The sequence below is a fragment of the Urtica dioica genome, chromosome 11 (assembly GCF_054948205.1).
Source record: "Urtica dioica subsp. dioica isolate 48M chromosome 11, U.dioica_male_clone48M_v1_H2, whole genome shotgun sequence".
NCBI lineage: Eukaryota > Viridiplantae > Streptophyta > Magnoliopsida > Rosales > Urticaceae > Urtica > Urtica dioica.
In genome coordinates, this window is record NC_142766.1 from 16,813,513 (window position 1) to 16,954,275 (window position 140,763).

The 140,763-nt window shown below is 34.7% G+C and overlaps 11 protein-coding genes, 2 long non-coding RNA genes and 2 pseudogenes across 18 annotated transcripts in view; 6 read left to right on the forward strand and 9 right to left on the reverse strand.

Moving 5' to 3' along the window:
• Nucleotides 1-539, reverse strand: part of LOC149381765 (Quinone reductase family protein) — a 2,005-nt gene extending 1,466 nt beyond the window's left edge. Inside the window, exon 1 of one of the 2 annotated variants that reach the window (XM_089601566.1) lies at nucleotides 499-539. The gene's annotated coding sequence lies outside the window, so the exon portion shown is untranslated. Of the gene's footprint in view, nucleotides 1-87; nucleotides 227-498 lie in introns of those variants that run through there. The other variant, XM_089601565.1, reaches the window with a different exon arrangement.
• Nucleotides 540-989: 450 nt separating this feature from the next.
• On the reverse strand, nucleotides 990-5,361 carry LOC149381766 (anthranilate synthase alpha subunit 2, chloroplastic-like; annotated as a pseudogene). Its single transcript, XR_016302064.1, has 11 exons — nucleotides 4,971-5,361; nucleotides 4,452-4,636; nucleotides 4,177-4,366; nucleotides 3,737-3,888; nucleotides 3,294-3,409; nucleotides 2,902-3,148; nucleotides 2,763-2,819; nucleotides 2,441-2,593; nucleotides 1,976-2,056; nucleotides 1,781-1,867; nucleotides 990-1,655 (listed from the first exon to the last, which is right to left on the reverse strand). The product of XR_016302064.1 is annotated as an anthranilate synthase alpha subunit 2, chloroplastic-like (transcript).
• Nucleotides 5,362-16,833: 11,472 nt separating this feature from the next.
• On the forward strand, nucleotides 16,834-17,568 carry LOC149381767 (uncharacterized). Its single transcript, XM_089601423.1, has 2 exons — nucleotides 16,834-17,334; nucleotides 17,416-17,568. The coding sequence occupies exons 1-2, from the start codon at nucleotides 16,834-16,836 to the stop codon at nucleotides 17,566-17,568; spliced, it is 654 nt and encodes a 217-aa protein (XP_089457549.1).
• Nucleotides 17,569-21,679: 4,111 nt separating this feature from the next.
• Nucleotides 21,680-22,795, reverse strand: LOC149381768 (uncharacterized). The gene is made up of 2 exons (XM_089601424.1): nucleotides 22,511-22,795; nucleotides 21,680-22,417 (listed from the first exon to the last, which is right to left on the reverse strand). Exons 1-2 carry the CDS (start codon nucleotides 22,793-22,795, stop codon nucleotides 21,680-21,682), a joined length of 1,023 nt encoding a protein of 340 aa, XP_089457550.1.
• Nucleotides 22,796-23,342: 547 nt separating this feature from the next.
• LOC149381769 (uncharacterized) lies at nucleotides 23,343-24,608 on the forward strand (annotated as a pseudogene).
• A 1,555-nt stretch (nucleotides 24,609-26,163) lies between these two features.
• Nucleotides 26,164-26,753, forward strand: LOC149381770 (uncharacterized). Its single transcript, XR_016293841.1, has 2 exons — nucleotides 26,164-26,384; nucleotides 26,485-26,753. It is a non-coding gene; the product is annotated as an uncharacterized LOC149381770 (long non-coding RNA).
• An 11,041-nt stretch (nucleotides 26,754-37,794) lies between these two features.
• On the forward strand, nucleotides 37,795-38,267 carry LOC149381771 (uncharacterized). The gene is made up of 2 exons (XR_016293842.1): nucleotides 37,795-37,924; nucleotides 38,025-38,267. It is a non-coding gene; the product is annotated as an uncharacterized LOC149381771 (long non-coding RNA).
• A 17,688-nt stretch (nucleotides 38,268-55,955) lies between these two features.
• CDC6 (cell division control 6) lies at nucleotides 55,956-60,337 on the reverse strand. Of its 2 annotated transcripts, none has more exons than XM_089629735.1 (16): nucleotides 60,071-60,337; nucleotides 59,885-59,987; nucleotides 59,574-59,794; nucleotides 59,425-59,499; nucleotides 59,227-59,336; nucleotides 58,989-59,095; nucleotides 58,819-58,878; nucleotides 58,423-58,496; nucleotides 58,304-58,354; nucleotides 57,823-57,872; nucleotides 57,334-57,466; nucleotides 56,992-57,144; nucleotides 56,810-56,905; nucleotides 56,632-56,721; nucleotides 56,435-56,539; nucleotides 55,956-56,219 (listed from the first exon to the last, which is right to left on the reverse strand). In XM_089629735.1, the coding sequence occupies exons 1-15, from the start codon at nucleotides 60,227-60,229 to the stop codon at nucleotides 56,507-56,509; spliced, it is 1,515 nt and encodes a 504-aa protein (XP_089485861.1). In that variant the 5' UTR covers nucleotides 60,230-60,337; the 3' UTR covers nucleotides 55,956-56,219; nucleotides 56,435-56,506. The 2 variants fall into 2 exon arrangements, with proteins under 2 accessions (XP_089485861.1, XP_089485860.1); XM_089629734.1 differs by having other exon boundaries at nucleotides 55,956-56,224.
• Nucleotides 60,338-79,140: 18,803 nt separating this feature from the next.
• On the reverse strand, nucleotides 79,141-80,641 carry LOC149381773 (uncharacterized). The gene is made up of 2 exons (XM_089600973.1): nucleotides 79,611-80,641; nucleotides 79,141-79,538 (listed from the first exon to the last, which is right to left on the reverse strand). The coding sequence occupies exons 1-2, from the start codon at nucleotides 79,896-79,898 to the stop codon at nucleotides 79,152-79,154; spliced, it is 675 nt and encodes a 224-aa protein (XP_089457099.1). The 5' UTR covers nucleotides 79,899-80,641; the 3' UTR covers nucleotides 79,141-79,151.
• Nucleotides 80,642-91,429: 10,788 nt separating this feature from the next.
• On the forward strand, nucleotides 91,430-94,342 carry LOC149381774 (uncharacterized). The gene is made up of 3 exons (XM_089630735.1): nucleotides 91,430-91,678; nucleotides 91,946-93,429; nucleotides 93,736-94,342. Exons 2-3 carry the CDS (start codon nucleotides 92,123-92,125, stop codon nucleotides 93,992-93,994), a joined length of 1,566 nt encoding a protein of 521 aa, XP_089486861.1. The 5' UTR covers nucleotides 91,430-91,678; nucleotides 91,946-92,122; the 3' UTR covers nucleotides 93,995-94,342.
• A 4,972-nt stretch (nucleotides 94,343-99,314) lies between these two features.
• On the reverse strand, nucleotides 99,315-107,046 carry LOC149381775 (transcription factor MYB64-like). The gene is made up of 5 exons (XM_089601425.1): nucleotides 106,535-107,046; nucleotides 106,312-106,438; nucleotides 105,039-105,713; nucleotides 104,720-104,753; nucleotides 99,315-99,412 (listed from the first exon to the last, which is right to left on the reverse strand). The coding sequence occupies exons 1-5, from the start codon at nucleotides 107,044-107,046 to the stop codon at nucleotides 99,315-99,317; spliced, it is 1,446 nt and encodes a 481-aa protein (XP_089457551.1).
• Nucleotides 107,047-108,285: 1,239 nt separating this feature from the next.
• LOC149381776 (GDP-mannose transporter GONST2-like) lies at nucleotides 108,286-111,330 on the reverse strand. Its single transcript, XM_089600840.1, has 10 exons — nucleotides 111,100-111,330; nucleotides 110,892-110,991; nucleotides 110,434-110,629; nucleotides 110,106-110,245; nucleotides 109,761-109,890; nucleotides 109,418-109,516; nucleotides 109,136-109,290; nucleotides 108,907-109,023; nucleotides 108,690-108,787; nucleotides 108,286-108,591 (listed from the first exon to the last, which is right to left on the reverse strand). The coding sequence occupies exons 2-10, from the start codon at nucleotides 110,978-110,980 to the stop codon at nucleotides 108,548-108,550; spliced, it is 1,068 nt and encodes a 355-aa protein (XP_089456966.1). The 5' UTR covers nucleotides 110,981-110,991; nucleotides 111,100-111,330; the 3' UTR covers nucleotides 108,286-108,547.
• A 2,915-nt stretch (nucleotides 111,331-114,245) lies between these two features.
• Nucleotides 114,246-117,018, forward strand: LOC149381777 (Tetratricopeptide repeat (TPR)-like superfamily protein). Of its 3 annotated transcripts, none has more exons than XR_016302004.1 (2): nucleotides 114,246-116,469; nucleotides 116,645-117,018. XR_016302004.1 is itself a non-coding variant. In XM_089630001.1 (1 exon), exon 1 carries the CDS (start codon nucleotides 114,386-114,388, stop codon nucleotides 116,417-116,419), a length of 2,034 nt encoding a protein of 677 aa, XP_089486127.1. In that variant the 5' UTR covers nucleotides 114,246-114,385; the 3' UTR covers nucleotides 116,420-116,627. The 3 variants fall into 3 exon arrangements, 1 of the variants encoding a protein (XP_089486127.1); XR_016302005.1 differs by having other exon boundaries at nucleotides 116,761-117,018; XM_089630001.1 differs by lacking the exon at nucleotides 116,645-117,018 and having other exon boundaries at nucleotides 114,246-116,627.
• Nucleotides 117,019-117,433: 415 nt separating this feature from the next.
• LOC149381778 (zinc finger (C2H2 type) family protein) lies at nucleotides 117,434-119,104 on the reverse strand. Its single transcript, XM_089601013.1, has one exon. It carries the CDS (start codon nucleotides 118,929-118,931, stop codon nucleotides 117,825-117,827), a length of 1,107 nt encoding a protein of 368 aa, XP_089457139.1. The 5' UTR covers nucleotides 118,932-119,104; the 3' UTR covers nucleotides 117,434-117,824.
• Nucleotides 119,105-134,899: 15,795 nt separating this feature from the next.
• LOC149381779 (cytochrome P450 86A1-like) lies at nucleotides 134,900-136,756 on the reverse strand. The gene has a single exon (XM_089600771.1). The coding sequence runs from the start codon at nucleotides 136,726-136,728 to the stop codon at nucleotides 135,172-135,174; it is 1,557 nt and encodes a 518-aa protein (XP_089456897.1). The 5' UTR covers nucleotides 136,729-136,756; the 3' UTR covers nucleotides 134,900-135,171.
• Between the last annotated feature and the right edge of the window lie 4,007 nt (nucleotides 136,757-140,763).

Below are 140,763 nucleotides of genomic sequence, written 5' to 3' on the forward strand. Positions count from 1 at the left end.
TGCCGAACACGGTTCATAAAAAATAAAATACATAAAAAACGGACCGGAAAAGTGAAATCAAATAGGTGGGTCTATCTACATACATACCTTGAGTCCCCACGAAGTGAAAAGGCAGGGAAAAAGGAAAAAAGAAAAGAAATTATTGTGTCGTTTGGATGATCAACGAAGATAAACCACGAAAAACGCAAGACCTGAACTGTCACGATATGGACGACTGACACAGCTTAGCTGGACAGACTGTGAGTTTGTGACGTGTCAACATCTCATTCGGTTTCTTTGTTTTCTAAAAGTACACTTCGTGGATTTATGGTAAAAAAAAAAATAGAAATTGTATCAGAGTGCATTTATGATAAATGATTTACCACACTTATACTCCACCGAATCAAGTATCATGTTTATGACTTTTTTTTTTTTCCGATGATAAGCTTTATTAAGGGACCGAAGTGTTATTCATTACAGGAACCAAAAGCATAATAAAAACAGCAAAAACACACACACATTTAAAACCAGCAAGTTTCCAATCCCGCCGTCAGTCTCCAACTCTCGTGTAAGTCCCGTCGTTCGTTGGACTCGACCAACGCGTTTTTTTTTTTTCCTTCTTGGTTGTTTTTATTTTAAGCTGCTGTGATATAACGAGGATGGAAATAAACTGCCCTAGTGGACCTAAATTTTTTTTTTGAAGCAAATAAAAGAAAAGCCCACGTGAGCTCTATATGTGTAATAGTGGCCCAAAATGAAAATAAGAAGCGCACGTGCGCCTATTTTGGGCCAATATTCCCACATATTTGAAGGAAACAAATAATTGGGAGAAGATTAAAGATATTTGCTAAAATTATTAATAAATAAAAACTTAAAGAATCTTGGCTAAGGCTTATATCAGTAACTACTATTATGACATGACGGCAAGAGATACAGATTTTGTCCGTGCTACAAATAAATAAGCACTCCCAATAATTGAAGGATAAAAAAAATGAACAATCAGACTGGACTAAAACAAATAACCGAGAACTTATTATTTCCATAGTAACTAATCAAGAATCACAACAGAAAGCTGGCAAAATCCATTACGATCAAACTACGGAACCACTCGGCATGTAAATATCAAATTCAAATAAACAAATCAAACGAAAACTAATCCCAGTCGGCGAATACAGAAAGAAGCCATTAAGATACAGGCAATATATATCTATCCGACATTTCTCTGCTTTCCTATTTGATTGAACTTTATTCTCCAACTATCTCTTTATTCTCTCCAACTATCCCTCGCTAAAGCTAAATCGAATACAGGAACAAAACAAATGACCTAACCGGTGAAGGACAACCGTTGTTTAAGCCTTGTCGACAAAAGAAGACTCGGCGAGATCGATGGCGCGAGCAAGAGCAGCGGCTTTGTTCTCGCACTCTCTCTGCTCGTCAGCCGGGTTGCTATCGGCCACGATTCCAGCCCCGGCTTGAAGATGAGCGACCCATTCGCGGCGCTTGTTAATGTCCTTGTAAGAGAACATTGTGTCGTATCGGGTGCTAGTTGGGAACACGATGGTCCTCAGAGCAAGGGCAATATCGAGGTCCCCGGTGAACGAAATCCCTCCAAACCCGCCACTGTAAGCTCCGCGCCTCGTCACTTCCAGTTTATCGATCAGCTCCATAGCTTTCACCTGTGCATTTTCACCATAATGACGCCACCGAGTCAATATCATGTTCTCGAGCCCGTTATAGTGACACATTCTATCGACTCTACACACTTTCATGCCATCACTTGAGGAACTGCCCGTGATATTACCTTTGGCGCTCCACTCACAGTCCCAACAGGCAACGCTGCACGCAGAGCATCCCAGGCCGTCAATTCGTCGAGTAACTCTCCGGTGACCTACGATAAAAGATGAAGCTAATCACTATTTGCATTCTAAGAAACTTGAGCAACAACGCGTTGTGTGTATTTCCTTGTTTTAGCTATAATCAAACAGAAGGTACTCACTGTTGAACTGATGTGCATGACATGGGAATAGCGTTCAATGTTCATGAGCTTTTCAACGTTGACAGAGCCAGGCTTGGAGACCTGTATGAACAGTCAAATTCAAGTATAAGATTTTCCTGCCACAACAAATTGAACAGATATGGAGATCATAAAGAACCTGTGGTGAAACTGGGTGAGAAAGAAAAAAAAAAATTGTAGATTCCCTTGAAAGTGCTTTAGTTTTTATTATCTAGTAAGTCTCATTAAACTAGTTCATTTCTTCAACAAACAAAAATTTACTGAATCTTTCAATTAACTGCTAATAGGTGCGGAATGATGCATCCTGTTGTGAAACCCTACAAGGCATTGAATACTTGGTAAAAAGAGAACAATTTACCCCAAAGTTTTGTGAAAGTAGTCTATAGACTGAGCAAATCATAACAGAAACAATGAAAAATAATAATAATAGAAATAAAGAGTTTTAACCTTTCCGACATCATTTCTTCCTAGATCTACCAACATGATGTGTTCTGCACATTGCTTTTCATCAGCTAACAGCTGTTCTTCCAACATCAGGTCCTCTTTAATTGTCTTGCCTCTTCTAGTTGTCCCAGCGAGGGGTCGATTAGTGATTACTCTCTGTTACCAAAATAATAATTGATACAAGAGCCGAGGAAAAGTAGAGCATTTTAAGGAAAGATTGACGGTAGAATGTTACAGCAACATTTAGAGGCAAGCTAACTAGAAATAACGCAATGAAAGAAGAAGAAAAAGAAGTCTTCTAATACTACTGGGGTCTAAAAGTTACCTTATTGACACGAGTGAGAATTTCAGGACTTGAAGCAACCAGAATACAGCCTCTAGCCTGCACGTATGAAATATATTCAAATGCTATTGCAAAAACAATAAAATAAAATAAAAAGCATTTTCTTAATAAACTACCAAACCTGCAAATAAGTCATATATGGACTTGGATTAACAATCCTCAATGCTCTATACACTTCAAATGGATCTGCGAATGTTCTCCGTTCAAAACGCTGGCTTAACACAATTTGGAATATGTCACCAGCCAAGATGTGTTCTTTAGCTTCCAAAACAGCCTGCTTGTATTCCTCATTTGTCATGCTAGATTTCTCCAATTTGGGACCAAACTGGTTGGTGTCAAAATCTACTGAACCTCCAGGCAGCCTTGGGCTGAAATTGTCAAATAGGATGTTGGGAATTAGTGTAATGAATCCATGGACTTGAATTATCAGCCTAGAAGTACGCTATTCTCCAATAATAGTCATACAGCCCAATAGAATTTGTAACGAAAGAATAAAAGTGAAAAGGAAAGTACGTGACAATGTTGTGTACTCTAGATAGCAATGCCTTTAGTCTTTTCATTCCATCATTAAAGGCCTCATCAACAGAAGAATATCGATCTAATCGCACCCAGTGAATAACATATGCTTTCTGAAATATATAAATATATAAAGAGGAGAATTATGTTAAAATCAAACCGTTTGATATCCATTAGCTTTAATTTTACATAAGAAACATAAATCAAAACGTATGTTAGTCGTTAATGTTCTTCCCAGACGGGAATCTACACTCCTGCTTTCTGCTTACTATGTATATGTGGATTCGCCGAGTACCAATAAGTTCAACAACTTTAAAGATAAAAATAAAATAGAAACATTAATAGAAGAAACGTAACGACAACCAATCCAGCAGCGTTATCATGGGACGAGTAAACAATATGCTTAAAGAAATTATCAGTAAAAAGGGTTCAAAAAGTACCTTTTCCACGTGATCAAATACAATTACATCATCGTAAAGACCTAGATGAACATCAGGAAGATTTCTGTCATCCATTGGCGCAGAAGAAAATGGTAGTTTTCTCGTCTCCACATAGCGAACAGTGTCATATGAAAAGAAACCTACCCACCCACCTGGCCAAAAATAAGAGTATGCTTCAACATCAACAAGTCACTCAACAGTATAACTTTCAGGTTTTATCATCAAATCAGCTGGTTATATAGCTAGCCAAAACAGATCTCTGCAATTCTTGAGCCAATATGATGTTAAGCCTTGCAACTCAAATGGGGAACATCATCCCTTTTCTGATCTAGTACTAAAAAGTAAACTACGAAAAAAAAAAATTATCATTCACATAAATTTGCACACATATGACGATAACAAATTTTGTATATAAGAGCTATGTTCTACGCTGCTCTCACCACAAAATGCATCGGGAAGATCATCGACAAGCTGAGGTGTCCATCCGTCCATTATCCTCCGAGGAACAGTCATCGGGTCCTCCACGATCTCTTCTGTCTTTTTCCCAACTTCGTGATCGAGTATCGTTACCATATTCTCTTTCGCAATTATTTCGATTGTCGGCTGAGCTCCAATCACACTGTACCGCCCCTACAAGATCCAAATCACAGAACGTTGAAGACCTGTGTTTGAAAAAATAAATATACATGTGTCCAAAGATGTTTAAAGTGCATACAATGCTTGAATTTCGCAAACCCGGCTCAACAGACTCAAACAGAAAGCTCGGAGCATCTCTGTCATCCTCCTTAACCAGGCATCGATAGGCAAGAACCGGGGTTAAGTGGTCCGAAAATATGGTTTGATACAGAGGGATTAAATTCCCATTCTTCGAAGCCTTTGTAAACCTCTCTGATTGCTCAACTACACGGAATGAATTGCAATAATCAGAAACCGCACTATACAGCCAATCACTGTTTACAAATATCGAATTTCGCATAGCCAGTATTAGTTCTTAGCTTTGTGCATCTCAGACTACACTAAACAGATTTAAAGGAACAACTATTACGTTTCTTAATTTCTGACGTGACACCACCGAATCAAGATCAGCATACGATGAGATAGAAAAACCAAAAACTTGTCAACTTCAAAGGATTTTTTTTTATCGGCATATTTCTACATTATACGGGCGATACAGACCAAGTCAGAAAAAAAGGAACGATACAAATTTAAATATGACACAAATCGATAAACTCACCCAAGGAAGGAGCTGGAATAGCCGAGCACCGAACCGTGCGGACGCGATACCGAGGGACTCGGGCGTTAAGGCCGAGAGACACCATTGAAGGCGAACGAATCGCCGAAGCGACCTGAAGAGAAACCATGGCCTCCATGTTGCGAACGCGTTGGTTACAAATCTCTGCAGGATCGTTTGGATATTGTTATTAAAAAATATAGCTGAGTTTGGGCGATATTTCGGGAGATTACCGCCGAGATAAAGCTCGGTGGCTATGGCGAATGAAACCAGAGGAAGAAGCGAGCGAGATAAATTTCGCCGCTAGGTCAGAGACCAGTAACAAGAGTGGAGTGACAATGAGAGTGTATTGTCACGATTAAAATACCGGTTCTTAAATTGTCCAATGGTTTCTGTATGTATTTATAATTTTATATACGCCTCTCTCTGTCTCTATCTGTTTACAGTTGATTAAGGATATAAACCAGGGTTTTTTTTTTTTTTTTTTTTATGATCCGCTAAAATGAAGAATAATAATATTGAAGTGGATCTGAGATTCTGTGTATTATTCTGCTAGTAAAAATAAAATGTGTATTCCTAAAAGAAATGTAGGATTTTTACGTTTTTTATTTAATCGGTTAAAATTATAGTATAACTATCTAACTTGGTACAAAATAAAATAACACATGTGTCATGAAAAAATTAAGTATGATTTATATATAATGTATAATATTAAAATAACACATGTGTCATGAAAAAATTAAGTATGATTTATATATAATGTATAATATTTAAATATTAAACTACATTATTATTTAAAGACGGTCATCGAACTATTTCTATTATTTTTTAACACAACATCGCACGAAAATTTCAAAAAATTGAGATCATACCACTTAAGAAAATAAACTAAAGCATTTTTGATCGGTCATGCTCGGTTTGGACAGATTTGAACCGTTTTAATTTTTTATTTATTTAACAAGAGCATGACTATAAAATATAATTTTGAAATATTAACATAAAATTGTCATCATTATAAATATATACAACCCAAATTATTAGGTTGAAATATGTTAGAGTTAAAAAATTGGAACGGTTTCGATTTAGATCACAGTCATTTGTTAAATCGCATCAAATTATTTTAGACTGCTTTCAAAAAGTTTGACCAGACTAGATTGGAGAAAACTTATTTTAAATGCTATTTAAAAAAAAAAAAAAAAATTCTCGCAGCATAATTGTCCCTTAGTCATTTTTGTAGTTCGTTTGTATTCCCATGGACAAGTGTGGAAATTTGATCGCTAAATTATGATTATTTTTTATTTATCATGACCGCTACATTATTAGTAGGCTGGCATTATTTCATTTTCGCCGATGGGGTCAAATACAAGGCTGCAAAATGCAAATACACCTATATAATTATGCGTAATATATGGTTGATGGTTGCTTACTCTTAAATTGTCTTCATTTTGTATAATGTTGTCATATTTTTTTCCTTCTAAATATAGCATTTATTATGATGTATCTCCTAACAAGAACTTCCTTCTTTTAATCTATAATTTATTCATTTCCGACAGCGACAATCAAATTGCAGCCGTCCGGGTTATTTGAACTACTATTACGATTTTGAAAAGTTGTCTTTTCGTCCATATAATTAAAATGATAACTAATAATAATAATAATTTGTTATCGTATATCGTCCAAAAGTTTCGTCCACCCAATATAATTAAATGATATCTTTCAATGCCTTTAAATTTGGAAAAAAAAAAAAAAAAAAAAAAAAAAAAAAAAAAGTACTACTTTTGGACAAGGATTGAAATCTCGTATCTCGCAACCTTACCGCACTTTAAATTTTGAGGGTATCTCGTCTCGTACCAGGGTATTCCGCGGTATTTGACGAACGTTGAGGGTATCTCGTACCGCGTGGTAACTCGCATTCCGCGAGGTATACCGCAAATAAAATGGTATTCCGCGGGGTATTTGGACAATAAGTAATTTTTAAAAAAATTACAATACATACATATGTTGCAAGTGAAATTAATGGGTTTAGGATACTAATAAAAATTGTTTGATTTTCTCCTAATGAATTTTGATACTTATAAATATTATTAGTATGTTAAAAATCATTTAATATCATTTAAAACATATTACACTTAGAGAGTAATTTTGATATTAATTTGTGAATTAGAATTTTTAGAGTAATTTTGATATTGATTTATAAATATTGTACTTTCACGAAATTAATTTTGATATAACTTAGATATTAATTTGCAAATTGTAAAAAGAAAAAGTACAAATTACATTACCAAACATAGTACAAAGTACAAACCAAGACTATATAACATAGGATAGAAGTTAAAATCTAATACATTACCATATACACTGTGAGAGGGTGTGTGAAAAAACATCTTGTGCTTGTGGTAATGGCGCAGCTAGCAGATACTAAATGGGTATCTCGCATCTTGTGCTGTTTGAAATGACTTTGACATATCCAAAACAGTCTAAAATTTTTTTTTAACATTTTTTAAATATTTTTTTAACATATTTTTAAGTCTTTTCGCGAGATATTCATTTTCTCCCGCGGAAAGTGCGAGAAATTGCGCGGAAAGCGCGAGAAATTGCGAGAGACGGCGAGATTTAATACATACCGCGAGATATACTCATCTCGCTCTCGCAGAGGTGCGAGAAACGAGATCTCGCGCGAGATACCCTCATCTCGCGCGAGATTTCAAACCTTGCTTTTGGATTGAAGAGATTATGGACTAAAATTTCTTCATGTAAACTGTACCTGAAAAAGTTTGACTTATCTAGTCATCTAATGACGTAATCCATATTTAAGACTTACCCTTTTACGATAGGATGATATCCAATATTGATTTCACTGGAAAATTAATTGAATGGTAATCTTGCCTAATCACCTAGGATGCAAATCTATCCTTTTTAAATGACAAGTAAGAACATTCACTGAATTAAAAATAAAAAATTATCACATTTTTCATTGCATCAATAACTTGCTTATAAAATAAGATGCACAGCTATTATTTCCTTTTTGTAGGTAGGTTGGTTACTTGGTCTATGCAAAAACGTAAGACCTTACGTTCAAATGGAAAATAATATGTTTTAAATAAAGGAATGAACATACAAGAATGTGATAAGAATGAACTGATAATCAATGTAGTGAGGCTTTTTAAAAATATTTATATATATATATATATATATAGAGAGAGAGAGAGAGAGAGAGAGAGAGAAAAGAAGCTTCCATTAAACTAAATAAACATTACTTCGGAAGGAGTCTAACTCGAAGCGGAAACAAAAGTCTGTAAGCGTGCTAGAGAGAGCTCTCGAGACAATAATATCAGCACCTCTATTAGCTTCTCTAGGAATTACGTTAAAAGAAAAGCCACGAGAAAGGAATATAGTTTTGAAATTTTCGCTCACGATCCCAAAACGGATCGTCGATTGCATAGCGTCCACATTTTGTTTAGCGTAACACTCCACAACAAGGTACGAGTGTCTTCTCTGCGTTTTCATAAGAAGGCCATATATAATCACTAGAACAATGCCCTTCTCGTATTAGAAAATTCCGCCAATAATATCATAATGCGAGAAACTTTGATCGAACACAACATCAACGTTGAGCTTGACAGTGTTGGACGGCAATTGTGTCCATTGTTGCATTTTTTGCATTAAAGTATCTTTATGCCGGCCCAAGGATTGATCTAGTGGTAGTGTTGATTCTTGGGACCTTGACATCCCCGTTGCAATTCCCACTGGACGCAAATGATATAATTAATGTTTAATTATTTTTAAGAAAATTACTAATAATTTTTTGTATTATAAAGTGATATAGTTAGTGTTTAATTAGTTTTAAGAAAATTTACTAAAAAAATGTGTATTATAAAATGATATAACTAATGTTTAACTGGTTTCAAGAAAAAATTAGTAAATTTTGTATATTAGTGAGGAGAGATATTTTTTATTTTGAATTTTCTAGTATTATAAAGTGATCTAATTGAAGTTTAATTAGTTCTAAAAAAATATAATTTTTCATTAAATGTGAGGCTGGCACGTGTGTTTTCATCCCAAGTTAACGATTTAGTTACCTACGGTGCAACTAAAACGTAACATTAAGTATTTTTGCTTAAAAAAAATTAAGTATATGAGTATGATTTCGGAAAAACATTAAGTTTTTTTCGCCGCTATTAACTCTTAGAGTGATGCTAATAAACCTAGGCTTTTGGTGGGACCCGAACTTGTTGTGACGGAAAAGAATGTTCAGGTCACACATTGACCGAAATTTTGGCCCGTCAGGAATAGATAACTAAAAAAAACATTTAATCTATAAAGGTTTTTAATTGAATTTAAATACAAGTTGTTATAGTTTAGAGGCTAATAAAATTCTTAGATAATGAACAAGAAACTATTGTGGTACCTAGGATAGCCTAGTGGTAATTCAACACCACCTCCTGTGTGGAGGTCGTGGGTTCAATCCACACTGCAGCAAAGCTGCCTTCAAAAAAAAAAAATGAACAAGAAACTATTAAAAAATGGCTAGTTAAAATATCTTCGGGCAAACTCAAACGGATAAATTGTGGTGGAGAAAAAAGTGCCTATAAAAACAGTACGAATTGCTAAGGTTTATATTTGACTAATCAAAATAAAAGTCATCAATGAGATTGATGTTAACGAATATCTCTTGAGCTCATCTTGAATGAATAATCAAATCTTGTTCCCACGTACGGCTAAACTCAGACGGTGTCAGAGCTTAAATTATAACGCCTATCACTGATAAAAAGCGTCTTGAATTACTTAACGCAACTTCAAATAAAACAATTGAGACCCCAGGATCGTAAGTATGATACAAGCTCTGCTTGACAATATGAGAAACAAGGTTACCTCCACCACGTCAAGATGTCAATAGTATCTTGCCTTATAGAACGAATTTGTAGAGATCAGTTGAATATATTTATCTCCTCGTGTTAGGACTGTCCTGCTAATATCTCCTTCTTGGAGATGAACTCAGAGAGGCATTAATTGCACCACGTACATGAAGATGAAGGGTTCAAGCCATTCTATACGAATTGTTGTTTCATTGCGTGGTGGGCTCGGTTTGGGAGATGGTGCAATCTTCGCTTGATAATACCTAAAAAGATAATTATAATCTTCCACAGTCAAAGTGTGATCGTATGCAACATAATCATTGCCAATACACTTCTTCAAATACCGTGAAAAGTTTTAGAAATCCTTTAAATTTAATTTGAGGGTCTAAGATGTATGAAAACCCATACAAATAAGCGATATTTTCTATACCCAAATATTTCTTAAATTTCTCTCTCATAGCTCCAATGCAAATTTAAAAACTGTAAAATGATTATTATCTTCAAGATTTTGAGCTATTATATTTGTCATACTATGCTTTAATTAAATATTGCCTTAATTGTCATTTAAGCTAAAAGTTTTAATGTTAAAAAATCAAAATTTAATAAAATAAAAAAAAAACTAAATGCCTTATTTTTATTTTTATTTTTTTACAATGTGATCACTAAAATGTGATGGAAAATTATTGTAAAAGAGAGATAAATAACATTGTAACACGTAGAAGCCAAAATGACAATTCTACCAAATTAATTAAAGTTGAATTCATTGTTTCTAAAATATATTCTGAAGTAAAACTAAGAGCTCCAATTTTAATTTTAAAGTATAGTCCTATCATTCGAGATCAAGTTTATCAAACTTACATGTCAAAAAATTTATGGTAGTTCCCCGCTTAGAAAATGTATGTCTTCGACCATGCTTGCTTGCTTTCCTTAAAGAGAGAATGAGAACAATTGGTCTAAGAGTTTGAATTTTCTTGTCTGTTGTAACTTCTCTTGTAGATGGATTAAATTCTTTTGGAGTGTACCCAAGTAATATAGTTATAAAAGTAACGAGTGTCGAACCCACAAGGATATCATGAGGTTCCATCTCAAAACCAATTGGTAATGAGAGGAGTAACCCATGACCTTTATAAGCTCTTGTTAGTTCTCATTCACTTTCAATGTGAGATTCCTAACACGCCCCCTGTGAAAGTATCATGAGGTTTCATCTCAAAACCAATTGGTAATGAGAGGAGTAACTCATGACCTTTATAAGCTCTTGTTAGTTCTCATTCACTTTCAATGTGGAATTTCTAACACGCTCCCTCAAGATGACGGCTCTTTGCGTTCGCTCATCGTGGGCCGAATCCCAACGATTGGATCGGATACCCGTTTGGGCTTAATGGGCTCTGATACCAAGAGAGGATTTGGGAGTATCAGAGAATATTCTAATCAATGTCTTGATTCAATGAATGATTTGTTCGTTACATCGTTAAGTATAAATACTTTACAGTGTGGTGGTTAGTCAGTTGCATAATGCTAACTGATTCATAACTACTTGTCCACGCTGAGCTTGTTTGACTGAAGCTGCTGACGTGACAATCTTCACTTAAACACGTGACAACCCGCATACCACTGCAGGATGCGGTCACTGCAAATCTGGAACAAAGGCATACCCCAAAACTTGAATGAAAAACTCTACATTCGGAAATTATACATATTATTCAACTCAAATCAATCAACAAATAAATATTTTGACCTAAAATCACCAAGGTAAACTAACCCAAGAAAAATTTAGAAAAAAAAACATGAAATCTAGCATCTAATTACATAATACACTTGGAAAAAATAAAAAACAGTTACCCCCTAAGAGAATAACGGGAGGGTGGCATCCGTAAGGTGGAGTGGCGGCTTAAGGAGCTTGGGCTGATTGAGAGATGATGGTGTCGGCCGATGAGAACGAGTGGCAAGAGGGGTTTGTGAGAGTGAGTGAAGTTGAAGTGAGAGAGAAGGGAATGAGAGTAAGAGATGAAAATTATTTAAAATTTGAAATCTATGTGACAGAGGACATTTTTATAACTTTGCACATAATTTTCAAATTTATTGCATTTACTTTTACAAATGGAATTTTCCTTTTTTCAATATGTAGAAAACGAAATTACCAAATTTTTCTTTACCTATTGCAGTTGAGAATAGTGACTTTTAGATAATAAAAAAAAAATTCCTTTTTAATTTTAAAAATAGATGACAAGGGAATACTATTATTTATAAAATTAATTTAATAATAGACTAGTCTTCCACCAAATAAACCAAGTTAAAGAAACACATTAGATATAATTAAAAAATTCAATGAAATTTTTATTATGCAAAAAGTCAATGAAATTTTAGATTAAGTAATAAAAGATTTACTACCTGAATGTTTTTTAAGGTATAATTAAACCCTAAAGCAGTGAAACAAGAAACACACATCATATTTCTAATGCCCATACAAGCCTAAATTCTAGTAGGCTGGCCGCGTAATTAAATAACTTTAGGCTAAATACACATAATTAATCACATAAAAGAAAAAAAAAATGCATAACCCTAACAATTAGAAGAACAACGCATGCAGGACATTGATCATAAACCTAGGGTTTTGGTGGGACCCGGACCGGAAATGTGCTCATGCAAGCAAATGCAACGAATAAGACAAGATATTGATCTATGTTTCCTTTATGCTCATGCAATGAAGTAGATGATATGCATTGTATATGTATGAAATCTATTTTCATTTATTTGTTCCTTTGTTTTTGAATATTCATTAATTTTCTTGTCGTTTTACTGTTTACCCATTAAAATCCGTCTTTTCCCTACTTACTCCTGGTATCTCCGGTAGGATAAATAGTCTATTCATAGATCAGAGTTGTGTTGTTATGCTATGCATGCCTTGCTCTGATAGATAGGTAGTACTTGCTACTCGATAGGTAGTACGATCCGTGTAATGGAAAATGTGCTGTATTTAACTCACAAAAATTGAGCAAAACTTGTAAATATTAACTTACTAAAGGAAAGATATAAGAAGAAGATATATTCAGTAAAAGTTATGTCTCTTATACCCAAAATAACTTTATATAAGTTTAATTTTTAGTACTTTTTATCAAAGCAAGTATCTGTGTGACTGTGAGTCACCCTTTAGTAATTGTATCATGAACTACAACTTAAAATTATGTGCATAAGGCCGAACAAGCTAGAAATAAATAATCAGCTTCACACGAATTGTAATTGATAAGAAATCAACTCCATACGAATTGTAACAACAAAAAAAAGACATTTATTTAATTTTAAAACTCGTGTGTATTTTCTTTAAGAAAAATCATGAAATAGACTTTTACGCATTAAACTATATCTCTTTCTTTTATAAGGTTTTTCTTCACTCTAAGTCTTTTCCTCATCAAACGATTACATAAATTGCATAGATTTTCTACTAAGCTAGATCAACTATGACGACACATGATAAATTTACTCTCAATCGAGTAACAAACAATCCTAGATAACAATTTTAATGGTGATCAAACACAAGAAAACATTAGACACAATTCATATCAAGCATTCCAAAATATTGAAGCAAACAAGCATAATCTAACCCCAACAAACCCCCCAGCTATTATCAATCTTGGCTACATCGCAACCCCATAAGAAACTTAGCCTCTAATGATGCTCATGATCATCAATAAACAAAGCATAATAATTCAAAGCATTAAGATGAACAATGAAAGCAAAAATGAATTCATATTAACTAAATTGATATTCAACAATATTTAAAAGCAACTAACAATAAAAGGAAAGGGAGAAGGAAGAAGAACAAGTGAATTAGGCTATGTTTGGTACGTAACTCAAAAAGAGTTTTCCAGTTTTTGAGTGAAAAAAATAGGGAAAAAAAGGGGAAAGCAGTGTTTGGTTAAAATATTCGGGAAAACTTTTTAAAAAATTTGGAAAATGTTTTGAAAACCGGGTGAAGGAAATTGAAAACAGGCTAGAGGTGTTTTCCGAAATTTTTTTTCACTTTTTTGTCGCGTGTAGTACTCTGTCCTCTGTCATTATTGTCGAGCAACATAAAAAAAAAAAAGAAACGCAGAAGAGAGAGAGAAGAGAGAGCGAGCGAGAGCGAGAGCTAGAGAAAAAGAAAAACGCAGAAGAGAGAGAGAAGAGAGAGCGAGCGACAGCGAGAGCTAGAGTGAGAGAGCAGATCAGCGAGCGAGAGCGAGAGCGAGAGAAAAAGAAAAACACAGAAGAGAGAGAGAAGAGAGAGCGAGCGAGAGCGAGAGCTAGAGCGAGAGAGCAGATCTGAGTATTTTGAGAGCAGATCTGAGAGAGCGAGAGCGAGAGCGAGAGCGAGAGCGAGAGCGAGAGAGAGAGAGAGAGAGAGAGAGAGAGAGAGAGAGAGAGAGAGTCGCCGGAGAGTTGTCGGTGTGTCTTCTCGGTCTTCTTCTCCGTTCGTTCTTTGGTGTCTGCAATTTGGTGAGACTTTTTTCTTCGTTCTCTGTATTGTTATTTAGTCAATTTTCTTCGTTTTCGGCTGCATGTTTTGTAGAAACCAGCAGAAGGATTTCTGTTTTATTCTCGTTTCTTTTTGTTTTCAGGTTTGTTGTAGATCTATTTACGGTTGCGCGGTTGCTGTGGATTCGCCGAGGCTTTCGTGGATCTGTTGAATCGGTGAGTGGATTTCAAATTTTTTTGTTCATGTTGTCGTAGTTGTGATGTATTCTTTGAGTAAACTGTGTTTAGGTAATAGATCTGTTTGGGTTGGGCTGTTGTTTTGTTCTGTTGTTAGTTCGGCTGTGGCTATGATTTTATTTGTGATATGTAAGCGTGCTAGAATAAAGACAAATCGAAAGTGAAACCCAAAATTGGGGATTTGTGTTCTTGAATCTGAGAGCTAGGGCCTTGGGTGTTTGTATGAGCTTGACTTTGTGTTTGGTTACTGAGAAACTGGAGAAAAGTTTGGTCGGGGTGTGTTTGAGAATTAAAAATAATTTGCAGACTGCCTTATTTGTCGTGAAACATAGCCTGAATTATTCTTTTAAGATTTTTGTTGCAAGTAATCACATGCTTACTTTAAATGTAATTTATTTATCATGTACGATCCGAATGAAATCCCAAAAACGCATGTTTTGATATTGGCTTTCTATGTTCTGATTTCATGTTAGGTTTGATATGCACATGAATTGTTGGTCTGAAGTATTTTCAGTATGAAGTTGTGTATTTTTCTGATAGCTAGGTAGTGAATTTTTTTTTTTGTCTTTTGTTATACTATGTTTATATGGTTCAGTTCTGTGAAAAAATGGGTGACGGCGCTCATTGGCCGGACGCGGCTTTGGCTAAGTTCATTGACCTTTGTGATAATAATTCATTTTGTCTTGTTAGCCCCGTGTGACCTGTTTTGGCCGTGTGACCTGTTTTGGCCGTGTGTTATTTGGCCGTGTGACCTGTTTTGACCGTGTGTTATTTGGCCGTGTGACCTGTTTTGGCCGTGTGTTATTTGGCCGTGTGTTATTTGGCCGTGTGACCTGTTTTGGCCGTGTGACCTGTTTTGGCCGTGTGATTCATTTTGACTGTTTTGTGATAATAATTCTGAGCCTAAGAAACTGAGATGGTTGATTTGATAATAATTCATTTTGTCCTATTTTGGCCGTGTGACCTGTTTTGGCCGTGTGACCTGTTTTGGCCGTGTGACCTGTTTTGGCTGTGTGATTCATTTTGAATGTTTTGTGATAATAATTCATTTTGTCTTGTTATGGCCGTGGGTCATTTCTCTTCCTGATTGCTTGCTTTTAATTATTTGCAGAAATATCCAGATTCAAAAAGGTTCAAGAAAAAGGGATTGCCGCACTACGACAAACTGAAGGAAATATTCGTTGGTAAGTCCGCAACCGGTGCGTTAGCGATGGGACCAAGCCAGGTAGCCGCCATCGGCCAGGCTGCAATAAGCGCTCGGGAAAAGAATCCGTGCGTATCGGCTGCGGGAAGTGCGCGTGATGGGGAAGAGGGAGGGGGCTCATCTGATGAAGCCCGGGAGGTCGAGAAACAAACGGAGAAAAAATATACGGCACGCAAGAGGAAATCCTCGAGTAGCAGTAAAACCAGGTGGGAAGAGGCAGTTGAATCCCAAAATGAAACTGAGCGCTTCACAAGTCAGCAGTTGCTTTCTTTTATGGAAGAGAAAGAAGCACGGAGAGCGTCTAGTCAGGCGGACTCGATTACTTCAGACAACGAGCTTCTAAAACTGTGTGGGGCTAAGGTTACAAGTTTTCGAGATTCGCTTACGCTGAGACAATACAGCGGATTCATGATGGATCTTGTGAATAAGAAGGACTTGCGCGTTCTTTTCATGTCACTCCCGGACGACGCGGTGTTACCGTTTGTGCAAGGCATAAACTATGATTAAGTTTTATTTGCTTTCCGTTTTATTTGCGTTTACTTTTACTTCGGATGGAGTTTTATTTACGTTGAGTTTTATTTACGTTGACTTTTATTTACGTTGAGTTTTATTTCGGATTGAGTTTTATTTACGTTGAGTGTGTTTTATGTGAAATGTGTTATGTGGATTGAGTTTTTTTTTCGGATTGAGTTTTATGTGGATTGCGTTTTATGTGGAATGTGTTATTTCGGATTGAGTTTTATTTACGTTGCGTGTGTTTTTAGAAGTCTCTCTTTAAAAAGTGGTCAATAATTCTTTCATATTGCTTTGCAAAATGCCAAGGGGAGGAGCAAATTTTGATTAGCCCTAGTTAGCTAGTTTCATGCCCTAGTTAGCCGTAGTTACCTAGTTTCATAATGCTTTGGGTTTACATTCCTTGTGTTGTATAGTATTGGAGAACTAGTGCTCGCCACAATTATGCGTAGTGTCGTTTACTTTTCTATTTTTAAGACGTATTTTCTAGGTTTATGAACGGGAAAAATAAATTAAAAAAATGTGGAAATTGAGTAACTCACTAATGAAAGCTATTTTGTTGCGTAACTTCAGTTTATTTTGTAGGGTCATTATTTCTAAGACCATGGATTCAGATGGTGACGAACAGCGTGCGGTAGACGCCATGCTTCGTCGTCACAGACGGCGGCGTGAACAAATAAGGCGGGAACGAGATGCCGAAGAATCACGGAGAATTGAACGCCAACCCCGGCGAACGACCACGGAAAGTGGAAGTGAGTACGTGTATGCTATGTTAAGTAATCCCAACGGAGCGCCCTTGTTTGAGATGTGTCGCATGTCCAAGGACCCATTCATAGTAATCGTTGGACTGATTCGGCAATTCCTCCCGCCCGGTCACATATCACCAGAAGAGTCTTTCATGATGTTCATGAAAGTTCTCGCACATTCGGACCGGAACAGAGTCGTTCAAGACCGATTCAATCACTCTGGTGAGACCGTCAGCAGACATTTTGGATATGTCCTTGATGCCATAACTCATTTGACACCCAACGTCATAAAGCATCCCGGTTATACAACCACACCCCCGGAGATTGCCAACAACCCAAAATACTGGCCATGGTTTAAAGTAAGTTTAATGAATTTATTTTATCTCTAACGTAAGTTATATTAATTATCAAACTAAGTTTTGTTCTAATATTTTATAAAGGATTGCATCGGCGCTATTGACGGTACTCATATTGTTGTCATCGTCCCCGCTGCGCAACAACAGAATTATCGAAGACGGAAAGGAATATGTACGACGAATGTCATGGCTGCTTGTACCTTTGACATGCGATTTACGTACGTAAATGCCGGATGAGAAGGTTCAGCGTCCGATTCACGAATACTACGTGAGGTATTACTGTCTAACGATCCATCTTTTTTAATACCACAAGGAGGACAGTACTACGTAGTGGATAGTGGATATCCTAATGAGCCAGGTTTTTTGGGACCGTATCGCACCGTACGATACCACCTATCCGAGTTCAGACAGGACAGGCAAATGCGTAGACCCCAAGAACTTTTTAATTACAGGCACTCGTCTTTACGGAACGTGATAGAGAGATGTTTTGGCGTCGTAAAAGCTCGGTTCCCTATTTTAAAGAATATGTCACGTTATCCGTTAGAAAAACAAATTCGTATAATTATGGCATGCTTTGTATTGCATAATTTAATAAAAATGTACACAAACGACGACCCTTTGTTTACAACATGGAATCAAGATGATCCTCCGGAGGACATTGAAGGCCAAAGTTCTGAAGGAGTCGGAGGTCAAGGTGCGTCAGAATATGGTGGACCGTCGTACATAAGCGCAACTACACAAGCTCGACGTGCACATTCCCAGTTTAGAGATGTTATTGCTGAAGCTATGTGGGATGAATATGTACAATGATTTCATATTTATGATGACCAAAAAAATTTTGTATTCAATCTAAACAATAATGTCATCTTTATATTTTGTGTAGTTAAATTTATGTTTAAAAAAAAAAAAATTAGTTAAGAAATTATTTCCATGTACCAAACAGTTTCCACTTTTCATTTTTTCAAAAAAAAAGAGAAAAGTGTACCAAACAGTTTTTCCAGTTTTTTCAATTTCTCAAAAACAAAAATGAAAACTGTACCAAACAGCTTTTTGAAAACAACTACAAAACAGTTTTTCAATACAACTACAAAAATTAGAAAACAGAAAACAAAAAACTTTTTGAGTTAACTACCAAACACAACCTTAGAGTTTCAAAGTCTCGCCGGAGGTGTCAATTCCAACGAAGAACGATTTTTCTCTTCTCCAAAAGCTCTCAAAAGTAGACAAACACTTTAAGAAAAATAAATGGAAGGCAAAATATATATCTTTGAGGTTACAAATTCGTATGTATAGGATTAGGGGTTATTTTCGGAGCCATTTGAACCTTTAAATGAGATCCAATGACCCAGATTCGCACAAAAAGGGAAATAAACACTTCAGATTTCAACGTCAGCGCGCCGCGCTAGACTCCACCACGCCGCGCTCAAAATCTAACGCGTCGTGGTCCACAGCATGATTGAGCGCGCTCTATCGAAGACTTTCACCGCGGCACGCTCAAAGTTACCGCGCTACGAGGAGCCTTGACTTTTTATTCCCAGCTTTGACTTTTATCGAATTGTATCGTTTTGCTCCGTTTTGACTTATGGGAGCTCTAAAATAGCTCCATTGTCGTCACAACACTCGATTAATCACTAAAAACCTGAAATTATCATTAAAACTTTCAAATAATCGTCAAATACACTTAAAAACGAGTTAGATTTAAGCCGAAAATAGCGGATTCGTGTGTAAGAAATGCACTCATCAACTTGTTGTATGATTAGTCATTGGTGTGTTATTTCCCATATCTTTTTATGTAGTCATTTTTTTTTGTAAATTTGTGGCTGTAAAAATGTTATACTGTCATCTAATTTTAAAATAATATGAATTTGATGATAATTATGTCAAAAAATCATGTCATTTGTTGATAATTATGTCAACAAATCGTGTCATTTGTTGACACGTATGTCAACAAATTGTGGCATTTGTTGACATATATGTCAACAAATCCACAAACTATTCAGTGCTGTCATTTGTTTACAGATATATGTCAACAAATTGTGTCATTTATACATCTATGTCAACAAATAAAAAAAAATTCAGTATTGTCATTTGTTAACATGTCTTATATATGTCAACAAATTGTATCATTTGTTGACATATGAATCGACAAACAAACTAAGATTTTTAGACCGTGAAGTTTTTTATTTTAGTTCTTTCAATTTTGAATATATATCTTTTGCACTGTTTTATGAAGAAATAACAAAAAAAAAATTGACGAACATTTTATAAATATGAAAATAGCATTTTATATGTGGTAACCAGACATAATAACGGTTTTTGAAAAATGGACTTGACTAGTAGCAATTTTGATAATTTAGACAAAAATAGTAACAATTATGTTTTTGGACACTCTTACTAGTAAGAGTAGACATAGAAGTATATAGTTGTCATAAACTGTAGACTTACAAATTTACTAGTAAAAGTATCAAAAAAGACAGTTGCTACTATTTTTGTCTAAATGATCAAAATTGCTACTAGTCAAGTCCATTTTTCAAAAATCGTTATTATGTCCAGTTCCCATATGAAGAAGCAATCTTTATGATATGACATTCGCTATTTCAAAGTAAAGATGTGCCCTGCATCCACGAATATCAAAATTTGAAAGAAATTAAAAAAAATTAAAAAAATACTTGAATTTTTTTTAGAATGGCACTTTTTTTCGTATCGAAATTAAAATTTCTAAGGTTGTACAAGACTAGAGTGATTTCTTAGCATTTCCAAGTACTAAACGCCATGAGATGACTTAATTATGGAAGAGTTATCAGGAAAATTGTAGGATTTAAAAAAGATAATGAGATCTTTGTAATACCACTTATCTTCCAATGCTATCCTTGCCTCTAATCTTCCTCTGTTTATGGGTTTACACTGGAAATAATTTGTAAACAAAAATCGCTCAACGACAAGAATTTCGAGAATCGGTTCGAGCTCCGAAATACTTTATGCACCAATCAGAGTTGTGTTAGAGCATCTTCAATGGTAAGCTATTGTCAAATTAGCTTATCATGCCACATAAGTCATACAAAAATACAACTTATTTAAACTAAATCATCCACAATGGTAAGCTAATTTATCATCTTGCTTAAGTTTATCTCACTTATCAATTTCTATTTTTGTTTATTTTTTATTCAATTTTCACTTGTTAAAACTATAATTTTTTTATTAAGTGGGTCCCATGTTTTTGCTTAAGCAAGTAGCTCTATACAGCCAATTTCTCTAGCCAATTACATAGCCAAATTGCCAAATAATGGTTAAGCAAATAACTTAACATTTCTCTTAATTACAAGCAAGTCCTTAAATTGCTAAACACCAGATGCTCTTATGGTATGCATGCCTTGCTCTGATAGATAGGTAGTACTTGCTACGAGATAGGTAGTACTTGCTACGAGATAGATAGTACGACCGTATAGTGGAAAATGAGCTGTATTTTTATTTTTATTTTTTTGAAAAAAAATGTGCTGTATTTAACTCACAAAAATTGAGCGAAACTTATAAATATTAACTTACCAAAGGAAAGATATAAGAAGAAGAAATATGCAGTAAAAGTTATGTCTGTTGTACCCAAAATAACTAGTAGGCTGGACGCGTAATTAAATAACTTTAGGCTAAATAAACATAATTAATCTTCACATAAAGGGAAAAAAATGCATAACCCTAACAATTAGAAGAACAACGCATGCAGGACATTGATCATAAACCTAGGGTTTTGGTGGGACCCGGACCGGAAATGTGCTCATGCAAGCAAATGCAACGAATAAGACAAGATATTGATCTATGTTTCCTTTATGCTCATGCAATGAAGTAGATGATATGCACTATATATGTATGAAATGATTGAAATCTATTTTCATTTATTCGTTCCTTTGTTTTTTAATATTCATCAATTTTCTTGTCATTTTACTGTTTACCCATTAAAATCCGTCTTTTCCCTACTTAGGTCAACTCTAATGATACGCCAAATCACCAAATTTGGTGGGATTTGGGCTCCAATCGCACGGTAAATGTTATGCTATATATAGCGTTATACACAGTGTCACGCCATATATAGCGTGGCACTGTGTACACGCCAAATGTTTTTTTTTAAGTATTTTAATTATGCATTAAACAAAAGTTTTACATATACTTATATTTACCCTTATTAATATTTATATCACACTAAAACTCATAATTTGACTACAAAAACACATTAAAATAAAATTCAATAAAACTTAAAAATTTAAACATAGGTTACAAAGTCCAAATTAAACACACAAAATAAACTAAAAACAATAGCATAATTTCAAAATATATAGTAAATACATAAAAACATAATTTAAAAGCCTGGAAAGTTATTTCCGGTTCCACCCAATAAATTATAATACCGAGTAAAATCTTCATTTTGATCTCCTTGAACTTGTTCTCCATTAGGTTGATGTTCTTGAGCTTGATCTTCCTGAGCTTGATCTCGTTGATAATTAGATGCTCGATATTGAGATCCATAATATTCAGAACCTCCTCCTTGTTCTTCATCTTGGGTTGTCTGTGCCCTTTTTTGCATAATTTTTTCTTTTTCTTTTTCAAGAAGTACACGCATATTTGGATCGGATACAGTATCCAAAATCATAAATAAAATTTTATTATCTTCCTTCATTTGAGCTAGCTCAATCTTTTTCTTCCGAAGTTCATTTTTTTGTCTTTGAAGCTCAATTCTATCAAAACTAGTATGTTTAATAGATCGAACAAGATTATTATTTTTCTCCATTATTTTTTTAAATTCTTCTCCCTCTTTTTGTTGTCTCTTTGCTCTTTTTACACCCATTTGCCTTCCAGATAAATTGCAAGTACCTTCTTGATCGTTCATGTTAAGATCAAAAGAATTCATACCGGGGGTTGCCGGTGACTCGGTAGAAAATGATGACGATGAAGGAAAATTAGGACCCGGTGACTCGGTGTTTGAGCTGCTATTAGCGAACTTCTCAATTCCTTTTAGGATGGGCCAGATCACATGATCGAATTTGAAGCCTTTCTTGTAATCTTCATCCTCTACCAATAACATCTTCGCTTGAGTTAACTATTACATATTGATAAGAGAATAATGTTAAAAAAGTTAGCAAGTATAAAAAAAAAAATATGAGTTCATATTATCCACAAAATATATACTTACAATGTCTTGTTCCGAAGCACCGCTGGGATTCTTATTTTCAATCTGATTAACACATCCTCTTAGTTTGGAAACAGCTTTAAGAATGGTTGCCATTCTACTTTCTAAAGATCTTCGTGGTCTAACTTTGTGGATTCCATTTGAGTGGTAATCTGCTTCAATTCTTGCCCAAAATTGATCTTTTTTTTGGGAAATCCCTATGATTGGGTTTTGAGAAATATCAAGATAGATATGACACAAGTGCATATCTTCTTGAACAGTATATGTAGGACCGCGACTTGAAGTCATGTTTTGAGAAAAGAATTGAAGGATGAGTTTGTGAGAAAATGAGTTGAAGAATGAGTTTGTGATGAAATGAGTTCAGGAATGTCTTATTTATATAATCAGTTGATGAACACAATGCAACGGCTAGATTTTAGATCTAGAAATTCGATGGTGTATATTTGTTTGTTGGTTTCTGATAATTGTAAGAGACAAGACGTGACAACACAATGCAACGGCTAGATTTTAGATCTAGAAATTCGATGGTGTAGATTTATTTGTTGGTTTCTGATAATGGTATAAGACAAGACGTGACAACACAATGCAACGGCTAGATTTTAGATCTAGAAATTCGATGGTGTAGATTTATTTGTTGGTTTCTGATAATGGTAAGAGACAAGACGTGACAACACAATTCAACGGCTAGATTTTAGATCTAAAAATTCAATGGTCTAGATTTATTTGTTGGTTTCTGATGATTGTATGAATCTATTTTTTCCTCTATAAATAATGAGTTCCATACTTTAAAATTTTCATCATTTCTTCACCGTATACTTCTTATCCTCATAAAAAGATGAATTCTCAATATGGTAGTTCATCTTATATATCATCTTATATACCATCTTCTTTTTCTTCATCATCTTCTTCTTCATCATCTTCTGCTTCAGATAATGAATTTTATGAAGATCTAGAAAATAAAATCATATCTCAAATTACTGAAAACAACAATTTTATGCTAAATCGTATGCTAAATACCCAAGGTTCTCATCGCGGATTTGTTCCTGGTCATGTAGTTATTAACCGTGATCGGGAACAAGCCACTCGCAATCTCTTCAACGACTATTTTGCAGAGAATCCTCGATTCCCAGAGACGATGTTCCGACGAAGATTTCGAATGAGCAAAGCTTTATTTCTTCGTATTCATGATGCTGTGCAAAGGCATGACAATTACTTTGTCCAACGAAGAGATGGAGTCGGTAAACTCGGGTTGTCTAGTTTACAAAAACTAACAGCCGCATTTCGAATGCTAGCGTATGGATCACCAGCAGATTCCACCGATGAGTATATCAAAATAGGCAAGTCTACAACTTTGGTGTGCTTGAAGCGATTTTTCCGTGCCATGGTCGAGGTGTTTGGAGGCCATTATCTTCGAGCACCTGATGTTAATGACGTTGCAAGGCTACTCCGCATTAACGAGCGTCGAGGATTTCCTGGTATGTTGGGTAGTTTAGATTGTATGCATTGGAAGTGGAAAAACTGCCCAACAGCTTGGGGAGGTCAATAGGCTGGACGTAGTGGATCTCCTACTATTATTCTAGAAGCAGTAGCTGACTATGATCTTTGGATATGACATGCATATTTTGGTCTACCGGGATCTAATAATGATATTAATGTGCTAGAGGCATCCCATCTTTTTGCTAATCTTGCTGAGGGTAATGCTCCACCGGCCAATTATGTCATTAATGAAAAAGAATTTAATATGGGTTATTATCTAGCTGATGGTATATACTCAAAATGGTCGACCCTTGTTCAAACTATTCACGATCCCCGTGGCCCAAAAAAAAAGTTGTTTTCAATGAAACAAGAAGCATGTAGAAAGGATGTGGAGCGTGCATTTGGAGTATTGAAATCAAGATTTGCTATTGTGGCCGGACCATCCCGCTTATGGAGTAAGCAAGTGTTACATGATATCATGACATCGTGTATTATTATGCATAATATGATAATAGAAGATGAACGCGATGTTTGTCCAACCATTGAAGAATGAGCCGAAGTCCCAAATGCAGAAGTTGAGATGGCAGACGATGAAGATGCTCGATTTCAACAATTCTTAGCTTGACACCGACAAATCAAGAATAGAGATGCTCATATTGAACTTCGAAATGCATTAATTAAGCACTTGTGGAACGAATATACTACTTCTTATAATTAGTATGAAGTAATCTGTATTTCAATTGTATGTTTTTTTTTTAAATTATTTAGATGTAATATGTTTTTTAAGTAATGTAATTTTTATTTCAGAATTTTATTATTTTAAATTTTTTATTTTTGTTAAACATTAGCAAGTAATAAATAATTTAATCACGTAATTAAAAATAAAGACACTATAATTATTTATTTAAATATTTGTTAATAAAAATGTGTATAGTTATAATAATATAATAATGGTGTATAGTATTTTAGTGTGAAATTTGTTGCTGTAGTTGAAGTTAGTAAAAAAAGTTGGTGCTCACCACAAAAATCGTGTTGATTTAACACGTATAGTGCCAGTTGGCCTTACTCCTGGTATCCCCGGTAGGATAAATAGTCTATTCATAAATCAGAGTTGTGTTATGGTATGCTTGCCTTGCTCTGATAGATAGGTAGTACTTGCTAGTACATGCTACGAGATAGATAGTACGACCGTATAGTGGAAAATGTGCTGTATTTAACTCACAAAAATTGAGCAAAACTGTAAATATTAACTTACCAGTTACCAAAGGAAAGATATAAGAAGAAGAAATATTCAGTAAAAGTTATGTCTGTTATACCCAAAATAACTTTATGTAAGTTTAATTTTAAGTACTTTTTATGAAAGCAAGTATTTGTGACTGTGAGTCACCCTTTAGTAATTGTATCATGAACTACAACTTAAAATTATGTGCATACGGCCGAACAAGCTAGAAATAAATAATCAGCTTCACACGAATTGTAATTGATAAGAAATCAACTCCATACGAATTGTAACAAAAAAAAAAAAAAGACGTTTATTTAATTTTAAAACTCGTGTGTATTTTCTTTAAGAAAAATCATGAAATAGACTTTTACCCACGTAAACTTAAACTAAATTCATTATTGGACAAGTTGCGAATTAGACTTATTTTTATTATATTTTACCAAAATACCATATAGCTTCAAATACACAAATTTTTGTATTACTTTCAAGTTTCAACAATTGCGTATCTTTTTTTTTTAAACCAGAATAACTATAAAATTTATCAATTTTTTATTTGGTAACCTACATATTATGATAAGTTTTGTTTTGTTTTGTTTTTTTTTTTTTTTAAATTTGCTTATTGTTTTTGAAACAGATTTTTTTTTTTTTTTTTTTTTTTTGCTCTTATTTTGAAACAGGATATAAAAGTAAAACAACTGTGCAAGGTTAGGGCATGATTGAATCTATTAATAATCAGTGTAATAGTCATGTCCGACAGCCAGGCAGTTAAATATTATAATATAAAGTTGCAGTATAGTACCATTACATTTAAAAGGCAAACCTGTATTTTTTTTTTACGATACCATTAATAAAAAGATTAATTCCTTGTACCCTAACTTACTGTTTAGAAGTCATAAAAAAAAAACAATAAATAATACTTAAATAAAATGAGCATAGTACATACGTGTTATCTATCTAGGCCTATAAGAACTAGGGTTTCATTTCAAACTTTTTTCCAAGAAGGAGAAGAAAAAAAGAGAGAGAAAAAAAGAAAATAAAGCTCTCCTTCTTCCACCGTGCTCTCTATCACCCCAGTCTGTCATCGATCAACCATGGCGTCGAAAGGCTCTAAGGTTGGATCACGCGACCACAAGCTCCATCGTCGTCTTTTGAAGATCCTGATATTCGATGATATTGTGGGTAAGTTGGTTTGATATTTGTGTGCAAAATTATAACTCTGTAGATTTGAATCACATATCAATGGCTTTAATATATATCCGGTTTCTGTGGATCAACGTAGGGACAAACTGCGATCGAGTCCTTCTTCAACTCACAAAGCGCGATGGATTTCAGCTTTAACTGATATCGGAATCTAATCTTACCCGTGCTGGGTTACTAGTTTTATTTAATAGTTTATTAAAGTCTAGACTTATGTTATGTTGTATTTGATGTTTCTAAGTTAAGTTAAAAGCGGTTTGTTTTAGCTGGCTCTATGTGTTATGTATCATCTTGGATAATTTATAAGGAGATCTGATGTTTTCACAAGTGTTTGTTTTTCTTTTTTGGGGATTTGTTGCTCTTATCATTCCCATTCAGACTTCTTAATAGCCGTTGTTAATTTAGCGTTTATGTGTCTTGTTTTGCCGTTGCTAAAATTAAGTCGTGTATAAATTTATATGCTTCTAGTTTAATTTAGCCGGTCTTTCGCATTTTAGCTTTATGATTAACTTCTTGTCATGCATCGGTAACATAAAAATAAAATTGACCTATACTATATACATTTGACAATTTTTATCTTTGCCTTTTTTGTGTTAATGATTGATGAGAATAATTAACGGTTTAAATATTAAAATTAACTCTTTGCTGGTTCGCTGTTCTTCTAGTTTTTATGTGCCCCCAAGGCACTCATTCCTGCAAGCAAATAGAGATTTTAAAGCTTCTGGAACTCGAGCAACATTACACAGCAAGAAAAAAAATTCAAAAGAGAACTATCTTATCATATTGCCTAATACAACTTGGTGCTGAGAAAAAAGCTGAGAAATTCAGCATTTGCATCCTATTACCGAGCGATCCTTGTTTTGAATATTCTGAATATTGTTTTGAAGCAGCTTCAGGGCCCTTTTTCTTTGAAGGACTCCTCTTTCTTTGAGAGGCACCAAGCACATGATCAGGAACAAAAGTTCTATCTTGTTCAACCTCCTCCTTCTTTTTCTTTTTGGAAACTCATTTCTTCTTGGGAGAGGGATACTATATCTCATTCTTTTATAAGGTTTTTCTTCACTCTAAGTCTTTTCCTCATCAAACGACATAAATTGCATAGATTTTCTACTAACCTAGGTCAACTATGAAGACACATGATAAATTTACTCTCTATAGAGTAACAAACAATCCTAGATAACAATTTTAATGGTGATCAAACACAAGAAAACATTAGACACAATTCATATCAAGCATTCCAAAATATTGAAGCAAACAAGCATAATCTAACCCCAACGAACCCCCCCAGCTATTATCAATCTTGGCTACATCGCAACCCCATAAGAAACTTAGCCTCTAATGATGCTCATGATCATCAATAAACAAAGCATAATAATTCAAAGCATTAAGATGAACAATGAAAGCAAAAATGAATTCATATTAACTAAATTGATATTCAACAATATTTAAAAGCAACTAACAATAAAAAGAAAGGAAGAAGGAAGAAGAACAAGTGAATTAGAGTTTCAAAGTCTCGCCGGAGGCGTCAATTCCAACGAAGAACGATTTTTCTCTTCTCCAAAAGCTCTCAAAAGTAGACAAACACTTTAAGAAAAATAAATGGAAAGCAAAATATATATCTTTGAGGTTACAAATTCGTATGTATAGGATTAGGGGTTATTTTCGGAGCCATTTGAACCTTTAAGTGAGATCCAATAACCCAGATTCGCACAAAAAGGGAAATAAACACTTCAGATTTCATCGTCAGCGCACCGCGCTAGACTCCACCACGCCGCGCTCAAAATCTAACGCGTCGTGGTCCACAACATGATTGAGCGCGCTCTATCGAAGACTTTCACCGCGGCACGCTCAAAGTTACCGCGCTACGAGGAGCCTTGACTTTTTGTTCCCAGCTTTGACTTTTATCGAATTGTATCGTTTTGCTCCGTTTTGACTTATGGGAGCTCTAAAATAGCTCCATTGTCGTCACAACACTCGATTAATCACTAAAAACCTGAAATTATCATTAAAACTTTGAAATAATCGTCAAATACACTTAAAAAGGAGTTAGATTTAAGCCGAAAATAACGGATTCGTGTGTAAGAAATGCACTCATCAACTTGTTGTATGATTAGTCACTGGTGTGTTATTTCTCATATCTTTTTATGTAGTCATTTTTTTTGTAAATTCGTGGCTGTAAAAATGTTATACTAATTAATTGTCATCTCATTTTAAAATAATATGAATTTGATGATAATTATGTCAAAAAATCATATCATTTATTGATAATTATGTCAACAAATCGTGTCATTTGTTGACACGTATGTCAACAAATTGTGATATTTGTTGACATATATGTCAACAAATCCACAAACTTTTTAGGGAAAATAACACATTTATACCCTGTGTTTTAGTGAAATGTCGAGTTTAACCCTCACTTTTCAAAAATGTCGAGTTCATACCCTCTGTTTAACTAAAATGACGAAATTATACCCTGAAATGAATAACAGCGTCACAAATATCCCTTTCATCGATATTAACTCTTTTATAAGAAAAACGGAATCAAATCTAAATCAGTACCCTAGTTTCCAAATTCTCAATTTTGAAATAAAAATAGCCGTAAATTGAAATTAAATAATAAAACTCATACCGCCTAAGAAATGACTTCATTCCGTGTTCGAATTGTAACTCTAAATCTTGGATTCTCTGTTTGAATATGCGATTTTGATGACTATCAACTATCGATGTTTACCCCTTTGCCTCTTTCTACGTTCTTCACGATTAAGAGACTGTTGTTTATATGTTAGTTTTTAAATAAATTACATATATGGCGCGAATGAATAAAGATAATTGATGTTTATATTATAAATATTATAGTCAACGTCAATGAAAAGTCAATAAAAAGAATATTTGTGACGCTGTTGTCTATTTCAGGGTATAATTTCGTCATTTTAGTTAAATAGAGGGTATAATTTCGTCATTTTAGTTAAACAAAGGGTATAAATTCGACATTTTTGAAAACCGAGGGTTAAACTCGACATTTCACTAAAACACAAGGTATAAATGTGTTATTTTCCCAACTTTTTAGTGTTGTCATTTGTTTACAGATATATGTCAACAAATTGTGTCATTTATACATCTATGTCAACAAATAAAAAAACTTTTCAGTATTGTCATTTGTTAACATGTCTTATATATGTCAACAAATGATATGAATCGACAAACAAACTAAGATTTTTAGACCGTGAAGTTTTTTATTTTAGTTCTTTCAATTTTGAATATATATCTTTTGCACTGTTTTATGAAGAAATAAAAAAATAAAAAAAAATTGACGAACATTTTATAAATATGAAAATAGCATTTTATATGTGGTAACCGGACATAATAACGGTTTTTGAAAAATGGACTTGACTAGTAGCAATTTTGATAATTTAGACAAAAATAGTAACAATTATGTTTTTGGACACTCTTACTGGTAAGAGTAGACGTAGAAGTATATAGTTGTCATAAACTGTAGACTTACAAATTTACTAGTAAAAGTATCAAAAAACACAGTTGCTACTATTTTTGTCTAAATGATCAAAATTGCTACTAGTCAAGTCCATTTTTCAAAAATCGTTATTATGTCCAGTTCCCATATGAAGAAGCAATCTTTATGATATGACATTCGCTATTTCAAAGTAAAGATGTGCCCTGCATCCACGAATATCAAAATTTGAAAGAAATTAAAAAAATACTTGAATTTTTTTTAGAATGGCACTTTTTTCGTATCGAAATTAAAACTTCTAAGGTTGTACAAGACTAGAGTGATTTCTTAGCATTTCCAAGTACTAAACGCCATGAGATGACTTAATTATGGAAGAGTTATCAGGAAAATGGAAGGATTTAAAAAAGATAATGAGATCTTTGTAATACCACTTATCTTCCAATGCTATCCTTGCCTCTGATCTTCCTCTGTTTATGGGTTTACACTGGAAATAATCTGTAAACAAAAATCGCTCAACGACAAGAATTTCGAGAATCGGTTCGAGCTCCGAAATACTTTATGCACCAATCAGAGTTGTGTTAGAGCATCTTCAATGGTAAGCTAATGTCAAATTAGCTTACCATGCCACATAAGTCATACAAAAATACAACTTATTTAAGTTAAATCATCCACAATGATAAACTAATTTATCATCTTGCTTAAGTTTATCCCACTTATCAATTTCTATTTTTGTTTATTTTTTATTTAATTTTCACTTTGTTAAAACTATAATTTTTTTATTAAGTGGGTCCCATGTTTTTGCTTAAGCAAGTAGCTCTATAGAGCCAATTTCTCTAGCCAATTACATAGTTAAATTGTCAAATAATAACAGACTCAGAGATTGAGAGAAAAAGAGAGACGAAGATGAAGAGAGAATCAGACTTTTCTCATTGATTGATTTTGACTAACTGAATAACTAATCAGTTAGCGAGACTATAAATACACGAAAGTATGAATTAGTCCTGACCGTACATGTCTAACAACTTACATCTGACGGTCTAGGATTTACTATGTGTAATACATTCAATACCCCCTCTCAAACTGGACGTGGGGTCATGTTCAGTTTGGATACAAGAAAAAGGAACTGAGGTAGCGATAGAGGTTTTGTGAACACATCAGCTACTTGCTCGGCTGTAGGCACATATCTAATCTCGACAACTTTGGAGGACACTTTTTCTCTGATAAAGTGCACGTCAATCTCGATGTGTTTTGTCCTGGCATGAAAAACTGGGTTTGCAGCTAGTGAAGCTGCTCCTTGATTATCACACCAAATAACTGCTGGTCCTGGATCAAGATGTACGCCGAGTTCACTGAACAAAGACTTGAGCCAGATTAGCTCCGCGGTTGTTTGCGCTAAAGCCCTGTACTCGGATTCTGTTGAGCTGCGTGAGACCACTTCTTGCTTCTTTGAGGACCAAAAGATGAGGTTCGACCCTAGGAAAACACAGATGCCACTGGTTGACCTGCAGTCATCGAGATTCCCACCCCAATCTGCATCGGAGTATGCTGTTAGATTCAATGAGGGCGCTGCTGTGAAGTGAAGCCCTTGATGTTGTGTGCCTGCCAAGTATCGTAGTAACCTCTTGCACGCTTGCCAGTGCTTCACAGTTGGTGCTTGAACGTATTGACTGAGCCGGTTTACAGTGAAAGCAATATCTGGTCGTGTCATAGTCAGGTACTGAAGCGATCCAATAGTGCTCCTATAGAGAGACACATGCTCGAACTGGTCACTGTCATCTTTCTTGAGCTTCAAACCTTGACACATTGGTGTGGGAGCTGGATTTGATCCATTCATGTTTGTCTTGTGTAGCAAGTCTCTCAGGTACTTTTTCTGTGTAAGTGTCATGCCATATTCATCTCTTGTTGCTTCAAATCCAAGGAAGTAACTCACTGTGCCAAGACTTTTGAGCTTGAAGGACTTGTCAAGGTCTTCAATAGCTCTGGCAATGAGAGTTGGATTGTTGCCTGTAACAAGTATGTCGTCTACATACACTAGTAGGTAGATACAATCTTTGTCATGATTGTAAATGAAGAGAGAACTGTCAGATGTGGAATTCACAAAGCCCCAAGTGAGCAGAGTGATGCTCAGCTATTCATACCAGGCTCTTGGAGCCTGTTTAAGGCCATACAAGGCTTTGTGTAACTTGCAGACGTGTGTTGGTTTTGTTGAGTCTTCAAATCCCTCCGGTTGATACGTGTATACATCTTCATTGAGTATTCCATTTAGGAAGGCGTTGTTGACGTCCACTTGTTGAATCTCCCACTTGAATGTCACTGCAAGTGTGAATATGACTTTGATTGTCGATGGTTTGACCACCGGGCTAAACGTCTCGAAGAAGTCAACTCCCGGAGTTTGTTCAAACCCACGAGCAACCAGCCGAGCCTTGAGCTTGTTCAGGGATCCATCTGCATTCTGTTTGACCTTGAAAATCCATTTGTTGGTGACTATAGATGTAGCTTGCTCTGCTGGAACTAGCGACCACGTCTTGTTTTCCTGTAGAGCATTGAATTCAACATCCATAGCAGCTTTCCAGGATGGGTTAGACAAAGCTTCACAGACAGATATTGGTTCCTCTATATCACTGCATATTAACGATTCAACATTGAAAGTCTTTGGTTTAGTAATTCCTGCTTTTGAACGTGTGACCATGTTATGTGTGTTGTGTGTGACTGGACAAGGATTTTGTGGTCTAATGGGTAAGACAACTTGCAGGGGTGAGGAATCTCTGACTCTTGTTACATCTGGTTGGTCAATGGGTTGTTGTTGTGTATGGGTGTAACTCTGTGACTGTGTATCTGGCAGGGAGTTGTCTGAGACTGTTGGTGTAACATTGGGTTGATGTGTGTTTTGGCTGTCATTGTTATGTGTGGTCCTGGAGTTTGGAAAAGGTCTGACAGGAAAATACATGACTTTATTTGACTCATTTTTGTGACTGTGAGATAAAGTGAGATTGTGACCTTCCTGTGTGAACATTTCTGTGTAAGGAAAAAGGGACTCATTAAACACAACAGACCGGGCTATATAAACTCGTCCACTTTTGTCAAGACACCTGTAACCTCTATGGTTTGGACTGTAACCAATGAAGACACAAAGACTGGATTTGAACCTGAACTTATTTGTGTTGTAGGGCCTCAGATATGGAAAACAAGCACAACCAAAAACTTTGAAGAAGCGATAGTCAGGTTTTGTGTGATATAAGAGTTGGAAGGGTGATTTCATGTCTAAGGTTTGTGATGGCACTCTGTTTATTGTGAAAACAGCACTAACAAACGCATCCCACCAGAATTTGTAAGGTAATTTGGCTGTAGATAAAAGAGTGAGGCCTAGCTCTGTGATGTGTTGGTGTTTGCGTTCAGCTTTACCATGTTGTTGGTGGGTATGTGGACAGGGATGGCGAAAAATGATGCCAAGGTTGTGAAGAATTGGAACAAGAGGTCTATATTCGCCTCCCCAATCTGTTTGTAGTGTTTTGATTTTTGTGTTAAACTGTCTCTCAACATATGTGTTGAATCTCAGGAAAGCATTTGTGGTTTCTGATTTGGTTTTGAGTGGGAAAATCCATGTAAATCTGGTTAGATCATCAACAAAATGTATGTAATATCTATACCCTTCTAAAGACACATCTGGTGCTGGACCCCACAAGTCAGAATGCACAAGTTCAAAAGGTGTTTTGGTTTTGGTTTCAACAGGTCTGAAATTAAATTGATGTAGTTTGCCAATAACACAGTCAGAGCAGAATTGCAGTTTATTCATAGAAACAGGATTTTGTACATCTTTGAGAATGAAATTGAGAATATCTTTGGGTACATGTCCTAGTCTTCTGTGCCACACATTTGCATCAGAAGTTCTATGATTATTTGACTCTGTGTTGCACACTAAAACTTGGTTACAGACAGACTTTGGTAAGACATCTACAACTGATCTAGAACAACAGGTTTTATCAATGTTGGATAAGGAAAACAGATGGCCATTGAGATTGGACACGAGCGCTTGAAATGGAGTCTTGAGATGAGCCGCCAACTGTGAAAAATCTAGTTGATAGAGGCCATCTCTAAGAGCTGCCACCAGCAGCACTCTCATCGTACGCTTGTCCTTAATCAAACATTGATCAGAGTAAAATTCAATGAGCACATTGTTGTCTTTTGTGAATTGTGATATGCTAAGAAGATTTTTGGTGATGTGTGGAACATGTAAAATGTTTCTAAGCAGTATATTACCATCATTGACTTTCAAATTTGAATCACCAATATGAAGGATAGGGAGTGAGGAACCATTACCTACTGTGAGCTTATTTTTGCCTTTGTACTCTGCCTGATTGTTGATGTTTGACAGGTCGGCAGTGACGTGGTTTGTGGCACCGCTGTCCAGGTACCATTCTTGTGCACTTTGGTCCTCTTGAGTTGTCGCCGTGAAGGCTTGACTGTTCTGGTGAGTTGTGTTTGTATTGGTTGAGCTCTGTGGCTGTGGAGTGTTTCCACTGAAATGCACATCGAATCGATGAAAGCATTTGTTGACCAGATGGCCTACTCTTCCACACAACTGGCACACCGGACGATTGTTGTTGTTGCCACGACCTCGTCCACCTCGTCCACGGCCTCTTCCTCCTCGTCCACCGCTTTGACCGCGACCGCGCTGTGCAACATTCGCCATCGGAGCAGAGAAGGAATCCACAGAGTTCATCGAATTGAGCGACTCGATTCGCATCTCTTGTGACTGTAATGCGAATTGTACTTCTGGAATTGAAGGCGTGTCTGATCGAGATGTGAGATTGACAACCACTGACTCGTATTCGGAGCCGAGACCTCCAAGAATATACAAAATTAGGTCATCGTCGTTCACAACCGCACCAGCACTGCTGAGATCATCAGCAATGGTCTTCATTTTGAGAATGAACTCATTGACGCTCAGATTTCCTTTCTTGAGTGTCTGAAGTGCAAATCGGAGTTGTAGAACCCTAGCTTTCGACGTTGTGTGGAAGATCTGGTTCAGAGTTGACCAGACCGCCGCCGATGTAAGGCACCGATTCACGTGACCTAACATTCCTTCCGAGATGGATCCAAACATCCAGCTGAGAAGAAATTGGTCATACCTGAGCCAGAGGTGATGCTCTGGATTAGGCGTTTGGTCAGTGACGCCATTGGAGTTGACTGTTTGGAGCATCTGAGGTGGACAGGAGAGAGATCCAGTCAGAAAACCTTCCAGTCCATGAGCTCTCGCTGTGGCTAGGACTTGTGTACTCCAAAATTGAAAATTATTGCGATCCAGACGAAGATTCAGGGGATTGATGTGCGGAACAAAACTCTGATACGTCTGGACTTGACTTGCGAGCGTTTGAAGCTGAGGATCGTTGACCGACGGAGACGCCGCTGTGTTTGCTGAGAATGCCATTGTTGACGGAGAAAATTCAGAGAAAGAGCCTTGGCTCTGATACCATAACAGACTCAGAGATTGAGAGAAAAAGAGAGACGAAGATGAAGAGAGAATCAGACTTTTCTCATTGATTGATTTTGACTAACTGAATAACTAATCAGTTAGCGAGACTATAAATACACGAAAGTATGAATTAGTCCTGATCGTACATGTCTAACAACTTACATCTGACGGTCTAGGATTTACTATGTGTAATACATTCAATAAATAATAGTTAAGCAAATAGCTTAATATTTCTCTTAATCGCAAGCAAGTCCTTAAAGTTTCTAAACACCGGATGCTCTTATGGTATGCATGCCTTGCTCTGATAGATAGGTAGTACTTGCTACTCGATAGGTAGTACTTGCTACAAGATAGATAGTACGACCGTATAGTGGAAAATGAGCTGTATTTTTTTTTTTTTTTTTTGAAAAAAAATGTGCTGTATTTAACTCACAAAAATTGAGCGAAACTTATAAATATTAACTTACCAAAGGAAAGATATAAGAAGAAGAAATATGCAGTAAAAGTTTTGTCTGTTGTACCCAAAATAACTAGTAGGCTGGACGCGTAATTAAATAACTTTAGGCTAAATAAACATAATTAATCTTCACATAAAGGGAAAAAAATGCATAGCCCTAACAATTAGAAGAACAACGCATGCAGGACATTGATCATAAACCTAGGGTTTTGGTGGGACCCGGACCGGAAATGTGCTCATGCAAGCAAATGCAACGAATAAGACAAGATATTGATCTATGTTTCCTTTATGCTCATGCAATGAAGTAGATGATATGCACCATATATGTATGAAATCTATTTTCATTTTATTTGTTCCTTTGTTTTTTAATATTCATCAATTTTCCTGTCGTTTTACTGTTTACCCATTAAAATCCGTCTTTTCCCTACTTACTCCTGGTATCTCCGGTAGGATAAATAGTCTATTCATAAATCAGAGTTGTGTTGTTATGGTATGCATGCCTTGCTCTGATAGATAGGTAGTACTTGCTACTCGATAGGTAGTACGACCGTGTAATGGAAAATGTGCTGTATTTAACTCACAAAAATTGAGCAAAACTTGTAAATATTAACTTACCAAAGGAAAGATATAAGAAGAAGATATATTCAGTAAAAGTTATGTCTCTTATACCCAAAAAAACTTTATATAAGTTTAATTTTTAGTACTTTTTATGAAAGCAAGTATCTGTGTGACTGTGAGTCACCCTTTAGTAATTGTATCATGAACTACAACTTAAAATTATGTGCATAAGGCCGAACAAGCTAGAAATAAATAATCAGCTTCACACGAATTGTAATTGATAAGAAATCAACTCCATACGAATTGTAACAAAAAAAAAGACATTTATTTAATTTTAAAACTCGTGTGTATTTTCTTTAAGAAAAATCATGAAATAGACTTTTACCCATTAAACTAAATTCATTATTGGACAAGTTGCGAATTAGACTTATTTTTATTATATTTTACCAAAATACCATATAGCTTCAAATACACAATTTTTTGTATTACTTTCAAGTTTCAACAATTGCGCATCTATTTTTTTTTTAAACCAGAATAAACTATAAAATTTATCAATTTTTTATTTGGTAACCTACATATTATGATAAGTTTTTTTTTTTTTTTTAAATTTGCTTATTGTTTTTGAAATAGAATTTTTTTTTTTTTTTTTTTTGCTCTTATTTGGAAACAGGATATAAAAATAAAACAACTGTGCAATCTTAGGGCTTGATTGAATTTATTAATAATCAGTGTAGTGGTCATGTCCAGGCAGTTAAATATTATAATATAAAGTTGCAGTATAGTATCATTACATTTAAAAGGCAAACCTGTATTTGTTTTTACAATACCATTAATATAAAAGATTCCTTGTACCCTAACTTACTGTTTAGAAGTCATAAAAAAAAAAAACAATAATAATACTTAAATAAAATGAGCATAGTACACATACGTGTTATCTATCCATCCGTAAGGCTGTGAGGCCTATAAGAACTAGGGTTTCATTTCAAACTTTTTTCCAAGAAGGAGAAGAAAAAAAGAGAGAAAAAAAGAACATAAGGTTGTGTTTGGTAGTTAACTCAAAAAGTTTTTGTTTTCTGTTTTTTAATTTTTATAGTTGTACTGAAAAACTGTTTAGTAGTTGTTTTCAAAAAGCTGTTTAGTACAGTTTTCATTTTTGTTTTTGAGAAAGTGAAAAAACTGAAAAAAAGTGTTTAGTATAGTTTTCATTTTTGTTTTTGAAAGAATGAAAATAGAAGATGAGGAGAAAGAGGAGAGAAGAGAAGAATTTTTTTTTCAAAAACACTTTTTATTTGTTTTCAGTTTTCTTTACTTTTTTCCAAAACAACTTCAAAAATTTTTGAAATTTTTTTCCAAAAACTTAAACCAAACATGTTTTCAATTTTTTCAACTAAAAAACAGTTTTTGAGAGGAGAACCAAGCATGCCCTAAAGCTCTCCTTCTTCCACCGTGCTCTCTATCCCCAGTCTGTCATCGGCCAACCATGGCGTCGAAAGGTTCTAAGGTTGGATCACGCGACCACAAGCTCCATCATCGTCTTTTGAAGATCCTGATATGCGATGATATTGTGGGTAAGTTGGTTTGATATTTGTGTGCAAAATTATAACTCTGTAGATTTGAATCACATATCAATGGCTTTAATATATATCCGGTTTCTGTGGATCAACGTAGGGACAAACTGCGATCGAGTCCTTCTTCAACTCACAAAGCGCGATGGATTTCAGCTTTAACTGATCGGAATCTAATCTTACCCGTGCTGGGTTACTAGTTTTATTTAATAGTTTATTAAAGTCTAGACTTATGTTATGTTGTATTTGATGTTTCTAAGTTAAGTTAAAAGCGGTTTGTTTTAGCTGGCTCTCTGTGTTATGTATCATCTTGGATAATTTATAAGGAGATCTGATGTTTTCACAAGTGTTTGTTTTTCTTTTTTGGGGATTTGTTGCTCTTATCATTCCCATTCAGACTTCTTAATAGCCGTTGTTAATTTAGCGTTTATGTGTCTTGTTTTGCCGTTGCTAAAATTAAGTCGTGTATAAATTTATATGCTTCTAGTTTAATTTAGCCGGTCTTTCGCATTTTAGCTTTATGATTAACTTCTTGTCATGCATCGGTAACATAAAAATAAAATTGACCTATACTATATACATTTGACAATTTTTATCTTTGCCTTTTTTGTGTTAATGATTGATGAGAATAATTAACGGTTTAAATATTAAAATTAACTCTTTGCTGGTTCGCTGTTCTTCTAGTTTTTATGTGCCCCCAAGGCACTCATTCCTGCAAGCAAATAGAGATTTTAAAGCTTCTGGAACTCGAGCAACATTACACAGCAAGAAAAAAAAATTCAAAAGAGAACTATCTTATCATATTGCCTAATACAACTTGGTGCTGAGAAAAAAGCTGAGAAATTCAACATTTGCATCCTATTACCGAGCGATCCTTGTTTTGAATATTTTGAATATTGTTTTGAAGCAGCTGCAGGGTCCTTTTTCTTTGAAGGACTCCTCTTTTTTTGAGAAATAGAAACTACTTGAATCCTTCACACACACACACACACACATATATATATATATATATATCAACCACTTTTCAGAAGATTTTTCATGTTTATCTTAAATTATTTAGATGATCTTGATAGTCTAATAAAAAAAATATATGATCTTGATATTATTTACCGCGAGAAAACTGGATAGCCTATCTAAGGCTTAAAGACTCTACAAGAGAACTGAGTTCACCCCATAAGAGGTCTAAGGGCAACTCAAAAACACTAAGTTAATTTTGTGTTGAATCACATTATTTTTTGTGTTTCAGTACCAATTTTTTTTTCAATTCTAATCACAACACTAAATTACACAAGTACTATTCTTCATTACTATATTAATATTAAAATCAATAAAATAGTAAAATAAAGTTAGTTTGGTAGTTGAATTATCAATCAATTAAAGCTAAAATAATATTAAAAAAAAATTCTTTTCCCGTACGTCACTACAACAAATAGAACCATTACCGACGATTTTTTTCGTCAGTAATAACACCTTAATCATCGCTAAATCTTTTTAGCGACGATATTAACGACGATTTTTATCGTTGCTAAATGTCCGTGCCTAAATATATTTAGCGACGAATTAGTCGTCGCTAAATCTTTAGCGACGACATTAGCGACGATAATGTCGTCTCTAGGAAAAATATTAGCGACGGAATATTCGTCGCTAATAAATTCACTCATTACTAGAATTAGCGACGACTTTGTCGTCGGTAATTATGAATTTTTTTATTTTTTTCGTTTATGAAATTCTATAATGAAAAATCAAATAAAAATCAAATTATATTATCGAAATTAACTTATATATAAAATCCAGTTAGGATTTCGATAAACGAGAAATATGTAAAAATACATGTAAATAATAATCTGCTATACACAAAATATCTAATAAAAGACTAGCTGCGACCTTTGGGTCGTCGTCCTTTTTTTCCTCCGCCTCGACGTGAAATGCTCTGTTGGCGCTGATACTCTGCAAGGCTCGGCGGAATAATGTGCTCATTAGCTGATTGACTCGGACCGCCACGGTGGGAGGTCTGGCTACCGTCGGGAGTCGTCTGCTGGCCGCCTGTCATCCTCTGCTGGCCGCTCGTCGGAGTGTGGACGTCGGGCATCGGAGTGTGGACGTCGGGCGTCGGAGTGTGGACGCCGATCGTCGGAGTCTGCTGGCTGTGGGTCGAAGGAGCCTGCTGCGAACTCTGCGGAAATTGGGGCATAAACGAGCTCAGGTTGAGGCCGGGCACCTAACTTTGTATTGCCTCGGCGAACGAGGCGAGGGTCGATGTGAACACCTCATTCGAGATATGTCCTGGATGCGAAGTCCCAGCCTCCGAACCGTAGACTTCGGCGATTTCAGCCGCCATTCGCGCTCCCTATGGCACCAAGCGTCCGACGCCGGTCAAGTGATCACTCCGCGAACCCATAATATCGCGGATCGCCTGCTGCTCTAGGACGGCAATATCAACGTTCGCTCCTTGTTAGTATATATTAATCGAAAAATAAGACAAAATAAATATAAACTTACATAACGTGCGGAGGCTTCAGCAGTCAGCCATTCGGACTTGTCGGACTGATGTTGATGCTTGTAGTTCGCAAACAAGCTCTCGAAAGCGCCTGTCTTGGCGCTCTTCTGCATGTAAATAAAATTTCAAGTGTTAGATAGTTTTAATGATTTGATGTATCATATAAACATAAAACTTACGTTTTTCATGCGGTGGGTCGAGAACCCAATCGTCCCCTGTCGAGTCTTCGTCTTCTTCTTCTCGCGATTCGATCTGAGCATGCATACAAGCGATGTATGCTCACGCACGGCCCAGATCGAATCAATGTATGCTCACGCACGGCCCACGCATTCGATCTGAGCATGCATATCCTACCGAAATTTCGGCATAACCTCCCCTATAAACATAACAACCCGGCATCAAGCCTTTAACTTTAAAACCTGCATAGAAACATCCTAAAACTAACAATAAATCGAACCTCAGTGGTTTGATTATTAAAATACATAATCCATAACCAACTAATTAAATTCACATTTTTATTCATTTTTAAATCTGTAACCAACTAATTAATTTCACATTTTTATTCATTTCTAAATCCATAACCAACTAATTAATTTCACATTTTTATTCATTTCTAAATCCATAACCAACTAATTAATTTCACATTTGTATTCATTTTTAAATCCATAACCAACTAATTAATTTAGTCATTTGTAACAAAAATTAAATACAATTTCAATTAATCCTAACAAAATTACATTTCTTAATTTAGTAATCTCTAATTTACTAATCCAAAAAATTTCATTTCATAATATAAATATTTATATCTCTAATCCTAATTTATATTTATATATATATATATATATATATAAATAATTATACTTATACATAATTTAAATATTTATATATATATATAAATAATTATACTTATACATAATTTAAATATTTATATATATATATATACATATATACATACTTGTATATATCGTGAGCGGAGGACTTAGGCGTCGTCGGCGGAACGACGGAGGACGGCGGCGGGACTCGGGTGACCTGCAAATGGGGAGAGAGAGACGTGAGGACCGGAGGAGAGAGAGCAATGAAAGGGAGGAAGAGAGAGAGCAGTGAAAGTGAGAGAGAGAGGGATAAGGAGAGAAACTTACAAAAAATGGCGGAGGAGCAGCGGAGGACGGCGCAGCTTCACACGCGCGGTCGGAGAGAGAAAGCCGTGAGGAGAGAGAGAGAGGTTAAGAGAGAGAGAGACGTGAAGAGAGGATCGGCGGAGGACAGCGGCGGCGCAGGGGATAAAATCGGTTTTTAATTTGGCGATTTAGGTCGAACTAAAATGGGGGAAACTAGTCGCGCGATCTGGTATTTAAAGACTTTTACGGACGATTTTATCGTCGCTAAATGTTTAAATTTCGTACCTAAATGAACTTAGTTTTTCAGTTCATAACCAGGCATTTAGCGACGAATATATCGTCGCTAATATTTTTCCTATACATTTAGCGACGATAATATCGTCGCTAAATCATTACGTTTTAATTAAATTGGAGGGATTTTTCCCTCTTTAGAATTCGTTAAAATTCGAAATTAATTCGAAATCATTTAGCGACGATATTATCGTCGCTAAATGTATAGCGATGACACAAAATAAATAGCGACGATAATATCGTCGCTAAATGATTTCGTTTTAATTAAATTGGAGGGATTTTTGCCTCTTTAAAATTCTAAATTAATTCTAAATTATTAACGACGATATTATTGTCGCAAAATGAATTCAAAACAATTTAGCGACGATAATATCGTCGCTAAATATTTTCCCGCGAACTTAGCGACGACAATAAATAATTAGCGACGAGATTATCGTCGCTAATTATCTTTGCCGCCAAACTTTAAAAGTTTTGACACCAAATAATTAGCGACGACAATATCGTCGCTAAAAGTATAGTTTGCGACGATATATTAGCGACGATTAAGTCGTCGCTAATAGTTTCGTAGCTAAATGTCATATTTCTTGTAGTGCGTGTGATACAATAACACACCAAATTTGGCATGATACTGTACACACACTAGAATATAGTGTAATATTTGCAGTGTGATTGGAGAAGATTTTGCACTATATTTGATGATATACCGTGTAGTAGAAGTTGGCCTGAGTTTCTTTTTCGCATCATGTATTATTAGTTTCAAATTATTAATTTCATGAAAATAATAAAAATGTGTCTACTTTATTAATTAAAAATGTGTCTATTTTATTAATAAAAATGTGTATACTTTATTATATTTGTTTAAAGATGTTTTAAAAATGAATGCAGATATTTAAAAATTTTTATTTGGAAAAATAATATTTTTAGTTACTGTTTGTATTGATTTTTTTATTCGAAATTGACTATTTGAAGTCATTATTTAAGAAAGTGACATCAATTATAACTTATATTTTATGTGGTAATCTCACACATAGTTCGATTGAGATGTCATGAGTTCGAACTCTCTGGACTGCAAAAATACATATCTCTTTTCTCAATAATGCAAATTTTTTGAAAAAAAAATATTGTGAGTTTTCTCAAAAAATATATATCATATAATCTTGATAATATACTTTCTCAACCAAAAAAAAAAAAATTTACGTACTACTTGAAAATCAATAATTTGGTGATAAAATTTATAGACAACACAAATTTTTGCACTAAGCTCACTATGAAATGCAATTTCCACTCATTGCTATACAGTTATATTGTGGGCTTCGATATTAAGCCCAGCGAAATAATATTATCCTATTAAAAAATAATATGGAAAAAATGTCCATGCAATGCATAAATATGTACGACCAGAGTTTCTATTTCAGGTAAAATACAGCTTGCACTTGCAATTGCAGATAAACTTGGAACCCTCTTCCTCTCTAGCTAGAAACCTTCGTGCTCTCTCAAAAATCTTCTGTCAGCTAGCCACAATGGCGTTCCGGGTGGAGAAGAAAAAACCGGTGGAGAATCTCCGGCTCTCGAGAGCACTGGTCGTCGTCGGCGACTCGTTCCCGGTGATGGGAAAGATCTTCTCCGACGGGTCTGGAATCGTCGCCGTGCTCAACGGATCACTCTACTCGTGGTACGTGTGTTTACTTACCTACAGTATAATAAAGATGAAAAAAGAGGATATATATATATGTACTATTTTATTGGAATAATATTTTGTTTGCACCTGTGTGAGTTTTTTCAACAAGAGTTATCCTTTTATAGAGACCGTCTCACCAAAAATGAAGCTGATGAAGTGGAATATGGGAAGCTATGCCTATGAAGACATTAATTCTGCGTTTTAAGTACTTGTTTTTTATTTTTTATCTTGAGACTTGTTAGGGATTTGATGAAAGGATACAGTTTAAGATTAAGATCTGTTTGTTGTTTTTTTCTTTGTGTGTTGATTTCTTTGTGTGAGCAATACTTTTATATTGCCCAACAGTTGTGTGTTTGTGTGCTTAATTAGCTATGGCCATTGTTCTTGGCAATCTTAGATCCTGTTTGGTTATTCGTAATTATTAATCATATTTTGTCTTTTAAAAGGAAACATTTTATTTTTCCTTCAGAAAACAATATCATATCATGGAGATGTTTGGATTCACTTTTTCTAAACAACCAGTGCTTTAAAAAAAAATTAAAAAAAAAACCTCTAAAATTTTAAGAACTACGTACATGAATCCAATTCTCAATCCAATCGGTCATATATAAATTTTATAACACTTTTCAGAAGCATTTCTATGTATATTTTAAATTGTTTAGATGTAGTTCTTTTTTTTTTTTCTTTTTTAACTAGGTTTAAATGTAGTTCTTGATATTATTCCTTGTGTAATAGCTGGATAACTTCTAGGGCTCTCATTAGCTCTATCAGAGAAACTGAATACACACCATATATAAGAGGTCTGAGTTTTTTTTTTTTTTTTTCTGCATCATATATAAGATCTGATTGAAAATTATATAGTACTTGGTTGGACACTCTTTGAATTGAATACGTGTACTCGTTGAGATAAAATCATTGAAAATTTTAACATTTCATATGATAAAATAAAAGCCAACATTTCTTTGAAAATTTAGAAATTTCTAAAAGAAAATTCAGCATTTAATAGGAAATCTCTTAAAAAGACATCGTAAATAAGCCAAATTATATACTGGTACAGTGGTACTGGCTTAGTAATTGGGGTATTTGTTACTGAAGAATTTAGGGGGGTAGTGGTTTTATGTGCTACATGAATCCAATTCATATATAAACATGAATCCAAAAATATATAAAAAAAAATAATTAGAAAAAAACACTTTTCAGAAAAAAAAAAAAAAAAAAAATTGTGTATATCTTATATTATTTAGATGATTCTGATATTATTCCGCGTCTGAAAGCTGAAAAACATATCTAGGGCTTATAGGCTCTAAAAGAACAGAGACTGAGTGCACATCATTATAACACTAAACCCTAAACTCAGACCTGGGCATTTGGTAGTAAATGAAAATCCATTACCATCGGACACAGAATTCCGGTTTCGATCGAAAGGAGTTATTTCTTACAATGTTGACTGGCATTCTTCGCATCATATAAAAAGGTCTAATTGAAAATTATATATTTGGTTGGACACTCTTTGAATTGAATATGTGTACACATTGGTAAAATCATAAAAAAAAATCGCATTTCATATGATAAAATAAAAAGACAACATCAGCATTTTATTGGAAATCTCCTAAAAATACATTGTCAAATTATATACTGTTACTGGCCGCTTAGTGATTGTGGTTTTGTTGTTGAAGAATTAAGAAGCTAGTGATTTTATATGTCTACCAAAGATTTTTTTTTTTCTAACTAATTTATCAATTACATTTTATTTAACGATCACTACTACAAATACAGTTTTCCGGTGCGGTTGACTTTTGGGTGCGACTATTCGCACCTAAAAGTCGCACCAAAAAGACTTTCAGGTGCGAATAGTCGGACCAAAAAATCAATTAAGCGCTGAAAAATTTTCGGTAAATTTTTTGAATTTGGGTGCGACTAGTCGCACCCAATAGTGTGGTACTACTATTGGGTGCGACTTAGTCGCACCCAATACTGTCTCCAAAGTTATAGGTGCGACTAAGTCGCACCTAAATGTCCAAAAAAATTTCGGCGGCCAAAACTTTCCCCTTTTTTACAAAATGTCATTGGGTGCGACTTAGTCGCACCCGAAACCACTGACACAGGTCATTGGGTGCGACTAAGTCGCACCCAAAGGTGTCATTGGGTGCGACAAAGTCGCACGCAAATTTAAAAGTCTTTATATATAAAGCATGCTCGATGGGTTTTCATTCAAACACCCAAATTCGCCCAAAAAAACCTTTGCGCCTCTATCTCTCTGTCTCCGACTCTCTCCTTCTCTCCCACCCCGTCGCCGCCGCCACCACTACGCTCCTCCGACCGCCGCCACGACCCTCTCTCTCTCAGCCTCCGTCACGAGGACCGCCGCCACTGCCCTCTCTCTCTCCGGCCACCCCGTCGCAGCCACCACTCCAACCTCCAACCTCTCGCCGCCACTGCCCTCTCTCTCTCCGGCCACCCCGTCGCCGCCGCCACCACTACGCTCCTCCGACCGCCGCCACGACCCTCTCTCTCTCAGCCTCCGTCACGAGGACCGCCGCCACTGCCCTCTCTCTCTCCGGCCACCCCGTCGCAGCCACCAGCTCCGGTGTGGTGCAGAGCCTTCTCCGCGCTTCTCTCCGTCGACGCTGCTCTCAGTTCCAGCCGGTAATCTCTCTCTCTCTTAGTGTACCTCTCAATCTCTCTCTCTCTCTCTCTCTCTCTCTCTCTCTCTCTCTCTCTCTCTCTCTCTCTCTTCCTCTCAATTTAACTCTTTGTCCCGTCTCTTGTTGTCTCAGCCTAGTCCCGCTGCCGAGCCTCGCTGCCCAAAACAGGCTCTCGGTGCCTCTCGCTGCGAGACAGTCCCACTCCGACAGCCTCTTTCGCTTCGTCCGAGCACGCCTCACCGCAACCCCGAGCTTTTTTCCGTTGCTCCGTCGCTCACAGCCTCAAGCCACCGTCCTTGCTCGTCGGCTCTTCAAGAGGTTAGTTCATTTATTTATATTTTTATATGTACTCTAATTAATTAGAAAGTTAATTAGATAGCCAGTTTAGTTTAGTTAGGTTAGTTTTATATGTTAATTGTAATTTGAAATTATTACTTAATATATAACATTAGTAAATTGTAAATGATATCATTAGTTTACTTAATTTGAAATGTTAATTAGACATTTTAGTTTAGTTAGTAATGTTATATTGTAAATGTTATGTTAATTTTAGTAATGTTAATTTGAATTAATTTGATAACATGTTTAGATTGTATAGTAAAATGCTTAGGTTTGTGATTTAGTAAATTATATGTTTGGATTGAATTAACAAATGTTATGTTAATTTGAATTAATTTAATAACATGTATAGATTGTATAATAAAATGCTTAGGTTTGTGATTTAGTAAATGATATGTTTGGATTGAATTAACAAATGTTATGTTAATTTTAGTAATGTTAATTTGAATTAATTTAATAACATGTTTAGATTGTATAGTAACATGCTTAGGTTTGTGATTTAGTAAATGATATGTTTGGATTGAATTAACATATGTTATGTTTGAATTAATTTAAGTTGATATAATTAGTTAGTTTGTTGTAAACGAGCCACGGAGGTTCTGTTTAGGGTTTAGTTGATTATTATGATAGTTTTAGATGATTTGTATATGCTTTTAAATGAGTTTGCAGGTTTTTGGTTTGTTAGTATTATAGGGGAAACTCTGCCGAATTTTAGATTGAGTTTCTAGCATATTATTCTCAAATAACATAAAATTCATAATCTCATCTTCATTCATTGATCTTCGTCTCGTAGCAATAAGTAATCGACTTCATTCGTCTTCGTCACTTAGCAACAACTCTTAATAATTGTTCTTTTTTCATTTCGTTTAGCGAAATCAATGTCCAATCCAAGTAGAGATTGGATCACCGAGAACAATCGGTTGTCCTTGCAGTATAAACTCGGAGTTAATGAATTTATCCGCACTGCAAGAAGATTTTCGAACGATAATTACGAATATCGATGTCCATGCAAGCCTTGCAACAACGTGAGATGGCACGACATTGGGGTTGTAAGGCATCATCTGCTAAACAAAGGGTTTACCCCGGGCTACACAGAATGGTATCATCATGGCGAGGTCGTGCGTTCCGTCGGTCATCTTGAAGAAGTCCCCATCGGAGAAACAACCCAGAGAGGAGTAGGAGGAATACATGCTGCTGTGGAGGATATAAGAGATCACGAGGATTTCGATGTGTTACGGAGCCGGCTCCGAGCGATGTGCGTGCGGAGGAGCAAGTGGAAGACTTGTTCGCTGAGTTGGAAGCGGAATTGTACCCTGGATGCAAGGAGTTTTCGTCGTTGTCATTCTTGGTTCAGTTGATGCACCTTAAAGTCACGAGCCATTGGACGAACAAGTCGTTCACAGAACTGCTGCAGCTTTTGAGGAAGTCTCATCCAGCCGGTAATCGAATACCGGAGAAGCACTACGAGGCAAAAGCGAAGCTGAAGCGTTTTGGCATGGGATACGAGATGATCGACGCGTGCATTAATGACTGTGTCCTATTCCGAAAACATCTCGCGAACGTCGACGTGTGTCCGATATGTAACGAGAGTAGATGGAAGCCAACTGGTAAGAAGATACCGCAGAAGATATTGCGATATTTTCCCTTGAAAGATCGATTGAAGCGACTGTACGCATCTCGACACACGGCGCTTCATATGGAGTGGCACGAAAGAGATCGCGTCAGGGAAGCTGGCGTTCTACGACATCCTGCTGATGGTACCGCGTGGAAGAATTTGGACGAGAGATACCCAGGTTTTGCTGCAGAGCCTCGGAACGTGCGGCTTGGGCTAGCTGCGGATGGATTCAACCCGTTTGGGGATATGAGCCTATCATACAGCATGTGGCCTGTAGTATTTACGACGTACAACTTGCCGCCTTGGTTGTGCATGAAGAAAGAGTACCTGATGCTAACGCTTCTGCAGCCTGTGGTTGAAGAGTTGAAAGAACTGTGGGAGAATGGAGTCCGCGTTCGTGATGGAGCCAGAGATGAAGTGTTTCGGTTGCGTGCCGCGTTACTTTGGACGATAAACGATTTTCCGGCTAGATCGTATTTATCGGGATGGAGCGGCCAGGGGTATCTCGCTTGCCCTACGTGCAACTTTGACACGCCGTCCCTAAAAATCAGAAACAGGATCGTCTACTACGACCATCGTCGGTTCTTAAAAAAGCGTCACCGATTGAGGAAAAGCAACGATCACTATAAAGATAAGCACGAGAAACGAAATAAACCCGAGAAGTTGACTTCGCAAGACATACTCGCTCAGTTGGCTGGTGTTTCTTGCACGACTACTGGCAAACACGCTGCCTCTGTAGGCAAAAAACGAAAGCGAGCTGAGAGCGAACTGAATTGGACCAAGAAAAGCATCTTTTACGAGTTGTCGTACTGGTCTGAGTCGCAGTTGAAACACAACATGGACGTGATGCACGTAGAGAAGAACGTGTGTGAGAATCTTCTCGGGACGATGCTCAGCTTGGAAAAGAAGAACTATGACACCGAGAAGGCGAGGCTTGACTTGATGGACTTGGGCATCAAGACCGCTTTGCACTTGGAACCAAATGGGGGTGGGTATTACAAACCGCGAGCGTCGTACGTTTTGACCCTTGAGCAGAGACAGCGATTTACAGAGTACTTAAAATCTGTCAAATTTCCCGATGGTCTCGCTGGGAATTTAAAAAAAAATGTGACAACTGATGGAAAGCTCACAGGTTTGAAGTCGCATGATTGCCACGTAATCTTGAAAAGATTGTTGGCTGTTGGTATTCGTCCTTTTGTGCCACAACCAATACATGATACGATCACTGAGCTTTGCAACTTTTTCAAGTTGATAAGTTCGAGAACATTAAGAGCTGAAGATCTTGAAAGAGCGCAAGAGTCTATCGTCGAGATCTTATGTAAGCTTGAGATGATATTTCCACCTGCTTTTTTCACGATCATGGTTCACGTGGCGATCCATCTACCAGAGGAAGCGTTGCACGGCGGCCCGGTGCATATGCGGTGGATGTACCCTTTTGAGAGATACCTTGGGACGTTAAAACATTTTGTCAAAAATAGAGCTAGACCAGAAGGCTCTATTGCTGAAGCTTATGTTGTAGAAAAAGCTCTAACGTTCATTGCAAGGTATATTGAAGATAAGAAGGTAGTTGAAGAAGTTCAAGTGCGAGAGCTCTCCGTTTTTCGATCCGAAATGTGTGTGCCTTATGGGATGATGAACGCGATAGTATTAGACGATGAGCAAAGAGAAAAAGCGGAGTGGTACATCTATACCAACTGTCCTGAAGTGAATCCGTATTTGGTGTAAGTAATCGATCCACTTGCTTCTCTAACTTATTTCATTGTTGTATTTTCTTTACGCAATGTTTTAAACATGCAACATCGAGCATTTGGATTTCCTGAACGAATCTGGAGTTCGCGATATTGAAGCGGAGCATAGAAAGGGATTCAAAGATTGGTTTGCGAACAAGGTAATAACACAATAACCCGGTTTTTTATAAACACACAAGTGCTAACCAATACTTTGTTTCGTAATAACCAGATTTTTTAAATGAAAGCTAGTGGGTCTGACGTGTCTGACGAGATCTACTCGCTTTCTATCGGTTCCCTTCAAGTCGCTTATCAATATCCATGCTGCTTTGTTAACGGCGTGAAGTTCATTACTCATCGTCGCGATAATCAACGAGTCACTCAAAATAGCGGTGTATGTGTGCCTGTGGATTATTTCACTTACTACGGTCGTATGGAAGACGTCATAGTGCTGAATTATAGGTACGACTGTCGTGTTGTATTATTCAAATGTATATGGTACGGTGACAAGCACGATGCTCGGCGACTAGTTCACAACGATAAGACTACTGGAGAAACGAGTGCTTTTACCGCGAAACAGTGGTTTACAGAGGAGCCGTACATACTCGCAATTCAAGCGAAACAAGTCTTTTACATCAAAGATCTTGTTTTAGGTGGTAACTGGGAAATCGTTCAGGAATGCAATCATCGAGGGATTTGGGACGTTCCTGAAGTCGACCCCACCACCTCAGCCTCGATTCCGTTGACAATAGAATTGTCAAACATCGATCGTCTGAATCATCGACATGAAATTGAAGATGCTGAGCTAGTAAATATCGTTGACGATGGTGAGGAAGACGATGATGATCATGAGGAATGCATCGTTTTTGAGGGAGAAGATGTTGATGTTGATGTTGATGTTGATATAGGTAGTGATGACGATGAATGAGAACTATCTATGTAACCACGGTTTTCCTCCACCATATGTGAGGTTTTATAATAAAATATATCCGTGGTGTCACCCACGTTTTTGTATGATGTTGTTTCCTTTTGTTTTGTGATGTATGTTCACAAATGTTGTTTTATTTTATACGATGTCAATTTACAAATGTTGTTTTCATTTTATAGGATGTCGACCGCTTCAGGTTCTGGTGGAGATTCGCCACAGAGACCGGATTCTCAAGGTCCGCCACAGGAACCTGATTCCCAAGGTCCTAAGAAATCAAGGGGACCAACAACCGGCTCGACGTCGGCGCGAGCAACACAGGGTGTTCCGGGTGCGAAGGTGGTCAAGTGGGACCCAATAAACCAAACATTCTATCAAGAGATAAGGAAAGAAAATAAAAAGGTTGGACTATTTAACAACCGCCTCGGTGCTTTGGTGAAAGCACATATCCCACCTACGACTCGTGATTGGAGTGAAGTGACGCCACAGATGTTGGCTGCTATTTTGAGCGCACTTCATTCCGAGTTCAGATTTGTGTACACGGATCTTGACACCGGCGAGGATCTGCCTGCGGATTGCTTTCAGAATACGATTGATCAGGCTATCGTTCGGAACGCCAAGATCAGGCGACGCAACCAGAAGTCCAAGCTATCAGAGAAGTTCAGATTGGAGTTTTGTGGGAGCACAGAAAACGCTAAGGCGGAAACACCACCGGGATATAAGAAAGAGGATTGGGAGGCGGTGGTAGACGAGTTCGCGACTGACGATTGGAAGGTACGTAATGTATGATTGTAATAAATCACAATATCTTTATCAGATTGAATAATGACAAAATTAATTATTTGCAGAAAAAATCTACTCGCAACAAGGAGAATTCGAAGAAGAAGAAGACGAGGTCGACTCAAGGATCTCTTTCTTTCTTGGCTCATCGTCATTTGAACGTAAGTTATTCTAATTTTGAAGTACTTAATTTGAAATAAATTCAATACTTATATTTTCGTAACAATTACAGAGTAAGGATGATGGGACTTTGGGCTCCGCGTTAACGACGTGGGAGCAAAAACACCATAATAGAAAAGGTGAATGGACGACAGATTGGGCGAGACGAGCACATGTAAGTCATATGTTATAATTAAGAGTACGTTACTTACATAATAATTAATTTTTAATAATTTTTTTATGTGTAAAGGCGCGGATAGTTACTCTACTGGCGGATCTTCAGCGACAAGCAGAAGAGCAAGGCGTAGTCTTTGACCAGGACGCCGCAGAGGAGCATGCGATGCTAGAAATTCTCGGGAACCGTCAAGATTGGTACGTTGGAATAGGTCCAACGGTCCCGAGAACATCTTGGGCTATTGCTCAGGCTCAGGACGAAAGCTCGTCGTCAGGCTCAGGCTCGTCGCGGCGCCGCGTTCCAGATCCAGTGGTTGGCGAGCTCCAAGCTCAGGTGGCGGCACAACAACTCGCTATGGCGGCACAACAACAGCAAATGGAGGAGATGCAGCGACAAATGTTCGCGTTCACGCAGCAGTTTTCGCCATTGCCTCAGATGTCGCCCGGCACGATGCCACAGATGCCTCAGATGTCGCCCGGCATGATGCCACAGATGCCTCAGACGACGCCGTCGCCTCAGATGCACCCTATGCATCAGACAACGCCGCCATCAGTTTCAATGGCAGATGCTCAGACGACGCCGCCAGGTTCAGCAAATTACCAGCGAGAGCGTACGAGCGGCAGTGAGCGTACGAGCGGAAGTGGACGAGGAGGTAGCAGCAGTTCTGGAGGAAGATTTGGCGGAAGAGGGAGTAAAATGTTCAAGGATTGGTTTACAAACAGAGGAAAAGGAAAGGGAAAAGAATGAACATTTATTTTAATTATTTGTCGTACATTATAATAATTATTGTAATCGAACAACAAATGGTTAGTTTTTATTATGATTATAAATATTAATTAATGAATTTTCTAATTAATAAACTATTTAGTTATTTGATTACAATTATAGAATTCGTAATATATTATGATTATAAATATTAATTAATGAATTTTCTAATTAATAAACTATTTAGTTATTTGATTACAATTATAGAATTCGTAATTAATGAATTTCTAATTAATAAATATTAAATAATAAATAAATAAAAAACTTAAAAACAACTATCGGGTGCGACTAGTCGCACCCATAAATTTGGCGGGTAGGCCAACGGGTGCGACTAGTCGCACCCAAAGACTTGGCGTGAAGGCCATTGGGTGCGACTAGTCGCACCCAAAGACTTGGCGCGAATGCAATTGGGTGCGACTAGTCGCACCCGTTGGCCTACCCGCCAAATTTATGGGTGCGACTAGTCGCACCCAATGGCCTTCGCGCAGACTTTTTCGCACATTTTTTCTGACTTATGGGTGCGAATATGGGTGCGAATATCCGCACCTAAAAGTCGCACCTAAAAATCATGACCTTCGGGTGCGACTAGTCGCACCCATGACCTTTAGGTGCGAACTTTCGGGTGCGACTTTGTCGCACCTAAAGGTATCAATGGGTGCGACTTTCGACCTTTAGGTGCGAAAAAAGTCGCACCCAATGCTGTTTTTTGTACTAGTGGATATCATTTTTTTTTATATTCAAAACGTTTGAAGTTTAATCATTTTCTAATCTCACAAATGAAAAGAATAAGGAAAAAACGTAGAGAGAAATAAATGGTGTACAGTCATATGATTTTTTATCATCCGCAAGTAGAGGTATATATTATCATCTCTTATAATTATAACAAAAACATAAAATACATATTTTTAAAAATAAAGTAAAGAAGAAGATAGATGATGTGTCAAAATACTATTATAAAATCAGATCAAAGCTTTATGTGTAAAACTTATAAAATTTCCCCCAAATTTAATTTATAATTATTATGTGTATATATTTTTTATTTTTATACTTATTGTGTGTCATAATTCAATATATATTATATGTTTGTAATAATATATGTCTATTTGGTAAATAAATTTTCTGGGCAAGTTTGTAAAATATAAAAATAGTAACTAAAATATAAAAAAAATATAGTGGTTGAAACTTGATAATGAATTACAGATGTAAGACACTATGCACCTAAAGAGAACCTTTCGGACACTAGCAGCTAGAAAGAAGATGTACGCGAATAAATATTGGTTAAAATATATTTTGAATATAGAGAACTTTTATTTTGTTTGTACCCGAAAATATTTTTTAAAAAAAGAGACAAATATTAGTTAAATTTCAAACTAATTTCTTAGGGGCCGTTTGGTTTAGTTTTCTAAACTCGTTTTCTATTTTTAAATTCTGTTTTCTGATTCTAATTTTTAAATTTAAAAAACAGATTTAGAATTACGTTTCAGAATATTTTAAATGTTGTTTGGTTATGTTTTCCATTCAATTGTATAGAGATAAAATAGAAAACAACTTTTCATTGTTTTCTGTTTTCTGAACAAATTTCAAAGAAAACAGAAACATGATTCTAAATCTGTTTTCTAAAAACATAAGCAAACAGTTTTTCTAAAACTGTTTTCTAGAATTTAGAATCTGAAAACAGAAAATGGATTTGGAAAAGTAAACCAAACGGGACCTCAGCGAACCAACGTAATTATTTTTACTTTTTACCAAAGCCGTACCGAAATTATTGTAGGGAAGTCAGTACGTACAATGAAAAGTATCAAATAATAATAGCATGCAGAGTATAGGGCGTCCTATCCTAACCCTACCTTTTGAAAGGAAGAAAAAAAAAACCCATAACCCTTGCTTTTCTCCGCCGAAGCTTCCTCTGGGCCGCCGAATGAGCATGATGGTGGATTCCGACGAAAATCCGGCGAACAAGCTCAAAGGCAGGACCTGGAAAGCCTGTCCTTTCATTTAGGTGCGTGGTTTCAAAAGCAAAGACTAGTGATTTAGGACTAATTAGTTTACTCTTTGCAAATAAACAAAAAAAAAAAAAAAAATCATAATTCTGTAGATCTACAGGCATAGTTTAAAACCCCGAAAAGGCAAGGGCTATAAAATGGGAATCCCTGACCACTGCCACAGTGCCACGCCGCATCAGCACCGACCTGCTCTACAACGGGGACGAGAAAGAAAAAGACTCGTATCATTCTACAAAATTCCGTGGTCTCTATCTATTCAAATCTGTCAAGCGATGAATCGTCATTCCACACGATACCGTGTTCTCTACTCACTTCTGTCAAGCAAACGATCGAAGTCGGCTCGGTAGTTGTATCCAAATCTAAACAATCGACCAGAGCGTGTTTCATCATCAAAGTAGTTGATCTTCTATAGTATGTTTGTATGTTTTTTTTTTTTTTTTAAGACTTTATTCATGTGTTTTAAAGACTGTAGGTTTGCTGGGGCAGCTGCTATAAGTTTTTTCATTGCATCTTTAATTAATTAAAGCTTATATTATAATCAATCCCTTAGATATTTTTTTAGTATTTTTAAATGCTCTTTAAGCTGATTCCAAATTATTTTAGTCAACTTAGGAACTTGATGTTGTAAGCTTATTGCCAAGTTCAATCTATTGAAGACTTTGTTTAACTTTTAACCGTACAAATTATTTAATGAACTGAAAGTTTGACTTGGACACTTATTATTCGGGTACCGTTGGTTTAGTTTTAGCTCATACATTTAGGCTTGTAATGTTTTTGCCTTTTTGTTTTTTACTCTTTAGCTAGTGTTTTTTGCCCTCTTAGTGCTTTTGAGTTTGCAGTGAAGTTTTTGGTTGGCAGAAATTAGAATTAAATTAATAATAATTACCGTGCTTGCATATATGAATAAAATAATGCAATTTTATGAAGCTGACTCTGCTATCTTTAATCATTTAAGAATTTTTAGTTGAACAGTTTAGAGAGCTAATCTGCTAAATGCTAATCCATAACTTTGCTGTCAAGTGTTTTGGTATTCTTTGTGCGTGGGTTTGTTCTTATTGTCCTCTCTCAGGCTTGCTTTCTAGTTATCATTTCGTTTATGCTTCTTGATCAGCAGGTTCGGAAGTTTTTTTTTTTTGACAAAAAGAAAAACTAGGACACATTAATTTTGTCATGCAGGCCAATGGATATGATTCTACGTTTAGCCCTGAAAAATACGCATATGATGTGAATGGTATAGAACAATTATTCTTCAAAATCAAATTGGTGGCAAAAGCTAATCTGTGTTACTCAAAAATATTAATAAAAAATCACGAGAACATCCCACAAAATTGATTTTTTTTTTTTCACTGATTTCTGGAAGTAGCAACTTTTTCAATCCGGGAATCATTTTTTTATTCAAACATTGCCAAGTAACATTGACCTATATTGTAATCACTTCACAGTTTTATCTTTGCCTTTTGTATTAATGATTGATAAGAATAATTACGGTTTAAATATTGAATTGTCTTTGCTCGGACGGCCATTGTTTTTCCTCGTTCGCTGAGGTCTTCTAAGTTTTGCGTTTCACCAAGGCACTTGTACCTGCACTACAACAAGGAAGAAAACTAAGGCATAAGATTCATCATATGATTGTTTAATACAGTAATATGCTTTGTTGATGAGAGAATCATAAAGCTTGACATTAGTCAGAATTTGCATCCTAGTAGTACTTAACTATCTTTATGACCACCTTGTTTTGAATATTGTGGAATAGAAGCTGAGAAATTTACATAGACACGCAAGGCAAGATTTCAAACCTGGTGAAAGCTTCAAGTAGAAGAACTATGAGTCTCCAAATCAAGTGTAAGAAGAATCTATGCAATCTACACTCACTGAAGACAACTCCGGAAGAAACGGATTCCCTGTTCAAGAAAGTACTTTTAAGTAACAAACAATAGAGATATTTGGAAGTAAGTTTCCAAGGACAAAATAAAATTGTAGTTATCATCCGTACCTGCAAAGCGAAGGTGATGTCTGTTTCATCTACTTTTAGCGTCACTCTTTTGAGTTTCTCGTCGCGAGATTGACCCAGCTTGAGTAGGCCCTGCAAGAGTCAAAAACGTCGATATAATATTGCACTTAACTCGGTAATGCAAATCTAAAAAAAGAACATCAAATTCATTTTTAACTACCTGATCTTTTAACACCCTGCACATATTTGAAAGCTCCGAAATCCCTACTGGAGGGATTAGGGTTGTCTTGCATATGCCCACATAGGATTTATTCAACTGTAAATTTCAGAGCTTAGAATTGGGATTATTTTGAAATGCGTTGTGATTCGTGGGAACATGTTGTTACGTGTCTTTTTACTCACCTCTCCTACGGTGGTATCTTTCTTTCCCCCACGAAAGAGCTTCACAGCAGAGCATAGTATGATCTGTTGATGTTGCGGTAGAGACTGTATTGTGTCCACCACCGGGGACTTGTATGTCTTTGACAAAGCCAAGGCCATGTGATCAATCCTTACCTGCAATGTGTAAATAGAACCGGTTTCAATTATGCAGAGAAACCTTGTTACGCTTTCGCAAAGACTGTCTATCGTTAGTAGTGAAACCTGTCATCACAACTGAGACTCCTAATACAACACATGCTTTGATGATCGAATCTAAAAACAGATATTTTAATTAATGAATCAAACAAACTAGGGAACACTTACGATATCACTTTCCTTCCGTTTTATTGTATGAGCATCATGGTCAGCCAGTCGTTCAAATGTTCTCTCCTCGATTGATAGATCAGAGCTATCAGAATTCTCTTTTAACTCTGCTTCTAGTATTTCAATTGCACTCCTGAAAGTTATTTGAAGACGTTATTTGCACGATCACATGCAGATTCCAATTTCTACACCATAACCTATGACTTGTACCAAGATCCTAGTTGGAGAGCTACAATCTTAATCACTAGTAAATCTATACAAATAATATATACATCAACTCTAGTTCTTCATCGTAATTTAATATTCGAATTCTGCCTATATGGTGTAGCTATACAGCCTCCATAACGACATCAATTTGACACGTAAAATTATGGAAAATCTCAATCAATGGCCTAAGATTCCGAGATAGAATCCAACTAAAGTTCTAGCAGTTGCCTCTTCAATTTAGTGTTGTGTCAAGCAAGTGCGATAATTATGATAAATGCTAACCTGCAAACACAGAGAGCTTTCCGCATATCTCCAGATGCACCTGCTACTTTCTGAAAATTTTGATGCAATTAAGATGCATATCAGTATGGAAATTACAGAGAACTTTCCCGCGCTAACTTGTGAGCCCTATATCAGATTGTTATTCTTCTTCACTATTACATACTGTGTGCCAAATGTAACTGATTACAAACTAGCCAATTATTCACATTTGAATTCACTTGAGAAAACCTTTTTTTGTTAATCATCACACATAGCAGTTATTACTTTATTATAAAACTGAGCACAGTTTTCGATAGGCTCAGAAGAAAGGTAACACGACACTCTTGTTTGATATATCTAGTGACAAAACAATGAGCATTAAAGATGTTCGTTAAAAACCAATTATATCAATTATATTATTAGTACTTACCCAATATAATCAGAACATTAATGTATTCTTATAATATGAAGCAGGGTTTAAGCTATTTTTTAGGGAACTTACTCTTGCACAAAGTTCCAGGGCTTGCAGTTGAAAGACGAGGTAAGGCAATTCCTGTTGAATCATAAGCATACAGATAAGGACCTTGCACAATAACATACAGTATTGGACTAAAAACTTACGAGTAGTCGCTCTTGAAGAATCTTTAAGATTTGATCATAGGAGTATGCTCGAAAAGTTATAACTGTTGGCTTGCCTGTAGCATTAAAATAGTTGATACAGTGGTAATAAGTATCACATTAAAGTCCAACCACGATATAGCTATTTGTATACAAAAGAATCGTAGCAGCACTCGAGTTAGAAGGCCAAAATAAGACCAAGTTGCATCCACAACGCCAATAAGACTCAATACGACTGTTAGAGGCTTTGAGTACTAAAAAAAGCAAACCTACATGCTAAGAATGTAACAAAGTTCAATGAATCATAACGGGTGATCAATTGTTTTTTCTTTAGTTACATAATAGAAAAGACAAAAGAAGTTTCTCAAATTACAAAATAGATGTGGGAACAGAACTCACAATTCAGAGACTGAAGTCTAGGAAGAAAACGGTCAGCTAGGTCAATGGCATTTGCTATTCCTGCAAACAAAACAAAAAAAGGAACAGGTAAGCATGAAAACATTCTCGACGAGGAAAGGTCAACCCATATTCACGTAGAGTCTCATCGTCCATTTTCCTGTAAATAATACCTATGAGTATGCATCTTGAGTATGGTAGTGTTGTGAGCATGAACAGGTCATGAAGCACCGCTCGGTCTCTAGTGATCAAATAATCCAACTCATCGGCTATTACCAGCCTGATCAAGCATAAAATCACTCTGTTAGTGGCCCAAATTTCAGAGGCAAAATAACTATTCAGAATTTCTAAACTATTAAGACAGGCATATCTAAATAAAAACAATTCTGACTAGCATCACAATTTGCTTACATCATCTTTCTTGTAGCCGACTTGGGTTTCTGGGAATACAATTTTTGCAGAAGTTGAAATGCTGATGCAGACCCTTTACTTCTCTTTTGTGGTTGATCTTTACCAAGAATCTAACAAAGAAAATTCATATAAGTAATTTATATTTCTATAACAAATACAAGGATCAAAGAAACCTTCCAATTAACATACAAGAACTACCTTGACAAATATATCGCTTGTGTTGGTGAGAGTGGTACAATTTACATCTAAAATATCCGGCTCTTGAATCTCAGCCTATAAATTAAAGATCAATAATCAGAATTCACAATTGACCAATTAAAAATGGAAACATTTATGAGAATTATCACCTCTTGTGCCCAATCAACCAAACGCAGCTTCACTTTCTCCATCGACAGAGATTTTCCAGTCCCCGGACACCCACATATATACAAGCTCCCAGGCTTTTCACTCTTCACACTTGATTTGCAAAAATCCAACACTTTCTTCTGCTCGTCTTCGCGGCAGACCACCACCGCCGGCGCCGTCGAGACGTGCAAGGCCTCCTTCACCGCTCTCATCTGCTCGGAATCTACAAAAAGTTTCACAGTTCAAATCAAATCCACGCTCCGACAGAAACACAAAATCAATTCGATCAATTAATCATCCGATCAAGACTAACCTCTAGGGTTCCAACTCTGACTCGCGGCGAAACTACTCATCAGATCCTTCGCCGGAGATCTCCGTAACTTCCGAACGCTCTCGAAGGTCTCACTCTCGATCCCCTAATAAACCGACCGTCATCGTCAGCTCACGATCGGCAACCGCGAAAAAAAAAAAAAAAAAAGAAAGACAAGAGAGCACTCACATTATCGGAAGAAACGGCGGATCTGCGCGGCGAGGTCCATTTCATGGGAGTGGATACAGAGTCGGATCTGAGCTTCCGCTTCTGGGGAGTGCAGTCGCCGGCGGCAGTGGCGGCGGAGGGAGGCGGAGAAGAAGGCGTGCGGTTGGCGATGGCGGGCATGGCTGAGGGATTATGGAAGAGTTGTGATTGAATTGATGAAATATTCGGAGATTTGGGATGATATGACTATTTGATGATATAATAAAGAAACGAGAGCGTGTGTGTGTTGTGTGGTGAGATGGGTTTGAGCGGGAAAGTGTAGCCACAAGCGAATTCGTTTCGCGCCTCGGTCTTGGGTCAACCATTGGAGTGTTTGTTTTGTTTTCAGGCGGGAATTTGACTGGGCTAAATGCGTCTTCAGTATTGGGCTTTTGTTTATTATTTGTTGGGCTTTTCAATCTGTTTGAATGACATGTAGAAATGGCCTTGAGTATCTTATTTTCAAACTTGATAGCTCAAATAAATTTTTTATTATTATTATTATTATAATTATTCTATAGATACTTCTTCTTACGGTATTTTCCTTTTGGTTTAAAATTTTAGTTGACTTTTTTTTTTTACGGTTTATATTTTTAGTTGATGTTTATACTTTATATATAGTTTAAATAAGGGCAATAAAAGAAAAGTGTTTGTATAATATTTAAAATGCGAGTTATCCAAAAGTTAGATACAAGTTATACATGTAACTCTTCCTTTAAATTTTGGGAATGACATTAAATTATGGTTTTGCTTTTGTAGATAAAAATTTCTAGAATGCATGTTAATTTTTCAAAATTCTACAAAATATCGATTTTGCTCATATGTTGAAATAGTTGGACTTTCTATTAACTTTTACATTATTTTTATTGTTTAAAAATTAAAATTAATAATAAAAAAATCCCCATTTAAACGTAGTTATTTACATAAAGCAGAAAATAAAATAAATCTTTAGCAAAATAGTTAAAGTATGACACTGTCTAAAATTTTGTTGACATCATCAATAATTTTTTTTACATTGCATATAAGGTATCCAACTCCGTAATAATTCATTTCGGGGTTTTTTTTTATTTCAATAAGCTATTTACTGAAATTGAATATATTTCCTGAAATTGCATACATTTTGAATAATTAAATAATAAAATTTTGAAACATTGAAATTGGATTTTAGCCAATTGTTTATTAAAATTAGAAAAATGTCACATCATCGACCAATTTCCACTTATATTATTTCTTACCACATCATCAAATTAGGTGATACCATAAAGGAATATATACGGTGAAGAACGGATACCATATATACGGTGAAGAACGGATACCATATAGCCACTCAAAACATTGCCTCGCCCTCAAGTTCAAGTTCAAGCGGCAACCGGGACAAGTGGCTCAAGATTTGGAATCTTAAAACCCCACCGAAGATCCGAACCTTCTTGTGGAGAGCGTGTAAAGACATTATCCCCACCAATGGGAATCTGGAGACTCACCACGTGCCCGTGGACCCCTACTGTAATTTTTGCGGAGCAGTGGTGGAGACTTCTGCTCATGCGCTTATTTTTTGCCCGCTGATCGAGGAGGCGTGGCGAAACTCACCATTTGAACGGCTCTTGGAAACGCATCACCAACGGGTTTTTCGGGATATTATCTTTGAGTTCGAGGTAAATCTTTCTCACAGTGACTTCGATATTCTAGCAGCGATGGTGTGGGAAATCTAGAACTTTCGGAACAAGGTGATTCATGAGGCGAGGAACTCGAAGTTTTCTGAGATCTTCGAGAGAGCTGTGACTCTTGTTGAAGATTATAAATTGTTTAGCACCCCCACAGCGCTTCCTGTAACCGCCAAGGACAATGAAAAGTGGCAGCCACCCTTCAGGTCACCGTGGAAACTTAATGTGGACGCTGCCTTCAGGACTACTAGCAGGACGACGGGTATCGGAGGCTGTGTCCGAGATCATCGCGGTGCTTTTGTGGCATGCTTCAGCAAAGTCTATACACAAACATGTTCAGTCCTTGCGGCGGGACTCACGGCGATACGGGATGGGCTCATTTTTGCAAGTCGTTTTGGTTATGAGCCATGTGAGATTGAATCGGACTCGAAGACGGCGGTGACAATTCTCAATGGCAACAACACTCTAAACCTGGAGGAAGGATTCATTGTGGATGACATTAGGAGACTAAATGCTTGTAGTCATTTTTCTTTTAGTTTTATTAAGAGAAAAGGGAATTATGTAGCTCATGCTCTTGCCACTGTAGGTTTTAACTCTCCTATACCTCAAACTTGGGTTGTAGACCCTCCTGATTGTATTCAAGCTCATTTAATGGTTGATTGTGCCAATGCTTAATAATACAAGTCTCTTTCTCAAAAAAAAAAAAATTAGCTGATTTCTATTTATAAACCAAAACTTAACCAACGTAATTGACAAGTTTCATGTGGCTTAGTAAGTTTTAATGTTGCTTATTAGACAGCCAATAATATAGAGCCTAAATATTTATAATCATTGAACTATTGAACTGCGCTTAAACTTCTCACACTCTACCCTTATAAAATTAGAGGATGATATTTGAATTATGATGGACCAATCAGAAGTATGACAAATTAAAATAACATGGAGTAAATTAACAACTTACCAATAAGCATATATACATATATAATCACTTTTTCTAAGAAAAAAATGGTATCCTAAATCCTACATAATAAAATAATGCATTATAGTGCCAAAATGCTAAATCTAATATTTATGACAAATGGCATTAAAGTGTCGTTTTTCTATACTCTTCTAGTCCAATTTTTGCACTTACCTTTTAATTTGTGAAAAAAAGGGCATCAATTATCTATTTTTTATGATGATAAGTTTTTAAGTCTTTTCATGTTTTTCTTATGCTGCATTTATATATAATTCAACATTAAAATTAAATTATTAATTTAAAATCAAACATGTTGAAAGAATTAGGATATCCACCACCAAAAATCCTTAAGTTCTGTTGTATTTTGAAACTGATATTGTATAACTGAAAACAATCATATGATTCTAAACAGCAGGGCAAATTAAAGAGTAGTACCACTTGTTATTCCGTGTCTCGTTTTATTTCGATCAATTACACCATTAAAACTAGCAGACAGGGATGTATGGCTTATCATTTTTTGTTTAACTCGATCATTTGATGAGAAAACTTGTAGCTTCTTACTTACCCTCTTATCTCACCAAAGAAAATTATAATTACATGCAACGTGAAACCAAGTTCATCTCAATTTTTCTTTTAGTAGTTTTAAGTTCTATCACGAAAAAGGAATTAAATGCTTTCATCATTTTTATATAGACATATGCTACATGTCACGTCTCTGAGTGAGGCGTCATCCTTTCACCACTCTCAAACCTACATTTTATTGGATATTAATAACTAAACCGTGCCATTAAGGCATAAAATAAATAATTTGTGTGGTCACGAAATTTCCGGAAGAAGAAGATTCTACACCAGTATTGCATGATGCATAAATATCAAGGTCATCTTTCTGGTCATGTTTATTTTTTATATATGTGCAAGCATGAAATTTAGGTTATGGTCGACCGTTTAGGATTTGATCCATCTTAAAGGTGTGGGGTTCCATCTAAAACAAAGCTTGATAATTAGAGGAGTAACCCACAAGCCTTATAAAGAGCCCAGGATCGTAATACTCAGTCGATGTGAGACTATCCTTGATACACCCCCTCACGCGCACAGGCACAGGCACTGAAAGCGTGAAGTATAAGCCCGATCAGGTAACCCACAACCGAGAATGGGCCCCGCTCTGATACCATCTTAAAGGTGTGGGGTTCCATCTAAAATCAAGCTTGGTAATTAGAGGAGTAACCCACAAGCCTTATAAAGAGCTCAGGATCGTAATACCCAGTCGATGTGGGACTATCCTTGATATACCCCCTCACGCGCACAGGCACAGACACACATTGGCACAGGCACTGGAAGCGTGAAGTATAGGCCCGATCAGGTAGCCCACACCCGAGAATGGGCCCCGCTCTGATATCATCTTAAAGGTGTGGGGTTCCATCTAAAACCAAGCTTGGTAATTAAAGGAGTAACCCACAAGCCTTATAAAGAGCCCAGGATCGTAATACCCAGTCGATGTGGGACTATCCTTGATACACCCCCTCACGCGCACAGGCACGGGCACACATTGGCACATGCACTGGAAGCGTGAAGTATAGGCCCGATCAGGTAGCCCACAACCGAGAATGGGCTCCGCTCTGATACCATCTTAAATGTGTGGGGTTCCATCTAAAACCAAGCTTGGTAATTAGAGGAGTAAACCACAAGCCTTATAAAGAGCTCAGAATCGTAATACCCAGTCGATGTGAGACTATCCTTGATAACCCATGACGATGTAGCACTAGAATTATATGCAGTACGTACAATACTAAAGAGATATAATGTCAATATATTCACACATATATAGCAACGCAAAATAAATGAATGCAAGAGAACAAGCTGGCCAATAAGAATAAGATATTGATAATATGTCTTAAGGTCCACAAATTCACATGATATATATTGCCTCTATGGCATGCAAAGAACATTTGGGGTTTTTTATTTATTTTCTAGACTTGGAATATCTATACATATTGGTCAATTCAAAGAGAGATTATTGGCTGAATAAGAAGAAAAAAAAAACATGATGGGTGTGGAATCACTATTAGAGCTGAAACAAAGCTTTTGGCCCCCACAAGCCAGAGATTGTGACCTCTCCTGTAATTGGAAAAAGACCGGTTGTAACTTTGTACGTATTGTTAAGACTTGAGATATTTACTTACACCCACCAATGTGCATATCACCAAAATACCCTCCAATTTCACCATCATTTCAATTTATTACGACTTATAATTATGGGTCGCCTAATTAATTATTACCCATTTCTGTTTTGGTGACTTCAGTTGAAGAAACGTATATTGGCAACATGTTGATTACTAGACGTTTTAGTAAAGCGTGTATGAACCATGCATGATTTCCTTTTTTTTTTTTTACATAGACATTCATCGCTTAATTGTGTTTTTTTATTATTATTCTTCTAATTTGTTTCTAGCGCAAGTCGTCCAAAAATGATACGCCACTTATGAACTAATGAGGCCATGATTAGATTATGTGACTTTGGAAACACTATATAAAACTTGGAAATGGGCTATGTATATACGTACATTTACAACTCTAGATGAGGTAACTTCTGTATTCGTGTAAGCTATGTTTACATTGCTGGGTAGTTAGATTGATTAGGTACGTACACATCATGAGATGGAGTACCAAAAAGCAGTTGTGTTGTGTGTACCAAATCCATATGAATGCTTATAAAAATCATGATATATTTTGACTCTTAATTCTTAAGGTGCCCAAAAAAACTATAATAACAACAAGTATGAAAGATAAGAACAATAATAAATATATAATAATAAGACGAAGCAATGACGACGATGAGAAAGAGATCAGCTGTAATTAAATGTATAAAGGAGAGGATATATAGCTTTTCTTTGGTAGTGGTGAGAGATTGAAGAAGAGTCATTATGGATGAGGAGATAAGAAGTTTGGCGTGGCATTGACGTCTTCATGTCATTGTCCTCTATATTTTTAGGACCCATAAGTATGTTAACTCGATATATATTAGATACCCCTCTAATCAACAACGACCCAATTTTATTCTCCTTATTTGGCTATAAAACACACACACACACACACACATATTGTATCTGTGTATAAAATGCATATATGTAAGTAACATATATATAGCGTATGTGTTTTGTTTCATAATAAGCTCTACCAAGCTCACTGAATCGGTATATACCTATGTATTAATTTCTGAATATACGACGCCGAATAAACGTTAAAAAATTGACTGAAAATGAGCAAGAATATGTATTCTTTTTTTTTAATGGAAGCAAGTATATATTCTTAATTCCAGAAGAAGAAAAAAAATGATTGGCAGGATAATAACTGTTTTTTTGTACTGTAATTAAGTTTTGTAAAAGTATAATAAAGAATCTTAGTTTTTATGGTCAAATACCAATGTTTTTGAACTATCATGTTGCACCGCTAGTTTATTGATCCAGTAAAAGAACATACATAGTGTATGTTCCTCAGCATATATATATCAAGTATCAAAAACCAGCGTGAGTATCACGACTCACGAGCATTATTAACTTATCATGTTGATCAAAATATAGATTTTACATTTGTGTTCCTCTTATCAGTTTCGTTTGATATATAAAAAGTATAGACGACTTAGTAGTTAGTACACGTTGCATGAGTTTATGTAATACGGATATTAATCATTCATATACGTAGGTTGGTGGTGAGGATAAATGTATCACTTAATCTTTTTGCTTAAATAAATGGATGGTAAGATTCAATCCCATGCCGTGTGATAAAGAAATTAACATTTTGTTTCCATTAATCTTATATAGTGAAGCTTATTATCCTTTTTCTATTTGGTTTATGTATTAGTTAATCCTTTCTATTTTTTTATAATGAGACTAGCAATTCTCATGCATGCATTGATTCTGGAAGTTAAGTTTTTCTCAAGGCTAATAAAGAAAAACACACACACACATTGATTCTGGAACTTAAGTTATGCTTGAGACTAATAAAGAAAAACAAACACACATGCACGCGCGCGCACACACACAGGCGGCTCGACATATACGGGGGCCTTTGGTGATAAGCAAATTAAGGGGCCTTAAAATATCGTAAGTTAAAAGAATTAGAAATTATACATAACCAAATAATTATAAATTAAATCATAAAAATGAAGTTACATCTTAATAAATATTTCATAGTAGTCATATCTAATCTGTATTCTAGGATAAAACTCAATTTCACAATTAAATACTAACTAGTGATCATTTGAAAATAAGAATACGAAACCGAAATTAAAAATTATAATATAAAAAAAAAACAATAGAAAAAATTAGGAGATAAAGATTGATAAAGTTGAAATTACTTAATATAGATATAATTAGTATGTCTATCCTTCAATATACTATTGTTGTATTTATGTTTACTTTAATTATGCATAAAGTACCAAGAAAATCACAATACTATTGACATTCATTAATCAAACAAAAACTCATTGACAGATTCCATTGTTTTAAGGTGAGAATTCCATTTAAATTAGGATATTAGTACACAACTACATATGTATAAATATAATAACTTTTTATTTTTTTTAAGTAGGGCCTAATGAATGGTGAGGACCTCACGCACACGCGCGCCGCGCGCACACACAGAGAGAGAGAGAGAGAGCATTATAAAATTCAAACTTCACATAGGGTACTAGTGATATGCATAATCAGAATACTAAAAAGCACATCGCTCCTATACAGTGACGGAGGCTTAAAGCTAACTAAGAGGGACAAATTTGACAAAAATATTTAGGAGAGTCAAATTTGAAAAAAAAAAACAAATCTCATATGAGACTAATTTGTAAATTTTTAGGATAAATTTTTATAAAAAAAATTAAAAATGATCCAAAAATATTAAAAATAATAATAATAATAATAATAATAATATAAAATTTGAGGGGAGTACGTCCCTGGAACCCTTCCAGGCGGCCGGGCCTGATGTAAATCCGTGTCTGTATGTATACCGGAATTATCATCATGTTTTCTACCAAACACAGGTCATGCAACAGAAATAACAAAAACCTAATTCCCTCTCCGAAAATTAAATAAACTTCAAACGGCTTTCAGAATAATCTATCATTGATGACTCACTTACCACACAAAGTAGTTGCCAATCCCAAGTCTCCAGCATAGCACCATATATCTACCAATTTTGGAATGCATATTGAAATTCTAAACACCCCATGTGTGTGTATATATATAAACACACATTTAAGTCTCTAGAGAGCTTGCTACCATATTATATTTGGAATGTATATAATTGAATTCTAAATACCCCATGTGTGTATATACACACACACACACACATTTAAGTCTCTAGATAGCTAACTACCATATTTGGAATCTATAAAATTGAATTCTAAAGATCACATGTATATATAGGAAGGTGATGATACACATATATCATCATGTGTGGATAAAAGGTTGGTACCTTTACAAATTTGCGTTTGTGTCGATTGGATCTTCTGGCTCATGAAATTAGATCCTCTGTCCTGGTGTCTCTATTGGTGTCTCTCCAATCAAATTAAGACATGTCGTCATTTTATTTAAGTTATATTTTTTATTTATTTAAAAACAAATTAAAATAATAAAATTTGTTTATTTCAATTGGAGCATCACCAAATGAGACATTAAAAAAAGACAGAGGGTTTGAATTCCAATATTCAAATGAGACTAAAATGGGAAATGGGACAGAAAGATGGATTTATCACCCTTTTCAAAGAAACAATTCACATATAGTAAACATCTATATAAATAAAATAAAATAAAAAAAAATAAAAAAATTGGAGACAAATTTGGTCCACATATACTAGTTGAAATAAGCAACATATGGTTTTTCAATTTTCACATGCACTCCTTTCTTACAATAACACTAACACACCATCTAGTTTCCGCCACGCATTATTTATTTAACTAACTTTTAGTCACAAACTTCTATTAGCATTATATGCTATAATTACAGAAATTTCTGAATACTAGTTTTAAGTTTTAATACATGCTTACATTATTATTACCAACTTAATTTGTTAGCTAATACATTTAGTCTATGTATTAGTGACGACTTTTAATAGCTTCAGTCACTATTATATATACACACCACATGCATGAAGCCAAGCCACTATATGTACATATAAAGATGCGTCAAAGTATATGTTAATCTATTTAAAATTATATCAAATTTCATTTTATTTTTTTTATAAAGAGCTTCTCAAAAAGATATATTGATAAGATCAAAGGCTTAAATTATAAAAATATCGCAGAAAAAAAAAATTCAAAAATTTCTACAATAGGACGAAAAGTGGATCATATGCAATCATAAATACAATAAAATAATTTATAGGTTACCTGTCTATATAGGTAACCAGTCATCATCATATTACTAAATCAATCACAAGCGGAAACATCGGTCTTTGCCTGCTGCAGATTACAGTTTTAGGGGTTTTGTCCGACTGAGATCCAAGCCCAAAGAAAACCATATCTTAGAGATTTGAGATCAAGATCTGAAGAAATATTCAAAACCACTCCAATTGTAGGTCGGGCGATACAAAAATCGGATGTAATAAGTCTGGATTATTGAAACATAATAGAAACACGAAGAAGAAAGTAAAGATAAAAAGTACATTCTCTTAGATCGAGAGTCCTATATTGATCGAGACCACCAGAATCTCCGTATTACAAAAGAAGTGATGCATTGAAAATTGAAATCTTAATCTTTTTTTTCTTGGAGAGAGCGCACTTAGAGTTTATAAGAGGGATAGCTAAAGCCATCTCCAATGCAGCTATAAAATGCTAAATATGATGCAAAAACTTCTCGCACTGTAACCCAAATTTAAACCATATAACACGTGTGTATATATATAATACAAAAATTTCTTTTTCACATATATGCTAAACCATATAACACGTGTGTATATATATATATATATATATATATATGTATATATATATATATTTAAACCAAATTTTACAAAATACTTACAATAAAAAAATGTAATAGACTAATTTAGATAGCATAATGCAATCTATCCAAATGTTTTTTTTTATAACTATATTTAAATGTATTATAATTTTTAAGTAATTTAATATTAATTTTATTATTTTAAAATTTAGTAAATTTTAATTTTTTTAAATATGAACATGTAAAAAATAATTTTAATCAGTTGATTAAAAAATATAAGAATTATAAAGAAGTTATTTAATTTTAATAATATAATAATTGAGAATAATATTTTTAGTGTGAAATTTGGTGTTGTGGTTGGAGTTAAAAAATTTGTGCTAAAAATACACAAAAAATTATGTGATTTTAACACTAAATTTAGTGCATGGGTTGGAGTTCTCCAAAATATTTATCTTCATTATCTTTTTCTTTCCATATACATTATGCTCTTACTATAACTATTCACATGCATGCCACAGCCGCCATAAGCAGACCAGTTAACCCTCGTTTTGGATCCATTTCTAATTATAATATTGTTTATTCAAAAAATTATAATATTGTTACCGTATAGGCTCAACAGATACTTTTTTATCTAATATAATCCTTAACTTTTTTGCTTATGTTATACTTCACATTCTTCAATCTTTGCGGGAATGGTCCCGTATAGGCTCAACATATAATTTTTTATCTAATATAAAACACTAACAACCTAATCTTTCTCAAGCATCAAGTTAAATTACAAAATCATGAACAAGGTAGCTAATCTCGATCAAACATTAAAATGAATTTGAATTAAGCATAGTAATGGAGAATGAAAATTGAACTTCAATATATTAAATCATATCCATAACCGAATCCTAAACCCGCTACGCCATAGTCCTTAATGGAATTAGTTCATGGCGTAGCGAGAAAACAAAAAAACAATAGAAGAAGAAGAAAAAGAAACCATAATTAAAAACTCGATTGTAAATTAAAATACATGAGTTCAAGAGTAAAGGAGAAGGAGAAAACTGTAATTGACACGAATTGATGAAGAACGACTCTTTTCTTTTTCTCTATCTCTCACAAACACTAAGTAAAAGCAATCAACAAAGACCAAGATCCTTAAACAAGAGGATAAGAGGTGTATTTATAGGCCTAGGTCAAAATCCTTGGGTTTATCCTAATTTTCGGAACAGACTAGGTAATTAAAAGTGATCCAACGGCTTAGATCGGCTCAAAACCCGCGTTTCCTATTTTTGTCTCGGCACTCCTCGCGGCGCGCGGTTGTAGGGTCGCGGCGTGAGACGTTTTTGGGACATCGCGTTCCGCGCATCACGCTCGGGGATTTTCGGCATCCAAATTTCTTTACCTCGCGGCGCGCAGTATGAAGGTCGCGGCGCGAGGTAGACATTTCCACAGCTTTGTGGAACGCCCAAGACGCTCGAAGATCAACTGGGGATGGATCTTTCAGACCTCGCGGCGCGAGGTTTCTCTGTTCCTTAACTCTTTCTTCGTTTTTGACTCGTTTTCGATCCCGAATGCCTCGTTTTGTACAGATTTGCCCAGAGTATGATAAGAATCTCATCTTGACCTGAAAGCACTCAAAACACATGAAAAACCATATATAACTCGTGCATTTGTTATAACAAATTCAGGACTTGACATATTATGCAGAACATATTCGTAAATATGAACACACATCAAAACTGTCAATCTTTCCAACGCCATTCACAACAACCATATACAATTCCAAAAACTAAAAAATCCATATATTATTGATATGAAGGCATCATAACAAGATTTACACATCTAGCCATTTAAAACCCGAGCCCCCTAATATCGTCTACAAATTTATAGGATTTAGGGAAAAAAATATAGGATTATGAATAAGCAAAATGAATATTAACAATACACGACTCTTTATCCCAGGGGAAGATGACTAACACAAAATCCATGTTATTCGATAATCGATCCCAAAAACCCAGTTTTCTCTTTTTATTTTGTGTAAATCTTTGACGAAAAATAGTAAATACTAGTTAAAAAAGCAAGAACCTCTATACATGCATACCAGATATATTTTCTGCAGCCGAAATCGCTTGTCGGAGAAGATGAACATATTTTCGTCGGGGAAGAGAGCAGAGGTTTCCTTTTTCTCGGAGAGTTTTTTTTCTAATCGAGAGATAATGAAGGTGAGCGGTTATGAATGTGTTTTGATTACCTCGATTCTCGGAAATCCCTATTTCCCTTTATTTTTTTTATATTAATGAAGAATGACGATTGGGCGGGAAAATTTTAGGGCATTTTAGTAAACTTTGACGGGTAATTAAATACTGGTAGCTATTAAATTAGTATTTAAAAAACCTTGGCTATTTAACAATTTCTAATTTTTTACTTGGCTATTTTGCTAAATTACCCTACATATATATACATTCCTTTTATTTATTTAAAAAATGTTGAAACAAGTCTGTCCGCATATACCCTCGCAGTAAAAGAAGCATTTATAATTGCTAATTTGAACTATTGGAGATGTATTTTTTATGATCTATTAGGTATATAGCTAATTTTACAGTTTGATATTGCTAATTAATCAACGTTTCGTAAATCTTAAGTAAATAGCATGTCCATGTATTTACACGCTCAAAATGACTGAAATACCTTAAAATTCATGCTGAAAATTCTACAAATTTAAATATGTTGACTATTTACAATAATTAACGAATCACGACGACTCAGTCCAACTACCTCGAGTTCCCGTCCCTCGAAATCTTCGCGTGCATGGTGAGCTTAATCAGGCGAGGCTTGGATATTTTTATTTACGAACATTTTTACAGCTGCTATTTGAATCAAGAAGACACGAAGACTTGCTGCGCAGATCGGAGAAATCTCGTCGAGAAAAATGGTTGCGCTAGAACCATGTAATCCCCTTGCGCTTGAAATTTAAAATGAATCAACGAGAAGCACCTCTATTATACGATTGAAATTTAAAATGAATCAAACGTTTAAAATTTGAAATTGAACGAAATAAAAATTCAAACATTAAATGAAAATTTCAAATAAAAAAAGGGCAAATCAGGAATGTATAAAAAAATTCATGATTAGCCCATGTCATCTTTATGACTATTTACCTAATATTTACGAAAGTTTGACTATATAACAATGTCAAACATTTAAATTGATTATTTACTTAATTTTCTGTTTTTTTTATAGCATTAAACAATTTGTGCTCACAAGCAAAGATGCATAGTTAATTAAATTATTAAAATAATGAGGGGCTAAATCAGTTGGTAAAACACCCTTACTCTGAAATGAAGAGATGAGTTCAAGTCATTGTTAACAGCCATTTAAAAAATCATTGGAATCAATATATAATACATGAGAACTATATTGCTTATAATGGTTTAATCAAAAGTTCATTTAAATTTGTAGAATATAAAGGTTAATTAGTATGATATATATATATATATGCGTGCGCGCGCGCGTGTACTAAATATCTGAATGTCAGATTATTTTCATTGATCGATTTTTTTAAAAAAATAATCACTGAACGATTTTTATATGTTTTTATTGTGTCTGTGTTTTCTAAAGAACTTCGATTCGAACTCAATGCCTTGTACTAGTAGTGAAGACTGTATTAATTGTTAAATTTTACCTATATCTCTGATATAAAAGATCTCTAATGAAAAAGATTAATGAGGTTATATGTCGTGTAAATCAGTAGTCGTTGTTTCAAATATTGCACTGCCCGTTTTTTTTTTTTTTTTTTTTAATGTTCTTAGGTGTTCAAATTATAGTAGGGATTTTAATTTTCTCATTGATTCCGATATTGCCTGTTTGATCGATTTGAGCTGCTCAAATAGTGCTATAATAAGCTTTATAAAACTATGCCTAATAGACAATTGACCATGAATTAGGTGTTCGTGCTTTATGACCTTATGAATTACATATTGTCAGTTTTCTTCATTATATTAGTATTTAACTCTACGATGCGTTCTTCTTTATCTCACTCTATTATCATTTATTTAAATATTTGCATAACTATCATCATTCAACAACTACGACACGGCTATATATATATATATATATTTTTTTTTGCTCTAGTGGTAATGGTAATTGATCGTTTCTATAGTCACTTTTGCCGTCTTATATGATCAATATTCAATTTCACGAATGGGGACAAATTTATACTGATATTTTAATTCAAGTATAACCATGATTATCCATGCATAGCACTCAACTTGCTTATCTTCTAATTAATTAGAATAATATATAACTTGATTCCATTATATACGTGAACGTGACCTTGGCATGGCTGAAACGTCGATTTTGTCAATACCAGAAGATTTACCAGAGTTAAATAATATAATTTGTTATCTTTCAGGAAAGATAATAATAAAAATAACCCGTAGAAATCTTTCATTAATATGCTATAATGATTAAACTAATAATAACTCTCAAGTGGCACACAAATATATAAAGCTTTGGTAGGTCTGTTTTTATTTTCTGTTTTCAGTTTTTTATAGTCGATAGTCTAATAATTTTTTACAATTATTTACAAATAAGTGTTTGATAGGTATTTCAACTTTTTCATTCAGTTTGTTATAGCTATAGTGTACTAATCCACAGAAGAATTAAGCTTCGAAAAATATACTAATTGAAAGTCTTTACTGCAATTATCATTGTTGTATCTTTCGTTTTGCTGATTGGTCACGGAATCCTCAAAAAGCACCACGTTTGCGTCGGAGTCGGAACGACAACTGTCAAATTTTGAATTTTAATTTTGACTATAAATAGTAAAAAAAATGATCTACTCTATGTGAGGATCATGACCAAATTTACGGTTTGTGAAACGGAGTTCCGATTGTTGAGATATCAGAGTTTAAAGTTTTCTCACGAGAGTTGTAAAACTTGGGTTTTTCGGAGAACGAAAATAAGTTCGATAGTTGAAAGTGATGAAAATGAAATGATATTGAGATGAGAAAATGATATATCAAGAGGAGATAGTACAAAAAAAAGGGACATAAAAAATTTAAAAGTTGAATGAAAAATTAAAAAAAATTCTAAAAAATAATTTTCTAATTTCTTTTATTAAAATAGAATACAGCTTTAAATTTTTTTTAGATTTATTACCAGAACTATCAAATAAACGTTTAATTTAGTTTTTATTTTACTATTATAATTAAAAGAAAAAATCATACATTGAAGGGTTCAGTTTTTATTTTACTATTATAATTAAAAAAAATCAAAAACAATTTTTAAGTTAACAAACAGTCCAATAGTCTCTTTTAGGAAAAAAAATAATATAGTTATTACTGAACTATCAGTACAGTCATCAATATTCATTACGAGGTCATAAATAAATAAAACTTTGAAAAAAATGATATTAAATAAATCAACGAACGAGGTTCGCCGATATCTGACACACTTTAGCTACTCTTTATTACAGTCGTCAAAAATATCTTGAAAAGGGAATATCAACCGTTGATCTTGTACACGTAACTTTCCTTTTTAGCCTGATGGCAACATAATGAGCAAGTTGACAGACGAAATCGATGATTCGCTGAGCTTTCATTTTGGACCGTTTGTTTCTCACCCTTCGGCTCTCAAAACCACAGTACAGCTAGATATATATTTGTCTTGTCGTACGGCTTTTGTCCGGTTCTGAAACTTGGAGACATTTTACAAAGTTTTCACTTTAAACTTTAATGGGAAAATATAAAGAGTATCTCTCGTATGTGATCGGAATGCGCGATTTATCTATTCGATTTTTAGAAATATCAGATATATCTCTTCAGTTAAATATAAATGACATATATTTTCCATAAAAAAATGTTATATTATAAATATCACATTTTTCATTTATTTTTTGCAAAAAAATAATTTGAACTCCCCAAAATACCCTTAATAGAATAAATATTTATGTACTATTTTATTAAAAAAAATCAAAATCTCTCTTTATAAAAAAAATCCTTAACTTTTTATAAAGAAATTTTTTAATTTAATTTTTTTGTATATAGAATAGAAAATAAAATAAAAAATTATTTCATTAAGGTTATTTTTGGGAGTTCATTTTTTTTTTAAATAAATGAAAATGGTGATATTTGTAATATAACATATTTGTAAGAGAGATATATGTCAATTATATTAAACTGAAAAAATATGTCTGATATTTATGAAAACTGAAAGTATAAATCGTGAATTTCGATTAAACACAGAGGATACTGTTGATATTTTTCCAACTTTAAATGATGGAATGGAAAAAAAACAAAGATTAAAACATAGCGCGACATGGGATATCTCGCGTGAGATCTCGTGTTTTTAAAATAACATTTCGTGGGATATCTCACAAAAAAAATGAAAATAACTCGCAGGATGGTTTATTTCTCGCAAGGTCTCGAGCATCTTCTCGCTCGTCATTTCTCTCTCCTCCTGTATAAATAAGTTAACAAAATTTGCTCATTTTGTCCAAAATTGACGAGGAATGCTCTCTAGATTTTTCGCCAGTCCGTCGCCAAATCTTGCCCATATCTCTCCAAATCTCATACGAGATCACCGTTTTCCATCGCTCGGCTGTTAGATCTTGCCCAGATCTCGCCATTTTACGGGGATACCGTGGGGTAAGTTTAAATGTAATTAGAATTTGATTTTTTAGTATTATTCACTTGATTTGAAATAGATTTTTTTTATTAATCCGAATGAAATGTTAATTGAATAATTACATGATGTTGTTTATGTTGATTTTAAATGGTTTTTCAATCCAAGTTTAAATGTTAATTGAATAATTACTTGTTGTTTATGTTGATTTGAACTTGGTTTTTTAATCCGAATTTAAATCTTTATTTTGTTGATTTAGATATAATTTCTAATTAATTTGAACTAAATATAATTAATTTCTTAATTATTGATTGTTTGGCTGATGTTATTCATTATTGTTAATTAGATCTAATTCTAAATATTGTTCATTATTGCTAATGTTTACATATTTTGTTAATTCAGATTTAATAGTTGAAGATGAGTTCGGATCCAGTCCGAAAAATAACGTATGTCCCTTGAAGGAAAAACGAACGGTTTTGCGTGCAACTTTTGTGACTATGAGATGAAAGGCGGGGGTGTTACTAGGGTGAAGAATCACCTTACTGCTACAGATAATCGAAGAATTACAAAAATGTGTGATAAGTGTCCTTCTGAAATAAGAGAGAATATGAGAGAGTGTTTTTGTTATGTGTGGTTTTGTGTGAAAACTCTCTGTTATATATGTCTTTGTTTGTTTTCTATTTAGATTTTAGTATGGTTTTGTGTGAGAACTCTCTATTATATGTGTATTGACTTGTAATTTTTTATTCCATTTAGAATTCTAAGCGTGAAATGTTGAAAATTCTATTTTTAAATTTATCTTTGTGTATCTTAAATCCTAATTAAAAAATTGTTCAAATACTTCGCGGAACGCTATTTTTTTGCAGTATATTATGGGGAATGAGATTTATCACACGGTACGAGATACTCCAAATGTTCATCAAATATCGCGAAAATATCAAGGTACGGGATGAGATACCCAAAAAATAAAAGTACGATACAGCTGCGAGATGCAAAATTTCGATCGTCGGAAAAAAGTACTGCAGTATAAAAATATTTATAATACAGAAGATATGCATTCTCATGAATCGATATTGTTGGAAAAACCACGATGGATGAAAATACCAAACGGGTGCAATTACTGTTATTTTATATTACAAAGGCAAAATAGTTTAGTTATTAGTGCGAATTGAATGTGACAGCATGTTGACTAGACTGGCATTATGTGATATTAAACGTATATATATATATATATATATATATATATATATATGTATTAAAGTTTTAGATTTTGCAAACTTTGATTATTTTAAAATTTTTAACTTTAAATCGTTTATTTAACCAAATGATGATTTGGCTAAATAAACGATTTAAAGTTAAGGATTTGAAAAATATTCAAGATTTGCCTAAAATTAAAAGAATTATCCAAATGTGCAGTCATACAGTTTTAAAAACAAAATTAAACTTAAGATTAATATTTTTGAAAGTGATAAATTACTTATAATAATTGTCAAAAAATTTAATTTTTGTGTAAAAAATATTTGACTATAATTTTGACTTCTTTGCTAAAAATTTGAAATTTTTGCTATTTGTACAATTTGTATTTTTTTTAATAGTATTAAGTTTGAGTATTATTCTATCTGTATTTTCCACATCAAGTATTTGTTTCAACTAGTCAATCATTTACCTCTTTTTAATTAACTTCGACATGGTGGACTATTTTATTAATAAAATGAAACTTGGACTATTTAAAAAAAAAATGGTGAGGTATTGAAATACCAGTCTAATTGCTCATTTTTTTTTTTCTAAATAGTATTAAACTTCAGCATTATTCTATACATTATTGGAATTTCAAAATACTTGCCATTTTTTTTATTATTAAATAAACAAATTTGTGTGTTTTATAGTTGGCGATATAAGCTTATATAATTATTTGGGTAGTTTTTATTCGGCCTTTTCATGTATTTAGTAAACCTTAGGCTATTGGAATAATAAAATCACAAACTAGAAATTCTGTTTGTTCTGCCTATTCACGGAAGCAGAAATACTATTTAGTCATTATTATCACGGAGTCAGAAATTTATGGTCTCATGTAATTAATTTTTTTTCATCATATATATATATATATATATATATTTATATATATATATATTAGGTTTAAATTTTTATATTATTTTTTAATTCCGTGAATAGTGCCGGAACAAACCTGGATGAAAGGTATCATTCCGGTTTGACTGGAGAAAACATAGGATCTTTGAAATTATATAGAGTTCTTAGAGCATCCCCAGCCGAGCGGGATAACTATGCTTTGAAGTTAAAAATCACTCCAACCGAACCTTATATATAACGCCAATATAGCGTTATCTACTTTTCAGTTTAGTTTTGCGCTATATATGGTGCATTACTATTCATCACTCTAAAAACACTTTTCACTTGTTATTTAGTCCTTACAAATTTGGTTATTTACTCAATTATCATTGTTTTATAAAAGTATTTCATATTTATCTCAAAAATTATTTATATATATTAAATATTTTAAAAGACCACAATATTTTAAAATACAACATTGACATTTGAAGTTTGGGAAAAACTAAAATGACATTAATATTAATACCGAAACGAAATAACATTACAACGACATCGAAATGCAAAACTAAAAAAAAGACATTAAAAAAACAGAATACAACAAAATAAAATTGAAAATAAAATTACAATACATAAACTAATACTCGGGGAGATTAGCGTCGGATCCTCCAAGACCGGTGAAATATTGCGAATATGAATCGGAATTAGGAAGTGGTGTTTGAGATTGTTGTTGTTCGGCTCTCTTTTGTAAAACCTTGGCTTGTTCAGCTTCCCAAAATGCACGAACATGAGGATCTGATACTCTATTTAAATTCATTTTCATTATTTTATTTTCTTATCTTATTGTTTTCAAATTATTAGCCTTATCTATACTTTCTAAGAGGCGTTCCCTCATATCACTTGACTTCTTCATCTGCTCAAGAAGTAGTTTATTTCCTTCATCAAGCTTGCTGATGGAGGAAGCTACTTTGTCATCCGTTTTCATTTTTAGTTTGGCTTTTTTCACTCCAATCGGTCGCTCAGAAGGAGATGGTTGTCTAACCGACTCAGGAGTTTGTTGTTCGGACTCCGAAAAAGAACACGAACCTCGAGATGTTTGTCTCGCACTTGAGGCTCCGTCTTGAAATTTTTCAAAATTCTTGATGATGTTCCACACATGATCAAACTTCCAACCTTTCTTGAATTTTTCATCATCTGCAAGCAACACTTTAGCTTGATCCATCTGCAAGTCGATATATAACCAATTACAATAACATAATATTAAAAAAAAGATAAAAATAGCTAAAATACTCACAATATCTTCAGTTGAAGCACCGCTCGGGTGTCTATTCTCAATTTGCCGAATGCATGCATGCATTTTCCTTGTAGCTTTCTCAATTACTTGGATTCGGGACTGAATTGATCGCTTCGAACGCATCTCCGAAGTTGGTTTTTTTGCATTGTTATAGCTGTCTTCAACACGGCTCCAAAACCTATCAGATGATTGGTATATACCAATGATAGGGTCTTGAGAAATCTCCATGTAAACTTGACAAAGAAGTCGGTCTTCTTCATGAGAGTATCCAGAAGCTCGACTTGTCATTTTCTTGTAATGTATCGTACTCAAGGCTCAGTAATTTTTTGGATGAATAACACAACTTATGGAAGATACTATTTATAGAATATGTTCTCACTCAAAGCTCTCACGCTTCCCTGTTCTGACGTGATATGACCACTCAATGCCACTACTCATCAAAGCTTTCACGCTTCCCGGGTTCTGACGTGATGTGACCACTCAATGTCACCACCCATCAAGAATCTCACGCTTCCCGGGTTCTGACGTGATGTGACCACTCAATGTCACCACCCATCAAGAATCTCACGCTTCCCGGGTTCTGACGTGATGTGACCACTCAATGCCACCACCCATCAAGAATCTCACGCTTCCCGGGTTCTGACGTGATGTGACCACTCAATGCCACCACCCATCAAGAATCTCACGCTTCCCGGGTTCTGACGTGATGTGACCACTCAATGCCACCACCCATCAAGAATCTCACGCTTCCCAAACCGGCATCTACACTCAACGCCCTATAAATAGTCTCTGTTTTAATTCATCTTTCACACTCTCTAACACTCAACGCCCCATTTACATTCTCTAACACACTTCATCTTTCATCATTCATCTCTCAAAATGAGTTTTAATTCATCATCTTCTTCATCTTCTTCCTCTGATAATGATTTTCAACTTCAAATGGCTCAAATTGATGAGCAGGAGGATGCTATATGTCATCAAATTATCCAAAATAATATCACGATCATGCAAATTCTCAATGAACATGCCGCCGACCAAACCATTGAGCGCAACGTAGGAGGCTCGATTCCAGGACGTGCTTTCATCAATCGGGATCGAGAAAGTGCAGACCGGCGACTTTTCAATGATTACTTCTCAGAATCTCCGCTCTACAACGAGGCCATGTTTCGTCGGAGGTATCGAATGTCTCGCTCTTTATTCCTCCGAATAGTGGATGCTGTTAAAAGTCACGACAACTATTTTGTACAACGGTTGGATCGTGCTGGCAGACTTGGGTTGTCACCACTTCAAAAAATAACTGCTGTCTTTCGGATGCTGGCCTACGGTCTTCCGGCAGATGCCACAGACGAGTACTGCAAAATAGCAGAGTCCACGACAATTGAAAGCCTGAAGAGGTTTTGCCGAGCAATGGTGGAGGTATTTTCTGAGCAATATTTAAGATCACCAACTCCTAATGACGTTGCTAGACTTCTCCATATAGGTCAACAACGTGGCTTTCCGGGAATGTTGGGTAGTTTGGATTGTATGCATTGGAAATGGAAAAATTGCCCTACCGCGTGGGCCGGACAATATACGGGTCGTAGCGGAAAACCTACAATTATTCTAGAAGCTGTGGCTGATTATGATCTTTGGATATGGCACGCTTATTTTGGCATGCCGGGAAGCAACAATGACATCAACGTGTTAGAGTCTTCTCACCTATTTTCCAATCTCACTCAAGGTATTGCTCCTCCCGCTCATTATATCATACAGGGAAATGAGTATAATATGGGTTATTATTTGGCTGATAGTATATATCCAAAATGGTCTACTATTGTTCAAACTATTCGAGAACCCCGTGGCCGAAAAAAACAATATTTTGCAATGAAGCAAGAATCCTGTAGAAAAGACGTAGAACGTGCTTTTGGAGTTCTCCAAGAACGGTTTGCAATTGTGGCGGGACCGTCAAGATTTTGGAGAAAAGATGTCTTAAAAGATATAATGACTACATGCATAATAATGCATAACATGATAATAGAAGATGAGCGTGATCTCAACGTGCCCATTGAAGTTAACATAGAAACGCCACCATTGGGGGTTGAATTAGCGGAGAATGATGATACACGATTTCATGAGTTTTTCAGTCGCTACAGACAAATAAGAGACAAAGATGCACATATCACGCTCCGAAATGCATTGATCGATCATTTGTGGGAGAGATATTCTAATTCAGATGTGTAATTGTACTTTTTTTTAATTTTATTTTATGTTATTTGTTTTGTATTGTATTTTGTGTTTAATAAATATTAAGTTTACTTTGTGTTAATTTGTATTTTCAATAATTTTATGGAGTAATACTTCATTATTAAATAATGAATAAGTGGTATAATTAAAATATATTAAATAAATATAAGGGTATATAAATAAATAAGAGAAAGTTGAATATAAAATTAATATTTCAATTTGGTGTAAAAAATAGAGTTCGGTTGGAGATGAGGTAGTGTTTGATGTGACATGTACTGTAAAATAGAGTAGAAAATGGTGTTATCGGATGGAGTTGGTCTTAGTGGCCAAAATTCTTCATTTCTTGGGGTGGAATTCCATTTTATTTGAAACAAAACTTTCATTATGTCCAATTATCCAGAATTAGACTAATTTTCAATTACGTGACGGTGACGAAAAAAGAGAGAATTTATGGTTTGTTCCACAACTACAGCCTAAGTTTAGTTCTTAAACACTGCTTATTGGTAGTAAGCAATTTCAATCCATGGAGAAACTCTTAGCACCGGACTCGCGGTCACGTGCCTACCAATGAGTATTTGTTAAAAAAGATATTTATGTAAATTTTCAACGAGTACACCGTATGTTCACGAGTATTTTGGATTTTTTTATTCAAATGGAGATTTTCATATGTATCACCCACAAATTAAAACAAACAACACATTCATCCAATTCAACATAATTTACTACAATATTACCAACTAACAAACACCACTTAACAAAAAAATAAATACCAAAATTAATAAATACGCAACGGAAATCAAGTGGTAAATAATAAAGCTACACATTTTAATATTGGTTATTGGTGATCATAGTAAATAATTTACCGATGGATAATCGGCTGCTACCACATGTAATTAAAACCCTTTTTTGGAACTTAGTTGTCTTTGTTCTTGTCACACTTATACATTTTTGTTGTGTCTTTGCATTAGATTGTGTGATTTTTTTTACTCATCAGTACTCTTGTCAAGCTTTGATTCCCACAAAATACATTAGGTATTTCTTTCTATACATAGCATGTACAAATATTAAGCCTGGGCAGCTGGAAGCTGACGGTAAGTATCGCTACCGTTAACGCGTCTTCTGTTGCTTAATAGAAATGGCACTTTCGTTAGGCATTGGTTGGTTTCTGACGCTTAACAGTAATAGTATTACCATTAAGTTTAATGGAAATATATATTTCCGGTAATTTCTATCATATTGATAAATAAAAATAAAAAATCAATTTAAATAGGAAATGAAAGGGATTAAAATGTTAAACTTTTAAAAGAAGGGGTTAATATGTAAACCGAATTGCATCTTAATTAGTCACTTAAAAAAAGTAAGACATTACAATTCTACTAATGAATAGCCATGTTTTGGAAATTTACATCAAAAGTATCAACATTCACAAATGTTTCTTAAATACGTTCTTTATGTTGACACCAATCTTTGTAAACTGCCAAATGCCTTGATATCATTGACGCAAGCTGTTGGTGGATCGAGCGCGCATCGGACACGAACGATCGCTCCGACGCGCCTCTTTTGAGATGATTCCACCATATAACCATATTAATGCGGAAAAATAATTAATTACGATGATCATAAGCTAATTAAATTATGGTTATAATTAACAAGATCTAGTTATGTTTAATTAATTTAATTCACGAGAGCATATTTATCAAGCAACCGATTTGGACGAAAAACGAATACTTACGGTTTTTGGCTCACGAACTGAAAGCTTTCACAATCCGTCTTCGTCTTGAGTCGTCTTGATGAAGGACTCGAGGATGACACCTTAGTCTTCCGAAACGTAATCTCCGAGGCGAATAAGAAAGATGAGTGGGCACAGTCTTTATCTCACTAGATCACGAAACTAGGTGTTTCGAGATCTCGCTCTTATTTTACTAAGAATGGAAACGAATTTTCCGAGGGGAAGAGAAGTGAAGTGCTCGGCCAAGGTAGGCTAGAGAGCACGAAATTTTCACAAAAAATTGCTTTATTTTGCCTTCTCATGAACCCCTATTTATAGTAGTAAAAATGAGATATTCATGGAATCTTCCAGAATATTTTATTTCCTTTTATTGTGTTCACACTAGAGGATTTAATCTAGGCCTTTGGATCTCAACAAGTGAATCCTACTTTTTCTCTCATCCATCAGATCAATATCTATGGGATATTATTCTTTTATTTAAATAGAGAATAATTTATTTAGTGAGATAATAAAGGAGAATATATTATTCTCCTAAATATTCTTCTAAATACTTTCCTTTAAATAAGGAGAAAATATAGGACAATATCTTATATTTTTCTCTCTCATTTATTTAAACTAAAGAGAAAATATTGGTAAATACCAATATTATGAAATTCGAATTTTAGGCACACGGCCAAGGGGATTTGCGCAAACCCTAGTGCCAAAATTCCCAAATTCGACTTTTCATGTGTGCAAGGCCCAATTGCTTAAAACCCAATTAATTATTTATTTACTTGGTCCAACAATAAACAAATAATTAATAATTGTTTATTTACTTGATCAAACAATAAATAAACAATTCTACCATAAATATTTATTTAATTCTGCGAATACCCGTTTTCCAGAATTAATGATGTCAATCACAATTAGAGCAAGTGAGATTAATAATGATAGACATCATTATACGAAAGTTCTTATCCGCCTTTATCAGAGCCGAATCGGGGACTATGGACCTAGTAATAGGAGCTTAACAAATCCGATGAAAAAGACGAAATAGTCCTTTCTCTTTTGTCCATCGATTCGTCTAATCTTGGTCAAATACTCCACCTTGTAAGCCAAGACTGAACTCTCCTTTATACTAGAATTATATTTACTCATCGTGACGAGTGTCCACTGATATAGTCAGTTCGTGATCAAGATCCTCCAGGTTCAACCCGTGTCAAGAGAAGTCAATTTTTCCGTTATACTTCTCTTGATACATATCAGCCCTAAGCATTGTTGCTTCCCTAGCGAAAGATTCTTTCGAACGTTACTTACTTCGAAAGTGCTAGCAATCTATCGGTTCTGGAATCAACCCTTAGGTGAGTGAACATTAACCTTCTTTCACGAAGGCTGGATTCCGTATCTATAAATCACTTCCCACTCGAATTATGCTCTGAGAAAACTCCCAAGACATAAGCTGTGATTAGCATGAATAGCCTTTTAGCGAATGAGTCAAAGAGCTCAGTAACATAACCCAGTGTCCATGATCACTTCAGGATTTAGATCAAGTCTCACTGTGACCATCATAGTGGCCTCGGTTAGTGTGTCGTAACGGTCCTTAAACGACACATCTACAACCAAGACCTGTCCAAGTCGTACACTTACCACAAGTGTAGAATGCTCCCACATAGTGATCAGCCTTCACCCATGTGTTCCACATATATGACTTTAGATATAGCTTTCCAGGCGTATATCAGTCATCGACCATGTTTTAGCACACCGCCCGAACTCAGGTGCCCAACACGTGACTCAGTTTAATACGGAGACTATGGAAGATAGTTGTTATTGATTCTAATTATTTAGAACTCAACCCACTAATCATATAATGCTAATAAAGTAATATTATTATCGAATTTAGTAATCATTTATTCATTATCTTCAAGTGGACAATATTCCTAACACAAGCTCTGTCTTCGATCATCAATGATGTGACCCGAGCTACTAAATGTAGCTTCAGACGAAATCATTGAATCTGGGATCGAATGCATACATCGGGCCATCTTATTGTTATGGTTGTACCTAAAATTGACTTAACAAATAGAATAAAATTGTTTTACTACTAAACTCTCATTTCATATTACCTATCAAATTTCTAAGGTGTTTTATGAACTTGTATGCTAGATTCGAATACTGATTTAGATTTGAATATCTATCTCATCGGAAGAAGTAGTCCCCATTTTCGGACCTCGAGCCTTTTATTTATTCTTATAATGAGTAGCGGGGAAAAACTTCCTTTAATTACAATTTTGCCGATCTCTAGTTCTCTTATCGATTTTGGCTTAATCTTCAACTGTGTTCTCTTTTTCCTCTTGTCCCTCTTTGTTCTCTTACTTGCAGGGATTCGTGAGTCTATCCAGACAGCCGATCCCAATTCTATTAAGAGTAAGACAACACTATTTCATTATTTTGATTACTTTATGATGTCCGTTGACTCCTAGCATGTTGATTTATATAAGTCACACTCTATTTTGTTAAGGGTCACATAAAGTTCACAATTTTAAAAAAATTACAGTGAAAATAATTGAATTTATATTATAGTTGACATCGAGTTTATTGAAATTTATGTTGATCTTTACATATATACAATATTTATGCGGGGCTCAGAGAAGCTCATCAAGAGAAATAATTAAAAAAAATACAGGAGGGGTTAATTTATAAATTTTTAAGGTAAATGAAAGTAATTTTTTTTAAATAGGTCAAAAATGCCAAAAAAAAAAAAATGAGGGAGACTTGAACCCACTCGGTATGTATCTCCATCTCTGGCGGCTATGCCATTGATATTTGCTATTAAGTCGTTGCATGTAAACTTGTATATAAATTATAATGAAGGAAAACTATAATATAATGAAGTGAACTATTCCATGCTTAACAGGACAAAAGATATGGTGGTATAAAGTTATCAACATTGTTTTATGATTGAGATTTGTTTTTCTAAAGAAATGCTAATTTAATTAGATTGCTGACCACTTGCGTTCGAGCTCCAACCATATGCATTTATCAAAATTGTCACGCGCGACTTCACCTTCACAATCAGACAAAGCCGTATTCGCTTTCTGTACTCGAATCATTGATATTTTTCTTTATAAAATGGAAGCAGATATCACTTGCAATGAACACAAAATTTGAATTATATTATATGTAGTCCAATATCTTTTTCTCAATAAAAAAATATTCTGGAGAACATTTTGGAGAACATTATATATATATATACATATATATATATATATATATATATATATATATATATATAAGAGAAGTATATTTATTATTCTTTTAGAAACAATTCACTATTCTAAAATTATAAATTTGTCATTTAAAAAAATTTCAAAATAATTACACTTATGCCATCAAAAAGATTAAACATGTTTATAAAGAATTAAAGTGTTCTCACTAGATTTGTCTAAATCTTTCCAAAATTATCTTTTATTGAATCACATATTTTATAATCCAAATATTTTTGGAACTTTTATTTTAATTTTTACTGTGTGTATTTTAAACTCCCTACTTATATCTAAATTTTTTTTTACAACGTTGGAGCATAATACTTATATATATATGCACACATATTCTGAAGAAAACGTCAATGCTCCAGATTTATCTTTTTAGAACGTTCTGGATAATTGTAAATTAAAAATCACCGCTTACAAAATATCAGTTGAATGTGTATTTAAAAATATATGGATGATGTTAAAAGGTGTAGTGGTAATTTTGTAAATTTATTAATTTTATAGAGTATTCTAATATTTAATCAGCAGTGACACTCATATAATTATTAAAATTTTACTGAACAATTTAATCATTTAGCTGTAGACTTAACTTGAAATGAATTTATGTCGAGGTTTTTTCTTTTATCCATTAACATAGATAGAAGAGGCAAAGCCTCTTCCATCTTTAACCACAGGCCGTCACGTGGCGTCGCCATATGGCGACACGTGGCGGCCCTAATTTTTTTTTTTTCCCTTTTTTTAGGTTAGATTTTTTTTTTTTAGGTTAGATTTTTTTTTTTTTTTTGCCTTTTGCCTTTTGCCTTCCGTTTTTTTTTTTTTTTTTTTTCTTTTGCCTTTTTGCCTTTCGGTTTTTTTTTTTCAATTTTTTTTTCTTCCAAATATCAATATATTTTGTATAATTTTTTTTATGTATATTATAATCATAATTACTGATACTATATCAATAATCCATTAACATAGATAGAAGAGGCAAAGCCTCTTCCATCTTTAACCACAGGCCGCCATGTGGCGTCGTCATATGGCGACACCTGGCGGCCCTAATTTTTTTTTTTTTTTTTTTAGGTTAGATTTTTTTTTTTTTGCCCTTTGTCTTCCGGGTTTATCATTTTTTTTTTCCGATCTTTAATTTTTTTTCCCCCTCTCATCAATATATTTTGTATATATTTTTATTTCAACTTGAATCTTGTTGCCGCCGGGCAGCGACACGTGGAAGCCATTTTTTTTTCCCTTCCGATATTGATTTCTTTTTCTTCCGATTTTGATTTTTTTTTGCTTTCCAATTTTGATTTTTTTATAATTTTTTTATGTATATTATAATCATAGTTACTAATACTATATTATACTATATCAATAACATATATTATCATTTATTTTTTTCCGACCTTTAATTTTTTTCCCTCTCTCATCAATATATTTTGTACATATTTTTATTTCAACTTGAATCCTGGTGCCGCCAGGCAGCGACACGTCGAAGCCATTTTTTTTCCTTCCGATTTTGATTTTTTTTTTTTACTTCCGATTTTGATTTTTTTTTTGCTTTCCAATTTTAATTTTTTTTACCTTCTAAACATCAATATATTTTGTATAATTTTTTTTTATGTATGTTAATTTTTTTTCCTCCCTCTCTTATCAATATATTTTGTGTAATTTTTTTTTTTTTTTGTATATTATAATCATAAGTACTAATACTATATTATATTATACCAATAACATAGGTTATTTTGAGTATATTTTTTAATATATGTTATTATTATTATTATATATATTCTTGGAAAAACTATGTGGTATTAATATTACACGTAGATTTTATATTTTATTGTTTGATGTATAATACACTTTTGCGATTTAACATAACAATATTTATTATTAATATAAATATACGAATTTTTTTCTTTCTATTTCTTTATATATATATATTTTTTTAATTTCTTTTATCAAAATTTAACTTCAACTTTTACTTACCTAAACTTTTTTTTGCTCATAATGCTTCTAAGAAATCTGACAGATAGGAAAACATGCAGTATTTTAAAAACTTTTGAATCATAAAAGAGTTTTTTTCTATTTTTTTTATTTTTTAAACATCATTGAAACGATTTTCCTAGATTTAATTTAATAAAATTAAAATTATTCAACTTATTTTATTTTCTTTATTTTTTTTCCCACACATTTTAAGAGAACAATAATAATTTTTCTGACTCGCGCATCGCGCATTTATTCAACTAGTATATAATAATGTACAAAAATTGTCTCAACTACTACAATTTCATAAGTTTTTTCCAATTTTCCACAAAAAAACTTAATTTGGTCAAAAATACTAGTAAACCATTTATACAAATACAATTTTACCATCAACATGATGTTAACAATTGACATCTCTATGTCAACAATTGACATATGTGAGTTTTGAGTTATTTATTTGTTGACATAGATGTCAACAATCGACATCTATTGTTGACATCTATGTCAACAATCGACATTAATTATTGAGGGTAAAATTGTATTTGTACAAGTTGTTAAGTAGTATTTTTGGTCAAATTAAGCTTTTGGTGAGAAATTGGAAAAAATTTATCAAATAATGATAGTTGAATGCAATTTCTCAATAATGTATATATATATATATATATATATATATATACAGTGACGGAGCCAGTATAGGTCCAGTAGGGGCTTAAGCCCCCCTCAATTTTTTTTTTTTGTACTTTTTGCCCATTTTTAAAAAAATTATGTTTTTTTTCCTTGAAAATTTATACTTTTGACTCAATTTTTATAAATTTTTTACAATCAAGCTCCCCTGAATTTTTTTTTCAAATTAACCTCCTGATGGGCTTTTCTGGCCCCGTCACTATTATATATTAGGTTATTCCAAACATTTAACCCGCTCGTAGTACACGTGTCCTTAAAGGAGCATGGAAGTCCGCCAGAATGACTGGTTAATACTTCTTAATTCAGGTTAACTGCTCACATCAGAGCAAAAAAAAAAAAAAAAGGTTAACCGCTCACAGGAGCTTAATGGTGGTGGTGATGGTCGGTGTAACACGCGGCACATGCAAAACTTCTATGTCAGATTCAAATAGTCCCGTGAAATCGGACCATTTGAGAGGAAACCTCTCAATTAGTTTCCCAAAGTCAAAATGATATACCACGTGGCAATGAATATCTGAATATATACACATATTCAGATTCCTATAAAATTCAAACGCATGTTGTATCCCGGGTGTGATTGAAGTTGAATAAGTGTCCTAAGTAGAGCATTGTGGTATTAAAATAGTGAGCATGAAATTACTAAATCTTAATTTTTAACTAAGAATCTCATATCTAAGATACAATTTATTTTCTCTAGACTTGCATCGCAGCTGGGGAAAGATCTCTAATTTACAACACGAAGATATATATATATATATATATATATATATATATATATATATATATATTATAGATAAATTTTATTTCTAGACTTAAAATTTAGCAAAATATCTTGAATGGCCCTTTTATGTTCAAAATCTCTCAAATGAGACCATTGACCTATTTTTGGACAAAAATATCTCTCTACACAATTTTCCCACTTCTCTATCTCTCAATCTCTCTATTTTAACACATTGAAGATCTCAATCTCTCTAAAGTTCGCATCAATGCCTTTATATATATAGGCGTACAAACCAATTCAAAATAAATTCCGTGTAATCTAAGCAACTCTAAAATAGTTTGACGGTGTTTAAATTTTAATTTTATATCCACCTCATTGTTCCACGTGACAACCTTCATTGAACATGAGATTAAACATGGACTATTTGGGCGGAATGGAAATTCTTCCAATAAGACGGAACTCTACTCCTTAATGGAAGGAAGAGTACTTCCAATCATTAAGGATCTGAATTATGGACAAATTAGAATAAATCTTTGTTTTCGGTTTGCTCGAGCGCTATTCATCAAATAAAAAATAAACTTACAACACATTATTAAAAAAATAAAAAATAATGAAAAGTAGTAAAATTGCAACGTAATTTTTGGTTCCGTGAATAGTGCGGAACAATTTTTTGTTGTTGTGTGAATAGTGCTAGATTGATGAAATCTCCGGCTTATTTCTTTTTAATTAGCCCAAATTTACATGAGACCCATAAAAATACCAATGTGAAGACCATTATTTTGATGATATTGAAAAGCTCTCACACACGTGATGTATTTTCTTTTATTAATACTAATTAATAAGAAAAATATATTGCATTGGAAGTTTAAAAGAAAATAATTAAATTTTATTTAATTCATAAAATTGTATTCATTATTGGTTAACAAGTATCCTCGAGTCTTTAACCCTCTTAAGTTGACTCCTTTTCTGAAGCAATTTTTTTAGGCTTTCACAAATTTTGGTTAAAAAGCAGTTAATTTCCGAATATCTAAAATGCAAGATTTAAAGAAAGATATATAAGCACTTATAGTTTTGAAAATCAAGTAATTACTATAACTATCCAAATTGAAAAAAAAAAAAAGGAAAGAAAAAAAAAGCCTCCTTATGGGGACCGGTTAACGGATCTCCCAGTTTCCATACAAAATATTACCATCCAGCTTGAGCATAACTCGGTATTCTTTACTTGGTCATGCTTCAGATTTTTTTTTTCCCTCTCCTTCCTTTTCGTTTCCTTTTTCATTTTCTTTAGTTTTAATAATAATAAATAAAATAAAAAATCGAAAGAGAGTCTCGGTGCTTTATATATATATGACTCCGTGTGTCTCTCTTCTCTTGCTGATAAAGTGAAGCTACGCTAGTACTTCGCTTTCTCTCCAGGGCTTCATCGCGGATATTCACTGAATAATTTACACACAAAACACATAAAGAAAGAGAGAATTTTCCCAAGTCCAAAGAGAATCTCAAAGTAAGTCCAATTTTCTGTCAGTGTTTATTGTTCTTTACACGAAATTCCAGTTCTTGAGATCTACTTTCATAGCGTTCTGTTTTGCCGATTTTATTCTCCACTAATCGTGGGAGTTACAGATAGTTTTCAAGAATGACAAACTCTTTTTTAATTACTCATTTGGTTAAAAAAATTGGAATTTAGAAAGTTTCGGTCTTTTGAGTTCAAGATATGAAAAAACAGAACGTAGGTTTTAGTTGACTAATCGTGCTTTACTTTATTTGACAGGTTTCGAGTGAATTCAAAGAAAGAAATAAAATAAGAAAGCGAGTTCTTTGTTTTCGTAGATCCAATCAACTCCGATTCGACAAGAAGGAGGAAATCAAATTCCGAATCCTCTGTTTCTTCGAGTCTCTCACAGCCAGAGCGTTAACTTATTTGAAAAGTCTTTCGATATCTACACAAATGGTGGCGGAAGTATCGCCGACGGGTTTGAACTGGATTCTCCCCCATTCTCCGTCGTCGTCGCGAGCCCTAGCCTCAACAATCTCGTCGTTCTCTTCCTCTTCTTCGTATTCCTCGAGATGCACGCTCGTCTGCCGGAGATACCGCTCATCCCTCTTCGGCACGGCAGCGCCGCCATTGTCGCCGCCGGGACTCAGAAGGTCGTGGTCCGGCGAGCTTCCGAAACCGAAGCTCCGGTCGATCCGCAGGTCTTGCAGCGCGAGCCTGGAGTCCTTCTCCGACGAGGAATTTTCCAAGAAGATTCAAGAACTCGCATTGAAATTCCAGCTCGACGAAGGCGACGACGGAGATTCCGTCCGGGCGTCGGAATCGGATGAGGTGGAGGAGAGACCGGAGCTTCTGTCGGAGGCGCCGGATTGGGGCTCCTGCGAGGAGATAACTCCGGCGAGCCTGGAGCGGAGAGCGAACAGCGTGGAGCTTCCAGTGTCGATGCGGATGATAAAGAGGAAGATGAAGTGGAGGGAGGGATTCAGAGACGCCGGAGAGTCGGCTCTGTGCTCGGTGAAGAAAGCTTTCTCGTCGATGGTGTTTATAATCAGAGAGCTCCACTGCTATTCGATTCAGATGAGGGAAGCTCTGTTCTACGAGGACTTGCAGGGGATTCTGGAGAGAGTCCAGAGGGAAATGCATGCCTCTTTCGTCTGGCTATTCCAACAAGTCTTCTCTCACACGCCAACTCTCATGGTCTACGTCATGATCCTCCTCGCCAATTTCACCGTCTATTCCCTAGGTCACAGCCCAGCCTTCGCCGCCGCAACGCCGACCGCGATCGTCGCCGATTCCCGGGAGGAGACCAGCTTCGACTCCTCCGCGGTGAAGACCTTCTCGCTTTCGTCGACCTCCGGCGGGAAAAAGACGACGTCGATCGGCGGCGGATCCGGCGGCGGAGGCTCTCCGCCGGTCGCCAGCGGGACCGACGGCGACGGCGCGGCGTCTCACGACGGCGCGTCGCGGATGACGTCGTCGGAGGCGACGGATCGGGAGGCCGAGGAGGCTGCGCTGTGGAACTCGATCGTGGACGAAGCGGCGGCGATGGAGGCCTCCGCGAGAGACGAGTCTCTGGATAAAGAGACGGTACGGGATTTCGTTTCTCCGGTGAGCGCGAGGATCGATTCCGACGAGTCTTACGAGGAGTACTCGAAGACGGAGATTCACTACCAGACGGAATTGGCCAAGGACCCAAACAACGCCTTGTTGCTCGCCAATTACGCTCAGTTTCTTTACCTCGTCGCTCACAACCACGACAGGTAATTATTCGTTTTACTGTCGGTTAATAAGTCTTCGTGTCCCGATCCATTTTCGTTGCGTTGCATTTCATCAACTTCGACAAAAGTCATAATTTTTTTCGTTAAACCCAAAATAAAAAATAAAAAGAGATCACTTTCACTTTATTTATTTCCGTATCATACGCTATACATGATTCTAGACGCGCAAACTCCTCTTTTTTCCACTGGCTGACAGTCTAAGCAAACAAGCAAAGCCAGTAGATATTTTCGGTGTATTTGTTGACTTGGGCCTTAAATTAATGATTTCCATTGACACGTGGACAACAGGGCGGAGGAATATTTCAAGAGGGCGACGAAGGTTCTCCCGGCGGATCCGGCGGCGCACAGCAAGTACGCGACGTTCCTGTGGAGAGCGAAGAACGACTTGTGGGCGGCGGAGGAAGCTTACTTGGAAGCCATCTCCGCCGCGGATTCCGGCAACTCCGCTTACGCCGCCGATTACGCTCATTTCCTTTGGAATACCGGCGGCGACGACACTTGTTTCCCGATTTCCGACTCCCCTGACACCGATGCCCTCTCAACATAGTTCTAAATTAAAAATAATAATAAAAAAAAACCACAGTCCAGTACAACTTGGTGATGGTGATGGTGATGGTGATAGGCATAGTTTGTTACTTGTTACCGTAGTGAAATTTAAGAAATAAAATAATCAAAAGGGAATTTTTTTTGTTTTGTTTTGTTTTGTTTTTTAATTTTGATGAGGCGGTGGGTTCGGCCACGTGGCAGTGATATCGGTGAGGCGGCTAGAGTTTGATTGGGTTTGCTTTGCTCTGGCGAGTCTCGTGACCTCGAGATCTACTTCTTTTTCTATTACTCTTCCTTCATTTCATGTCTATCTTATTCTATATAATGTATATCTATCGTCTATCTTCTATCATCATGCCTTGCTGGTTGGGGCTTAATGCTATTGCACAGAATTGTCAACACGAATACATGGAAATGTAATTAAACTTTTTTTTTTTAATATGAAAAGACATTTCAGATTTTTTTTTAAAAGGAAAACGCACGTGTTTTGCGTTTTTTTTTCTTTCTTTTTACTTGTTTAGTTGTTTAATCGATCTGTGTGGTTAGCTTTGGGTCTGGAATTTCCTGCTTCAGAAATCAAGATCGTGTGGGTGTTATCGTATTCCTGGTAAGTATATTCGCTTTTAAAGGAAGTGGAAGATTTTTTTTGTAAAAAGGGATAGGTGTGTTTATCTAGCTTTTGAGTGGCTGAAAATAGGAGTCAAATATATCACACCTTAGATATTCGGCTTTGTTGTGGAGCCTGGACTAATTAATGAGATGTGATAGCAATTTACAAATACAAAAATTTCGAAAGGAGACTAAGATTTTTGGAGAAAAAAATATGAGACTTTATGATCTATAATTTCTTTATTATTCTTTTACTCTTTATTTAGAGCAGTGTTATGCCAATTAGTTTCAAATAATTATAAGAAAAGTAACAACGTTGATCCCCACTAACGATTTTCGACAAAAAAAAAAAAAAACTATTAAAGAGTTTTGACGATATAAAAACTGAAAGAGCTTTTAAAAAAAAAAAAATTTAATTTAAAAAAAAAACTTGTCCAGCCTCAGAGGAAGAATATGTTATTATGTGCTTGCATGATATTATCAATTTACTTTACCTCATATAATATTTGTGAATTTTTTTTATCAAGCATATAATATTTGTGAATGGTATGCTTTCTTACGAGGTTTTGATAAATTATACTGAGAATAATTTAATTAAATAATCTTCTTCGTGTTGGCATATTGTTCTTGCATTTTATGTGTGCCCCATTTAGGACTGTTTGGAAAAGTAAAGCTCGATTTCTTTTTATTTTTCTAGTTGGAAAGTATTACAAAGTATTAATTCTGTTTTGGACTTTTCTTTCTAAAGATAATGTCTTAAATAATAGTAATGTAATGTCATGCACATGGTGGAATGACAAAGATAATGGGTCCTTAGTTTGGCCTTGGAAGATTATAAGGTAGTAATACATAGCCGTAAAAGAAGTCACTTCGCAAGAGTCTCAATTCCTTTATAAGAAAATTTGTATAAGGCTTTTCATTTCGTCACTAACGTCCTCGCATTTAGCATTTAGCCATTTATCCTGAGCGTCATTGGCAATGTGTTTATTTGAATGTACTTGCTTGATATTAAAACATTGAATGATAAAAAGCACATACTGAGTGTGAGCTAACTAACACACACATCTCAATAATTAAAACATCTTCGTCTTTATCGTTGTCCCTTGATTTTGTTGATTTGTTTGCCTCATGGTAAAAGCACAAAGACACAAGGAAAAAACAAAAAGAAAGAAATGAAAAGAAAAGAAGAAGAACGCGAGATATTAAAAAGTTGCGTGGGGGAGAAGTTAACAAAGGAATTGCAACTTTTGGGATTTTATTAAATTAGAGGTCATGGAGTGATAATTACCATATTTTTTACGTTGCTAAAACTGCGCAATGGCATTTAACATTCTCGGAGAGTAAATCATCCAAAACGGACCCGGGATAAGTGCCAGACAAACTTCATGAGCCAGCCTCAAAGTCATCAATGAACACTAACATATATAATGAGCAATATAATTAAGATCCCTATGGATTCAGGAGAAGTATTATGGAGTGGATTAGACAGGAGAAGGAAGATGAACTTTTGGTATTGTAGCTAAATTGGCAATTCTAAGTTAAAAAGGCACTCCAACTAATTAACCAAATTAAAATTTAAAGTTTTCTAAATAATCAATGTTTGTTTTATATTGTAACATAGTAATTAATCAAACTAAACGTGCTTGATTTGAGAAATATACTATTAATGAATACCGAATATATTTTGTTCTTATGTTGATTGGTTACTTTATAATTTGGCAAAACTGTTTCCAGGATGTATTACATCATGTTTTTAACATCTTGAAAAAATATGTGAATGTTTGAATCTCGTAACATATCCGATTATGTGAGCATTTTGCGCAAGTCTGATTAATTGTTTGATTAGTTTCCAATTTTATCTTCACCGAATCAGATCATGGCGATAAACATGGAAACCCTAGCAAGGCATCGAAAGCTATGTTTCAATCCTGTAAAAGAGATATTCCGCCATTAGGAGTCTGATTACACATTTTGATTTTTGTGAGAGTATTGAGCGAAAAATTGTTTTCTGTGAGTGCATTTGTATTATGTCTTGTTTCACCTCCGCTTATCTTTATGAGTGACGTAATCGGGTTTGTGTTTCGTGGTATTGTAAGATTATGTATCATTATAAACATTAATCAAATGCTCGAGGAGTGGTTTCATGGGAAGTGAGTGGACTCAAATCAAACGCTCGAGAAGTGGTATTGTAAGATTATGTAAACGTTGATCAAACGCTCGAGGATTGGTTTCATGGGAAGTGAGTGGACTCAGATTCAAGGGAAGTCTGAGTTAAAATTCACGGTTAGTCTTAAAAAAGGGCACTTAAGGGTTATTAATTCAGCTACGACAATTGTGTTCTATTTCTACCATTGACTTGTTAATTTATTCTCCACCAAGAGTATCATCCTTCCAGACATACAGACATAGGAATCATTGGCTGAACTGAGTTACTAATCGTGTGTCTCTTTATTTACTGCTTTAATTACTTTGCGCATTAATATGGTAATATCTATTATGTCTCACAACTTGTCAGTAACATCATAAGATATATCATATAAACAATAGATACATAATTTCAATTAGTATCAAGCGGGAACCCAACGTTATTGGATATGTTCTTTGGAAGTGTGTTTTTGTGAAGATGGATGTGTTCAGGGAAAGAGGATCGGTGAATCGTGCACCACTTCTCAATGGATAGAATTACGCTTATTGGACGGCTATAAATAGTTCCTTTCATATATTTTATCGATCATAAGAGACCTGGAAAGCTGTTACCCATGGTTTGAGCCCTCCTATGATGACTCTTAAAGACAAGATAGAGGTATTCAAGCATGAGAAAGACTGGTCTCCCACTGAAGATGAAGTTGTTCTCATCAATTTCAAATCTCTCACTACCTTTTATAATGGAGTTAACAAAAATGTATCCAGATTGATTTATCTAGATTGATTAACACATGGGAAATCCTCAAAACATCTTATGAAGTGACTTCCAAGGTGAAGATATCAAGGCTTCTGTTGGTGACTATGATGTTCGAGAATTTAAAGTTGCATGAAGAGGAGAACATCAATGAATTTTATGTATCCCTCCGAGATCTCTCTAATGAATCCTATGCTCTAGGTTAGAAGATGACATAAGAAAAACTCGTTAGAAAGATCCTCGAATCTCTGCCACAAAGATTCAGGATCGAGGTCACTGCATGCTATTGAAAAACTTAAGACATCACCAATATAAATGTTGATGAGCTCATATGATATATGTTTACCTATGAAATGTCTCTTGATGAGAGATCCACTGAGTAGAAGTCCAAGGGAATTGCTCAAAAATCTAATTCCAAATCTTAGATTAATAATGAAACTCTTACCATGATTGCTAAATAAATTGGCAGAATTATGAGAAGATTTGACAGAAGATAAGCAACTTTAATGCTCAACCTGGAGTTCCTTTTATTATAGACAAATATTTTGACAAGGAAGAGAAATGACAAAGGCTATGACTTGATTAACATATGAAAATAGATTCAATACCGAAAATGTGTGTGTTTTGGGTATATTCAAGATGAGTGTCCAAACTTTATGATGAAGCAGCCTAAGAATTACAACACCACTCTTAGTGACGATCACATTGAATCAGGGAGTGAAGAACAGAGAGACCACACTAATCACTTTATTTCCTTCACCTCTAAATGCTAAAATCACAATGAGCACGTTGTTTATGGTATTTTTGAACCTGTCTTTAATGAAATTGATATGACAAATAATGTTATTATATGCATCCTAGTGATGATGAATTGAGTGATGAAACTTCAAGATGCTTATTCTCTATGTGAAAATGGGTTGAAGCATCAAAAGTCTTTGAGAGTTAGAAAAAGAGGATTAAAGCTCTTAAATACAAAGAAAATTAAATCTTCTTGGTGTCATTATAGACTTGAAGAAATATGTTACTAAACTTACCTATAATCTCGATTTCATGACTAAATCTGTCCACATATTGAAATCTTGAGTGTTTGAAAATCTCCTAAAAATCATAAGGGTTTAGGATATGTTGGTCAAGGCTTGTCCTCGAAGACTCCCTCGAAGACTGTGTTCATTACTCGTCAGCGTAAAGGCAGCCACATGTCTCAAAGGATGTCTCACTCTCCCACATATGCTCTAACATGGCATACTTTTCCAAATAAATGACAGATGCCTAGATTCAGGTTGAGATATCATTATTGTTTAAGGGCCACATCCGTCCTTACTGCTAAAAGTTATTCTGCAGATATCTTGAGAGGAAGCCTCGTGTTCAGACCTCGCCAGAAAATCATTTACATGAGTAGATCATCAATAATGAGGGTGGAGAATTCGATCTGATCTTAATGCACATGTTGCATTTACCTATCTGAATATTCAATTATTATGATTATTAAGGGCTATTTTTGTCATAGAATTATTTAAAACGATTTTATAACATTCTGAAACAATTTGACGTTGAATATTAACTACTATTTATAGTTGTTGATTTTAATTATTACATATTAACGACTATTTACAATTATTAACTTGTATTTTAAGAACATTTTTGCAGTTAATATTTGAATCTATTGACTATTTGCGATATATTGATTTTTTTATTGCAAAATGAACAATATACACACAATTATATACAACTATTTACAACTTATTGCAATTACTTACAAAATTTACAAATATGTACAACTGATTTGAACAAAGCGAAGTCTTTCTAGAGAGACTCAAACCCTCAAATCCACAGCCTTCTCAACTTCCTCAATACTGCTCATCGTCACAATCTCAAATCCTCTACTCCGATCAGTAACATGTTGTAGATAACCTAGCAAACACCGATAAAAAACACACATTTATACAAAATCGAAATCAAAATCTAAATCACATATCGTCAATTCAGTTTCGAAAACCAACAAAACCTAGAAAATTGAAGAACATAAATTTATCGTACCTCATCCATCTCGCCGAATCCCGCAGTCCTCGCCCTCCACCTCGGCCTCGTCGGATCCCGCAGTCCTCCACCTAAGTTATATGCCGGGAATACCACAGCTGGCCTCGTCGGATCCCGTAGTCCACGCCCTCCGCCTCAGCCTCGTGGGATCACGCAATCCTCGCCGCCGCCGACAATGCGCTTGAAATTTGAATATGGATATAGAAAATATCTGACCGATACAAATAGGAACGCTTAATATGGATACTGAATAATATATCGCATAATCCCTAAATCTGTTGCAAAATAGTAGGGATTTATTTGAAATGTTAATAACCGAATATTATGTTTAAAATTTGAAATTAAACAAAAAAAATCAAATTTTAAATGAAATTTCGAATTTAAAAGAGGAGCAAACCAATAATGTATAAAATACTCTGATAAGGTCATGTCATCTTTATATATGGTCATTTACCTAGTATTTATGAAACATTGGCTATATAGCAATCCCAAACGTTTTAGTTGGCTCGTTACCTAATTATATATATATATATATATATTTATATATATATATATATATATATATATTATGAAAATGAGACGTTATCTGAAAATATTATGCTTAATGACATGCTCCATAAAATCTCTGTTGACAATAATTCAAAAATTTAAAAGAGATATGTTCTCTTTATCTATTTATTAGTAGACAGATTTCATAATAATTTAAAATTTATTAAAAAAATAAGATAAAAAATCGAACAAATATGACCAATTTTTAACAATTCGACTCACGAATTTTGTAAAAATTGAACGATATTTTAAACCTAGAAGTTATATCATTGATATCATACCGAGACTCTTCAAAAACCTAACTATCGACTAGATATAACTAGATATCGCCTATATTTAAAACCTTTGTCTCTGAACTATAACTAGAAAAGTCCCCAAAAAAGTAAAAGGGATTGCTTTAGGCCCAAATTAATCTTGAGCCGGGCCTGTATGTAGGAAAACAAGCGTAGATTTGTATAACTTTTATGTTGCGGTAAGGAATATTTGTTTTTTTCATTTAGATTTATCCTAAAACTAAAAATAGTGCGTCAATTAGTGGTGACGACTTTGGAATTTGCGTACGGCATTTTGAACAACGTCGATCTTCATTATCGCCTACACTTTATATGCAGCGACTATATGCTGATTAGTGGCGACAAATGTTGACTCTAATTAATTCCCCAGTTTATTGTGTGTTTGTTGGAAAAAATATTGTTTTATAATTTTATTAACTTGGTCAAATTTTATATAATTTTTTTCGATGTTTTTGTCTCATATTTGATGGTTTTTTTTTTTTATAGAATTTGAGGTTTATTATATGACGACAAAAGGCTTTCTCTGACGGTCATCTTCAGCATAATGTTTATTATATAAAGTATGAACAACTCTCCTCAATTAACTTGTAAAATCTTTATATAAGTTGGTCTCAAGGCAATTTAGGATAAGTTATTACATGTATGTAAAAGATGTATACGACGCTAGAAAATAACCCTCCTCTCTCTAAAATGTTTTATCTTTTCATTTTTTAGGAACTCACACGTAAATTTAGCTGCTGCTTTTTTTCTTTATTTTTATTATTTTTTTTCCTTATACAAAGCTTCTCGGGAGTTAACGTAAATCAAATTTTTATTCTATTTTACATCAGATTTATATATTTCATGCTTAGGATTTTCACAAAACTTCTTAGAAGTAGTTCTTCGTGCCATTTAATCAAGTTTTTTTTGGCTTTTCGCTTTGTTTTTAGGAATGGACTCACTGTGTTTCTTTGTTTTTTGGTTGGACTTTCATGTTGTTTTACGAACAAGAAAAAATTCCTCACAATAATTGTTAATTAGTAAAAAATTTATGTAAGAGGTCGTTTGGTTTAGTATTCTAATTTTTTTTTTTGTTTTTAAATTTTATTTTCTGATTCTAATTTTAAATTTTTTAAAAAAATTAGAATTACGTTTCAGAATATTTTAAAATGTTGTTTGATTATGTTTTACATTCAATTGTTTTAGAGTTTAATTTAAAATATAAGAGAGATAAAATATAAAACACATTTTCATTATTTTATGTTTTTTAAACAAATTTCAAAGAAAAAGAAACATGATTTTAAATTTGTTTTCTAAGTACTATAACCAAACATGTTTTCTAAAAGTGTTTTCTAGAATTTAGAATTAAAAAACAGAAAACAAATTTGGAATCACAAACCAAACAACTCCTAATATTTTCTTGACTAAATAATATACGCAACAGTTCAATTAAATAATGTTTACTAATTCTTATTGTTCAATAGGTATAGAGATTTTAGCTAATATTATCATTTTTCAATGGGATTGACGAATTGTGGTAAGAAAACACTAAGAAAAATAATTGATTAGTTTATGACACCGTTGAGGCAAAATGGCGATTTTAACAAGTCAGTAACATCGAATTCAATACTTTTGAACTTCCTAGTTATCATGGATCAAGAACGCTCTAAATAAATATTTTGAGAGTTGTTTTGATTTTAAGCATGAAAACTTGTCAATACGAAATATGGGACCTTTTTTTCTGTTTCGAATCATAACTTTTTATGTATGGACATTAAAATAGCTATCAAAATAGCCAATAATCTTTTTTTGTATACATGGGCTGCAACGGAAGAGTGGTTTTGATGGTGGAAGACCGTGAACAATGTTGATTAGATCGGTAAAGTTTTTTTTTTCTTTGAATACAGCAAGATAGATAGTTGTGGAGCCACGTGAACATTAGGGGGCATAAGTTTCCCTTAACTTCAGAAAAATTTAGTGTTTTGGATAATTTTATTATTTTTAGTGTAAAAATTTATAGCTTATTTGTCATATCCCCCTTTAAATATTTTTTTCGCTTATGTGCCCCCCCTTCAAAAACATTTTCGGGCTCTTCAATAGTGGAGATAGCGTATTCATGTTTCTCAGAGAGTAAAGAGAAAGAGAGGGCGATGTGATCGGATTCAAAGGGGTAATAATAAGGTTATAGCAGAGGTAGTTTTTGTTCAAAATGAAAAGGTATGTTTAATTTTCAAAATTTTCAGCTACTTTATTGAAAAATAAATAGATTTGCCTACTGTTCAATATTCAAGCTTCACTTCTAAATTATGTCTCCAAAAATTTACGACGAGGGATCATAAATCGTGGACATATAGAATTCTAATTTATTCCATTTTTGGTTTTATCGAAATCCCAAGACCAATGGAAACGGAGTGTTCTATTGTGAACAATACCACAATTCTAGTCAAACCGATTCCGATCAGTTTTGGTACTGTTCATCAGTAAAAAAAATTAACCTAATATATGACTAATAAGTTTCGGGAAAAAAAATAAAAAGAGTATGAGAATACGACAATAAATTTTGTTCCGTGAATAATATCGAAGTAGAAATATTCCTATACAAATTTTTGGGAAGAATGGAAACAGAATTCTGGTTTGTTATGATTCTGTTAGCCCAGGTTCAAAGATCACTATCATGCAATGATTTAAAACTAGGGTGGTGAAGTATGTAAATAGTCAATTTAAAGTTATGAATTTGCAAAATAGCCAACGTTTGTCTTAATTTAGTGAAATATCCAAAATATACAGCGATCTGGTTTAAAAAAAAATTGAAACAAGATTAATTTTTTTGAAAATGATAAATTGCTTATAATAATCGTAAAAAAATTTAATTTTAGCAGTCAAATTTTTTTTGAAAACGTAAATTTGGCTACTTTGCCGAAAAAGTTGAAACTTTAACTATTTTGCTAATCAATAAGTTTCAAATGACTATTTTATACAATTATTCCTTAAAACTATTATTTATTCAAGTATTATACGAACTCAAATATTTAGTTTTACACTACTCGAAATATAAGTAATATAAATATATATAGCCGTTTGGAGCTAATTAATTAATAAAATAGTCAAAATTTTAAATTTTTAGTAAAATAATCAAAGCTAGAGTGTCAATTTTTGTAGTATTTAACATTTTGACGATTTATATAAAAAATGGAAAATATCAATAGTATCCCTCGTGTTTAATCGAAATGCGAGATTTATCCCGTAGAAATATCAAATATATCCCTACAGTTTAATATAAATGACATATACCTCTCCTAAAAAAATGTAATATTACAGATATCACCATTTTCGTTTATTTTTTAGAAAAAAATAATTTGAACTCCCCAAAATAATATAATAAATTTATTTACTATTTTATTAAAAAAATCAAAATCTCTGTTTATAAAAAATCCTTAACTTTTTATAAAGAAATTTTTTAATTTCATTTTTTGTATATAGAATAGAAAATAAAAAAAAATTATTTTATTAAGGGTATTTTTGGGAGTTCAAATTATTTTTTTTTGTAAAAAATAAACGAAAAGGGTAATATATGTAATATAACATTTTTTTTGGGAGGTATATATCATTTATATTAAAATTAAAGGATATGTCTGATATTTCTAGAAATCAAAACGACAAATCTCGCATTTTGATTAAACACGAGAGATAATCTTGATATTTTTCCTAAAAAAATTAAACTTTCATAAAATTTAATCACATGATCAAAACATTTTGAAACCTGACACTCGCATATTTTAGCTATCTCACTCGCTCATTTTAGAGTTTAGACGCACCTTACTATTTTGCAAATGTTTTAATGCTGGTTATTTATCCGAAATTTTGTTTTATTTTTTATTTATAGTATTACAAACGATAACAATGAATATGGATCAAGGTTATATCTTATATACTTAATTTTTACGTAAAGAAAGATAAAACCCTATGTAAAAACACAACAGTTTTCAGAGGGAGCTCACTTCAATTTAATTTTATTCACACCTAACAAAATTTTAAATACAGCGATGTGATATTATGCAAAAATCACGTGGCGGTATATATGCATAACTTATTAATCTGATCCATGAATACGAAAAAGTGCAAATTAAGTCATATAATGTGATGAAAAGTTATTATATAATATCAAAAGTAATCCGTGGATGAAGTTATATTATTAAGTTACAAAAAGACGTACGTCATCGCTTATGGAAACTTCTTTCACCCTAGAAGACTCGTCAACACAATTTACATTGAAAGGAATCAAAGCCGTTGGGTCGGTAACAAAAAGACAGTAACAATAAAACCGATAAGAAATTTGGCAAGAAAATCGTTGAAGACAAACCTTCAACTGTACTTTGAAACGCAAGAAAGACAAACTGTAGTAACGCACATACATAAATAATAATAATAAAAAATATAATTGAATAAGCAAATAATATTAGAGAATATTTCTGAACACAAGAGCTCAAAATCACTCAGTTCCAAAGTTAATCCAGAAATAAAGACAATGGTAATGGACCAGTTCTTCAAATTCGAAGCTTATGAAACTGTAAAATATGGTTATTTTTCCCTTCTGTTTGTCATATTTGAACTACACCCAGCAAATGAGCTATATATTAATTGAGTGGATTTTTCGAAAAACAAGAAGTAATCATCTCTACCAAGTCAATGTCCCTCTTCCCAACCGTGGAAAAACAATATTGACCGACGGATCCGCCGTAATCAGCGGCGCTGCTGATCGCGATCTCCTCGGTAGTCGAACCGGTGGGTCCACCGTTAAGAAGGTAAGACATGTAGAGATCGGAGTAGAGATGCGTATCGCGAGAGCTCGTCGAAGAGGCGACTTGTTTTACGATCATCATCTGATCATGATCAAGATCGTGAACAAGCGAAGGAATGTCGTCGTTGGACGTGAAGAGGTTCTGCATGAAAATGGCTTCCTCGTCGTAGGTCTGAGGGACAACCAGAGGAGACTCGGTGCTGGAGTACACGTCGCTTGACGGGATTTTGTCTTCGGTCACGGTTGAGCTGGTGTTGGAGGCTGTGAGAACTGCTACGACAGTGTTGTTTGTGTTTGCGGTGAGAGTCTTGCTTTTGATGTAGTTTTGGAGAATAGAGGACTGAGGCTTTGAGGGTGACTTGTGCTGGGATGATTGGGGTGTCTGTTTGGTCTTCGATCTCCTCGAGTTTTGCCTCCTTTTCGTGGCGTTCCAGTGATTCTTGATCGAGTTTTCGGTCCGCCCAGAGATTCGCTTCGCGATCTCGGCCCACCGGTTTCCGACCTCCGCGTGAGCCTCCACCAAAATCCTCTCCTCCTCCTCGCTCCAGCTGTCTTTCTGATGAGTCATCACACACACATACACACACACACAAAAAAAATAAAATAAAAAAAATAAAATTTGCTAAGTAGAAGTAAACATACATTTTTTTTTTTTTTTTTTTTTTTTTTTTTTTTTTGTGTGTGTATGTGTGTCCGCGCGCGCATTAGTTGGGGCTAGAGAATTATAATTCATACTTCATATAGAGATTAAGAATGTAATAATAAAAAATAAGAAGAAAGATGTGGTTTTTTAAAAGCATTGGAAACCCTAGTTTTTGGATGATGTATATATGAACTTTTTTTATTATTATTATTTCTTGCTCCTGGGTGCAATCCCTGTGTGATAGTTTTTTGACAAGTATATGGATAGAGATTTTCATCAAGGAAAAAAAAAAATTGAATGTATAAAACAAACCCATCCAACGAACATAACTTTGTTAATTCAGATTCTAGGTACTACACCAATCTACGGCAAGCACATTTTGTACATAACTGAGATCGTAGGACAAATAACAGAAGAAGACAAAATAACCTAAAATGAAAAAAAATGCGGATTTTCATATATAATTATCCTAAAAGAAAAAGAGAACAAAAAAAAGGGACCGAAATCAAACCTTGATATCAGGGCGTAAGTGATTATGCCATCTCTCTCGGCACTGTTTTCCGGCTCTTCCAGTCATTCTCTCAGCTATCTGGGCCCACTTTCTCAGCCCGTATTGATTCACCAACCTAATCAGCTTCCTAATAAAAAAACAAACAAAAAAGCCCTAAATCGGTCAAAATCACATTGATACAAAAACAAAATGATATATATCCATATTTACAGAACACGAATACCTGTCTTCGTCGTCAGTCCATTGGCCTTTTATCAAACCCACGGAGAGAGAAGAAGAAGCGGAAGCAGAAATCACCGAAGCTTTCTTAGCTTTCTTATTTCCGATAATTGCACTCTCTTCGTCTTGGGTTCTCTTCTCCAACACTGCTCTTCCATGGTCATTACTGTCGTTCAGAGAAGCTTCTATGTGATCGAGAGAGTGACGATTCTCATCTTCGTCGGCGAAAAACGCGTCGAAGTCGAAGCTGGTCTCGTCTTGATCGAGGTTGAATTTGAAATCTCCGCCGATCGTTGCACCACCAAGGTGGTGATGATCGAGTGGTGAAAAGCCGTTATTAATTTCCGAAACTAACTTATCCTTTTTTATGATCTTCGCGTTGTTCTCGTGAGACTCTTGTATTATCTGAGAATTGTTGCTCAAGAATCTATCTATGGCTGATAATGGAGGACGAGCTGGTCGATATCGATTGTAAGAATATGCATGAAAAACTTCGGAAAAACCCTTTTCTTCCATGGCGAGAGAGAGAGAAAGAGAGAGAGAGAGAGAGAGAGAGAGAGGTGTTTATGATATTTGGATTGAGATGAACAGCTAAGAGAATTTTTTTAGTGGAGAGATTTTTTTCATTTAGTTCATGAAAGAGAGACAGGGAAAGCTAATATTAAGCCTCGTAATGTAAGCCACGTGGCTCAATATCCGTCGATCATGAATAAAATCCAACGGCTCTGAGTACTCTATGCTGTAACTCCTGAGCTTCCTCTCTTTGATCAAAAGTGGAGAGAATTTAGGGAGGGATTGAATTAATTTTTTTCACATTAATGTAATTACACTAGGAATTAATTGTATTGCCACGTCGATAATATTGGCGCCATTATGTTGATAATCTTGGCGCCTGAGGAAATTTAAAAGACGAAAATGTCCCTATTAGAAAAGTTACGGGGTTAATATAAAATGAGTCATTTGGTCTTTTCAGTAAATAATTCAAGTTGACAGCAATAAGTGAATTTAAAAAAAAAAAAAAAACGACCGCAACAAGTTTTAAAGATGAGACTAATGTTATGTAATAAGTAGATGGAATTTTGGGAGAGCATTACGGCCAATTTGATAATATTGCATGAAATGTTAGTAAATGCTTGCTCATGCCGTGACCATAGCATATCCACTTCCTCTAATATACCTTTGAGCTAAAGTTCCCATCTTTTTATTTCCTTTTTGATTACTTTGAATTTGACTGTTATTTTTACTTGTGAGGTCCAAGTAACCACCTTGACTTATTTAGAAGATTAATATATGTAGAACTCAAATGGCGGGAAGTTACTAATTTTTTTTTTTGGGTATTAAATTATTGGCTAAACTCAATTTAAAGAAGATATTAAAAGCAGCAGACCAGTGGTCTATAACGTTCGGCAGAGTGATTATCCTGTATCTTAAATTTGCAATAATATAATAACTTATTATATATTGCATTCGGATTAGCTGGGTAAGATTTCTTATCCAATTCCAGTCTTCAGCTTAATTCTGGTTTTCGGTTTAGTCCTGCAACCCACAGTTTTAACTTTGGTAATTGACTATAGTCTTTGAACTTTTTGGGTTGCCATAATTTAGTGCTTAAACTGAACAAAATCTGAACGAAATAAAAAATTGAAGGACCGAAATCGCTAAAATAAAAAAACGTTATGGACCAAACTGCGACAACCAAGTTAGTTTAGTAAGAACCAATTACCAATTTCCTTTATAATTAATTAAAAAGCGAGAACCTTAGCCAGAAAGACTCCCTATTTATTATTGACATTTATTGTGTATCTTTTTTGTTTTGGTAAATTATATAAATAAATAAATATTAGAGATCAACAAACAAAGATAAGAGAAGAAGAGACGTCTACGAAACTCTCCTGAAAAATTGTGTATAAAGAAATGCATAATATATGTAAATCTCTTTCCAAAAACTCAAGAAGATCAAAGAAACTGATTCTTGCACTATTGCAACATTTTTCTTTGATCCGACTCTGAGGCAGAGCTAAGACATTTTGGCCCTGGCAAACAGTATTCCAGCAAATAAACCTGGACAAATGCATTAAAAATTAGTCAAATTGAACCAAGTTTATTAACTCGATGATAAAAAGGTGCTCATGGTTTATAGAGTCGATTGCGTCGATTACCAAAGAGTATACTGAAGGAGTTCGATAGGCTCAGCGGCACTTTGAACATCACTAAGCCGGCAATGGAGATTGGAATCTTGTTTAACGACCCCACAAGACTGCAAAGAGTATACGAAGAGTGTAAGACAGAGCAGAATAAATAATAACATGTAGAAGAAAAAGAAATCGATTTTTTTTTAAAATTTTAATCAGAGGCCTATCTGATGATTGGTTGTACCTATATGTTGTGGGGCCAGTTTGGTGCAAAAACCACATAGAAGTGAAGCTAATGGCCAGCCCGAGAATCCCACTTGCAGTTGCGACGACCCAAAACATGGGAAGCTTGGTTACTTCACTGCATATTTGCAGGAAAAAAAAAAGTGAGCGAAATCGAAGAGTCCATTGAACTTTTTTGCGAAAAAAGAAGAAGATGATTTGAAGTTGATGTTAAAATAATGACAGCTTACGCGTTTATCACATATTCCCATTCGCGAAAAAGGAGAATCAAGAAAACGGCAAAAGGTAGAGATAACAGGTTGTTCAGAAGCACCATTGATACTTCATTGAGAGTTCCTGTTTTTGTGGCTTTCTTTGCTACGTCCATGACTCGCCGTAAAGTCAACTGTCATTGAGGGAAAATATTCGATGCTGATTTCCATTTGTAAGCATAGCTATAATTTTAATAGCACTTAGTGCAAACCAACAAATGTTCACCGGAAATTGAAAATATATATATTAGGCTTACATACTGAATAACTAGCTGTTAGAACACAATTTGCAATCTGCCACGAATAACCAACTGCGTCAAAGGAAAGGTCTGTGATACCTCCACTGATAGCAGAGATAATCTGTACACAGAAGTAACGAATTACACTGATCACTCAAAGAAACGATAGATAATCCAGAGAAATTTATGTTTCTACAGTCAGCGTGGAACAGCGCTAATATAATTGTCAACAAGAATTTGATCATCCAAAATCATCAGAGATGATGAAACTAGTCGATATCCTATCTATAAAGACCCAACTTCAGCAAATCTGTGGAGTGAAAGGTTTCAGTTTGTGTGCAAACGAAGTAAATGAGGGTAGTTACCATTACAAACATGGCGGTCCAGACTTTCTGACTCTGATGTTTTCGGAAGAAATACAATTCTCCGACTGCCGTTAAAATATTCGTCATATTCTTCAAAATGGTCACCATAGCAATGTTTATGTATTTCAAACTGAGTGAGAAAGAACAACAAAAAATATTGGGAATCAGTCGACAATTGGCTAATACTAACAAAAAGCAATGCATTAGCCGGTTTGGCGAGATAGCTCTTTACTTGAAGAAAACTACATTTCCTTCACTTCTTAGACAACTTTCTTTTACTAGTCTCAGAAATTGGATAATAACAGTCATTTGAAAAGAACAAAGATTATGAAGTTCACAACTTACCTAAACATTCCTGATACAAGCATGCCAACGAAGATAACATTGACGGGAATCCAGATGCGTATCAACTTTAAATTAAGCTTCTCCACTGAGACTATGCCAGATAAACCCAAAAGAATAACAACTAGAGAACTTATCAGATTCTGCAGAATAACAACAACATTAAAAAAAGTATCATTTATTACCCACAAAAAAAATTATCCTCAAGTATGGGAATAAATCTTGTGCTTGACAATGAGAAAGCAAACAAGATTAAAACTCAGCTAAGAAAACTGCCTTATATTACACGGGCATGCGTGAAATAGTGATTGAAAGCACCAAAATAGCGTACTTGATAAAACATCAGAGATATTCCCGCGTTGAAGTTGTACCCTGATAGAACAATTTTATTCAGCAATATCATGCTACATGAAGAAATGCAATAAGCTGTGCCAGACAGAAGTGGTCTTGATCTGATCCCCGTTCCGTGATTGCGCTTTTCACCTCCATTAATCGAAGTCCCAGAAGCTCGATTCCCTCTGAAGAATCTGTTCAAGGAAAGAAAGAATTGGACTTTAAACCCCCCCACTTATCTATATCACAGCTCTCTTGATAATACTTCTGTAAACAGCTTGATCACTCCTCAGATACAATGTCCTTCAGATATGAGATTGATCAAGGAGCGAATAGCGAGATTCACGCTCCACGACATTTTATTCGTTATTGTAAAACCAGAGTTCAACAAGTAGATTTTACGAATCAAATTTATTGGAAAAATGACAAGTGTTTGGATATAAGAAAAACTTATACCTGTCAGTCACAGCCTCGGCGTTATTTGAGGCGTTTCCTTGATCTTCGATGTCAAAGTCATGGCCTTTCGAGCTGAACTCAGATGACATATCACAAACACCTGGTGTGCAACAATATGCGAGAAAAAAAAACGATCATAACGGTTTCTGAAAACGGATAAAAATAGTAATAATAAATCATAAATCTCTGAATCAACGTATTATCTTACAAATATCAGGTTTCTCACAGCAAAGGCTTTCAAGTCACGAAACCACTGCTTCAGCAAACAAACAAAACCGCAAAGAAACGCTTCGACAACGAGAAGACGATCGAAGCTAATGATAGCTCATGAAATAGGCGTGAAGACGATGGCTCTTTGAAGAGCACGCAAAGTGAAGGCAAACGTGGATCTGTACGAGTGTGTCCGCGTATTCACTTAACAGTTTCCACTAACACATAAAATATAGAATATATCCGTGTGAGTACGAAAGCAGTGTTGTTGTGAGCAATAAGAAAGCGAGATAGCGTGGGTGGAGCGAGATTTCAGGAGGGAAATAACAGTCCCTGAATTTGAATATTTCGTATTTGGGCTCTGTTTTCGATGCTTCCAAAAAGTCAAACCCATGGAGAATTATCATCACGTTCATGCTACTGCCTTGTCGTCCTTCGATTATATTATAATTTCATCCAAATGTTACAATTAACATTTCACTTAAACATTAAAATTTAAAACACTTGATATATATGTGTTATTTTCTCTTATTAATAAAATAAGTAGAAATGACCACAAATAATAGTAACTTTGATACTTTGGGATTAAAATAAACCAATTTATATTTTTTGACACTTCTACTAATAATCGTACACGTGAAAATATACAATTATTATAAACTGCAGACTAACAAATTTACAAAAAACAATAATTATAGATGGTCTATTTTTACTAATAGAAGTGTCCAAAAATATAATTGAACTTATGTTTGTCTAAAGTAACAAAGTTACTACTAATTGATATCATTTCTCTAAACGAAAATGCGTTAATAGAAATAGTCACGAAATATCATTTTAAAATGAAATAGACGGAGTCCTTTTAATTTTATATTTAATTACCTGTGCTCTTCTTCTCTGGACGTTGATGAGTTTGAGGCTCGTTTATTTGGGCATCTTTCACTTGTCATTTATTGGCCCACATTGTTGACAGGACAAACGTACTAAATCTACTTTCTATAACGAGTACTAGACTTCCACAAATTTACGCCACAATATATATATATATATATATATATATATATATATTGGAAAAAAACTAAAATTGATACGACATACTATTCTTTTCATAAATTAAATATAGAGAAATTGCCACAAATACTGTCATCTCATAACATTTTTTCTCATTTTCCACAAAAACTATAATTTGGACAAAAATACTAATAAAATGAGTAGAAATAATATTTTTTATTCTTTTTTTTTTACTTATTAAATTTTTTCTTTGAGTCTCATTTTTGTCAAAAAATTAGGTTTAAAAAACTGAGTTTTTTGATAATTTATTGACATGTATATGTCAACAATTGATAACACTATAAAATTGGTTGATTTGTTGACATATATGTCAACAATTGTCATAATTTGTTGACATAAATGTAAATAATTTTTAAGAAATTGACATATATGTAAATAATTTTTAAGAAATTGAAAGTTAGTTGATTTGTTGACATATATGTCAACAATTTGTTGACATAGTTATATTACAGATACATTGAAATTTTGGTAGTAAATAACTTTTCCTCTAGTAGTGAATAATGTTAAATATGAGTGTAAATAAAACAAATTTAGCTAGAAGTTGACTATTAATCTATAAGAATTAAATAGACATTAATCATTATTAAGCATGCTCTGGTTTATACAATTAAAACTATGTAAGTTATTAGACAATAATAAAACTTTGAATATTTCATGGTAAATAATATTTACAGTCACGGCATATGATATAAATATTATTTATCATTCGAAAAATAAAATACTTGCCTCTGATTTGCCATACGATTCGATGATATATGTTGTCAAATTGATTCTTCAAAATTGTCGACGAATACATGAGAATAAGTTGAATTCACAAACAAATAACAAAGAAGTGCTATAAATAAAGAGAACCTAAACTTGTAACGTACTCACACAACTTAAAAACACATAGAGTATTCCGAAATCAAACACAGAGCATTAAATCACTAACATATCCAAACAGTTTAATGAACGCTTTCAATTTTGTAGCTGAATTAAAACTTATTCCGCTGGATTAAAATTATTCCGAGAGATACGAGATTGTCGCGATTCACAACACTCACTTGAATACTGTCGCAATTCCGTCAAATCTGTCGGTCGAAAAAACCCTCGCAGCTCCGCCGACAACAACGTGCTTCTCCGATTCCACTGCGCAACTCTTTCATGCTCTCTCGGATCTCGCGAATCTTCCTCAATCATGTCCTGCAACATGTGCTCCACGATCCGCCATGGATTCTTCGCCACCGGCGATGGAGTCGGAGGCGTTCTCACCACCGCGAGCTCTAGCAGAGCCCACGATTTTCTCATCAATTCTTCTTCTGTGGCGATTTCTTACTCCGACGCTGGCGATTTCGTACTATCTTCGGAGATCGGCGATTCAATAGCCGTGTTTTCATCGCTTTCAGATTCGTAGATGAAATAGCGTTTTTAGGATTTGGTTTAGTGCGTGGGTTGTTTTCATTAAGGGTAGTATTGGAATTTTGAAATATTATATTATCAGATTGGCTAGTTTCTAAATGAGTAGTCTAATAACGTAACCAATTTTAAACACGGTTTGAATGATGTAGCCAACGTTTGATAAATTTTATAATTTAACCATTTACAGAAATAAACGGTTAGAAAATATCGGAAATATCCTTATGTAACATACATCATAGAAACCAACTACTAACCAACGTTTCAGTCAGTCAAAACTTATCTCGTGTAAATAAACGAAAATTAACTGAAATTAACACAAGAACAATTGATATCGCAACTAATTGGATTACAAAAAATTAAAGAAAATTCTATGGAATAAAACAAGTTAACTTGTTTTAAACTGCATTATTTGGCTGCAATCAAAACTTTGGGTACATGTTTATATTCAGCCGATTTTCATAAATGTTAATATAGTAATTTGTTAAATGACTAATAAGTCACATCATCATTTGTGGTTATATTTGAAACTTAAATGAAACGTCGCTTAGATTGCAATACGAACGTTAAGTGGCTTTAGTTTGTGTAATTTTTCTTTCATAATTACGATGATAGTTCGGTATAAACGATATTTTTCCTATTTATTTCTTCTTTCATTAGATATAATTTGTGTTATCATTTTGTTTTTTTAATCCGTATCTGTGAAATTTAAAGATGTGTACCAGAAGATACATTACAAAGTGCAAGCAAAAGCTGCACATTTCAGTGCTGTTTAATTCCGACTTTCGAGAAGAGAAACCTCGAAGCATAAATTAACGACAATGGCGATGCGTAGGCTCTCAAAAACCCAGCAAGTGCTCAACCGTTTGACTCAGCTGACCAGCCCCGACGCACTTCATTCGCTCACAATCGCTTCCAAATCCCTATCGACATTCTCGCCCAACGTTCTTAACAACTCTTTTCTCTCCCCGGGACAAACCCAGATCGCCGACGACCTCATTTCAATCTTCAAAGACAAACCCTTTTCCTCCATTAGCCCAGACCTGAATCGCTTCGTTCCGGTTCTGACCCACAAGCTCGTCGAGTCCGTATTGAATCGTTTCAAGAGCTGGGAAACGGCTTCTTCGTTCTTCGCCTGGGCTTCGGAACAACCCGGTTACAAGCACAACTGCTACGCCTACAATGCCATGGCGTCGATCCTATCAGGTGCTCGACAAAATGCCGCACTGAGCGCCTTGGCTTCGGACCTTGTCGAGTCCAAGTGTCCGATCACGCCCGGCGGATTGGGTTTTCTTCTGAGGTGTCTCGGCGGTCTGGGATTGGTCGACGAGGCCAACGGCTTGTTTGACCGGGTCAAAAGGAACGGCCTTTGCATTCCCAACGAGTATTCCTACGCTTGCTTGTTGGAGGTGATATCGAAGTCTGGCTCGGTCGATTTGATCGATTCGAGGGTGAAGGAAATGACGGGTTCTGGTTTTGAAATGACCAAATACTCGTTGACGCCGTTGTTACAGGCTTATTGCAATGCCGGCGAGTTTAAAAAGGCTTTGACTATCTTCAATGGCATGTTCGAGAAGGGTTTGGCCGATGACCGGATTTTCACTATCCTCATCGTGTCCTTTAGTAAGTGCGGTAAAGTGGACGAGGCGTTGGAGTTTCTGGGGAAAATGGAAGCTGCGAAGCTTCGGCTGAGCGAGAAGACGTTTTATGTTCTGATCAACGGGTTTGTGAAGCAATCGAGAGTCGACGAAGCCCTTCGGTTGTTTGATAAAATGAGGGAGTCAGGTCTGAGAGTTGACATCTCTCTCTTCGACGTTCTGATCGGCGGGCTTTCGAGAAACAAAGACATCGAGAAAGCCTTGGGTTTGTACGGAGATATGAAGAAGCTGCGAATCTGTCCTGATGCGAGGATACTCGCAAAGCTAGTGGATTGTTGTCCTTCCGAACGAGACATCATACATTTGCTCGAAGAAGAAAATCAGCGTGATGTTAAGGACCCACATGAAGTCGCGTTGCTTTATCAATCCGTGCTGAGTCGTCTTGTGAACTCGGGGTCAATCGACAAGGCTCGCACGCTTCTCCGAGCGATGATCGGCGACGAAGCTAGCTATGCCATACTTGAGGTAAACAAGCTTCTCAAGATAAGTCCTCTCCGAATGACACCTTGTTTCATAATCGTTATCGATGGTCTATTAGCGGCGGAAAATTTAGACACGGCTTTGGAAATCTTCAAAGACATGATCCGTATCGGCTCAAAACCGGATCAGACAATACGCAACATTCCAATTGATGCACACAGACCATGGATAAAATACTCGGCTTTATTCGTAGACCAATTGTGCAAAAACGGAAATGCTGTCGAAGCTTGTAGCCTCGTGAACGAGATGGCTCTAAAGGGCCTCGTTCCGTCGGTGGCCACGTACGACTCGTTGATAAGTGGGCTTTGTACCGTTGGAAAGCCCGACGAAGCCGCGAGGCTCCTTGATGACATGGCGAGCAAAGGATGTTCCCCGAACAGGACTAACTTCGTGGCTCTGATCGAGGGCCTTTGCAGGAACGGGAATCCCCACGCGGCTCTCCCGTATCTCTCGGCGATGGAAGAGAGAGAAATGAGTCCCGACGGCTCTATCTACGCGGCATTGCTGAGCGCTTTTCTCTGCGACTCGAACCTGCCTTCGGCGTTCGAAGTTTTGAAAAAGATTGCTGAGAGGCGGTGTATCCACGGCCAGCTGGCGAGGTCTCACTCGCTGATTAGGGACGCTGTTGTCAAATTATTGGCTGATGAAAGGATTTCGCCGAGCGTCAAAGCTCTAATTGAAGATGGAAGTTTGGAGACACTGAATTCTTGCGAATGAGTGAAGCTCTGATATGTGAAAAGTGAAACAGAACTCCTTCCAACAACTCAGTATGTCTCAGTGATATTTCATAGTATAAATTGTAGGAACTGAAATATCCCGAGAAAGCCTTATAAACTACGTTTTCTGTGTCATGTCGTAAAAAGATGTAACCAATGATTTGTTATTCCTTTTTCTAGACGATGAGAATATCAGCTGTTTTTTTTCCTTCTTCTAATTTTGTAGAATATCAGCTGTGTCATGTGAAGATTGGGATTCCTTGGAAAACTGCGGTTTTTGTTGGTTACCTGTGAAAGCGGAGATAAATGCAAATGAGGCTGTGTTTATTTATATGTTTACAGGTTGTGGCTTATCAAGAAGCTGTGTTAAGAGCACCATGTATGAACCAGGCTTTCTCCGGAGGCCTACGATGTGGTTACTTGTTGAGGAAGATATGAGAAATGCTGAAGCTATTTGTGGAATTTATAGCCTGACTTTGGGAGGGAGTGAGAGTCGATGATTTGATACCGTTATACCTTCTATACTAGCACCGAGCTATGTACATATTTCAGTTTTCTATGTACTGTTTGACGTCCATTTCTTGTTTAATAAAAAAAATTGGTTCCGTTCCTTCTAGCTATTGATTTTTGTTTTTAGTTAATCTTTAAATGGTAAGGTACGAATTGTATACTTGTTATATTGCTGAAGATAGTGCCAATGTAATTTGTGTGAATAGTAGTCCACTATTTTGCTACTTGGTTCTCTTGTCTTGTCGGTTAAACACCTTTATACTTGATTGAAGGCTTTAATTGAGCAACGTTTCATCATCTTTTGTTAATTTATATATTTTTCCTATCGCCTTTCTCTTAGTCGATGTTACTTTGCGTTAGCATTAGGCTTCCAATAGCTTTTTTTTTTTTTCCCTATTGTCTCTCCACAACCCGAAGATGGTAAAATAGTATGTAATTCGGGAGTTGATCAAATCCACGTTTATTTCATGTCATTTGACAATTTCAGAGGTCAAAAGCAGACACATTGAACTACAACTCAGAGCATTTATTTAGCATCCCTTTACATACAATTTCAGATACAATACAAGTAAGAGTGTGGTTTGTGACACCAAACTAAAAAAAAAAAACAGGACTACACCACCAATACAAGTACAAGAAGATCACTAAAAACTTAAAACATGTTTAAGAACTCCCATATTTTACATACATATATACATACACACGCACACACTCATATCTGAACGTGTACATCGCCAACAAAAATGGGTCGCTCTCTCTCTCTCTCTCTTCTATGGACCCAAAAAAAAAAAAAAAAAATCAAGCAAAAACAGCGAATAGAAATGAAAGGTGTTGATTGTAGCTAGACTTGTTTTGGATACGTTCGCACACATACGTTATATTAAAAAAAAGAAGACTCACACGACGGTATAGACAATGACAAAGCAAGGAAGGAGTGCCTTGGGCGTGAAGAGAAGAAGCTCGTCCCCGGCCAGAACGGAATCGAAGGCGGCGCCGGTCTTGTCGGCTTCTTCTTCGGCTTCGCGGCCGACTCTTCCGGCCACCACTCGGCACACCAGCATCGCCCTCTTGACGTTCATGAACGCGAAGTCCTCCTCCACGTCATCGGGCACCGCCGCGTGGGCCCCGCGGCTCGTGGACATCACCGACACCCCGTCCAGCTTGGCCGAGAATCCCCACCGTACGATCCCGCACACTCCGCAGTACTGGTGGCCGCAGACCCCGGTCCCGCCGTCGCGGCCGAGCTCGCACACGAACGTCGCGCAGTGGAATCGGAGCACCTCGTTCCCGTCCGCCGCGCACCGCTCGTCTCTCGCTCTCCGACCGCCGTTCCCTCGGGACTTCACGGCCTCTCTGTGCTCTTCGAATCGGGAGAGGATCTTCGTGGAGTTGTGGATCTTCAGGATTCGGTGGATCTTCGGAGTTTTTGTGTTGTGGTTCCCTTGGCTCGTCCAGCTGGAGTTGAATATGATCTGGACGATGTTCTTGCCGGAGTCTCCGTCGGCGAGCTCCGACACGGCGTGCCTCGTGGCCTGGTGGCTCTCCAGCGCCTGGGGCTTCTGGAAGATCTCGCCGCAGGAGGTGCAAGGGAAGATGTCGTTGCGGAGTGGGAAGAATAGATCGCCGCCGCTGCATTCGTCGATGATCTCCGACTCGGTCATGGACGGCCTCTTGCTCCGGCCGCCGGGGCTCTGGTCGGAAGCGACCGGCTCGGCGACGGAGTTGGCCTGCGACGACGAACGCGGAGGCGTGGAAGGGTGAGTCTGGGCGGTGGATTTCGATTTTTTCGACCCGCTGTTCGAGAAGATTCCTTTCAGGAAGGAAAGTACGGGAGCGATTGCGCGCTTGCGTTTCTTGGCGGCGACGGCGTCGCTTTTGGTGCTCCGGTCTTCTTCGCGGCGGCGCTTTTCGGAGAAGACGAAGCAGCCGAGGTGGAGGAGGATGAGGAAGAGGAACGAAGAGAGCTTGGCGATGAGCGACAATGGAGCTTTGGTCTCCGCCATTAATGGCGGTCTTGCTTTGAATAGTGAAGAAGAGTACTAGCTAGCGAGTCCGTCACTGATGTTGAGAGCAAGAGGAATGGGAAAAACTGATCAGAGATTATGAGAGAGAGAGAGAGGAAATGTGAATGGAAAAAGGGAATAATTGGGACGTAAAAGAGAGAGAGAGAGAGAGCGATATAGAGAGTAGGTGTTACGCAACTTCATGGCGATTCTTTAGGTTTTGTTTATTGTTTTTATGTTTATATTTTTTAATATTTTATTATCTGTGTGTGCGTGGAATGGTATGATTATAATAGCTTGCTTATGTTATTATTTGTATTCTAGCTGTTAGTGTTAAAGGTAATTGCCAATTGGAGGATATACGAGCACCATATGTTTGATATAGGAGTAGGACATTGGTATTGTCACTTTTTATTTATTTATTTACGATTTATATGCTAGAAATATTGTCACATAGTAAAAATACATATCACTATTTACGATATGTATGTATGAATAAAAAAAATGTGTATATGACATATATTCGCAGTATGATCATGACGCGACAACTAACTCATTTATGAAATAGACTGAGTCACTAATAATAATAATGGACGTGAGAGAAAAGAAAGAAAAAAAATATCATTAACTCAGAGAGATATATTTCAATAATAAAAAATAAAATAAAAACTTAGAGAGATATTATCAAGGTCTATGTCAGAGGTAGCTAGGTTATGTACACTTACTTCATTAATTAAGCGGTTCATTTTCTTTCTATATAACATGGCTTCAATTTTCAGATTTTAATTTCGTATTTCTTCTATATTCATCACTTTTTGTTAGCGATTTATGGTGATACAGAAATAAAAGGTAGGAAGAAAGTACGAAGAAACACAGTGCAAAGAGAAAGTTGCTAAATAGGCAAAAAAAGCATCGAAACACGAATCTCATTCCGAAATTAAGATTGTTAGCTTGTGTTACACTTACACACATGCAGACGAGTTTCATGGGCGTCACATGCGCTGTAAAATAGTGTGCGCATATCAGTCACTGTATATAATAATCAAGATTTCTATATGGTACAGTCCAGATCAACAACATCATTAGTTTCATGAATTTTCCAAAAGAAAAAAGAAAAGAGAGAAAGAAAGAAAGATCTCTTATAATTTTGTTATATATATACTATTTGAGCTTTAAATTTAAATTAGACTCCATCTATAGAATCTTTTAAATTAATAAGCTCAATTATGGACTAATATATTGTGATAATTTAAGCTTATAAAATTTTGTTATACCAACTATAAAAATAATCTTAAAAAACCTATAAATTAAATATATTCGAGCAGACTTGTACTATATGATAAGGAGAGATGTAACTTGTTAAAAAAAAAACCTATTAGTATTTAGTATATACTAATGAGAGATGTAATATATTTAGGTAAACATACTCTCTCACTAAGGAGCGATGTAATATATTATATATTTTCATTTATTTTATGTAGGTATATTGAGTATTGACATATACTCGTAGATGAAATAAATGCATGCATATGCTACCATCATTCAGTGTTGTAGTTATTATTATACTTTGCATTTATTAATCACTCACTAAAATTTTAAACAATTTGTGTCGGCTGTGTTGGCAGGTGTGGAATTCCGGCCCAAATTTGGTGCTGGCCACATTTTTTAACATTCATATGTTTAGTGAGCATATATATTAATATATTATGAATTGTATAAATGACCTAAATTCATATAGAATGACGTGGAACGAGGACATGATATATCACGTAGATCATATCTTCTTAAAAATAAATTAAAAAAATTGTCTCAACAAATTGTTTTATATCTAATGTTGGCCAACGTTACCTACTAATTTAAGAGAATCTCATGACACGTAATTAAACCCACAATAAATATGCACAGTACTGTGACAAGTCTCTCTAACTCCAAAGGCCGTACTAGTTAACTAGGTGGCTTTAAATATATTATATAGTGAATCGCAAAGAGTTAAGGCGAACATGGATTGGCAGTTCCACTTCTCACTCAACGAAGAATCCCAAGCCATTTCAGGTCGTTCGTGTCATATATTTTTGACAGAGATGTGTCTCTTTAAAGCACGTGAGTTTTGTCTAATTTCTCATCTCTCAATGTCGAGAAAGCTATATAATTCTCAATTTCAGTGAAGCCCATTGCCGTAGGCGTAGCAGTCAATTTATTTATTTATTTGTAACTCATGGAGCTATATCATACGACCGAAAAGTAAATAATATTTCGTTCTAAAATAAATCGCATGCGTCGTTGTCTTGCTTAATCCGTTTTTTCTTTTTGTTTATTGCTTTTATCTTCTTTAGTTTCCCTTTATAATATATACGTATTTATCACTTCTTTATCTTGTAAAATTACGTCATTTGTGTTTCTTTCATAAAATATTAATTTCTAGTAATATTAGGGACACTTATAATAATAAGTGAAGACGTAATTTGATAATCTCTTTAATTCGATAACTCCCAGTAGTTGGCCAAAGTGGTCACGGTGATTACCTATTCATCAACCGTGGTAAAGCATGCATTTTCCTAAACCTCGGTGTGAACCACAAATTTTTTCTTAAAAATGAACTAATATGAACAAATTTAGGTTAAATTCAAGTTGGTGTCGTGGTAAGACAAGAATCTTATCTACATTTGAGACAGACCCGAATTCGTTATGGTAATTGAAATTCCCGATAATCATAAGCTAAGGCGTTTTCGAGTATCAAAATGACATGCCTTCACACTTATGTATGCAAATATTTAATTCCTATAGAAAATAAATGCATTTTGTCAATCATAAAACTAGTCAATATATAAGTACATCAACATGCAGTAGTATATACATTTAACATTTTGGACAAGAAGTTTCAGCTTAATTCTAATTTAGTCAAGTTTTCGTTGTCAATAGGAAATGTCCTTACAAGCCAACCTAATTAGCTATTCGGATATTAACAAGATATAACGGCAATTTACAGGCTACATACATCTAGGGGACATCGGGATAATTCAATTATTTTAAACTAATAGTATGTATACCATGTAAATTTAATGTTGTTATTACATTAATAGATAACAGAAAATAAGATAATAGATAATAGATAATTTAATGTAAATTTAACAGAAAGTAAGATTTTAAATATAATAGATAACATGGTTGATATCATATATTAACATAATAGGGTGCCTTGCAGAAAGGATAGGCTCATTTTCGCAACAGTTATATCCAAAAAGTTGAGATACTAGCAAAACTAATGGAATCAGAAAACATGATAATGAGTTTATATCATATCAAACTGTCACGACTCGTGGTGATTGAACCCACTCCAAAGGCAACGGCCAAAAAAGCATGCATGGGTAGCTTATACAAATATAAAAAAGAAAAAAAGTATAGCATGATGCGAAATTCATGATTACAGGCTGAACTTCAAGCTTATGTATATATATGCGTGTGATTGTATCACGTAATCGACATATTAATGTTATTATCTATCGACTATATATGCTGTTGCACTCTTTAGCCCTTCCAAAAGTACACCAAGTAAGCGGAATTAATATTTAGATTTTCGGGTAGAAAATTTTAATGGCTATAGCTAGTAATATGACACGTAAGATTTTGTCCGCTAATATATTGTTTGGTTGTCACAAACAACAAAATCTCAATATTCACATCGTGACATTAGTTACTGTACCAAAATAATTGAGATGTTATTTAAATACTTTTTTTATTTTTATATTTTTTTCTGTCGAGATAAGAAGAAAATAAAAAGAGTACATGTTTAGTTGGGTGATAAGTTTGCTTTTATGTCTCTGCCCTCAATGATTTTAATCTTGTGATATTGTAATAGGAATTGGGCAGTTCTAGAAGTGTAATAACTATGATAATGTTTTTTTTAGTTACATTCTATATTATGACAATTTTATGTCTTCTTTTCAAAATTTATACAAAAACATTACTTTGGATATATACATTAATTTAGGAGATATAAAAAAAGTGAAATTCAAAAATTAAATTGAGTTGTTTTTTTTTAATAAATTAAATGTCTACCAAAAATGGATAATTGAATTTATAATTGATACTAATCGCATTTCATGAAAAAATTATCACATCCTCTTAAAATTTATGTTGGCACACTTATTAAAAAATATGTCTAAATTTTAGAACGAGTTAAGTATATGCCTAAATAATTCACATTCTTTATAATATTTAGTGTAATTTTCATTTTATTTAATAAAATAAGCAATTTAAAGTGACAATATTTCAATAGTTCAGTAATTAAAAAAAAAACACACACACACACACACAAACAATTTTTTTTTTTTTTAATCTCTAAATCCTTATAAAGCTCTCTGTTCATTATTCTCACTGTCATGTAAATCTCGCCTAAGACGATGGCTGATGTTCTTGCTTCTAACGGTTGACATTTTGCCTCCGATAATTTATATTAATAGCCATGAATCATCATTGAACACAATATAATTATTAATACTTACTGTCTATTTGCCATTCGCGAAATTCAAAATACTTGTAATTGATGTTGAATAATATTAATTACTATATATGAATATGATGGTTAAAAATATATATCTTCCGTGAAATAAAATAGAAATTTAAACTGGGGCTAATAAAATTAACTATAAAGATTAGTAGCCTTCAATCATTATCAAATATAGTTTGGTTGATATTGTTGATTGCATATGCGTAGGATGATTAACACTATTTACCATTCGCAAAATTAAAAATAAACTTGAAATCAACGGTTAATAATAATTATTGATTAAGCATACGCTAGTTAATAATACATATTTACCATTCCAAAATTTTTAAATACATGAAACTGAATTATAAATTGATTCAATGAACTCATCTGGAAAAGATGTTCTTCAAAGTGAATGATGAATTATGAAAAACAACGATTAACAATTGAATAGGGAAAAAGTTTGTATAAATTGAGAGATTTAGGTCACAAACTTATACAAACTCAGCCAAACATCACATAAAAGATGTTAGCAACACAAATGGTTGTAATTAAAATCCTTTTACTTCAAATTTTTGGAGAACATAGACGATTCCGTATCAGATTAGGAATTTTTACTATTTTGAGTCTCTCATGATAAAACAAGATAATTTAGGAAAATAATATAAGATTAATCACTTACAATTACAAAATGACCTTGCGACATAAATTTAAAGATCCAAGGCCATATTTCATATTTAAAGATGGTCAATATAGAAATCTACGTATTTTTGTTACATGATGTTTTTGGTAAACGCCTAATTTCTTTAAAATACAATTGGAAAACTGCCTTATAATTCATTTTTTCACACTGTTTCTCATTTTTAAAATTTGTTGAATAATTTGGATATTATCAACGTGTATAAAAATATATAATCGCGAAAATACGAGAGTCGATTTAGAAAAAATAAATATTATTATTGAATTGTGAGCAAAAGACTAGTCAGCAAGGTCTTATTCACTGTTGTAAATTATTGGGTTTCATTTCATCATGTTGCTGTGGGCTCTAAGTTGCTAAAGCATGTCAAGGTGGGCCATATACCAGCTTTCATTTCTTGTGGGCCATTGTGATATCCTCTTTAGCCCATCAAATTTCTGATGAAAATCTCCGTGTTCCCCGGTTATATTAAAGTATAGAACCACCTGCTATACTATATCATTTTAAGGTAATTATGAATTTATATTGGTATGTATATTTTTGTAATAACCATACTTCACAACTTTCCCTTTACCATAGCCTATGCAAGGCAGGGATAGTGTAAAAAGTTCATCTAATGAGTTGGATTTATTTAATGTAGGTAGGGTATCTATCGGAGAAAACTTTTTTTTTTTTTTAGCAAAAACTAAATTTGGATTTGCAAAGTCTTGATATTACCTCAATTTAGTGTTTTTTGGATTTATTTGCGCAATAATTCGGATTAAAGAGTTTATTTAGGTTATTTGAGCACAACCCGCCACTTTCCCATAAAAGTTGAAGTGGATGTTTAATATGTACACTTTGGAGTTGGGACGGTTAGTGACTGAACTTTGACTTTGACCGCTTACGTTGACTTGTAAATAAAGAAGTAAAAAGATATATACAGTGCTCTACAAATCACAAGTAAAATAAGTCAAAAGAGAAAGGAAAGCGAACTCTTTTAATCAGAAAAAGAAAAAGGAGATTGGAAACAAAGTTAAAGTTTCTTATTCCACATTCTATTCTAAAGAGCCAATGAAAAAACAGAGAAAGTTTTCATTAATTTATTTATTAATGGATAAAGATTTTCTAGCGCCCACTCGTTGTTTATTTTTTATTTTTGTTTTCTTTATGTAGCTTATGTATTCATTTTTCCTTTAACAACATGAAATAAAAAGCTGCCGACAGAGGTGTTTTAGAATTTAGACTAATACGGCTAAAAATGGTAGATCGGCTTTTATTTTCTTGGTAGGTGTGAGCCAGAGAGAATTATGAAGATACGAATTTTCATTATAAACTATTATTGTTACTTTCGTCGAAGATTACGAGAGACTGAGAGAGTGAAGAAGGGAGATTGGGCGGGCCGTTATTTTTGTTCTAGTTTAGCATGAAGAAGAGCCGAAAAAGAAGACGATTATAAATAGACTTAACTTAGAAATTGCATGTGACACAATCACATCTAATGATATTTTGTAACGCGACAAGTCGCATCCAAAAGCTATATGGATACAACTTGTCGTATCTTAAGATCATAAAGATTAATTGGAGAAAAATTGTCACGTCATTAATTGAACGAAAATAAAAAGAGAAAATTATATTGCGCTTTAAGTTTTGAGTATTGAATGCGACTTCGTCGCATCCAAAACTCAAGTTCTCTTATTCGGTGAGACTAGTCGTATCTAATGCTCAATAATCTAATTTCAGTAACCGAAGTTCTGGTGACTCTTGATGACTCCTTAGGATGCGACTAGTCGCATCCAACGCTCGTCCAAAGGTAATGACCAAATTTGCCCTAGCGTGTTTGTAGCAATCAGTTTAGTAACTTTCGTGAAACTAGAAAGACCATAGTGTGCTCTATGGTCTAAGTTTATATATTGTCGATGAAGTTTTAACATTTTACCCAGGGTGTCTACAAGGTGCCAATACTCGTCTAAACATACGAGATCAAACAATTGTTGCTTCAAACTTTAAAGCAAAAAAACGCCAACTCTGTTTTATATTCACATAATTCTTTTTCTTCTAAATTTTCATTTCGCATAAGTGTAAGCTTTTAGGTAAATGGTAATATGACGATGATATGATTGGACGACAAAATGAGAGGCTTGACAAAGTAGTAAGTCTTGACCAACAGTTCCAATATGGGATTATGGAAGAATTAGAGCAACCTCGAACCTGGCGTGAAGAGAGAACAAAACACATTGATATCGACTATCATTTATATTTGTGATTACCTAACGCAGTAAAACATGAGAGTTTTCCAAAACTATGAGTAAAAAAAATGCAAATGACTTTTTTGGACTTTTTTTTCAAAAGCTCACAAATAGGACCTCTGACACTTTTTTCATTTATGTAATTACCATTATATCATTATTTATTTACTTTTTGTATATGTCAATGTCTCATGGACCCCACTCTCACCTACTCCCATCTCTCTCTATTATTTGCCTTTATATGTTATAATAAAGTACACATAAATAATTAATAAATAGACACATTTTTTTATCACGAAATTATGAGAATTCTGAGAATCCGTGACGTATTTATTACGAAAAATGGGAATTCGTGACCTTTATGTCACGAAAAAATTAGAATTTCGTGACACTTTGATGGAATTTAATGATAAAACTCTTGTTTATTTCATTAAATACGACGTAGATGACCAATGGTTATTATAAATATAAAAATAAAAATTTGAAAATAATAAAGTACACACATAAATAATTAATAAAATAGATACATTTATTTTTATTTTTATAAAATTAGTTTTTAATAAATAATTAATAAAATAGACAAATTTTTTATTTTTTAAAATAATTTTGTGTTAATTTTATTGAAAATAATAAAGTACACACATAAATAATTAATAAAATAGACACATTTTTTATTTTTAAAAATAATTTTGTGTTATTTTTCATGAAAATAATAAAGTACACACATAAATAATTAATAAAATAGACACATTTTTTATTTTTATGAAATTAGTTCGATTTAATTTCCATGAAAATAATAAAGTGCACAAATAAATGATTAATAAAACAGACAAATTTTTTATTTATTTATATGAAATAATAACACGAAACAATAAGATTTCGTGACTTTCATGTAACGAAACACTTGGATTCGTGACTTTTCTGTCACGAAAAATGGGGATTTCGTGATTTTTCTATCACGAAAAATTGGGATTTCGTGACTTTCCTCTCATGAAACATTGAGATTTCGTGACGTAGATGTCACGAAAAAAACTATTCAAGTCACTAAACAATACGTTTTCGTGACATTTTCAGTCACGAAATGAGATACTTTGATGGAATTTAATGAGAAATCTCTCTTTTATTTCATTAAATACGTCTTAGGTGACCAATATTTGTTATAAAAATAAAAATTTGAAAAAATACATAGTTAGTCAAGCTCTACTTACCTAGAAGATATTGAGGAACTAATGTGTCTTGTATTGTGAAGTGTCGTTGACATACATTTATTTGTCCCATTTCATCATTTCAAATTAATGGGACAAAGTGTCAAGTAGTCTAAAACAAATGAACATAGGTAAATAAGATTTACTGTAATGTCGTCTGGCATGTCGTTTTCCCATCCAACTTCTCCTTAATGTGAGGATTTATTGATAACACATGTATTAGCGTTGTTAGTCCTCCAAATCAACTCATTTAACAGCCTAGAAGCAAGTTTATGAGGACCAAACGAGATCAAAAGAGCAAAAGAAAGCATGTTTCACGTAATTGGGTGGGAATTCGTGACATCTTTGTCACGAAAAAAGGAAATTCGTGACTTCTATGTCACGAAAAATAGGAATTTCGTGACTTCTACTTCACAAAATATTGGAATTTCGTAACTTATTTCTCACAAAAAATAAGGATTTCGTGACTTATCTGTCACGAAACAAAGCTCTTTAAGTCACGAAACAGTACGTTTTCGTGACATACCAGTCACGAAATGGGATACTTTGATGGAATTTAATGACAAATCTCTCTTTTATTTTATTAAATACGTCTTAGGTGACAAATATTTGTTATAAATATAAAAATAAAAAATTTGAAAAAATACATAGTTAGTCAATCTCTACTTACCTATAAGATATTGAGGAACTAATGTGTCTTGTATTGTGAAGTGTCGTTGACATACATTTATTTGTCTCATTTCATCATTTCAAATTAATGGGACAAAGTGTCAAGTAGTCTAAAACAAATGAACATAGGTAAATAAGATTTACTGTAATGTCGTCTGGCATGTCGTTTTCCCCTCCAACTTCTCCTTAATGTGAGGATTTATTGATAACACATGTATTAGAGTTGTTAGTCCTCCAAATCAACTCATTTAACAACCTAGAAGCAAGTTTATGAGGACCAAACGAGATCAAAAGAGCAAAAGAGAGCATGCTTCACGTAATTGAGTGGGAATTCGTGACATCTTTGTCACGAAAAAAAGGAAATTCGTGACTTCTATGTCACGAAAAATAGGAATTTCGTGACTTCTACGTCACAAAATATTGGGATTTCGTGACTTATTTGTCACGAAAAATAAGGATTTCGTGACTTATCTGTCACGAAACAAAGCTCTTTAAGTCACTAAACAGTACGTTTTCGTGACATACCAATAACGAAATGAGATACTTTGATGGAATTTAATGACAAATCTCTCATTTATTTATTAAATACGTCTTAGGTGACCAATATTTGTTATAAATATAAAAATAAAAAATTTGAAAAAATACATAGTTAGTCAAGCTCTACTTACCTAGAAGATATTGAGGAACTAATATGTCTTGTATTGTTATACATAGTTATGCTTCTCGACTTTAGTTTCTTTACAAGAAATGTTAGAACTTCTCGTGATGTACTCGGACTAATGGGCATTTATTTTCTTCCCCTGAAATTGATTGATTGATAAATAATTAATAAAATAGATGCATTTTTTTTATGAAATTAGTTTTTTATAAATAATGCATTACACATAAATAATTAATAAAATAGACACATTTTTTTATTTTTTGAAATAATTTTGTGTTAATTTCCATGAAATAATAAAGTACACAGATAAATAATTAATAAAATAGACACATTTTTTATTTTTATGAAATTAGTTTTTAATAAATAATCACACGAAACAATAAAATTTTGTGACTTTCCTGTCACTAAACAAATGGATTCGTGACTTTCATGTCACGAAAAATGGGGATTTCGTGACTTTTATATCACAAAAATGGGGATTTCATGACTTTCATGTCACGAAACATTTATCATAAATTAAGGAGGTTTAACGTCATGTCATCCGACATGTCGTTATCTCCTCTAACTTATCTTCAATGTGAGAATTTATTGATAAATGATGTATTAGCGTTGTTAGTCCTCCAAATCAACTCATTTAACAGTGTAGAAGAAAGTTTATGAGGACCGAACAAGTTCAAAGGAGCAAAAGAGAGCATGTTTCACGTAATTGACTGGGAATTCGTGACGTCTTTATCACGAAAAAAAATGAAAATTCGTGAATTCTATGTCACGAAAAATTAGAATTTCATGACTTCTATATCACGAAATATTGGGATGTCGTGACTTATTTGTCACGAAAAATGGGGATTTTGTGACCTTCTTGTCACGAAACATTGAGATTTTGTGACGTAGCTGTGACGACCCGACTTTTCGGACCGTCTTACTTATCTTACTTTTTAAAACTTAAGAAAATCCTTTAGAAAACTTGGAGGAATTTTTTTTTTAAACGCATCGTACAAAGGTGAACCAAAATTTTAAAGATTTTAAAAAGAAACAAAAGCATTAAAGAAACATATAGATTGCATTTCAAAATATCTTGAGAAGTACTTAACCAAATATGAAAACTATGAGATACTCAATTTAAACCAACATACTAGAAAAATAAAACGTAATCCATAAAATAACTTTAATGAACTAGAAAATCTTAACTTGTAGCGGAAGACTTATTTCTTAATAAAGAAAACAAAAACCTTAAAATTTATTTCTTAATAACTTGTAGCGGAAGACTTATTTCGTGAATGGAAACCATGACCCGCCCTCTCGCTATCGACGCCGCTAGTCCACCCTGCTCAGTTCCTTGCAAGTTGTTTACCTACAACACAGACGTATATTTTTTTCGAAGAGATGAGCTTACGCTCAGCGAGAATAATATAAAGCTCACAAAAAAGAGTAATGCAATGCATGAACCGGTTATTAGTATTTTAAACTAATTGATGACTTGATCTTTCTTTTCTTGCTCCTATCAACTTTTAGTTCGGGGTGCCCCTAGGGTAGTCATACCTATTTCAGTGATCACTTTAGAGACGAATATATGGGGTTGCAAAGCCCACACTTCGCTCAATCTAGCTAATAAACTTATTAGGGCCTCGGTCCGAGAAATTTCCCTATTTGAGCCTCGGCCCGAGAAATTCTCCATAATACCTCCGTAGCTCGAGGCGGTATGACTCCCTTGCTTAACTTTATCTTTTCACTTTGAATCTTACGTTACATACTGATATGACATGAGCATAAATTTTTTATATATATAACCTCATACAAAAACGTGACTAGAATAAAACATGTATCTCAAATCTACTTTAACATACCACCACATGGCATACAACACATAAATCACATACTACTTCAACTAGTCACGCAATCAAATAACAAATCTCATACTCAAACATATAAATCTATAAACAATTCATATCATGAATAAACACTCATCAAATTTATTTTGAACTAATCTGTGTTGCAGTGAGATTATTCTCACCTGGATATCGAAGGTTACGATCGTAGATCGTCGAAGGAAAAATGACGCTCAAAACTACTTGAAACCTAATAGGGATAAAAGACTACCGGGATCAGCTTAGAAAAATATTCAAGACATACTTTAGGTTCTGGAAGTTTACAGAAACGACATTCAACGTGAAATTACGAAAATACCCTTGGCTATTAGGGTTTCGGTGAAAAAATTAAAACTCTGAGAAAACTTCTGTAAAAATTCCAGTACGTATAAAACATAATTTGGATCACTTTTTGTAAAGGCATCACGGCCAAAATAATTTTTTAACTATTTATTAAAAATAGAAGAATTGCTAAAACTAACTTAAAAATTTTTGTCAAAAACTGTCTGCGTACTGTTTTGAAAATAATCATAAAATATTCTGTATTTGATAAAAATATTTTTCGATTAAAGGTTTAGATAGAAGACATTTAAACCTAACTTTTCCAAAAAGAATCAACGCAAAACCAAATTTGTTGAATACACAGTAAGCGTTTAAAGTCTGAAAATCGGGAATAGATCTCAGTTCTGTGAGCTGATTTGAAAATAATCATAAAATATTCTGTATTTCATAAAAATATTTTTCGATTAAAGATTTAGATAGAAGAGACATAAACCTAACTTTTCCAAAACGAATCAACGCAAAAACAATTTTTTTGAAACCAGCACAAGAGTTTTAAGAAATCGTTTTCAAGAAATCCGAACCAGATAGAAAAGGAAGCATACCTAAAAAGAGCTGCGAATTTTTCAAGCCAATAGAGGGATGGGGAGAGAGAGCAGAGAAAGAGCGTTAGAAGAAGAGGATGGGATGCTTAAATAGGACTTAATTAAACCCTAAAAGCCCAAATCCTAAAAGCCCAAACCCTAATCCTACTTATTTTCTAAAAAAAATAATAATAATAATTATTTTTACTTTTATTATATATATATACGTATATATATAACCTTATCACACGTGACTACTATGCATACTATATAATATCTTATATTACATAATCATATATATATATATAATCATATATATATATATCCATATACTATATATGATAATTATATATATACATATACGTACAAAAAAAATAATTAATATATATAATCATATAATATATATATATAACATATATACATAACTTAATTATAATATATAATTTGTACACAAAATATATATATATATATATATCCATAATTTGTATTTTAAAGAGTATATTAAAATAAAAAAAATCCTAAAGCATACTTGAAAGAAAAACTTCAAAAACTATCACATAAAAATATAATCATTCACTACTACTTTATTAAAAAAAATAATAATAACGTCACTCGAACACCAAAATTTTAGCTTTTTAATTAAGCTTAAAATTTGGGATTTCACAGTAGCTGTCACGAAAAAAAACTCTTCAAGTCACGAAACAGTACGTTTTCATGACATTCGAGTCACGAAATTGGATACTTTTATGTAATTTTAAGAAAAATCTCTCATTTATTTCACGTAATTGGCTCGGACTTTGTGACTTCTTTGTCACGAAATTCCGGGAATTCGTGACGGCTTTGCCACGAAGAAATGGGGATTCGTGACTTCTATGTCACTGAAAATAGGAATTTCGTGACTTCTACGTCACGAAAAATTGAGATTTCGTGACTTCTATTTCACGAAAAATTGGGATTTCGTGACTTATTTGTCACGAAAAATGGGGATTTCGTGACTTATTTGTCACGAAACAATACACTTTAAGTCACGAAACAATACATTTTCGTGACATACCAGTCACAAAATAGGACATTTTGATGGAATTTAACGAATGGTTAATGAGTTACAAATCTAAAAATCCTAACTAATTTGTAAATGAAAAAAAAAAAAAGATTAAAAATTTCATGAGAATTTTCTTAAAATAATACAAGACAAAGCCAACAAAATATTTTATGTTTCTCGAGGAAAGTTTCTTTACAAGAAATGTTTGAACTTCTCGTGATGTACTCGGACTAATGGGCATTTATTTCTTCCCCTGAACTTGAATTCTATACTTCGAAGTACTTGAAGTGAAATTGTAACTTCTAGTATCTGCCGTGAGGTTGATTTAGACATATGAGTAGTACGATAAATATATTATTACTAGTTTTCTATTTGTGTTTGGCATAAGAAACATAGATATTATCATCATCAATTGTCTACTTACTGAAAAGATAACTAAAAACTACGACAGAACACTTATATGCGTTTCTTCTATATTTGCATGAATAAATTAAACTGTGTATGTGATAGTTTTCTGGTCCCGCATCATTTTTTTTAATCTTTTTAGAATTAGTGCGCACCATTTTGTGTCACGTAAAGACACTGCAGTTTTTTTTCCCCTTCCACTTTCAAGATTTATAATTTATTTAAATTGTATAAGCTTCATGCGCAATCCGTCTTTGGAGTCGTTGACTTTCAAGTGACATCTGAGAGCGAATCAAATCTGGGAAGTGTACAAGGGAAAAAGGAGACGTCAAATAATTTAATTGGTGATTTACGTAACACGACAGTGGATTCGATTGTTGTATGTACGTAAGTAGTGTATTAGTACTGGTTTATTGTAAACTGAGAATTGATTCTCCATTAAAAAAACGTTCTCTTCGCCTCCAACGTCTCATCAAGTAGGGTCAACCGAAACGTTCTCTCCGTCTCCTTCTCCTTCTAGCTCTCGCCGGATTCACACGAATCACATGAGATTCGGCAGAAGCTTTGCGAGGAAAGTTGAAGAAAAGCTGCCCGTACCCATCACAGGCACAATGGCTTCATCTAGTACGCCGCGGACCACCGCGCTCCAATGGCCGACCGGAGGAGTCTCCGTTCGACGATTCTGCTCTTCCTTCTGGGACTCCTCCGTGTGATTTCTTTGGACTTTTTCATCCAATTGATGATCAGCTCACTTTCGAAGACACCAAGGGTAATAGCCAAGGGTACGAGAATTCGGATGACATAAGACCGAAGAAGACCAGTCCGCAGATCGGAGACCGAAGAAGACCAGATCATCCCTAGCGTCGCCGCGCTGGCGGCCGACGATCTCATCGCCAGATGCTTCGCCGGAACAAGATCGAAGAAGAAGAAGAGGAGAAAAATGGTGGGGAGAGAGAGAGGAAGTGAGATAGTCAGAGTAAAAGGAAAAAAATATATTAAATGGAATATAAGGAACTGTAATTAAAAAATAAAAAGAAGGGTAAAATTGTAATTACATAATTCATTTTAAATTCATAAGTCATATTTGTAACCTTTTGAAAAAAAAATCCAAAAAAGTAAAAACACTTTTTTTTACTTCTATTTAGAGCAATTTCCCGTAAAACATTGGATAGAACTTGGAGAAAAATTATAAATCGTCATGTATAAACATTTTCGACAACACATTAGTTTCACTCGTATGGACAAAAGCTATAGGGCCAAGACGCTAAAATGTGCCTTGTGCTATCTTGACTGACACTAGTTTGGGCTTAAGCCATTATAAATCAAGGTTCCGTCAACTTACTGGGCCTGGCTCAATACGCAAGCCCAGCTCAATCCACACGTCAATTTTGTTATTCTGTAACATTATTATAAATATTTATATGTGGAATGATTTGTTCAACAAATATCCGTTGCTAGTGTATAATGGTCAAGTATTTATCCCCCCAAAAAAGAAAAGTATAATGGTCAAGTATAGTCACCAAGAATATGTTATATATAGTCATAGTTTATTGGACCACGCTAACCGAGCTAGAAAAAAAAAAAATACTGGTGAGCGAACACTTTATTTTCTTTCTTTCATTCGGTTATCAATATTGTAAAAAATAATCCTTTTGTTTTTTTCACGCCATGGCTCAATTAGAGTTAGCCAAAAACGAGTTTTTTCTTGGTAAGATATTGGTATGTTAATTTTTATTAATAATAATTATTTATTATGTTTGACTGCTCACCTATTCTTCTACGTACGACGTTTCATGGGTTTATGTCCTGAATTGTTCCTTGTTATCAAACAATCAGAGACACACGTAAGAAAAATGAAAATGGAATAGTTTTTATTAATCAATAATATAATAAACACATGACAAGTGACATAGACCACCATCATTTACACAAAATAGAAAAATACACAAATCGGTCCAACTTAGATAAGCAAACTGTATCCGAAAACTCAACCCCAACGAACATAACAGAAATTAAACAAAGTATGACGTAACATATTTTTTTTTTCCCTTTCTTCTTCTTCTTCTTACAATTAAATTTCAACGACCAATAATAAATTTAAATTTACCCTTTTACGAAATCACGAAAACGCCCCTAGGTCCCGCTTGCGTAGGTGAACCTTGAGCCCGTTCTTCATGAACAAGGTGAGCGACATCTTCTGCTCCACCCGGTGGCCGGGAACCAGGGAAATCCGGTACCGGAGAAGCACCGCCGACGCGACGGACTTCATCTGAAGATAAGCCAAGTCTTTCCCGAGGCAAGTCCTTGGTCCGGCGTTGAACGCCACGAACCGGTAACCATCTTTCGGCGGCTCGAAGCGGTCGCCGGATTCCGAGAGCCACCTCTCGGGCTTGAACTCGTTGCAATCCTCTCCCCAGATGCTCTTCATACGGCCCACCGAGTATATCGAGTACGTCACGGTGGACCCCGCGGGGACGAACGTCCCGTCGGGAAGCACGTCGTCGCTCACGACGTACTTGAAGTCCTGCGGGACCGAAGGGTATAGCCGGAGAGTCTCGGCGAGAGCCGCTTTGAGGTACACGAGCCGATCGGCCTCGTCGAACTCCAGCGGCTCCGAGAGCCAGGCCCGAGAGTCTCCGCGGCCCCGGGTCTCGCCGAGGACTCTGGCGATCTCGGCGACGATCTTGGCCTCGACGACGGGGTGGTTCATGACGAGCCAGAAGAACCAGCTGAGCGCGACGGAGGAGGTGTCTCTTCCGGCGAGGACGAAGTTGAGCGCGATCCGCTGCAGCGCCGGCGCAGGGAAGGGCTTACCGTCGGCGTCGCGTTTCCGAAGAAACCGCGAAAGGAGATCGTCGGAGGGCCTCTCTCTCCTGGCGGACACGGCGTCGCTCATGTAGCTTCCGACGACGTCGAGGCTTTCTCTGAGTCTCCGCTCGGAGCCGAGGCGGAGAAGCTTCTGGAGCCGCCACAGAAAGCCCGGGTAGAGCATGCGCTGGAGGGTCGCCTCGGTGGCGGTGTCGAAGGCGGCGGCGAACTGATTCTCCGGGAACCCGGGGGAGAGGGTCTCCGGGTCCCGCCCGAAAGTCAGCCCGCAGATGTTGTCGAAAGTCAGCCGGAGAAGCACGTCCTGAAGGTCAACGGGGGTTTGACCGGACTCGGCGGCGGAGTCGAGGATCGGCCAGAGACGGACCGCGATGGTTCGGCTCACCCAGCGGGCCATGGCGTGGCGGAGCGTCCTCGTGGTGAACTCGAGAGCGGCGGTCTTTCTCTGGACCAGCCACGCGTCGCCGTCCGAGTTGAAGATTCCGCCGCCGAGGAGGTCGTGGAACGCCGCCTGCCACGTGGGACCCTTGGGGTAGTTGTCGAAGCGGGTCCGGAGCACGTGCTCGAGGTTCTTGGGGTGACACGTCACCGTGTAGAGCCCGCCGCGGCGTGCCACGTGGGGTAGGGCTAGCGTGCACGTCTGGTAAGTGCACGCGCCGGCGGTGGTGGTGCATCGGAGGTTGTCGACGACCCAGTCGTGGAAGCGGGCCCGGTTCGCGTACAAGCCCGGGAGGCTTCCCACTACGGGCCACACTCTCGGCCCGCTCAGCCCGCGAGCCAGGGCCCAGAACCACACTAGGTACGCCGCCGAAACAGCCCCGACCGCCATAGCCAAGCTTAGGGTTTCCATGTCTTTGATACTAATTATGTATGATATGTACGTTGAGATGGTTTGGAGAGAGTTTGAATTTTTGTGTCTCTGTGTGTGTGTATATATATATGGGCGTGATGACAAATTGTGTAGGAGGGGTTGTTGGGAAATTTTTTTGAGGCATATGATATGTACACGAAAGCCATGCAAGATTGGAACTTCCTTTAGGTGCGAGAGTCAGCGACTAATTGTACGAGTTTTTGTTCTTATAATGTATTTTTTACTTGATAATAAGGCAATGCATTTGCTTGGGTTATTAGTTTAACAGGGCTTTCAACCATTTTAAGACAAGGAGTAAGTTAAACTGAGTAGTTAAACAAGGAAAAATGTTACAAAAGATTTATATAAATGTATCTGTTTTGTTACTATTCATGCTTGATATTTATCTCGTCCTGATATATACTTCAATGAAGATCCAAGAAAATTAAATCATGTGTCGGATTTCTAATTTTGTGATAGAATTATTTGATAATTGTTTATGTTTCAATTTCTGGGTTGTTTATTTGGCTTGAGTGCATGGACATTTTATATAAATTTCGTCCATAATCTCGTCCAAGTTTAGTCAGCGACTAGGGTACATGCATGATTGGTCCATTGTTTTCAGTTGCTCGTGTGTACGTGGCGTTGTACTATATAGGTTTCCTTGCGTATTTGTTTTATACTATATTCGATAGAAAAACAGTCTGTTTAAAAAAAAAAAAAATTATAGAAAACAGTCCCATGAATAATTAAAGATGACAGCAAGTTATGGAAAATCTCCTTTGTAGAAAGGAAAAATTAAATCCATCATGTATAGTGTCATTTTTTTTAGAAATAGAAATCTAACACTATTATATTTATATTGTTCTTGATGATTGATTACACACTCTATCGAACGAGAAGCGTCCTCTAGTCAAATGAGTTAATCGTCTGAGAAGAGCGTAAATCGCTAGACCATAGACCGTCATGTTAGCTTATTTATAGATACGTGACAATTTTACTCTTGAAAAATTAACAATAAATTCGATATATGACAAAAAAAATCAATTTTATTTTTAAAAAATAAAATATTTCTCAAGATTTTGAACTTATGATAAGCCAAGCCGAAGAGCTAGAACATCATGATTATGAATTTGGTCGAATTTTTTTGAGTCAATAGTCATTACCAAACTAAATGTATAGAGTATGTTCATAACTTAAAATCTTAGGAAAACACGAGTTATATAGTAGTATCACATTATAGTGTGTATATTATATCAGCAAGCAGGAATTCATCTAATGAAATATAAATATTTTTCTTTCGGTATATATTTCGCTATGCAAATACTTTTTTTTTCATGCAAAAAAAAAAGTATTTACTTGACGAAATATACATAACTGAAAAGAGAAATGAAAATGATGCAATTAATGATAATTAGGAAAGGGTAAGATGTACGTATTAAGGTACATAAATTCTTAAGATTAAATATGTGATACTCATAGTCATATCCAACATACAAGACCTAACGTTGTGTAATTAAAAAAGAAAAGAAAAAAAAAATAAAACCTATATGTTGAAAATATACTCTACTCGTGTAGGATGTTTTGCCGTATGTTTTGCCGACATATCGCAGAATATTCTGTCAATAAATTAACTTCATTGTAGAAACCCAACTGTATCAACACAAAACTTGTACATTTGATATCACCATCTTGGTTTACTTGATTTAGCTTTGTAGTTGGAGATATAGGTGTATCTGAAACGAGAAATTTGGCTGTTACTTCCTTGGATATACTGAATTATCTGACTATGGGCTGAGACCAATTGGAACAATTCATTGACTATGTGAGTGCTTGTATGGTTGTTTCCCACAACAAGTAACTTTGACAATAACAAATAGAAATAGAAAGAAGAAGAGAAAAAATACGTTTATGAAGCTGTATATAGTTGGTAACTTGCTATAAATTATTTAGTGGTTATTAAAAGTAAAATAGTTCAAAGAAAATATTTGATTCCAAAAAATTAGTGAGATTCTGTTGAATTTAGGTCATGCACACCTTTTCACATTTTAATACGAAATTAAAAAAAAAAATTAATAATATTGGTTATAAAGATTGATTTCAAATAATATGGAATATTAATTTATACAGTTTTAAAATTTCCAATTTAATTATATTTGAACAATTTTTCCCTTTATAATACACTTTTATATTTATTTATAGAGTAATTGGTGATGGTCCTTGACTTAAATCGATGACTTAAATTTATCAGCAAAATTATCCATTAAAACTTTTTTATTGAATGCAAACAAGATTTATTATAGATGAAAATCTTCACGTGAAGCTCACGTGCATGTTCCCAATTTCTTTGTTGAAGCTCCTAAAAAATCTTTACATTTCCATTTTCATATTCTCTAGAACTGTCAAACAAAGGCATGTGATTGAGGATTCGATAATGAGCTTGATGAAAGTGAGAAGGCGACTGATATCTGATCACATTGTAAAAATTTTAAGTACAACTTCATAGTTTTAGGACGCATTGATATTAATTCATGCACACTCAACAGAAAGTTAACTATCGACGTGTTGCCTGAAAAAAAAACACTCAACAAGAAATGTATGAACTAATAGGGACTACCTTCTATTTCACCATGATTCATGTACGAAAAAGAAATAAATAAATAAATAAATAACAATTTATACTAAAAAAATCATATTAGAAAAGTTTCTCATTTGTGAATCGTAACCATTTTCATAGTTTGTAAGAACTACATGATCTAACAATATGAAACTCTCGTAGTTTTGCTTTTTAATCACAAGAATAACGTGTTTACATTTTTTTAGGGTAAACTAGCAACGTAGCCATTTTGAAACATGGTTTTTGGAATCTAGCCAACGTTTGATAAATTTTACAATCTAGCAATTTACTGAAATTTACGGATATAAAATACCTGATTTACCATTTTTCTTATACTTACTTGATCAAAATATTAGTCCACGTTTGACCGGTTTGAATTGTATACAGCAAATTAATTTCAGATTTTTTTCGCAATTTAATTGGATATTTAGCTAATTTAATAGGAGATTCGGTGATGTAATTAAAAGAGAAAATTTAATGCAATAAATGCAAAATTTTTTTTACCATAATTAACAGAAATTAACAAATCAGCGGAGATTAACAAAAATTTACAAACATTTACACTGTATTTGCTTACACGGCTATAATTTCAGCAATTTAATTTCAGCTTTTTGAATTCATAATATGAGATTCGGTGATGTAATTAAAAGGGAAAAGAAATATTTATTTGATTGAATAAGTCAAACAAGATAATGAATACACGTAATTATGATAAAATCCTGTTCAAAATTAGAAAATAAATTTGGAAAACAAAAATACCGTATTAAATGCGTATTAAAGGAAACGAAAGAAATCGGCTCTACCTGCACATATGTAAATTTACCACAATTAACAGAAATTAACAAAGAAACGGAGATTAACAAAAATTTACGAACATTTACACTGTATTTGCTTACACGGCTATTATGTTCATTAAAGAAAAAAACGCACGATAACCAACTTTGCCAAGTATAGAATTTTTTTAAAAATTCGAAATATAAACCGAATTCGAAATATAAACCGAATATAACAAATTCGGCTACAAAACCAAGTTTCAAAACGTGGACTAGTATTTTTGAAACCAAACCAAGACTAATATAGTAAATACCATCTTACATAAATATGACACGTCATCAAATTTGGCTAGATTCGAAAATTAAACGAAACGTTGGCTAGATTACAATTGCAACGTTTGATGTGTCTTAGATCGACTAATTTGTTTATTTATTTATTTTTTATTTATCTTAAATTGTATATTTATTGACATATATAAATTATGTCATTTATTGATATGTCAACAAATTCTGTCATTTATTGAAGTATATATCAACGAATGATATAATTTGTTGACATATATGTCAACAGATGATACAATTTGTTGACATATATGTCATTTGTTGATTTGTGTGTCTAACAAATTTTGGATTTGCTTATTTGAA

Coding starts and splice junctions, on each gene's coding strand:
- LOC149381767 (XM_089601423.1), top strand. CDS start 16,834: ATGGATTCAGATGGTGACGAACAGCGTGCGGTAGACGCCATGCTTCGT. Junction 17,335..17,415: donor AATACTGGCCATGGTTTAAA/GTAAGTTTAATG, acceptor TATTTTATAAAG/GATTGCATCGGCGCTATTGA.
- LOC149381768 (XM_089601424.1), bottom strand. CDS start 22,795: ATGACTTCAAGTCGCGGTCCTACATATACTGTTCAAGAAGATATGCAC. Junction 22,418..22,510: donor GTGCTTCGGAACAAGACATT/GTAAGTATATAT, acceptor AATATGTAATAG/TTAACTCAAGCGAAGATGTT.
- CDC6 (XM_089629735.1), bottom strand. CDS start 60,229: ATGCCCGCCATCGCCAACCGCACGCCTTCTTCTCCGCCTCCCTCCGCC. Junction 59,337..59,424: donor CAAGCGATATATTTGTCAAG/GTAGTTCTTGTA, acceptor TTTCTTTGTTAG/ATTCTTGGTAAAGATCAACC. Junction 57,467..57,822: donor AAAGCTCTCTGTGTTTGCAG/GTTAGCATTTAT, acceptor AATAACTTTCAG/GAGTGCAATTGAAATACTAG.
- LOC149381773 (XM_089600973.1), bottom strand. CDS start 79,898: ATGACAAGTCGAGCTTCTGGATACTCTCATGAAGAAGACCGACTTCTT. Junction 79,539..79,610: donor GTGCTTCAACTGAAGATATT/GTGAGTATTTTA, acceptor ATCGACTTGCAG/ATGGATCAAGCTAAAGTGTT.
- LOC149381774 (XM_089630735.1), top strand. CDS start 92,123: ATGGTGGCGGAAGTATCGCCGACGGGTTTGAACTGGATTCTCCCCCAT. Junction 93,430..93,735: donor GTCGCTCACAACCACGACAG/GTAATTATTCGT, acceptor CGTGGACAACAG/GGCGGAGGAATATTTCAAGA.
- LOC149381775 (XM_089601425.1), bottom strand. CDS start 107,046: ATGGAAGAAAAGGGTTTTTCCGAAGTTTTTCATGCATATTCTTACAAT. Junction 106,439..106,534: donor TGGACTGACGACGAAGACAG/GTATTCGTGTTC, acceptor TTTTTTTATTAG/GAAGCTGATTAGGTTGGTGA. Junction 104,754..105,038: donor GGAAGAGGGACATTGACTTG/GTAGAGATGATT, acceptor GCGTTACTACAG/TTTGTCTTTCTTGCGTTTCA.
- LOC149381776 (XM_089600840.1), bottom strand. CDS start 110,980: ATGTCATCTGAGTTCAGCTCGAAAGGCCATGACTTTGACATCGAAGAT. Junction 110,246..110,433: donor TATCTCTGATGTTTTATCAA/GTACGCTATTTT, acceptor GTTATTCTGCAG/AATCTGATAAGTTCTCTAGT. Junction 108,592..108,689: donor CTCCTTCAGTATACTCTTTG/GTAATCGACGCA, acceptor GCATTTGTCCAG/GTTTATTTGCTGGAATACTG.
- LOC149381777 (XM_089630001.1), top strand. CDS start 114,386: ATGGCGATGCGTAGGCTCTCAAAAACCCAGCAAGTGCTCAACCGTTTG.
- LOC149381778 (XM_089601013.1), bottom strand. CDS start 118,931: ATGGCGGAGACCAAAGCTCCATTGTCGCTCATCGCCAAGCTCTCTTCG.
- LOC149381779 (XM_089600771.1), bottom strand. CDS start 136,728: ATGGAAACCCTAAGCTTGGCTATGGCGGTCGGGGCTGTTTCGGCGGCG.